Below are 115053 nucleotides of genomic sequence, written 5' to 3'. Positions count from 1 at the left end.
TTTTCGTGTCCACAGCGCAGATATCTGGATTCGAAACATCAAATTGGGACTTTCAGACAACCCAGATCGACATGATAAAACACCAAATTGGGATTTCCGTGAACGCATTAACTGTCTTTTGGCATCTTCGTTGTCCGTTCGTTTTCGTTTTTCACCTAAATGTGTAGAAGAGATCGCTTTTACAATAATAATTTCAAAAGACCAGCCAAATCCATTAAAGATATATTCAAAGCATCCGTTCGTCTTGGATGACATGGGAGACAGATGCTCTGTTTCGCCGTTAAATTCTACAATCTATTTGCGATTTGGCGATTTGTTTCTTTGGACAGCTTCTTTGATCTTATGCAGAAGCTTGGGTTTCTGTGGACACCAACTTTGATCAATTTTTTGGGTAAAAAGAATTTGCTATTGATGGGGTGAGGCGGTCGTTGGAGGAGAGGGTAGGAAGAAATGGGTGAAGGAAGAAATCCCTTCGGTACAAGAAAAGATGATCCCATCGCCCACCTAGGGTCAGGTATTAAAGATTATTAAATGAGATAATTATGTCATTTCATTGACAATAAGGCATTTTGAATAATTTAAATATAGGTAAGGATATTTTGATAATTTTACTTCATCATTTTGACAACAAAATTTAACTGTGAATAACTATCAATTTTTAAGTGGTGCCACATAATTTCATTGACAATAAGACATTTTTAACTTAAGGCCGGTTTGGTTAAATCTCTGGATTCATGAATGCGAGATTTATACCCGTTTGGTTGTGAAAATCTTTAGATTTATGAAATCTAAAGATTTATCTTTTTACACTAATACGGATCGGATATTATGGGTATGGGGAAATTCGGATTTCATCTCTAGTATAAAATGCTAAACATTTGTCATTCACAAAAATCACATAGAATCTACTTCATTCCCATTTCGCCAACGTTATTCGATAAATTTGCTCCATGATTTGAAATCGAGATATTTGATTCCCTGTAACCAATAGGCCCCAAGGGTATTTGGTTACATGATTTTGGAGATTTAAAACATGTGGAGTTATAATTCATAAAATTAACTATTTGGTTAATCAGACATGATTTTTGTGAATGCACAAATATTAAGTAAGTGCTTTTATAGTAGGATTTCACCCCATATCCATCAATCTGCAGATACTGTTTTTAGTATAAAAAGATGAATCTTTAGATTTCATGAATCCAAGGGTTTTCACAACTAAACATGTATAAATCTCATATTCATGAATTTAGAAATTTTAAATTTTGGATTCATGCAACCAAACAGGCCTAAAGCATAATACTTGGTGATTTATAGAGGAACCCTTTTAATAAAGCCCCTTGGTATTAATAACCCCATTCTCGGCTTAATAAAGCCCCTTTGTACAAAAATAAAATAAAATAAAGGTGCTGTATAAAAAACTCAAAGAAAAGGAGAAACAAAAAAAACATAGATAATAAAACAGAATGAACTGAAGATTATTAAATAGGGTTAACCAGACGGCCAACAGAGAAAAATATTGTTTGCCAAGTTTGAAGTATCAAAGAGCAGAGGATTTTGGTCGAAGTGCTGCTTAGATCCTCTGAAGCAAATCTGCAGAATCTATCAGAAAAATCAGCTCTGGAATCAGTGCCCTAAGAATGTCAATCAATCAGGTGATTACAGATCAATGAACAGAAAATACTGAAATATCAACACAGTGAAACATTTGTACCATATCAGAATAAAGGTCAACGTTAGTATTCCATTGCAGAGTGCTGCTATCTTTCCATCTGGAATTGCAGAAAAATGAATTAAAGGAGATGTGGCCGGTGGTGAGAGGTGAGCTTGTCTTATTATGGCGTTCACCGCGATCAGTGGCGATGAAGCCTGAAGAGAAACCTCCAAAATGGAACTACTAAAATAAAAAAATGAAGCATTTTGAGACGACGATAGCGATGTTGACGGAGTCAGAATCCGATGCTATTTCTTACCACACCATTGGATCTTATCACGACGTGAAAGATTTTATTTATTCTCCAGCAGCTCCGAGCTTTATACCAAGAATGTGCCGTCACATCATGCAGATGATGAAGATCCGAAAACCAGCTTTAGTCAAATTGCGGCCGCTCAGGAGCTCTTGTTCAGATAAAGTCAATGCAAGTTGTTCATCGAGATTTACGCTCCTGGTCCCAACTCCCAACATCTGCCACGATAATCAGAACATAGAGCTGTAGTAGATTAGGTTCTCCGTCGGCGAAGATGATTGGAGTCTTCAATTAAGAAAACATCAGAACGATAGTTTATTCGTTTAACGTATCCAAGTGGTAATAACCCTAAGTACGCGCCAGTGGGACAAGATGAGATGAGTCAGAAGGGTTTTAAATTGAAAGAAATTGCTGATTTCGGAGCCTATTTCGAGATCCCATACAATCTTTCTACCCAGTTTTTTCGATTCTTGGTTTTCCAAATCATTTTACGTATGTGAGTAGTAAAGTATCTTCAACGAAGCTCAGATTTCAAGATTCTGTCTTTTTCTAGTGAAGTGTTAACTGAAGCATCGTCCTTATCACGAAACTGTGAACTGTCGTTTATACGCGATCTCCGCTTGTCTCAACTTCACTGGTTTTTCGATCGACCAGCATCGTCAGGTTAAACTATACTTGCATCTTATTCGAATCTGGTTTCTGGAGAAGATAAAATCGTAACTCAACTCCGGCGACATTCATAGAAAAGGAAAATCCTGTTTCGGCAAAACGAGTGAAAGAGAAACGTTGAGCAATTGTGGCAAAAGGTACCAAATGCAGTTAACGAGAAGCGCTCTGGGTTATTTATTTCGCTGTCCAAGTAATTAATGCTAAAACCGGCCGTTTTAGTAGGACCTCTGGTGGAGCTGCTCTTCAAACCAATAAATTTACTCAGACAGAGAGCTATCTTAGACTTTCGTGACTTGCTTATTAGGGTAAGTTAAACGCACCCTTTTCTTCTTGTTCTTCTCTGTCGTTCCTCTGAGCCTCAAAGGTTGTACTTTTCCTCACGGTTCGAGCTTTGATTTATCCTTTTCTCTCATTATTTCCAGTGAGGATTAGTTTAGTTTAGTTTTTAGTTTTTTTCAATTAACTTTCGGATCGGTTCTTCATCTGTTAGTACTTACTACGAGCCGTTGTTCTGTCCTTTCATGCAGGCAGACCAAGGCAAACAACCAGTGTTTTTTCGTTTTTAGTCGAGGAGAGAAAAAAGACTGCGCTTTTGGACTATTAAAAGGTACCTTTTCTTCCATTTCTTTTTCAATTTACCGTTTCTATCTTCTTTCGAAGATACTAGGGTTTTGGATCTGATTCAGATCATTCAGCTGTTTGCATTTGAGATTATATTGAACTTCTGTGTGAGTTTGGGGATTTACCTATTTTGGGATTTTTACCATGCCAGGCTCGCTAAATGTTTTGTATCTCAACGAGTAGGGGAGGTTGTTAAAGGGGGCTAAGTTAGATTCTGAACGTAAAACTATGAGCTACTTTAGCTCTTGAAAGATCCCAAATCTTTCTGAAAATTTTATTTCTTTAGTTAGTGTTATTCCTGAAGAACTAGCAAAAGATAGCACTTGAATTTATTCAATACATTTGACTACCTGTAGCTTTAATTAAACATTATGTCTGCTATGATGGCTCAATTGACAGAAAATGAAGGACTGCCTATCGTTTGGTAGGACTTGTTAATCGCCTGAATTTTATGTTTCTTTCTGTTCTGCAAATCGATATGATCTGCTTTTTCTTTATTGGCTTTGTATGTGACCGTTGCATTTCCATTTCTTTGACCTTGAATTTTTATTAAAGAAAAGTACGTATTTCATAAATATGACGAGTTCTGTTCTTTTTATTCTAGTGAATTTTGCATGGTGCCCTTAGCTCAATTGAATGGTACTCATGTGTTTTGGAAGGAGGAGATGGCTTCACTGAATTGAATGGTACTCATGTATTTTGCCAGTGTTGTTACAGCTCATATTTTGCAGGCGCTCTTTGGTAGAAGGTGGCTTAATATTTAGACTAAGTTGGCAGCGAGATAGGGTTCTAGATGCTGTGCAACAGCTAGGTTGGAAAAGCTGCCTGCAGCGACGAAGATGCAGATTTTCTTGAAACCTCTGGCTCCTCCCATCAAGGGAGATGAATCAAGACTCAATAGCAAAGGCTTAGATTTGAACAGATCTGAAAATGCTTGAAAATGAGGACCAAAAAAGGAAAATAAACACCCACAAATGCAGAAGTAGTCACACCACTGAGGCAGAGGAGTTTCACCTCACAAAGATGCCAATAAGGCTACATCTTGAAGGGAAGGGGATCTGGTGGCCATTGCAAAGAGATGGAGGATGCTCCAGTCAGCAAAGAAAATTTTAGAACTCTTTAGCAATTAGGGCAAAACTTTTTTATATACCCTTAATTGCATATTTGGGCAGTTTAGGCAGTTTAGTTTCCAGTAAATCCAATAAAATATATGAAGGAACAAGAGCTGAACTTTCCGCTTCATCGGATTGACACATTAATGTGCTTCAGTGGACTGGTTAAAAGTTCCCCAGAATGTCATCCTCAAAATTTCTATGTCAGTTGTCCTTTTGGAATGGTGTTATTTCTTCCTATAGTCTTGATAATGGCTTATGCATAAGCCAATTCTTATGGTTAGACTTTGTCCACGTTTGTTTCCTTGCTTTTTTCTCTGCCCAGCTCACCCCCCTTCAAACCCAGAAATATTCAAAAGCAAACAGACAAACAAACAAAAAAAGAAAGAAACCTAGAACCCCCATGCTCCGCAGCTTCTGTATGTAAAGACTTACTATTCCTGGTGTATAATGTAAATGCATCTTTTCTCTGTGAGTATACAAACAAAAAAAAGAAAGAAACCTAGAACCCCCATGCCCCGCAGCTTCTGTATGTAAAGACTTACCTATTCCTGATGTATAATGTTAATGCAACTTTTCTGTGGGAGTACACAACTGTTTTCAACTTAGTTAAGTTTCATTGGTTGCTTGTTACTTATGATTTGTAGGTGTCACTTATTTTGTGGTTTCTGAATCATGTATGTGTGATCGAACTGACTGTTTTTGGTGATGATGTGTTGTCTGTACTCAAAAGTTCATTTTCTTTTTACGTGATCGAGTGTCTTGTTAAGTCAGTTTATACTTTGGATGTTAGAACTCCTGAAATTCTTGTTAATCTCAAGTTGAGATTCTCAACATGTGCTAAATCTAAGTAACTGCTTTGGCACAGGGGTGGAGACTGAAGCTTAATTTTCACTTAGCTGATGATATGCTATAATGTGTGACTGCTAACAATGATGAAGAAGCTGATAAAACTTAAGGACAGTCAGCCAAATTTTGTAGACACTGAAAATTGGTAATCTTCTGATCTTGCCTGCCGTAAGTTTGGCAAAAGAAGGGGAGAGGGTTGGGGATGAAAAGACAACCAGCCCTCCACATCTTCTTTTTATTCTTGCTCTTGAGGCTGTTAATTTGATGGCTTATAATCATAACAATCTGTATACACTTACCTATTCTATCCTGAAACAACTCCATATATCAATGGTTGAAAAGTAGGGGTGGATTGATTTCGTGAATATTTGTATGCATCCTTCATGGTTCTTATCAGAACCATCATGGCATCTAATCTGTCAAACCTTTCAACAAAGACTTGGTTTTCGTACTGTCTAAACATCTGTAGCTTACCTGTGGAGAACCTTGAATTAGATCCTTGAATATGTTCTTAATTTCCATCTAACGTATGTGGTGCAAATTGAATGGTGGGTTTGAGATACTGAGTCTTAAAATTTCATATATGTTCACTTTCTTACAAAGCTGTGAATAAGCTATATGCATGTAGCCTTATCCTTTGTATGGTAGTGCTTTCGTACCATGTTTAAAGTGTATTTGTTACTTGGTCTCTCTTTCTCTCTCTCTGGGGGTGCTTTTGCTTTTATTCATGTGATGCAATACAGTAGGTGAAAATTCTGGACTTTTGTTACACGTGTCCTTAAGTTGTTGTGACTGCAGATAATGAGGAAACACATGGTCATTCAACACTTCTGTTGAAGCCTGTTTGCCAATCTCTTATCAATCCTTTGGTGGGGGAGTCAAATTCAGAAAATGAGATGGTTGAAGACAAACAAAGAATAATATCAGGTATCAAGAGCCAGAACTGCCAAAAGGTAGATCAAGCAGTAATCAAGGAACAAAATGAGAACAGAGTCGGAAACATACCAAAATTACTTAATTTCAGTGACAAGGATGATTTATTAAATAGTAGGAAAGAAAACAAGATGGAAGACTCTGTGGAACCTCACACAATTCCTTCTACTGAAGTGAAGTTGTCTGAGAAAGGAGAGTATTATACTGACAAGAGTGTTGTGGACTACGAAGTGCGAGAGCAAATTGCTTGTAATTTGGTTAAGGATATCTGTGTTGATGAGGAACTTCCTTTCCTGGACAAGATTTTAATTGAACATGGTGAGCGAACTCTTAGCTTTCAGCCTTCTTGTTTGAGTTCTACTGATGTAAGCAGAAAATCAGATGACTCCTTACAACTGATTTCGGATGAGATGAAATCTTTGGTTGGAGATAATCACAATATGGGTATTTCCAGCCATTATGGTTCTCAGAACTTGTCATACAAAAGTGAGGAAAATATCAACTCAGAAGATGTTCGACACAATGAGAAAAATCCATTGGATGAACATATCCATGATGAGAATGTTTCCCCCCAACATCATTCTAAGAATCAATCACGAATAGGTGAGGCAAATATAGATGCCAAAGATGAGATCCCATACAACATGCCTGATGAGAGGGTGCCACCTGAAAATTTTGTTCTGTTACATAACTCGGAGAATGAGAACGGCCAGCCTGACTCATACCTGTTGAAGAGTGATATAGGCCAGCAACACTCTGAGCAAGAACAGCTCTGTATTGTTGAGAATTTGTCCCAGAAGAATGAAGAAAAGATTGAAGCAAATGATGATATTACCAAATGTGTCTCCAGTGATGTTCTTCCAACAAATGTTGTTTTGTTCCAGAGGCCAGAAATTGCAAATTCTCATTCTGCATTATCCAACTTTAACAGCAATGAAGATGAACAACAATTTCAGCAGGTAACCTGTTGTTCAAGATGCTTGGACAAGAAACTTAATTGACAATGATAATTGCTTCCTGAACCTACTTAGTTGATTATTTTAGCCATGATTTGTCAGCTTATCAGAAAGATGTGTTGAACTTATGTGTGGAAGCTTTTTACTGCCTTCACTGTCATGAACATCAGGGGTAAGGAGTTCCTGGTGTGATTTAGTGAAAGGGAGATTAGAGCATGGCCCATGCTACTTCGGTTGATAGGCCCTTTCAAATCTCTGGGGTCCAATTTCTGGATGATACTGGTCATCCATTGTCATTTCTTAGCATGGGGGGGTGAGGGTGTGTGTGTGTGTTTTTTAATGGTAGAATTCCAATAAATCACTGATGAGTTATCTGACTAAGGATAGCCCGTATTGGTTTGATCATCTACGATAGATCAGGTGGTCGTGATTCTCCTGCCCAGGAGTTTGACAATGCATGATATGCTTTAACAAATAGGCAGGCTGTCCACCAATTTTGGGTTTTATGCCATCCAAACTGGGTAATGCGTTGTCACTCCTGGTTGCATTGCCTTTATAGTCATTTAATCAAAAAGTCAGATACAGGGATTAGATAGACCTCCTATGTTTCTGCCCCATAGCTATAAGTGTGTCTTGGAAACAGCTTCTCTTGTCCAACAGGGGGCATTGTGTGTGTAGACTATATATTTGCTCCTACTGGGCCCTGCAGTTTGCCGGAATTTTTTCCATTGTGTTCCTTCTTTGGTTTAGGTTGGTTTGTGCTTTGTCATTTTGATGTTCGCAAGATAGTTTTTTTTGTATCAGTTGTCTTCCTTTAGCAAGAAGTATGACAGAGTGTGACAAAAATGACAGGATATTGGTAAAAAGCTTGTTGCATCGTATGCTGCTGAGTGTTCTGCATCTAAACAAGCCAGCGCCAGGCCTCCCTTTGATTGTAATGTAGAGAGAGGAAGCATCACTTTCAACTTTGACTTTCCAAAATCGAGCAATAAGGAAGAGATCCCACATAATGGCCATCTTCAGACTCTTCCTGTGGGACTTCAAGAAGGGACAGTGGATGACCTGACAACTTCAAGCCGTAGCTTTTCAATGCAAGATGGTCCTAGAGAATCAAGTTTCTCTGCTGTGGGTCCTCTCTCAGGTCCAATATCATACTCAGGGCCTGTACCATTTTCTGGTAGTATTTCTATCCGTTCAGATAGCAGCACAACCAGCACTCGCTCCTTTGCCTTTCCCATGTAAATTGCCGTCATCCTTTTCTTTTGATCTTCATGTCTCTTTCTTTTCTTTTTCCCGTGTGTGTTTAATGCATGACCAATAACATATGCTGCTTTTTGGCCACTACAGACTACATGCAGAATCAAATGGCAGCCCAGTAAAAATGGCAAAACCTGATCGGAAACCTTTCCGAAAACACCGGAGTTGGTGGCTGAATCTTCTTTGTTGTAGATTCTGAGTTCTCTTTGTCCACTTAGTTAGCTCAAATATGCGTCATCTAATCATTACTTCATAATGTTTTTCATCCTTCATACCATGGTTGGTGTGTTTGTGCAGTTGGTTCAAATTATAGTTTTGAGTTGTAGAATTAGGTTTGCAAATTGGGATGCAACGGCCTTTATTGATACCACAGTCATCTTGTATATATAAAGTAATTGTTATCAAGAACATTCTTTTTAACATCATGCACTTAATCCTTGGTTGACCATGCTAATCATAATTATCTGTCATGATAAGAATGTTATGTGCCCTCCACTCCCTTAAGTCTGACAGTTATTCACACACTTTATTCTTTGTTGTCATCATTTTTTTGTTTTAATGTGCATAGATTCTCTTTAAATTGCTTTTCCTTATACCATCAAAAGGAATGGCGCGAACCATGAATTTTGGGCCGAGATAATAATCTATTATCCTTGTAGTTCTCTTGGATAACATATGTATTTCCAATATGGAACATTAAAATCCCTTCCATTCCATTAAATCTGTATACCCTTCCAGAAATTGGTAATGTTCTTTTTCATTCAATGTCAGCCATTTTCTTCATGTTTTTAACATTCTTTGTTAGTCATTTGAGAACTAGAGTTGCTCCTTTGAAGGAAAGAGAAACAGAATGTTGATCAAGTTGCTAGGCAATGAAGTGGTTGGAGCAAGGAAGGTAATGATGTCACTGATATTCAAGATATCAACTTCAATCCTTCTCCAGTTTTACAGTTCCCAGGTGATTTCGAATATATACTTACATGAACTCTTCTAGAATTGTGATAAGAGTTGAATAAAGAATTTTTGTTTTGTACTATTGTTGTGGTCTGGCTGCTAGCTGTGTAGCCACCTTCTCCTCCTCCTTAGGTCTCCTCTCAGGTCAGTCTTCCTCTTCCTATTATCTCTCTCTGTTTCATCTCTGGAAACTCTTTTACTGAGCTCTCTGTTTCTGGGCAATATTCAAACCCCATAATTAGGGATGATCTCCTTTTTCCTTCCAGCCCAAGATGTTGAACATTGATTAGGGATCAACCTTCCTTGGCACCCAAAACCAGAGATCCTTGTTCCTTTGTCCCAATCATGTTGGAACATATTCATCCTCCAAAATCTTGTATGGTTTTGATTCACCCAACAGACCAAGTTGCAGAAATAAACAGTATCCACCCAACCTGCCTGTGCCTCATCTTTCCACACTCACTTAAGGCCTGACACATGGTCTGCCCGAGTCAGGCCTTTGTGAGTGTGGGAGAATGGAGACACGAGCAGGTTGGATGGAAAGGATATCCAAACTGGTCATGTGGCAACTATGCTAGTGGATGGGCCAATGGCAGCACTCATTTGGGCATCAACCACTAGGGGCCGATGTGAGAGGGCATAAGAGGGAACGTTTCCTGCAACATTTTTATTGATCAACTCCAATAGGATTGCTGGGAACTCACAGAGAGATTTAGAATTAAAAAACCTCACTGCCGGCCTGGAACAAAACGCGACAGCACCAAAGAAGGGGCCCCCGTTTCAAGGAAGTGAATCTGATAAAATTCCATCTCAAGAGCTAGGATTACTTTGCATATGAATAAATAATCATTATTAAAAACCTGTAAGGAGATAATAATATATATAGAGGGAGAAGAGGAAGTGACAACTTTTACTTACTATATGTTGGATAGTGGAATTTAAATCCTAATAGATGACTTTTTGAATCAAGTCAAGAATCGTTTTCTAGGGGTTAACTCAAAATAATCAATGACCCTAAAAGTTGTTTCAGGTCTGGTGATTAGCTTCTTGACCCTAAAAGTTGTTTCAGGTCTTGTGACTTCTTATTTGTAGACTCTGATGTAGGTAAACGTTATTCTATAATCTAAATGATGCTTAATGTGTTTCCATGGCCTATTAGCAATTCCTTCAAATTATGGTTAACAAGTTAGAAACAATAAAATGCATTTAGGAACTAAGGAAAAAAAAAAGGTTTAGAAAGGTAAAAGATGCAATTTTTTTCATTCTTTTCTTTTTCTGGATGTGAAAAGTGACTTTATTTATTAGAAAAGGCTATTTATAAAAGATGTACCTTTAGGAAAAAAAGGGGTAGAGAATTCAAAAGGCTTTTTCAAGCTTTTTAAATGCGTGTTCACGAAGAAAAAAATTGAATAATTTCAGAGAAAATAAAACTTGAGCTTATGCGACCCTAAACAAATTTTGCCCTCTGTAAAATGAAAAATCTTAAAATTATTTGTACTCTTTCATATTTTCTCATGAATATTATTGTGGTCAGGGTGGAAAATAATTAGATTGGGTCAGATTTGACGTGGAATTGAAGACTATCAAGCTAGGCCTAACAATGTCAGCTTCACCGATTGGGTTGGAGTAGGCTGGATTGGCCCTAATTAGCTTATCTTAACCCAATTAATGTGTGTTAGAAAATATATGAAAATACAACCTATAAATGTTGAATGAGAAAAAATTCCTCCAAATGACTCATGGGCTAAAACAAAATATCACCATAAGATCAATTCATTAAATTAGGATCTAATTTTCTCCTAAATTTGTTTATGAAGCCAATGTGAGAAGGACATTATATATATATACAATTAGGAGAGCATGCACACTAAAAAGCAAGGTCCGACATGTCAACCTGTGTCGCCGTGTCAATGCCTGGCGACACCACGATACGGTGACACATGCCGATATATCGGGCGACTTTTGGAGTCTTGATTTGCTACTAACTACGCCAACCATGGCCGACGTCAAAGGGACTTTCCTCTTCTTCTTCTTTGTCGCTCATGTCTGTGTCCTTGTTCATGAATTTGCCGCCATAGGTGTAAACTATGGCGCCACTGGCAACGACCTTCCACCTCCCAGCCAAGTTGCTTCGTTCCTCAAACAGAACACCATCATCGACCGTGTCAAGCTCTTCGACACGAACCCCGACTTCCTACGTGCCTTCACTAACACCTGCGTCTATGTCGCAGTCACTGTCGGCAACGGCGACGTCCCTTCTTTGTCCAATATTTCCACCGTCCGGGCTTGGGTCGCGGCCAACATTGCCCCTTTTCACCCTCATCAACCGAATCACTGTCAGCAACGAAATCATGGCCAGCGGGGATAAATACCTCATTGCCAAGCTTCTACCCACTATCCCTCCATGCCGCTCTAAAAGAGGCAGGGATCAACGACATTTAGGTACCACCCCTCACACTCTCGGAATCCTCTCCACCAAGCACCGGCGATTCCCGGCGTGGGTACGACAGGGTCATCTTCGTCTCGATGCTTTGAAAAAGTTTACGACGATATATCGTCGATATAATGTTAAAGTCGTGTCACCCCCCAGCGACACGGCAAGTTGGCAATATATCGCCGTGTCAATAAAGTGCACCGTGCTAAAAAGTCATATATTCTATTCTTTCCATGTAAAATTATAGAAAAGTATACAAAATTTTCGACGACAAGAAAAGTAAAAGGGGTAATTTTCATCTGGACCCCTGAGGTTTGATCTATGTCATTTTTAGTCCAAAAAAATGGATACTTTGCATCTGCCTCCCTGAAGTATCCAATAAGGTCAATTAAGAACAAATTGTGATTTTTATGACAAAAATACCCTTGTATCTATTATACCGTAAGATTTGCATCATATCTTCACAATTAAATCCAACGGTGAGAATAAAAAAAAGTATTTGCATCTTATAAATTTGTGAATTATTAAATCTTTGAATATAAAAATATTTTAAATTTTACATTTTAACGATTTAAAGTTTCTTAAATTTTCTTCCCAATTCTTACATCTTCTCCATCTTCTTTGACCTCTGTTTCTCTCTGCTGCCATAGCCTACAGATCTTTAAACCCTAGATGTTTCAGCTTCACCCAATCTCTTAGCAGGAGAAATGACAACACCGCCATGAAAACATCCTAGCTTCATTATCATCATTATCAGAACACTAGGGACATGCGTGGTTCCGACAGTGCTTCTACTAACAGACGACGCTTACCGGATCCGACGGAGGGTTTGGGGAGGAGGTTGAGGTCTCCGGCAACGCGTCAGTGTTTAGGGCCAAGTCCATCGTCGAAGGTTGTGAGATCACCCGGTCGGATTCCTGCTTTGAGTCCGGAAAATGTAAGGAAATCAGGGGAATTGAAGGTGGATGAAGGGAATTGCAATTGGCCCACGAATGAGTCTCTGGAGAACCCACTCGTCTCCTTGGAATGCGTTATCTTTCTGTAGAGAAATACCAAAAAAGGAAAATGGGAATGCCCAGATTGAAAGTTAATGATGTTAGGTTGTTTCCTTCTTTACTTTGTTTATAAAACACTTTCATCTATTTGTGAATCTTGATACCAATGGGATTCAAAGTAGAAGAAATAGTTGCAGGTATGGTTAATTTGCCGGCAAGGATCAATGCTTACTCTACGCCTAAATGTCTCGCAGTTCAGGCGGAACGATTCTTCACGAGGTTCATTAAGGAAGAGGTGAGCCGATGTGCAAATCCGATTAGACCTAGGGTGTATTGGTTTTCATAGAGTTTTTTTTTTTTTTCTCCCATTTAGGGTTTAAAGATCTTGTAGGCCATGGCAACAAAGAGAAACAAAGATCAAAGAAAATGAAGAAGATGTAAGGATTGGGAAGAAAATTTAAGAAACTTTAAATCGTTAAAATGTAAAATATTTTTATATTCAAAGATTTAATAATTCATAAATTTTTTTTTGGTACAAAGGTGCTTTTTATATATAGGGATATGGATATTACATATGCCGCCGGTAGGAGTTGAACCCATGACCTCTCCACTGAGAGGTGAGTTCCTAACCATCCTAATACTCCTCCATCTTAATAATTCATAAATTTATAAGATGCAAATACTTTTTTTTAATTTTCACCTTTGGATTTAATTGCGAAGATATGATGCAAATCTTACGGTATAATAGATACAAGGATATTTTGGTCATAAAAATCATAATTTGTTATTAATTAACCTTATTGGATACCTCAAGGGAGGCAGATGCAAAGTATCCATTTCTTTAGACTAAAAATGACATAGATCAAACCTTACTTTTTTTTAATTCTCACCTTTGGATTTAATTGTGACTCTTGTCTGAGTCGTCTCAGTCTCGATGCTTAATGACTTAAGTCGGTGGATGAAGAAATTAAATTAAATTAAAAAAAAAAAAAAGAAAGTCCGGGTTTTGATGTAATTTTACCGAGTGTGTTTGTTAACTTAACATACTTTTTCCTAAAAAGTAATAATGCATAAATAAAGTTGAAAATAAAAAGAAAAAGAGGCATAAAAAAAGGGAAAGGGAAAGAAGAATGTCGAACTCGCACGTATAGAGCAAGAACCGATCTCACTCGTCTTCGTTACCTTCCCCTGTACCGCTCCTAAATACTCTCCTCATCCTCCTCATAAACCTTTCTTTAAACTTCCAGAAACTCTGTAAACCTTAACAGCTTTTCATCGTCGAGGTTTTTTTTTTATTCATTTTGAATCCTCCGATCGTTAAATACATTTCGAATGCACTGATTGCCAATCGATAATTCTCCTCACTGTTTGGCCATCATGGCTGAAATCGCCAAGCTAGTGGAGTTCCTCTTCGAAGACAAGTCATCGAAGGATTTCTCTCAGAGACTTCCTTTTGATTCAATTAAAGCTGGCTTGGAGAAGTTCTATTTGATCCTCAAACAAGGAACTCAGGAGATCGGAGATGGAAGAGTAGGCCTGGAAAGTTGGAATCCCTCGCAGATTAAAGCAGTGGTTTCGATTGCGAAGTCAATTTTTACTGTGATTCGATCTCTTTCACGTACTGTCTTTCTATCCTCCTCTTCTTCTTTTTATTTTTTATTTTTTTATTTTTTTTAACCTTCTTATGCGTAATTGTTCTCTTTCTCGAGCAGTTGATAATGCAGAACCGATAATTGTGGCTATCGTCGAGGTGTCTTTGGAGTTCTGTACTTGTTATCTGGAGAAAACAATTAACAGTGATGATTTATCCCTTCAGGTTCGTTGCTTTCTATGTGAGTCTACTGTGTTTAAATTTAATCTGTTATGTGACTTTGCATTTGACTGTATTTGAACTTCATAAATGTATCGCTGATTTTCGGTTCTTCTTTAAAAACTGAACTGCTGTGAAGCTGCACATGCTGAGAGGATTTCGCTTCTTTTTTTCCGGATATTAATTTCTACAGTATATCCGAACTGCAGTGATATTTTTCTTATAAAGATCTGTGCTTTTTATTATTATTATTATTTTTCAACTTGTTAGCTGCCTTGCTACTGCTTAGGTTCTATGGGTTACCCTCCGTATGGTTAGTAATGGTATCTGACTCAGACGAAATAAGGACAATGATTTTTTTAATTTGGTATTGGATTAGGACTGTTCTAATTCATTGTTTTTGGGAAAATATTTTGAAAAAACCATGGTTCTGTCATCCTTCCAGTTATATAGGTTGGAGTGAAAAAGAGAGACGTAGGAAGCATGGAATTTCCCATGAGTAGCAAATGCAAATACTAACCAGTAGAAAATGCAGGGAAAGGGAAAGAATTGAAGGGTAGGAAAGCCAAGGCTTAGCTAGGTTTATCCTAGCCAATAACTGACTCCAGAACTCCAGTGCATCTGCCATAAAATCAAATAGTCAAGCAACAGCTCAACTTTAAATCAAACATTAACCCCCCAACAACAACAACACAACCCCCCCCCCCCCCCCCCCCCCCCCCAAAAAAAAAAAAAAAAAGAAGAAAAGAAAAAAAAGAAGAGGAAAAAGAAACTTTGTCTAGAGATAAAATAAATATTCAACAGCTTAGCCTTGAGATGTCTCTCTCACTCTTTAAGTGGTTATAATGCTTCGTCAAATAGGAACCTTGAATCAGTTCGTTGCGTGACATAGTGACTTTCAAGGTTGAAACCAAAGTTAAGAGTTTTTCTAGTTCTGTGACCTTGTTGGAATGAAGTAGTATATCCCAAATTAAAATTTATCCATGAGAGTTTCATAAATAAAAAAAGGAACTTCAACTAAAAACTGAACTGAACTCTGTATATACTATGTTGCCTTTTAGACACATGGGTCCGCTGACATAGTAACACCTTCTCTGTGAATTTAGCATAATTTCCCAATGCATATAGGAATTTCAAGATTTTCTCACCTAGAACTATAGTTGCAAAGTGTTGCCTAGGCTTCCAGTCACTTTGGTGCTGCCTTGATTTTTGCCCCACCTCAGATGCCTTTGCTTGCCTAGATGCTATGGTAACCATTCTTAGAACACTTCGAAATCATATGATCATGATCTCACTGGAAAACTACACTACATGAATCAACTTCCTTTGAGATGGGTTTATTTGAGTTGCACTGCTGAATATATGTAATGGTTCCCCCCCCCACAAAAAAAAAGGAGGAAGGTTTCTTGACTACCAGTTTATGCATGAGTAATCTCTATATCTTGGTTGGATGCTGAACGCAAGAAAAACATCCAAAATCTTTCAAGGACATGAGAAATGTGATGAAGGTATCCATCCTCCAGGTCAGATATACCACAAATTACTGACTTCGGTCTTTTAAATCATTGCCATTCTCGAAGAATTTCCTTCCCTTCCCCACCCACTGAAAAAGAAAGGAGAAGTTTCCTTCATTATTTGCTCTTGTTTCCCTTTGGCTGACATCTTGACTACTGGCATGGAGAATATAATGTAGTCTGATAATCTCTGTTCCAGTGGTGATCATTTAGAATTTTGATTTCTTCCATGACGACCATTACTTCCAGTGACACTTTGGCCCTGCGTCTCTCACTGGTGGACTTTGGACCCACTAGGTACAGTTCATTGCTCAACCCTAATGGCAGTGGCTGTTCAAGCCCAGCACTATCCACCCCCCTGCATGCGCACGCGATCTCTCAGGCAAAACAAATGGAGTCAATAGAAAGAAGTTTTGGCAGGCGGCACATCGTGTTTTCCTGCTAAATGGAGATCTTGCGAGTTCTCCAACCATGTTCACGGGTTTGAGTCTGGAAAGAGCCTTGCTGTAAAAGCAGGGGTAATGTTGATTACATTATATTCATTATGACCCTCCCCTGAGAGAGAGTCTTGTGCACTGGGTATACGGTATACCTTTCTTCTGCTTTTTGCAGTTGCAGATATTCCCAACTGCTAAGAACTCCTAACATAGCACCACAAGAATGGGAACAGTTCAAACAGCAGTAACTTCAAGGATTGGATGATCCTGGTCCTGACTCTACAGTAACACATTACCAGAGACTGATGAGTCGGCTAGAGATCCTGATCCTGGTTGCCTAACTCAGTTAGATGGATCAACAGGTTTGGTTGGCTGATCCAATCCTATCTGGGTCGGTAGGGGGATTATCTGTGTGTAGTCCTACATTGGTTGGTGACCAACTAGGATCCAATAACCAGGACCTAGGATGATCTGTTAAGCTCGGGTAAGTCGCAGTGGGGTGTGCCATTGATCTCTAAATACTTAGCAGTGAGCCTGTCTGGTGGTTGATTTTTGGCTTGATCAATTTGTGATTCTTAGTCACAACCATTTTGCTGATCTTTTTAAGTCTTTTCTCATTAGAGTTGGATTTACTGCCCAACTCTGGTTCTATTATTCCTTCGATTACTTAAGTTGGAAGGTGGAAAAACAAGCTCTTCCGAGAACGGGTTAAGGCTTTGTGCATTATTGTCCTGAATCTGGCCCTGCAGTGGCAGGAGCCTAGTGTACCAGTATGCCATTCTTCTAAACCCTGGTTTGGTCACCCGAACAAAGAGTTTTGACACCACATATTATTTTTGTTGTTTTTTCACATTGGTACTTCTTGTAGAAGTTTATCCCCTTTTTTTGTTGTTTTTTTTTGGGGGGGGGGGGGGTTGTTGTCTGGAATGAGTTCAGTACTTAATCTTAAAGGTACATATTCTGACGTGGAATTTTTTTCTTTGGTGAACTGATTAGATTTTTATTCTGTAAGCATGCTATCTATCAAGATTAGAACTTCGTATAAGCTATGTCTATGCAGTCATCTTGGCTTTATTCCTGTGCTGATTTTTCATTCTACTTGCAGAATAATGTAGTAGAAGTATTTGAGTTGGCGCTGGTTGATGGAATGAACAGGGAGTCTGATACATCAGACCCTTGTTCTGCAAGCTCACTTGTAGAATCATTGCCTGTGGATGTAAATTCTGGTAGCATGGAGTTGGACTACCACACTAGATGTACTCTAGAAGGTATCTTAAGCCTACATTTTGAGTTCTTCATTTTTGCTGATCCAAAATAATAGGTCACTCTATAAATCACACATTTAAAAGGAATGGTAATCACTGTTGCAACTACTCACTTTCTATGATTCGTATTCCAAGCTTTGCCTACAGTTATGACTTTGATCCCAAGTTCTAATAAACCATCATTGAAAGTTTGGGAATTAAATGCGCTAATGTTGAAAGTGATGCATTAGTTACTGAAAGTGAAAAATTATTTTTGACACTTAAATGTTCCAAGGGGGATTTTTTCCCCCCTTGATGAAACTCAAAGGGGAACTAGTGAACTTCTTATATATGCATATTTATGTGTGTGTGCGTGTGTGTCTATGGTCCTCCTGCTCTTATTTGTAGAGAGATGCTGACTGATGTGATATTTTTGTGGCTCTGCTGAGAAGGATTCAATTGTTCAAGGGAAGAAAGGCCAATGGATCGGGTTCTGATGACTTTAGCTTCTGAATTTCTGCAACCTGATGTTCAGGCCCCACGGTCTACTGAACTTGCTGTCCACCAGGATTTGAATAACATGATCTTCCTATCTCAGCATTGGGCAGTTGTTCATGTGAGATGCATACCACGCCTCATTGTGCTTTCTAAAGGTCTGCTTGAGCCACCAAACTCATATGATGAACAGACAGAGAGTGCAAATTTTCGGCCAAAACTGTCCATGAGTTTAAGAATCTTGAAGTTGCTTGGGAATGTTACAAAGAATGTCCCATACATCGAGTATGATGAAGGCGTTCTGCAAGCAGTTGCTTCCTATGCTGATGCACTGCCTAAGCTTTTCAGGCCAAATATTGATTTTGTGAATTACCATTCTTCTGCTGAAGATACTTTTGAGATCCTCATAATGTCCCTTTTGGAAGAGTTCCTTCATTTTACTCAAGTTATTTTCTGTGATGGGAACGTCTTTCAAAATATCCGGACATGCATTGTTGCTTCTATGCTGGCAATTTTGGATTCCAGTGTATGGAGATACAACAAATCTGTCACTACCCCAAGACCTCCATTTATTTATTCTCCTCGGAGTGTTGTTCAGTTTTTAAATCTCATTGGGGAGGTAAAAAGGTATGCATCGCTGTCTTTTGACTTGAAGGAGAAGTTTGACAATGGGCGGTTGGATTGGAGCACTAGCTCTGAGGTAAATGATGTATCCTTGATTGTTCGTTCAGAGAAGATCTCCTTGCTCGGAAAGTACAGATGTGAGGAGCTATTGCAGATAGTATTTCCTTCTTCATGTCAGTGGTTAGATGATTTAATGCATCTTGCTTTCTTCCTCCATTCAGAAGGAGTAAAGCTAAGGGTGAAACTAGATAGATCATTCTCCAGTTGCTCTAGAACAGGTGGCAGCTCGGAACCCGATTGTACTGTTTGCCATGAAGATGAAGCCCTTTTTGGGGACCTTTTCTCCGAAGCTGGACGTACTGTTGGATCTACTGATGGACATGATCAACCTTCTGTGGCAGTTAATTATTTTTCCAGCTATTGCTACTTGCCAATTCAAGCTGCAACAGAACTGTTAAACTTCCTCAAAATGTTCATATTTTCTCCAGAGTGGAGTAGTTCTGTTTATGAGGATGCTTGCAGAAAACTCAACAAGAGCCATATAGTTTCATTACTGACAATACTCAACTGCCAAGCCTGTTTGATAGAGGAAAAGGCTTCTGACAGTGGTGTGGCATTTCCTTCACAAGGAAAGTCGGCGCTTATTAATGAAATCTGCTTTGAGCTGTTGCATGGACTTCTGGTTCGCCATGCTTTGTCTACTTCTCTAGAAGAACACCTTGTTGATCAAATCCTGACTGTGCAGAATGGTATCTTTGTATACAATGATCATACTCTTGCACTCTTGGCTCAGACTCTTATTTTTGGTGTTGGTTTGGCTGGTGGTCAGTTGACAACCAAAATTTACAATGGATATGTAGATTTTATAGTTGCGAAAGCGAAGAATATTGAGTCAAATTGTTCCAGCCTTAAGGAACTTCTTGGAATGCTTCCTTGCATTTTTCACATTGAGATCCTCTTTATGGCATTCCACTTGACCCCCGAAGCTGAAAAGGCACCTCTGGTGAATTTCTTATTTTCTAAACTACGAGCAATTGATCCTCCTAAGGCTGGGTTTAACAGCATGCAATTATCATGTTGGGCTATGCTAGTTTCAAGGCTGATTTTGGTGGTGCGTCATCTCCTGGCCTACCCGACTAGTTGCCCACCCTGGTTACTTCTGGACATGAAATCAAAGTTAAGAGTTGCCTCATTTACTGAACCACCTCTTTCTACTAATTTAAATGATCATCTTATGTCTTGGGCATCCATAGTGGTTGAGAATGTAATGGGTGGAGTTCTTAGGGAAGACCCTGCCATCAGCAGCTTGCTTCACGAGCTGATTGATGTTGTTACCTTTCCTACCTCAGTCTGCAGAGATAATCTAGGTTGTGAACATTTATGCTCGAGTTTGCAAGATGTATATGATTCCTTTTCATGGATAATGGGTTTTTGGAGGGGTAAGAAAGCTGAAACTGTTGAGGACCTCATAGTTGAAAGATACACATTCTTACTTTGTTGGGATACTTCTGCCATGGTCTCTGGACAAGTGCTTCCTGTCAGGGAGAAGTTGCAGATAACTGATACTCTGAACATGGAACACTTCTTTTGCCTTAGTCATTTGCTTTTAAGTGATCCTGCTGCCATTGGAAACAACGAAAGGTTTGTAGGAGATGTAGTTAGTGTGCTTGAACAATATGATGCCGTGTCTACTACACATGACATTGTTGAAATTGGATGGGATTTCCTGAGAAGTGGAGCCTTGTTGTCTCTTGTTCTCTCCTTGCTTGAAGCTGGTATCTGGTGTTATTCTGTAAAGAATGCTATCCCTGGAGTAGAAAGTCTTGTGACAGAGCAAGCACCCAAGGATGCTGATTTTTTCACTCTTGCTGAAAGCTTGGTGGGTACTTTATTTCAGGATAATCAGATTTCATGGCTATTCAAGGTACTGTCATCTTTGTTGAAGAGATACTCAAAGGTTCTCCAAGAAGCTTTTCTTTCAACCTTTGACCGTAGCAGGACCCAAGTCCATAGATTTTCACCCCTGCTACTCCTTAAAAATACAGGATTTGACAAATGCGCACAAGATGAGCTTCTTGAGAAGAGTGGGTTGAATCATTGCCAGCTGGAGTCCGTGTACACTCTCTTGTCTAAGTTGGATGGTGTCATTATGAAAAGAGGATCAGGAAATATGATGAAAATCTTATTGGGATGTTTACTACATGGTTTTCCTTCTCATCCTCAAGTTCCAAGTGAAATTCTTCTCTCGTGTATTCTAGTTATAAAGGAAATTGTATGCATTTTAGATGGTTTGGTCAGAATCAAAGGATCAGGAGTGAATATTTCACTTGATGCCGAGGTGGTTCAACAGCTTCATGATTCTGTGATGGCTGTCAAATCTGACAAGATCTTTCATTGCCTTCATGGAAAATGTGAAGCCATTCTTCGTAGCTTGAGTGTGTGTCCAGAGTGGTTGGACTACAGTTACCTGTTCCTATTAAAGCATATGGAAGGGATAATGATGGACATCAATTCCAGAGAAATTGATGGTGACACCCATGAATGGATAATTACCAGGACTGTTGATACCATAGAGGGTCTCAGGAAGGATCCTTCCAAAGCAGTTATCTTCAAATTTTACCTGGGTGCAGATGGGGATGTCTCTGAGGAAGCCAAGGAGCTTTATGGTGGGCAACGTGGTAATCTACTGGTTCTCATTGATGCTTTGGACAACTACCACTCTCAAACAGCCAATGTAAGGGTTCTTAACTTCTTTGTTGATCTCTTTGCTGGAGACCTCTGTCCTGGTCTAAAACATGAAGTGCAAAAGAAGTTCCTCAGAGTGGATTTGCCAAGCTTATCCAATTGGTTGGAAAAGAGGCTCTTAGGATGCACCAATGAACCTTCAGCTGGCATCACAACATCACTGAGAGAATCAACCATGAATTTTATTACACATCTCACATCTCGGTCCTTGGACATACAATCAAGAGAAGAACTCCACAATCATCTTATTGAAGCCATGCTGATGTTGCTTGATGTTGCTTTTATGTCTTATGATATTCACACTGCCAAATCTTACTTCTACTTTATTGTTCAACTTTCCAATGGGGAGCCTTCAATGAGGCAGCTTCTAAACAAGACAGTGATATTGATGGAGAAATTGGCTGTTGATGAAAGTCATGTGCAAGGGCTGAAGTTTCTCTTTGGCTTTCTTGGCTCTGTTTTGGGTGAATGTGGGGCTACAAAGAACATGTTGGATAAGTTCTCTGGAAAGCATTCATCTAGCAATAGTCTTGGGGTAGGATCTGTGGTCTCAAGGCCTGTAGGTCCAAGAAAAAACTCAGAGACTCTAATTCTTTCTGCAAATCAAGAAAGGGGGTCTGCATCCCTTGATTGTGATGCAACTTCTGTAGATGAAGACGAGGATGATGGTACATCTGATGGGGATCTGGCTAGCATAGACAAAGACGATGAAGAGGATAGTAACAGTGAAAGGGCTCTAGCCTCTAAAGTCTGCACATTTACATCTAGTGGTAGCAATTTCATGGAGCAGCACTGGTATTTTTGCTATACTTGTGATCTAACAGTTTCAAAGGGCTGTTGCTCTGTTTGTGCCAAGGTTTGTCATCGTGGACATCGTGTTGTCTATTCCCGTTCAAGTCGCTTTTTTTGTGATTGTGGAGCTGGTGGGGTCCGAGGAAGCAGTTGCCAATGCTTGAAGCCCCGCAAATACAATGGAAGCAGTACTACACCACCTCGTGGGTCTGGTAATTTTCAGTCTTTCTTGCCCTTCTCAGATGATGGAGATCAACTTCCTGATAGTGATTCAGATTTGGACAACGATTTATATGTAGACATGGACAACTCTTTCAAGTTATCTATCCCAGCAGAGGTTCAAGAAGGGATCCCTGCTTTACTTGAAGAGCTTAACGTGGAGGGTCGGGTCCTTGAACTTTGTAATAAACTGTTGCCAACCATAATTAGTGGACGAGATTCGAACCTCTCAAAAGATAAGAAAGTATTTCTGGGTGATGATAAAATTCTTTCTTATAGTGCTAATCTTCTGCAATTGAAGAAGGCATACAAAAGTGGGTCACTGGACATGAAGATAAAGGTAGATTATTCAAATGCAAGAGAACTCAAGTCACATCTAGCCAGTGGCTCTCTTGTTAAGTCTTTGCTTAGTGTCAGTACCCGAGGTAGACTTGCCACTGGGGAGGGTGATAAAGTTTCTATATTTGATGTTGATCAACTTATAGGGCAGGCTGCTGGACCAGTGACTGCAGATAAGACTAACATTAAGACTTTGTCTAAGAATGTCCTTCGCTTTGAAGTGGTGCATCTTATGTTTAACCCTGTTATAGAGAATTATCTTGCCGTGGCAGGCTATGAGGAATGCCAGATTCTCACTGTGAATCATCGTGGTGAGGTGACTGACCGTCTACCCATAGAGCTTGCATTGCAAGGTACCTATATACGACGAATTGATTGGGTTCCAGGATCTCAGGTCCAACTGATGGTAGTCACCAATATGTTTGTCAAGATATATGATCTATCCCAGGATAATATCAGCCCTTTGCACTACTTCATGTTGTCTGATGATTCTATTGTGGATGCAACATTGATCGTTGCTCCTCAAAAAAGAGTATTTCTTCTTGTTCTGTCTGAACGTGGATGCTTATTCAGGCTGGAGTTGCAGATTGAAGGTGATGTTGGGGCTAAACCATTGAAAGAAGTAATCCAGGTTGAGGATAAGTACATGCAGTTGAAGGGGCTTTCTTTGTATTTTTCCACTACATATAGATTACTTTTTATATCATATCAAGATGGAACAACCTTGATTGGCCGGTTGGATGCTAATGCGACATCTCTGACTGAGGTATCTGCTGTGTTTGATGGTGAACAAGATGGTAAGCCGAGACCAGCAGGACTACACCATTTGAAAGAGTTGCTGGCTGGTAGTGGGTTGTTTGTTTGCTTCTCAAGTGTGAAATCAAATGCTGCACTCTGCATATCAATGGGTTCTCAAGAGTTACTTGCACAGAACATGAGGCAGACAGTAGGCGTCACATTGCCTTTGGTTGGGATAACGGCTTACAAGCCTTTATCCAAAAACAAAACTCACTGCATCCTTTTGCATGATGATGGAAGCCTTCATATCTACTCATACATTCCAGCAGGTGCAGATAGTGGAGCAACTGTGACTTCTGATCAAGCAAAAAAATTGGGATCTGGCATCCTTAGTAGCAAAGCATGTCCTAGTGTAAATCCAGAATTTCCTCTTGATTTTTTTGAGAAAACAGTTTGCATCACAGCAGATGTGAAACTTAGTGGTGATGCCATAAAAAACAGTGATTCTGAAGGCACTAAGCAAAGCTTGGCATCAGAAGATGGGTTTCTAGAGAGCCCCAGCCCTGCAGGATTTAAGGTATCATTCTTTGTAAAAACAGGCCCACCCAACCCCTCCTTCCCCCACTTTTTTCTCTCCTGTCCACCTTCCATACCCGAACCCCTCCCCCTTCCCTTCAGAAGAAAAAAGGCACACCAATTCTTTCTGCACTTTATGTTTCATGCATAAGACGTACAATACATATTGTGGGTTTTCTATATCATTATGATAGACACTTCCGCCATCAACCTTTAAGAATGCTTTTGTTCTCTTTATGGGATTATGTATGTTTGTGGGCTCAATGTTGGATATCCTCTTCGTAATTATTAAATGTTCTCTCTTCTTTGTGCAGTTCCTTTCTTGCATCCATTTCATGCTGTTTGTGATACAGTTTTTTTACTTTCTTCCTAATTGGTCATACAAAGTGTGCTCAATTTCTTTTATTCCCCCCCCCCCTTTGTTGTATCTGGATCTTGCTCATTTCTGTGTAGTGGGGATAAAAAGTCACTGTTCATTTGAATCTGATGAAAGATGGCATTGTTGTTTTATTTTTTCATTTGCGATGAATTGCTGATACCTGTGTACTAGTTTATGTTCTTCTTAATTAGCTTTAATGAGCTTGTGCTTGCTTCAACACCAGTTTGTTCTGTTCAATGCCTTATTGCAGACTCAATGTAAACCCCTTTTTGCCTTTACCTGTGTGGCTGCCTAAAATTGGTCATGGAAATGCCTTGAACTTTTGGAGGCCTATAATATAATTTGAGGTTGCTTCCTAAACATCATAAGTAGTTCTTACCTTATTTGATTATATAGATTTGAAAATTATTCTCCTTGTGGCATTGTTACCCTGTCTGATTGTATAGATTTGAAAATTCTTTGTGTGACATTGCCATTTGTTCCTTGAGTCTATGATAGACATAACCATCACTCTTTAAATAAAAGTGAACTGATCTTTGTCTTATCTTATCATGTGAGTATGAGAATTATTTTTTTGTGGTATTGGCATTTTCTCTTTGCCCATGACAGATGTTACCATGAATTTGTCACGACTGTGTTAACTTTGGAAGCTGATTGCTTTTATTTAATTTTAACTACTATTTTTTTTTTTGGGGTGGTCTCAGATAACTGTGTCCAATCCGAATCCTGATATGGTCATGGTGGGTTTCCGCATTCATGTGGGCAATACTTCAGCAACTCATATTCCTTCAGATATTACCATTTTCCAGAGAGTCATCAAATTGGATGAAGGCATGCGATCATGGTACGATATTCCCTTTACTGTTGCTGAATCACTCCTCTCTGATGAAGAATTCACAATCTCTGTGGGCCCAACCTTCAACGGTTCTGCTCTACCAAGAATTGATTCCTTGGAAGTATACGGCCGATCTAAGGATGAATTTGGTTGGAAAGAGAAAATGGATGCGGTGTTGGATATGGAAGCACATGTAGGTTCAAGTTCAGGTGTAGTAGAACCTGGGAAGAAGCGTCTGTCTATACATTCTGCTTCAATTCAGGAGCAGGTTGTTGCGGATGGATTGAAGTTTTTATCTAGATTTTATTCATTGTGCCGATCAAAAGGATGTTTAGGAATTGAGGAAGTAAAACAGGAGATGAGCAAACTTAAATGCAGCAAGTTACTGGAGACCATATTTGAAAGTGATAGGGAGCTGTTATTGCAGTCTTCTGCTTGCTGTGTTCTTCAGGCTCTGTTCCCCAAAAGAGACATCTACTATCATGTAATCATCTTATCACTTAATTGTTTCAATACTTGGATCTTTTTACTATTTTGCACTTAAATCACTGGGTATTATTTTCTTGCTTAGGTTAAGGATACGATGCGCCTTTCTGGTGTATTTAAGTCCTCCCTTGTCCTTGCTTCAAGGCTGGGAGTTGGTGGTGCCACGGCTAGTTGGGTAATTGAGGAGTACACTGCCCAAGTGCGTGCAGTCTCAAAGATTGCATTGCACCGTCGTTCAAACTTGGCCACATTCCTGGAGACCAATGGTACTTTTCATTCCTTATCTCGTACCGTTGACTGCCCCTTCTTTCTGAATTATTGTGGTTCCATGACAATCACATTTTCTAGCTACATTTAAATGGAATTTGCTGTGGATCTCAGTTCATATGTTTCTTTGGAGAGAGAGAGAGTTGCCCTCTTTAACATTTTGTGCATCCTGTTATTTCCTAATCTCTTTGTATCTAATGGAAGTTGAGCACTAATAATATTGTAGTACAAGTGAAAGATTAGTTTGTCTTTCCAAAGTCTGTCAAAAAGATAAAACTTGCAAATAATAAACTTTTTGAACATAATAAATATCAAGCAACTGTAAATTACTTGTCTGGTTATCGTCTAGGTTATCTTACTTCAAATGAGGTAAGTTCTTGTTATTTTCTTTTGCTTCTACGTTTAGCCTAGTAGTCTTGAATTTTTTTCTTGAGGGTATACTAATAGTCTTTATCCCCCTGAACACCCAAAAAAAAAGAAGAAGATGGTTTGTGTTGGTGAGCTGTTTATCTCCCTGCCCATTATTATTTCTTCCACCTGTTGTATAACATTTTCCTCCAATCTGATATAGGTTCCGGAGTAGTCGATGGATTAATGCAGGTTCTTTGGGGAATTTTGGATATAGAGCAGCCGGACACACAAACTATAAACAACATTGTTATTCCCACTGTGGAGCTCATTTATAATTATGCCGAATGCCTGGCTTTACATGGAAATGACACAGCTGGACGCTCTGTTGCACCAGCTGTTGTGCTACTCAAGAAACTGATATTTTCCCCATATGAGGCTGTTCAGACATCCAGCAGGTTGTCTTTTTCAGCATGATATTCTCTTCTACATATTTAGAGTTTAAAATTTGTAGGCAATGATTCATTCCTTTGGTGTTGCAGCTTGGCTATATCGTCAAGATTGTTGCAAGTTCCATTTCCGAAGCAGACTATGTTAGTGTCGGATGATGTGGCTGAGAACTCTGTATCTGCTCCTGCGAATTCTGAGATTAGCAATACTACGGGTGGACATAGCCAGGTCATGATTGAAGAAGATTCTACTACTTCCTCTGTTCAGTACTGTTGTGATGGTTGCTCTACTGTTCCAATATTACGACGTCGTTGGCATTGTACAGTATGCCCAGATTTTGATCTATGTGAAGCTTGTTATGAAGTACTGGATGCAGACAGGCTTCCTCCACCTCATTCTAGGGACCACCCAATGTCTGCGATTCCCATTGAAGTGGATTCATTGGGTGGAGATGGAAATGAAATTCATTTTGCCATGGATGATCTAAGTGATACAAACTTGTTGCCAGTCACTGCTGACATTAATGTGCAGAGTTCCCCATCAATTCATTTGTTGGAATCCAATGAAACTGGGGAGTTCCCTGGTTCTGCAGTTGATCAAAGAATAGTTTCAATTTCTGCTTCGAAACGAGCTGTCAATTCTCTGCTTCTTCATGAGCTCGTTGAACAGCTAAGAGGATGGATGGAGACAACCTCAGGAATTCGGGCCATTCCTGTTATGCAGCTGTTCTATGGCCTGTCTTCTGCAGTAGGTGGACCTTTCATGGATAGCTCAAACCCTGAAAACTTGGATCTGGAGAAGTTCATCAAATGGCTTTTGGATGAGATTAATCTCAACAAACCTTTCGTTACCAAAACCCGTTCTTCCTTTGGTGAAGTTGTAATCCTTATCTTCATGTTCTTCACCTTGATGTTGCGGAACTGGAATCAGCCTGCTAATGACAGTTCTTTGCCAAAAGCAAGTGGCAATGAAGATCCACAAGATAAAAGTATGGTGCAAATTCCGTCTTCCACTTCAACTGGTACCCCATCTTCCACAGATAGTCAAGAGAAAAATGAGTTTGCTTCCCAGTTGCTTCGGGCCTGCAGTGCTCTGAGGCAGCAGGCTTTTGTTAATTACTTGATGGATATTTTGCAGCAGCTGGTGCATGTCTTCAAATCCCCCAGTGTTAGTTTGGAAACTGGCCAAGGCTTAAATCCGGGTTCAGGATGTGGAGCTCTATTAACAGTTCGGAGAGAGCTGCCTGCTGGAAACTTCTCTCCATTTTTTTCTGATTCATATGCAAAAGCTCATCGCACAGATATTTTCATGGACTACCACAGGCTATTGCTGGAAAACACCTTCCGGCTACTGTACAGCCTAGTTAGGCCAGAGAAACAAGACAAAGGTGGGGAAAAGGATAGAGCTTCTAAATCGTCTCCTGGCAAAGACCTGAAGCTTGATGGATATCAAGATGTTCTTTGCAGTTACATCAACAACTCACACACTACATTTGTACGGAGGTATGCAAGAAGGCTTTTTCTACATCTTTGTGGGAGCAAGACTCATTATTACAATGTCCGAGACTCTTGGCAGTTCTCTAATGAAGTTAAGAAGCTCTACAAACTTGTTAATAAATCTGGTGGATTTCAAAATCCTGTCCCATATGAGAGAAGTGTGAAGTTAGTGAAATGCGTGTCTTCTATTTCAGAAGTAGCTGCTGCTAGGCCTCGGAATTGGCAAAAATACTGCTCAAGGCATGGGGATGTTCTACCCTTTCTCATGAATGGAATATTTTACTTTGGTGAAGAGTCTGTAATCCAGACTCTTAAGCTTTTCAACTTGGCATTCTATACAGGGAAAGAAATGGGCACCTTCATGCAAAAATCTGAAGGAGATGCGGGATCAAGTGCTAATAAACTAGGTACACCACCGGTAGATTCAAAGAAGAAGAAGAAAAGTGATGATGGATCCGAGTCTGGTTTAGACAAGTCTTATCTGGATATGGAGCAAGCTGTGCAAATCTTCATTGACAAGGACGGCAGTGTCTTGAGGCAATTCATCGATTGCTTTTTACTGGAATGGAATTCAACTACTGTTCGTGTTGAAGCCAAGTGTGTTCTCTATGGCATCTGGCATCATGGAAAGCAGTCATTCAAGGAGACCATGTTAATCGCTCTTTTGCAAAAAATTAAATCCCTTCCCATGTATGGTCAGAATATTGTTGAGTACACTGAACTTGTCACCTGGCTGCTTGGGAAGGTACCTGATGGCAATTCAAAGCAACAGGATGCAGAAATTTTCAACAGATGTCTGGCACCTGATATAGTCAGGTGCATCTTCGAAACACTTCATGTGCAGAATGAGCTTTTGGCGAATCATCCAAATTCTCGCATATATAACACTTTAAGTGGGCTGGTTGAATTTGATGGATACTATCTGGAAAGTGAGCCTTGTGTAGCTTGTAGCTGTCCTGAAGTGCCATACAGTAGGATGAAGCTAGAAAGTCTGAAATCTGAAACAAAGTTCACTGACAACCGTATAATTGTCAAGTGTACTGGAAGCTATACCATCCAGAGTGTGACCATGAATGTGCATGATCCCCGAAAGTCAAAATCAGTCAAAGTATTGAATCTGTACTACAATAATAGACCAGTGGCTGACTTGTCAGAGTTGAAAAACAATTGGTCCTTGTGGAAGCGTGCAAAGAGTTGCCACCTTGCTTTTAATCAAACAGAGCTAAAAGTGGAGTTTCCTATTCCCATCACTGCGTGTAACTTCATGATTGAGCTTGATTCCTTCTATGAGAATCTTCAGGCTTCATCCCTCGAGTCCTTGCAGTGCCCCCGTTGCAGTCGCTCTGTTACTGATAAGCATGGGATTTGTGGCAATTGTCATGAGAATGCATACCAATGCAGACAATGCCGTAATATAAATTATGAGAATCTAGATTCTTTTCTTTGCAATGAATGTGGATACAGCAAATATGGTCGTTTTGAATTTAATTTTCTGGCAAAGCCAAGTTTCTCTTTTGATAACATGGAGAATGATGAAGATATGAAGAAAGGATTGGCTGCCATAGAATCTGAATCTGAAAATGCTCACAGGAGGTATCAGCAACTATTGGGTTTCAAGAAACCCTTGCTTAAGCTTGTATCTAGCATTGGTGAAAATGAAATTGACTCACAGCAGAAAGACTCTGTCCAACAAATGATGGTCTCTTTGCCTGGACCTTCCTGTAAAATAAACCGTAAGATTGCTCTTCTTGGTGTCCTATATGGTGAGAAGTGCAAGGCAGCTTTTGACTCTGTCAGCAAAAGTGTCCAGACGCTTCAAGGGCTTCGTCGGGTCCTAATGAGTTACTTACATCAGAAGCGTTCGGATGGGTCAGTGGCTGCATCAAGATTTTCAGTTCCAAGGTCGCCAAATAATTGCTATGGCTGTGCGACTACTTTTGTTACGCAGTGTTTGGAGCTCCTACAGGTCTTAGCTAAGTATCCAAATTGTAAGAAACAGCTTGTTTCAGCTGGAATCCTGTCTGAGTTGTTTGAAAATAATATTCACCAGGGCCCCCGAACAGCTCGTGTTCAGGCTAGGGCAGTACTTTGTGCTTTCTCTGAGGGTGACACGAATGCGGTGACTGAGTTGAATGGGTTAATACAGAAGAAAGTCATGTATTGCCTTGAACATCATCGCTCCATGGACATTGCCCTGGCCACCCGTGAAGAGTTGTTATTGCTTGCGGAAACTTGTTCCGTGGCTGATGAGTTCTGGGAATCAAGGTTACGTGTAGCTTTCCAATTATTATTTTCATCCATTAAGATGGGTGCTAAACATCCTGCTATATCTGAGCATGTTATTCTCCCATGTCTAAGGATAATATCTCAGTCATGTACTCCCCCAAAACCTGACACAGAAGACAAAGAGCAGGGAGTGGGAAAGTCTGCCTCTGTTCCTCAGGTGAAGGATACTAATAATGTAAATTTGTCTCCTTCAGTAGCTGGCCTGGTCAGTGGGAATAAGCCCGTAACAGATTCTTCAGAGAAACTTTGGGATGGATCCCACAAGTCTCAGGATATACAACTGTTGAGCTATTCTGAATGGGAAAAGGGAGCTTCATATCTTGACTTTGTAAGGAGGCAGTACAAAGTATCCCAGGCAGTCAAAGGAGCAGTGCACAGATCTCGACCCCAAAGGGCTGATTACCTGGCTCTCAAGTATGCACTAAGATGGAAACGGAATACTTGTAGGAGGACGGCTAAGAGTGACATTTCAACATTTGAACTAGGTTCATGGGTCTCTGAGTTGGTCCTGAGTGCATGTTCACAGTCCATAAGGTCAGAGATGTGCACTCTTATTGGGGTGCTTTGTGGACAGAGTTCATCAAGACGGTTTCGACTGTTAAATTTGCTCATGTCATTGTTATCAGCAACTCTTTCTGTGGGTGAAAGTGCTGCAGAGTATTTTGAATTACTCTTCAAGATGATAGAGTCTGAAGATGCACGACTGTTCTTGACTGCTACAGGATGTCTAACATCCATATGTAAATTAATAACCCAAGAAGTAGGCAATGTTGAATCACAGGAGAGGAGTCTCCATATAGACATATCCCAGGGATTTATTCTTCATAAGCTGATTGAACTCCTCAGCAAATTTCTTGAGGTTCCCAAAATCCGATCACGGTAGAACTGCTTCTTTACTGTTTGAAAATGTTGTGTAATTCTTTTCCTCTCTCTTTTATTCACTAACTAATTTTGATGCCAGATTCATGCGAGACGAGTTGCTGTCTGAAGTTCTTGAGGCCCTACTTGTCATTAGGGGTCTGATAGTTCAGAAGACAAAGTTAATTAGTGATTGCAATCGACTTCTAAAAGATCTTCTGGACAGTCTTCTTCTTGAGAACAGTGAAAACAAAAGGCAGTTCATACGGGCCTGCATATCTCGTTTGCAAATCCATGGGGAGGAACGAAAAGGACGAACTCTGGTATGGACTGCTCAATTAGATTTGCTGTTGGCATTCTTCATTTATTTGCCACTGACTGGAGTTTTTGTGCATTTCTTTGTATTTTTGTCTTCTTTGTTTCAAAGAGTTGGCATATCAGATGATGTTATCCAAATTTGTTAAGATTATTTTCATCATTAGGTTTATTAGTTGGTAGAGGCCAAGAGGTATGCTAGTGTTATTACCCTCTAAGTGACTGTCTAGGATTTGAAACTTTTTACTAACAGCTGCATATTTCTGAAGTTTAGACTTTGTAAGTTTTCTTCCCTAAGCTTTACCATCATTTGTGCAGTTCATTTTGGAGCAACTATGTAACATGATCTGTCCTTCAAAGCCTGCACCTGTGTACCACTTGGTTCTGAACAAGGCGCATACACAAGAGGAGTTTATTAGGGGATCGATGACTAAGAACCCTTACTCCAGTGCTGAAATCGGTCCATTGATGCGTGATGTTAAAAACAAGATTTGCCATCAGTTAGATCTCTTAGGTCTTCTTGAGGATGACTATGGCATGGAGTTACTGGTAGCAGGCAATATAATCTCTCTTGACTTGAGCATAGGTCAAGTTTATGAGCAGGTCTGGAAGAAATCCCACAGCCAGTCATCAAGTACCTTGTCTAATGCAGCTTTGCTATCATCTAGTACATACACATCTGGACGAGATTTTCCTCCAATGGCTGTGACTTACCGACTTCAGGTAAATCTGCATTCCAGCCATATTATATTAAAGCTGGAAAACCTAAGGTTTGTGAACCAATTATTTTAGTGAAGGGGGGACCCTAACCACACCGCACCCCACCCCCCGAAACCCCCCCGCCCCCAAAAAAAAAAATGCTGACCGAAGGAATAGATAGGGGGTTAACTAACTGATTGGGGGGATCTTTCAGTTTAGCCTTACTTGTATTATTGTGGATATGCATGCCTTCCACGAATCTATGTTAGGACTGAGCAGTAAGAAATGATTTTCAGAATGTTTATTTCTGACTAGAATAATTGATGTGGTTGGGTTCCCTTTTGCCTCACTGTTTGCTGGGGTTTCAAATAAAAGCTTCCTATGTTAGGACTGAGCAGTAAGAAATGATTTTCAGAATGTTTATTTCTGACTAGAATAATTGATGTGGTTGGGTTCCCTTTTGCTTCACTGTTTGCTGGGGTTTCAAATAAAAGCTTTCTTATGTAATTGAATTTACACTAAAAACTTTTTTTTTTTTTTTTTGGCGGGGGGGGGGGTTTGGGGTCCAAGTATGTGCTTTAAGAAGCAGATCTGCGTATTGTGTTTGGTACATCAGTTTCATAGTGAAGTGATACATGTTAGTTAAGTTTTGAGAAGCAACAAATCTTATGGTGCATATAGGGCATATGGGGGTAGTACTAAGTAAAATATATGGAATAACATTTTGTCCAACTCGTATTGTTGTGAGATTTTGTCCAACTCGTATTGTTGTGCATGGGGTGTCTTTGCAAATTAGGAGACCTCCCTAGAAGTTGGCATCCATTGAACCTATTTGAGATGATTGATATTAGGTAGAATCTAGCATGTATATGTATTATGATTATATATATATATATTTTTTTTTTGGGGGGGGGGGGGGGAAAACCTTGCCGCCCCTGTCTCTTAGCTAAAACTTGATCTGAGAAGTTAAACAACATTTTCATGTTTACCCTTATGTTATTATTGACAGGGATTAGATGGTGAAGCTACTGAGCCAATGATTAAAGAACTGGAAGAGGACAGAGAAGAATCACAGGATCCTGAGGTTGAGTTTGCAATAGCAGGTGCTGTTCAGGATTATGGAGGGCTGGAAATTATCTTGAGCATGATTGAGGTCTGTGACTCATATAGTTGCATCAGAATGATCACATACTTGTCTTATTCATTAATGTGTATCACTGATCCCTCAGGTTTCTTTTGGGTGCTCAGATGCTTTAAATTTAAGAACTTCAGTCTCCAAAATTGTCTAGTCTCTTCTCCAATTAATATGCTTAGTGGATATGTGTGCATTGTCAATGTGGGTGTTCCTAAGCATCTATTTTATGGTGGCTTTTATTATCTTATAAAAGGCTTGTTGTTGTTGTTGTTGTTGTTGTACTTGTAACAATCTGAATTTGCCAAAGCTCTTGAAGGTGCGAGTAATGAATTTACTACTTTATATTGTTGTGATTGCCATTTTCTGTATCCAGCAAATTTTCCTTTTAACTCTTATATGGAATTCTATTTGGCTGCTCAAAGAAGCTTAGTTTACTGACTATGCATATGTAACTGATATTTATGTCTAATTTGACAGCGTTTGCGGGATGATGACCTAAAATCCAACCAAGAGGAGTTGGTTTCCGTTCTCAATCTTCTCATGTACTGCTGCAAGATAAGAGAAAACCGACGGGCCTTGTTACGCCTAGGAGCTCTTGGTCTGCTTCTCGAAACAGCAAGGCGTGCCTTCTCAGTGGATGCCATGGAGCCAGCCGAGGGAATTCTTTTAATTGTTGAGAGTCTTACAATGGAAGCTAATGAGAGTGATATTAGCATAACCGAGAGTGTGCTCACGGTTTCCAGTGATGAAAGTGGCACTGGTGAACAGGCCAAAAAGATAGTTCTCATGTTCTTGGAAAGGTTATGCCACCCTTCAGGTCTGAAAAAGTCCAACAAGCAGCAGAGGAACACTGAGATGGTTGCAAGGATCTTGCCTTATCTGACTTATGGGGAACCAGCAGCAATGGAAGCACTCATTCAGCATTTTAATCCTTATCTACAAGATTGGGGTGAATTTGACCAGCTGCAAAAACAGAATGAGGACGACCCGAAAGATGAGGGTACAGCTCAGCAAGCAGCCAAACAGAGGTTTGCGTTGGAGAACTTTGTTAGGGTGTCTGAGTCACTAAAAACAAGTTCCTGTGGGGAGAGACTTAAAGATATTATTTTGGATAAGGATATCACCGGTGTTGCGGTTAGACATTTGAAGGAGACGTTCGCAGTTACTGGCCAGGCTGGCTTCAAGTCCAGTGCAGAATGGGCTGTTGGTCTAAAACTACCGTCAGTCCCACTTATATTATCCATGCTGAGGGGACTTTCAAGGGGCCATTTAGGCACTCAAAAATGCATAGATGAGGGTGGGATCTTACCACTGCTTCATGCTTTGGAGGGTGTATCTGGAGAAAGTGAGATTGGTGCAAGAGCTGAGAATTTATTAGATACACTAGCTGACAAGGAAAATAAAGGTGATGGATTCCTAGGGGAGAAAGTGCGAAGTTTGCGACATGCTACCCGTGATGAGATGCGGCGTCGGGCTCTTAGGAAAAGAGAAGAATTGTTGCAGGTACGTTTAGTTTCTGGTCTATTTTTACATACATGATTTTCCCCTCAAAAGCTAATAAAATACATAATTTCAGTTTATTCCTAGTTGTAGATATCTTATACCGAACAAACTATCCAAATATGAAACAACATGGATCTATGACATTATTTTAGAGTGGAAAAGTATAAACATTCTAGATATAAAAGGAGTTAAATAGTCATGGATCTGCTGCATTCTTCTGTTACTTACATATTTCTGTGTTCTACTCTCTGAGCCATACTTCTGGAGGAAACAAATGAAATAACTAGAATATGTCTGCCTTCTTTGATGTCATCCTTCTTATTCAGCTTCTTTAAACTTCTAGATCTGGAAATACCTTGATCTACATTCTTCTCATAGGCAACAACTCAACTGAAATGTGGAATGATCGACATACTTGAAAATGAGGCGGGAGAGGGGGTATGAGTTTCAGGGATGGACTGTAATTGTTTCTCTAACCAGGACATGATTCTGAGTTATGTAATGTAGACTTGTGCCTTGGTTGGATTTCAAATGCAATAGAATTTTGATCAGCTTTCTTTTGGAACTAGTGCTTCAGTCTTGTGTTCTGTACTCTAAAGTGTGTACTGGCTCTATGTTTGTTGTGTTGTAAAAAAAGATTGGGCTGATTTTGTATGGTACCAAAGAAGAAAATTAGAATAACTTTGTTTTGCTGAGTTGAACATTACTGGCCATTTTGCTGAAATTGAACCTTCTGTATTCTCTGCACATGTAACAGGGGCTTGGCATGCGACAAGAACTTGCTTCAGATGGTGGCGTTAGCATTATTGTTGCTCGGCCAGTCATAGAGGGTTTGGAAGATGTGGAGGAAGAGGAAGATGGGCTCGCTTGCATGGTTTGCCGGGAGGGATACAAGTTGAGACCCAATGACATATTGGGTGTTTATTCCTACAGTAAGCGAGTTAACCTTGGTGTTGGGACTCAAGGGAGCACCCGTGGAGAGTGTGTTTACACAACCGTCAGCCATTTCAACATCATACACTTCCAGTGCCATCAGGAAGCCAAGAGAGCTGATGCAGCCCTGAAGAATCCAAAAAAGGAGTGGGAAGGGGCCGCCCTTAGAAACAATGAGACCCTTTGCAATTGCATATTTCCCTTGCGAGGCCCATCTGTTCCAATGGCACAATATTCCCGCTGTGTTGACCAGTACTGGGACAATCTTAATGCCCTTGGACGTACAGATGGGAGTCGTCTTCGGTTGTTGACCTATGACATTGTTCTGGTATGGAAGTACATAACTTCTCCACTATTACTTATTTCTTTGCAATCATATGCTATTCCTGTTTTCACTTCATATTTCTAAAACAGTTTGGGCCTGTATTATGTCTTGATATTTTTAGGATTAGTGGGTAAGCCTTGGCACAATGGTTAATTCGAGGTATTGCAACCTGTTGGCTTTTGTCTCTGGAATTTGGGGAATTTGAAAGCTTATAACCTGAATTGTTTTACAAAATGTGAATATGGAGATCCTCTGGTTGGACTTTGCAGAGGCACAAACATGGAACCTGGGTGAATGGGGTAAAAAGTTTGATGGAACTTTTTTTTTTTTTTTTGGTGGTGGTGGGAAAAAAAGAAAGTGGGGTGGGTGGGGGGGTGGGTTGGCATAGAATGCGATCCAACAGATGTCTCTGTTTTACGTTTGTTTGTGCTGAGTCTGCATTCTAGGTGGGAAGTTTCATGTGGACTTACCAATAGCTGTTAGTGGGCTATCCTTAGCCTTCTACTTTAGTCTACCTTGGCTTTTGATGGCTCTGTGATGCAGTTGCAGTTGGAATCTGCATGCAGGTGGTGTTGAAACACCATAAACTGCATAGTGACTCACTTGCACGATCTTAGCCTTCTGCGGTGGCTTGTACGTGTTTGTTACTCCTAGGAGGGTGCAGTATGGTGGATGGGACGATTAGATCATGCCAACTGTTGCCTAGTCTAAGCTTTAGTATCACTGACCTTAGGGGCGTGAGTTGTCCTTGAAGCAGCTAGTCAGTTGTGTAGATCAGAATCAAGTAGCTGCCAGTGGTATGATCAGGTATCGATTGTCAATTCTGAGCATCAGTAGTTGGAATAGGATGGCTTACAGCAGGTGCCTTGCACCTGTTAACTTTTGTTACTAGTTGTATCATTTCTCCTTTTTGGATTGATGCTACTAGCTGTATCTTGATTACCTGCTTTGCATCAATTGCATATTGAAACTCGGAATTCAGCTTTAGAGGTAGGTAGTGCCAAGTTTTGGTTTCCAATTAAATGGAATTGGTCATGTTCCATGAAGTATGTTTTAGCATATGTTTTTGCTATGATTTGTTATTAATTATTAATATTATTTTTTAATCCTTCCTGAGGGTTGTTGAATTTCCTAGGGATGAACTATATACCTGATGTTACAACTGCATTCCTCTGTTTAACAGATGCTTGCCCGATTTGCAACTGGTGCTTTATTCAATATAGACTGCAAAGGAGGGGGAAGAGAAAGCAACTCGCGATTTCTTCCATTCATGATTCAGATGGCACATTATCTTCTGGAGCAAGGAAGTTCTGCCAACCGTCGCACAATGGCAAAGACTGTGTCAACATACTTGAATTCTTCTAGTACAGAGTCCAAGCCTTCCACTTCTCCTGGGATGCGGCCCTCGGTTGGAACTGAAGAAACTATCCAGTTCATGATGGTAAACTCACTCCTTGCTGAGTCCTATGAGTCCTGGCTGCGACATCGTCGAGCCTTCTTGCAGCGTGGAATATATCATGCATACATGCAGCACACACATGGCCGGTCCACCCTTCGTCTCTCTTCTGATCCTACTAGTGTTGTAAAATCAGAAGCCGGAAGCAGCAGTGAAAGCATATCAACGGGGACTGGAGGGGAGAATGACCTGTTCCAGATCATTCAGTCAATGCTTGTATACACTGGTCTGATTGAGCAGTTGCAGCGGTTCTTCAAACTGAACAAGTCAAAGAATGTGGCACCTGGAAGCGCTGAAGGAGCATCTACAGAAATGGGGGGAGATGATAGCACTGGAGCCTTGGAAAGTTGGGAGGTTCTGATGAAAGAGAGATTAGTTAATGTGAAGGAGATGGTGGGGTTCTCCAAGGAGCTATTGTCGTGGCTCAAGGAAATGAACACTGCTACCGATTTGCAAGAGGCATTTGATATCATGGGTGTGTTACCTGATGTGCTCACAGGTGGGGTTTCACGTTGTGAAGACTTTGTGCAGGCTGCAATCAACACTGGGAAGAGCTAAATAGTCTTACGTGCTAGGGAGCCTGTTATGTGTTGCTCGTCTGTTGGAGGATTTCATGGTTACGGCTAGTGGGTTCTTCGGCTGTCCTGTGACTAGTGAGTTGCTAATTGTATTATTAAGTCCAATTGTAGGGCGTGTGCGTGTATTATTAGAGATCTTGAGCTAGCCTCGAAATCGTTGTTAGTTTAGTTCAGCACATAACAATTCCTCGAAATGAAAAAAGCTCTCTCCCAAAGCTATAGCTGTTGTTGGTGTCTATCTAGCCACTTGTTAGCACCTCTAGTTTATGTTCTTACGGCAATGATAGGGTAGATTGCAGGTTTGAACATTATTAAGCCATCAAATTTTGTGCAAGTGGATCTTCACGTATGTGAATGTATGTGAGATGTATAAATGGAATCTATGGTGGATATCATTTGGGTTTGCATATTCATTTACTTGCATTCACGTACGTGAAGATTCGTTGGGGATTCCAATACCAAATGGCCTAAAGCAAACTAGGGGTGCCAGTGCAGGCCATATTCATTGGTAAGGTTTAAGCCACTGGTATTGAGTATCGAATTAAGTCAAGTGATTTTAAAAGATGTATCTTCTCGCGTCGTATAATGGGATAGTTTAAACTTTGTGATTTTAATAAATGTATCTTCATTTTGGTAGGGCAGATCATATGAGGTTGGCGGATTTTTTATTTCCCTCTCGGCAAAGGGCATGCAAGATAGGAGAATTTTTTGATGCTTTAGTTTAGCTTGCGTGGTCGAATAGGAGGAGAATTTTTGCATTTTCTTAACTTACCAAGGTCGTCAAATGACTTCATCAAAAAGGAATTAAAAAATTGTAACTTTACAAATGGAAAATGTATCTATTGTCAATGTGACCTTTGAGGGACTGTTTGTGGGTTTGAATCCTTGTTGATGACGTATGTAACATTTCAAGTCTCTATATATAAAAAGTTTCTTTGTACTAAATAAATAAGGGAGAAAAAACACCTTCTATCTATTTTTGGAAGGTCGCATGTAAGTCTCTATACATAAAAAGTTTCTTTGTACTAAATAAATAAATAAGGGAGAAAAAACACTTTCTATCCATTTTTGGAAGGTCGTATGTCATTAGAGTGATGATTGTCCGTAGATTAAAAATATAAAAAATAATAAACCAAACAGTTAATTTTATGAAACATGATTCCATAGATTTGAAATCTCTAGATTTTTGAAATCTTCAAGCTCAAGTAACCAAACAAACCCTAAGACATTGCAGTATGTAACCATCATAAGGGTGTGTTTGATAATGTTCTTAAAAAAAGTTTTTGACGTTCTTTTGTTCTTTAAGAACGGAAAAGTGTTCTAAAGAACGTCTTTTGCAAAACATCAAAAAGATGTTTTTACCAAATAACAGAAAACTGAAGTGATAAAATTGAATCAAATTAAAACCTTAAAACGAGTTTATCAAACACCAACTTATTCTAATAGTGTTCTAAAAGTATTTTCAAAACGGATTTATCAAACACCCATTTCCAAGCAAATAACTGTCTTTTAGCACAGAAACATTAAAAATGATTTTGCTTAAGAACTGGTATTTCATAACGAAAACGCTACCAAACGCATACAAAGAACCTGTTCTGCTTTGAATGAAACCTCCATTGTAAATTCTCTGTAAATCTTTTCTTGGACATCCTCGTATAAAGACATGATCCAGAGAATCTTGGCCTGATGGATAACAATATTATAGGCTTGACCATCTGGGCAAAATCATTGAACACTGATGGGTATTGATGAGGGCCTTATATAGAAGCCTCATCCCATTTAGCTAATGAGAAAAGGCTTTGCTTGAGTTGGGTATCGTAGAAGATATGTAGGGGTATCTCATTAATTAAGTTAGACATCAACCACAAATTGTCTCCACCTCTACAGCAAGATATGGAAATCCCAGTCTCCGAAATACATGATCTTAGAAATAAAACTAAAACTAATCTAGGATTGATGAGTAGGGAGGCCTGGAGGGATTAAAAGTCAAAGGTGGTTTCTCTAGAATATATGGGTTAGGTCTAGGTCTAGGTCTGACTGGTACCTAAAACTTTAATTAGAAGATGAAAGATGGAATTGTGGGTCTCTGTCTCTGGTGGAGCTGCTTCTTATCTAGGGAATGTTGCCCTTTTCGTGCTGCTCCTTACCAAGTTGCTTACCCATGGACCAAGTCTAGGCCTGCCCATAAACATATAAATCTCTCATCTCATATACATCAAAATCATCTCTTCTAAGGGTACATACGTCAGTTTGAAAATAATGTTAATGGTGGTGGGGACCAACTCTAACAAGACTGTAAGAGATGATATGACCTAAGAGAGACAGTGGACCATAGTACAGTTTAATGGCACTATCAACCCAGAAGCTCAAGGACCCCCCCACCCCAACCTCCCTCTTTGTTTCTTTCCTTTCCCCCTTCTTGGGCCCTCATCACCATGCACACCCAAACCGCATGCGCACATGCAATGGACAAGCAATAAGAAAGGGTTTTCGTCCATTCACGAGGACAAGTGTTGCTGTCCTAACCCCACTGGCTTGTGCTGTTCAGTGTTCAGTGACTCTCTCTTCTCTCCATTACGTACAACACTAATTCTAGGAGAAACTCTCTTCATCATCACCCATGACGTTGATCTTCCCTTCCCTTCCCTTACCTTACTTTACTCTCATGGCCTGTTTCAGTCTTCAGGACCACTCTTTAACATCCACTCAGATTCACTCTATCATCTCTTACAACAAAAAAAAGACTGATCAAGACAAACCGACTATCTCCGTAGGACCCCATAGGGCCATAGAACAGAGAGAGTCGAACCGGAACCGGAACCAATAATGGTTCGAACCGGAGGACCATTCTAGACATGCCGAGTGATCTTCCCCAATCGGGTAGGATCTTATTAAGAGTTATAGGTGTGAAGGCGGGGTCCACATCTGCCACGTGTGCATTTGGTCGGTGCTACCAGCTTAGATATGGACCCCACGCGGGCGGGCGGGCGAGCGAGCGAGCGAGCGCACCTGCCTTCCACTCGTAAAATTCCACATCGGAATCATGGATGGGCATCATCTCATGGACTACTTCCCCACTCTTTCCCGCGATATTTTTATGGCCGTACGGTTATTATCCAAACGATGACGTCATCTTGTCAGTCATGAGCACTTCACATTACAGACGTGGCGGATAGATGTGCACTCACACCTTTCCCCACTGCAACAACCTCTCTACGCACTCAGGAGAAGATGAGTTCGATTACGTTTGGATTTACTAACTGAAAACACACACACACACACAAGGCAAGGCAAGGCAAGGCAAGGCAAGAGAGCAACAAGCAGAAGAGAGGAAGACGAAGAAGAAGCAAACTCTCTACTTCTTCTGTATTTAGATTGAAGAAAAAGTAATAATATCTTGTAACAATAACATATTCCCTCCTAGTCTCCCACCACTAAAAATAAGAAGAAAAGGGAAATTAAGAAAACCCACAAAGACAAAACCATGCAAGTTAGTTGTACTACTCTTGCAGAGGAAGAACATGATCATCAAGCCAAAAGCTCCCAAGCACATCCACGATATAAGAGAAGAAAATAAAAAAGAAAAAGAAATTTACATACATACATACACAGTTTCTGATCTTTCTCTGTCTCGACCCGTTAAAAACTGGAAAATGGTGAGTGGATTTTCATTCTTCAATTTAGGGGAGGTGGTAGAGAGGGTGATCGTTGTCAGGCCATTGATTCTGACCCCAATAATTTTGATCCATGGAGGCTCCCAATTCATACAGACCTTGGTCTCCTCCACTGCTCCCCCACTCTAAACCCGTTAATCCTACTCCTCCTCCACCACTGTTGGCGTTCCTGCCCTGCATCTCAGCCGCCAAGTCTACCGGCACCGTCTGATCCATCAACCCGGCCGTCAATTCTGGCATCTTCAGCCCTTCACCCATGGAAGTCGCCATCTTCTGCTCATCTTGTTGTTGTTGTTGTTGTTGTTGTTGTTGCTGTTGATGATACAACCGAAATGGCAATATATCGTTCAAATTGAATCCAAGAAACTGAGAATTGGAAGCCGCCATTAAGTTCGTAAAGCTCCCAGCCTCGGGAAAAATCCCACCTCCCGATGCATGATCGAGGTTATACGACTCGAAATTGGTGTTCAGGCTAGGGTTATGAGGTACAAAAAGACTCGAATCAGGAAAATTAACCAAACCTGTCGTTCCTCCTACTACTCCTCCTCCTGCTGTTGCTGCTGTTGCTGCTGCTACTCCTCCTGCTATAGCAGAGCTCGATGTCGAAGGCAAAGAAGCCGCTTCGTTTGTCGTGGCTGTGAGACTTGAGCTCTCACTACTCGAATGCGAAGTTGTCGATTTCGTCTCCTTATGAGGTTCCGTGTTGGATTTCGACTTGGATCGCTTGGTTTTGCGGCAACCACCGCCGACAGGTACGTTGCGAAGAACACCCCCTTTCGTCCAATACCTCCGGCAACTCTTGCAGAAATGACGAGGCTGTGAAAGATTATAATTGTTGTAGTAGCAGAATTTAGTATTAATCGAATCACATCTTGGACATTTCAACACTTGATTCGGGTGCGGACGCATTCTCCGATCTCCAATGAAGATCCTCCCTGCGCCTCCTCCTCCTCCTCCTCCACCACCACCACTCCCCATCGCCCTAAAATCTTGCATTTTGATTCACCACTCAAATCTTCCCACACCTACTCAATTGCCGAAATCGAATTCCGATATTTCAGAGAGAAATCCTCTCATTCGCCGTAATGAGATTTCAAATTTCACAACTTTTTTCAAATCTCTCTCAGTTGAAGTCGAAGAGCCACCGACAGCTTGAACTGAGAGAGAACAGAGAATGGGACGAGACAAGAGCAGGGGTTTACAACCGTAAACACAAGCAAATATCCTGAATAGTTTTTGAAAATATTTTTCAGTTAACGTTATGCAATTACAAAATTAGCCCTATTACTGCCCCAACTTCTCATCGACTTAATAGTATAGAGAAGTGTGGGAGAGCCATGCAAGGGTAGTTTTGGTAATTCAGCAACTCCACCTCTTACTTATTAGGCAAATTTGACAAGGCCGGTGAGGAGAAATGCGCCTTCGTCAGATCACCGTCCGTCCTTGTAGGACACGTGTACGGATGACGGAGACAGATTCATGTCGGCTAATCTAGCTTGATTACTGTTGAAAGTGAATGGTGGAGAGACAAGCCACGTAGCGTTGTCCTATTGGTTGTTAGTCTGATCGATATATCATAAATAATTCTCTTAGCTTTTATTTATTTCACGAGGTGACCAATGATTGTTTGTTAATAGTGTGGCTTGTTTGTTTGTTTACTGTACGATGGAACGTGACGATTAAGAAAATAAGAGGAAGGTATATATTCATATATCATATATGATTAATGCTTTGGTAGGTATTGCATTTGCATGGGAAGGGAAAAACAGAAGAGGAAGCACGTAGCTTATCCCTTTAACCCTTCTGATCTCTTGATTGATACAGTACGCAGCTGTACAGAGTGAAAACATCCTGCACAAGCAGGCTAGTGGGGCCCAATCCCAACATCTTTCAAACCTTTGTTTCAGCTTTTGTCTCATCACTTTCATCAATGTTGGTTTGGCGTCAAACCCACACTCCTCTTGTCCTCTGGAGGTGTTTGCACCCCACAAGCAATGTGCATGGAGAGGAGTAGGGTGATACTTTCGTGCTATTCTCATACTTTTTCACTGTATATTTTTATTAAAAAAATTTACTTTTATATATTAATAAATAAATAATAAATATTAAGTAATATAGTGCGAATGGCTAAACCAAGAATTCATGGTTAAATGGGCTTGAAAGTTCCATCCTAATTCCTAAAAACAAGAATGTGAAATTACAATTCTATTCCATTGTGTACCCCCATTCAAGTTGGGCCACGACTTATGTTGTTACCTTCCTTAAAGTGGCTAAAATTACTTGTAACTCACGTCTAGCTTACAACAGTCTTAGTTAGCTTCAATTAATTTCTAATATAAAGTGACCAAAATATCCTTCTGATGTTAAATTATTAAAATATTCTTATTTTTCATGTCATACCCAAGTTTAGGTGGGTGACCATTTTCTTCCTACGCCTTGTTGAATTTATCCGTCACCGTTAGAAATGCATTTATGTTGATGTCCTTGTATAATGACCTATCTTCTCGCTCTTCTACCAAACACACAAGGAAGGTCAAGGGCAGGGTTACTCTAAGTTCAGTACTTAACCTCCCTCAGTGTTAAATCCTAGCTCTGCCCTTAAGTGAAGTGAATGTCTACCAAACTACCTCGTGTGTGTGTCTGGCAAGAAGAAGAGCCGTAGAATCGTTGCATGTGCTCTTATTTATCACCTCAAACCACCCTCAACATTGGTTCAGGAATCATGCAACCAAACAACCATCTCTTACCGACCTAATTGTCTGAGAATTTGGAAGTTAGGGCTTCTAGAGTCACTTGCTAGGAACACCAGCTCTAACATCTACACAAGCCCACATCATAAAAATGAAAAAAAATAAAAAAATGCAGGCAATGGTTGTTGTATTATTGTATAGATACTATTTCACCAAAGTGGGAAGGCTTGGATTTTGATGTGATATTGGAGGGACCTCTAAGATCACCTTGTCACATCGAAATGATTTTCTTTATATCAAACACACACTAAACTTCCTAACATTAACAACAACAACAACCATTAGTATGTTTTTTGCCACTTTGGGAGGAAAAGAAAGCAAAAAAGAAGAATTAGGGAAGAACCCATGTGGACATGTCACCCCTCTTCCCCATAATCTTAGCCAAAATTAGGTATTACATGAAAAGATTACGTGTTGGCACTTGCAATTGGTTAACTAACTGTCCCTCCATCGTCTGGTTTAATCAAAAGGAATAAAAATCATTTGATATTATGGGTTAACTGATGTTGTCTTTTGGTTTTTATGGGTCGCATCATGTCCATTTCTTTCTTACCAAAAAAAAATCAACTCCATTTCTTAAAAAATTGCTTTCCAGTGCTGCACTGAGCAGCAAAAAAGAATTTATGAATGGATTCTAAAGGGTTGTCCTTGCTTTCAGTGCAGGATTATTGGAGGCGCTTGCATGCAGTTATGAGTCAATTTTAATTGAGTCCGATTGTAAGCAGATAATTAGGTACCTTGAAGGCGATATTTAATCTCCGATGGTAGTAAATCGTCTGATCCAAGATATCCATTATTTAATAAATAACTTCACACATTGTATCCCTGCCTTTATTCTTAGGAGTTCTAATGTAATAGCAGATCTCTTAGCCAAGAATGCCCTTTTGGTCTCGGGCCCAAAAGATTGCTCGTCTTCTACTGCGTGGTTGATGGAATTGTGTTCCTCCCCACCCCTTGCCCAAGTTGAATAAGATTATTGTTTATACCAAAAAAAAAAGTATGGTAATATTTTTTTTTCTTTTTATTCCTTCATTTTTAGGTAAAAAAAAAAACAGTTTTTTTATTTTTTTATTTCATGCATTTTTATTATTTATTTTTAAAAAAAATATTAATTAATCATGTAAAAGGAAGAAAAAAAATATTTTTTTGTAACAAAATAATCTTTGGGTGTTTAAAGTTTCAAAATAAGAGGTTATGCTTTAGTGTTAAAAAGACAAGAATACCACTCTAAATCCCTTCCGGCTTATCATCTGGTTTGGGTGCTTCAAATTCAAGTTTGTCTTGACCCGGTTAAATTTTGTACTGGTTATTTTTTTATACAAGACGCTTTTTATATATAGGAAAATTAGGGATGGTGATATTACATCTGCCCCGGCAAGAGTTGAACCTACGACTCCCATATTAGTAGAAGACCATGATGTGACGAGGTAATGAGGGCCAGGTCCAACAGAGTTGGGTTGGGCCAAGTTTACTAAAATCCCAAAGCCAACTTTAAATCCTCTTACCGGAGATCAGGCCCAGCCCAACTTCAGAAAAGAAAGAAAAAAAAAAATCACAATCTCAGGAATCTCTAATTGAATCTGTTATCATTTTTTTGTATAAGAGCTTTTAAGTCTGTTCACTGCAATCATACAAGGAATTGCCCAGGTGTAGAATCCAGGTTCTTCTACTTCTCATTCCTCGTTGATGGTTTTGGTTCTGCTTTCCATCATTCGTTCAAGGAAGAGAATCACAAGTTCCACTCTAAAACTCCAGTTTTCTCTTGACCAAATCACCTTGAAATAATGTAGCAACCATATCAAATCCACTGTGTTCCAAAACTTCCAATAGGCAGGCCTGGTTACACACCTCGAAGTCACCAACTCGATCTACGTAAACTCATTATAAATCTCACATGATTTTTCTGCTTTTGACGTTTGTTTTAGTGGACTTAACACGTAATGGTACGGCTTAATTAGAATTCTTGAAGTTAGTTTTTCCTTTTCTTGGTTGCACATTGGCATTCAACAAGATCAAGAAACAGAAGCTTTGCTTTAGTTTCAATTCATTTTGAGGCATATATCTTTAGAATTTTAGTGAGTTGTTACAGAAATCTTCCTCAGATAATGTGTAATTTCACATTCACTCATCCATTTTTAGTAACTTATCATACCTCCCTAGTTCCCAAACCAACTAAATCAGGCCCACAAAACCCATGTTGAGGATTCTCATTTCATTTTGTATTTGGGTTTTCTGGCTCTTCTTTGGCAGAAGTTCTACTTAGCCTACAGTGAGAAATGCATCTTTGCATAACAGAAACCAAGGGCCCTTTCCAGTGCTGTAAGAGTGAAGGTTCTTAATAAAAATTAGGTCTCCTAGGACATCCGGGTCATTGTCTTGAAACCTGCGTTTAGTGTTTTGTGTTCTCTACCTCCCCAACTCTCGTTTGTGGTGATCCTTCCCTGTTATAAACCCACTCCTACATACTCTTTTTAAGAATACCTCTCATGCATATTTCAATTCCCCAGTTCTAAAAATGGAGCTGCTACTCCTTACTTTTATCTCTATCCTCCTCCTATTGCTAACTTCCTGTGCTTTTTCTCTCCAAACCGAGCACTCTATGTTATCATCTCTTGAACAAGGTAATCTCTGTCCTCTTTCTATTGCTAATTTCCTGTGCTTCTCTCTCTCTCTCTCTGTTGACATGATTTTCTGTGGGCAGTTGATGATCTGGGTATTTCTCTATACGAACTGCCAAGGAAGCTGAGGCCAGTGGAGGAACCATTCACTGTAAGAATTCCAAACTACTGAGTGACTTATTGTTCTCATGTTCTTCATCTTCCACTTCCTCGTCATTTTGGCTTCCTACATTAAATTTATTTTTGCAGCTTAAAAGAAGCAAGACAAAAGAGGATTCCAAACCAGAAGCTAACAAGAGAGAAGACTTATCAGGTGATTGTTTTCATAAATTTTGTTTGTACCATCAGAAAGTAATGAAAAGAACTTCAGAACTACAATTAACAATGGTGTCATTCAACCTCATGTTTTGTTTAATGCACAGGTAAGATTAAGATACACAGTCAGGTGATGCTGAATGGAAGAGAAGGGACGAGACAGAAATGGATTCAAAGGAAGGATATGTGGCAGTTTTTCACAATGGATTACAGGCACGTCAGACGTAGACAACCAATTCACAACAAGGTGATACCAACTAAACCCTAAAAAAAATGGAGCCTTTGATTCTGGGTAAAACCCAGAAAAAGTTTTCTTTTTGGTAGGGAAAGGGGTATAAAAAATTCTTGTTGTTAGTCAGGGAAATGAGGAGTGTGTCGTCTTCTATTCATGTTATGGCCGACACTAAGGAGCAAAACCCTAAAACGTTTTGTTGTAATCAAGGTTGACAACGGCCCTACAGAGGCGATTTTTTGAGTTTTCCAAAGACAAGCAAGCATGTATATGTATATCGATCTAAAAAAGAGTCTCAAACCCCAACACATCTTTCTACTAAGTTCACGAGGCATGCAACATGCAACATTACCTACTCGTTTTAAGTAAACAAAAGGGGCTTGGTCATCATCTTTGATGAACCTTATGTGCTTCACTTGAATATTTGAATATTGTATATATCTGTCAAAACTCAGGTCATATAATCGAGACTGCTCCATCTGTTGTGGTCGTTCATTTACTACAAGACCCTCTCAGATTGAAGCAACAGTAGCTGCCCTCATCCACCATAAACAAATTTTGAACAATTCAACTTCGACTTTATTTGGGTCTCTTACGGTTTCATCAAATTTGTATGCGTTCATACGATCTAAATAGGCTTGGTTATGATGAGTTTAATGTATTCCGGTTTGGAAGATCACTTTCCAATTCTTTTTCCATTTCATTGGCAATTCCCATACAATCTCAGAAATTTGGTTTAAATTCAGTTGAACTTATTTGATCTTGAGGATCAGTTTCTATTCTTATCCCTTCAATTTAAATTCAAAGTGGGAAAACCTATTGAATACTTGAAACAAATAATGTTAGAAAGGAGACTTTGCAATCTGAAAATGCACCCTGGTACTTCCGAATTTTCTTATGTGCAAGGTCCAATTAGCCCATTGAATAATTATAAACTTGCAAAGAGTATCAAATTGTGTTTCTATTCTTTCGGGGTCTAAAAATAAGGGCAAATTTCAATCCCATCCCCTAAGTTAACCCTTAATATCAATGCTACACCCTAAGCTATCCAATTTATCAGTTAAGACTCCCTATCCCTAATACCATTAATCCCAGTTAATTTTTATTTATCTATTCAAAATATTACCCATACATCTCAAGTTTAAAAAAACTATCCATGAACCATTATCTCCCAAACTTCGTGAAGATTTATGATTAAAAGAGGAAGAGGCCACAAATGGTAGAGAGAGACAGATAAGAATTGCATGTCTAGATTTTTCGTTTAAGGCTATTCTTTTCCTTTTAAAATGTTTAACTTGCTTACATCATCACATAACTATGTTTCCAAACTGCAAAAGGTGTTTTTGATATATTTTCACTCATAAGAAGTCATAGATTGAATAACTCGGGGGTAGGCATTAATTTCTGGGATTATTTCAAGGGATGATGCCAAAAAGTTCCCTAAAAATAAAATAGAAGAATTTCCAACTTACATTTGAAAAAGGTACCCCTATGCCCTAAAAATAAAATAGAAGAATTTCCAACTTACATTTGAAAAAGGTACCCCTATGCCCAGAAACAGAGTAAGCTTCCACAGAAACAAGAAACTTCATCTTCGCCAAGAAACAGAAGACAGTGCTCCCCTAGAGATTGTCGTAGTTCCTTGCTACAGGGCTGCAGAACACTACGAGCAGATTAAATGTTGTACCATGGATACTAGCGATCAACCCATCGATCTTCATACGAATGCTATAAGTTCTTTGCCTTGGACTCTTGAGGACCAACACCTTTTCACATCAATACCACAGGTTCACTGGGTGTGAATGTAGTACATCCTCAGCTTTCTTGGGAAGAAACAAATCTTGTTGTTCATCCAGGTGATACCATAACTTGGAATTTTCATGCCACATCTATTCTGAGGCATGCTTGTCCAAGAACGCTTTGGCTAGATTGCTGAAGCTCACACTAACTGCTCCAGCTGCAGCATACCTTTTTATGACTTCAACTACTTCTGGCTTCAAAATCTCTTCCTTGTTCAATGCATTGCAGAGATAATACAAAGCCCCAAGGGCATAATTCACCTGTCAACAGTGCCCTTGATTGAAAGACCATTCATGAAAGCATAAATTCATAATCCAACTTCTCTCACCAGAATGTAAGATGAAGGTCAAAGATGTCTGTACAACTATAGTTTCAATTGATAATAAACAAACTAAGCTCAACCAGGGTTTGGCAAGGCAAATAAATATTTACAACAATCCCAAGGACTATCACAGTCACATTATCCAAGGATTTTCCACCTGTTCGTATATTCATTCAAATTAGTTTGGAAAATTGTCATCACCCAAAGTTTGACCTCAGCACCTTATCACAAAATTGTTTCCTTAGTGTTGTTCCATTGTGACCAAGTTGTCACAGGTTAGGGTCTGGAAATAGCTTCCTTGTGAAAGTAGGGATAAGACTGAGCACATTATAATCTCCCCAGACCCCAAGTGGAGGAAGCCTCATTCGCTGGGTACAGCCTTTTCTCCCATGGAAGCTAAGAGTTCCTTGAGTAGGTTGGTGAATCAACAAAAACCTCTAGAATGGAAAACTGAAATGGACTGAAACATAAAACAACATGGACATTGAAAAGGTAATTCATACTCAGGATTAAGGTTAGGCTGTCTCATACTTTTTGATATCCTCAAAAGAAAATTGAAATTAATCTACCTGTTAATGACTAAAATGGTCATTCTATGCCTTCCGGTTTGAATCCATGGATGAACGGTCCGACCAGGTTCATTACAGAGGTTCCGGCGGAGGAGGGGCCGACCACGATGGAAAGTACATCCGCCTAGCATGATGAGGAAACTTTATAAAGGTAAAACCCTTATCATCTAACAACAGGGGAAGGAGTCCAATAGGAGTTTTTTTTGTGTTTTTTTTTTAGGAAAAATTGGGGAGTCACTGGGATAACTCTACTAACCTACATTAATAACACCCGGCGCAGGAGGTAGGTATCATACTTGTGGATTTATTGTGTTCTCCATGGTGTGAGACAATGGCTGGTTCGTTGGAGAGTCCTCCCGGGGGGTGGGGGGAAAGGAAAGGATTGATATTAATACTACCTATAGCTGACTCCTTACCAAACAAATAAATAAAGATAATATGCATGAACTATAATTTAAGAGCAAGAAAAACATACAGTGTTTCTGACAGGGCTAGATAAACATAGTATCATAAGAGGGATCCCATCACACTGAGTGATAATTGCAGCATTTGCTGGATCTGTAAAATAAGTAATCTTTATCTGAGTAATTTGATATGTTACTTCATACTTCAGTATGGTCAAAAATCTGGGGAAGGAAAATGCATATTTACAGTACAGGCTAAAAAGCTGAATTTAGACTGCTGTGCTCACCAACGCATGAATTGCAGATCCCACCAGCCCCAAATTCAACAAGTTTCTCATTTGGCTCTGTAATGCAATCTAGGAATAGTTCCAAGATATTTAGCTGTTTAAGGCACAGAAATACAAGTATTTTTGCAGCAGCGTTAGAGAAAGAAAGAGATACAGTTCATAATGAATGTTCAAGTTAATACAACATTACCAAAAAACTTGTACCTGGCGCATAGAAGTATAGTTATAAGGATCATAAGCAAAGTTTGCCAAATGAGCAACTATTCTTTCCTTCGATTCTGTAACAAGGCAACCACTAATGAGAAACGATGATCAAGACAGTACAACACCAACCAGGAAAAACTCACCTGATCAATTCATGTCCTCTAAAGTTTATGCTACATACTTGGTGGGATGCCAAAGTCAATTCTATTTTATCCAAAAACACAAATAATAGGCTTTTCATGCTTGTATGTACATTTAAACCAATAAAAATTTGAATAAATTCTTACATAAATGCCTTTCATGGTAGAATAATAAAATGAGTAAGATGCCTATGCATCATCTTGGTTGATAAAATTGGGGCATCTGCCTTATAAGGTAACAGATTTTAAGAAACCAATTACAATGTCTGCCACATTCTGAAGCCAGGTCCTATTATCCACTTAAACTTGGACACCACCATCAAATAACAGATAGAAGTCCTGACCACTTGAGCCAAAAGCTTAGACATAATTAACAAGAAGTATTTGACCATAACACAACAAATTTATATGCAAATATGTTGACAAAGGAGAAGGTTCAGAGCAAAATCAGAAAACACTGTTAATAAACCCAAATTTGGAAAAATCCAACAAAATAGATCAACATGCTGGAAGCCTGAACCAATTATTCTCTCCCCTACATACTTTGACATGTTAATACCACCCATCAATCCAAGCTACTGGACCTCCTACGTTGGACTAGAGTTGCAGGGAAGCTATTGTTTCTCACTTGTCATCTATTGTGAGTAATAACCAATCGCATTTCAAATGTTCCCCCGTTCTTGCTTCTTGCTTTTGCATCCATGCTGGCTTTCTCTTCTTTTTCACTTCTGAAGCCTCTATAGTAATGTAAATCTGAATATCACCTCTACTTGTAGATCAGAACCACAATTTTTCTTATTCATTCTTCTGTGTTTTCCTTGAGCTCATAACCTCGGTTAACAGAATGGTTTACCAAAATAAAAAGTTCTTCCACACTTGTATTGGCAACCCACCTGGCCTGATGCTTCGACTACTTTTCATCTTCTCTTAAGGTATCTTTAACTTCAGACACCACAACCTTTCATCTGTATATACAGCAAGTGGTTTATTGATGAGTAATGTACTCTCCTGCGCTACTACTACATGATGTCTTCATTATTTTTGTTAAACAAATTGATAAGTGGTCCTCTAATCCTTCTTTCCCCTCCATTGTCCAAGAAGCCTGGGATAAGCATGTCCATTGCCATTCCCTCCCTCTCATTGTGTTTGCTTGTCGGCTTAGAAACACTAAGGAAGCTCTCCGTCTCTGGAACTCCTCCACGTTCGGTAACATTTCCTCTAGGGTCTCCGAAAGTCGCTTAAATCTTCTAAGAACCCAAGCCCTTCTCCAAATTGATCCCCTCAACACTTTGTTTGTGGAAAATGAAAGGACCTCTCTTTTCTGAGTTATCTTCTCTCATCTCTCTTAAAGAAAGTTTCCTCCGCCAAAAGGCCAGAATCAAATGGCTCCAACTTGGGGACTCCAATTCTGCTTTTTTTCCATCGCTCCCTCAAAGCTCACCATAATCATAACTCCATTCCTATTCTCCTATCTAGTAATGGCAATTTAATCTCTGACCCCTCTGGAATCAAAGCTGAAGTTGTTTCTTATTTCTCAAATCTTCTATCTCCCTCCTCCCTCTTGGTTAAACGCCCTCTCCCTCTTGATCTCATCAATAAATTCATTGACCCCCAATCCCTCTCCACCCTCCTATTATATTCCCTCCCATGATGAAATCCTTCTAACCATCCAATCCCACAAATCCAATCGTGCTCCTGGCCCAGATGGGTTTAGTATGGGTTTCTTCTCTAGTGCCTGGGATATTATTGAAGTCGATTGATTCATGTTGTTCGCAGTTTCTTTCTCAACCCTTCCCAGCTCTCTTCCATCAACCAAACTTTCCTTTGCCTTATCCCCAAGAAGGCGGCTGCTTCCTCCCTTCCTGATTTCTGCCCCATTTCACTTTGCAACCTACTCTACAAGTTCATCTCCAAAATCCTTGCGAATCGGATCAAGAAGGTTATCCCAAATCTGATAAGTGCCAATCAAACCGCTTTCATTTCGGGGCACAGTATTGCGGATAATATTCTTCTTTGTGCTGAGATTGTCAAAGGGCTTGAGAGATCCTCTTATTCCCCTGCTGCTCTCCTCAAAGTTGACCTCCACAAAGCTTTCCACTTCATCCGTTGGGATTTTATTAGTGATATTCTTTCTGCCATGAGATTCCCTCCTTCCTTTATTCATTGGATTGAGGTTTGCATCTCCACTCCTACCTTCTCCATTATCACCAATGGCTTGCTAGCTGGTTTCTTCCCCTCCCGAGTCGGAATTCGCCAAGGGTGTCCCCTCTCCCCTTACCTCTTTTCCCTGGCTCTAGAGGTTCTCTCCCGCATTCTCCAATCCAAGACAGATCAGCTCCTGATTTCCCCCATTCCCAAATGTAAACCCCTCAATCTCACCCATCTTGCTTTCGCTAATGATCTCATGATATTCTCCAAAGCCAATCACAGCTTCATCTCCTCCATTCTCTCTTCCCTCGCCTTCTTCAAGTCCATCTCCGGTCTTAAGGTCAACCTCGACAAATCTACCATCTTCCTCTCTGGGATTTCTAATTCTCTGCACTCCAATCTCCTGAATCTTTCGGGATTCAAGCCTGGATCCTTCCCTATGGTCTACCTTGGTCTCCCTCCAATCCCTAGCAAACTCACTCGCCATCACTACTCCCCCATGCTAGACCACATTCGTAAGAGCCTCAACTTTGGAAAAGCCGGCTCCTCTCCTTTGCCGGTAGGGTGGAGCTCATTCGGTCTATTCTCCAAGCCTCCTACCTTTATTGGTGTGGCATTTTCCCGATTCCCAAGTCCATCTTGTCGGCAATGGAATCTCTCTTCTGTGCCTTTCTCTGGAAGGGCCAGGAATCCTCACGATTCCTCCGTCCCATTAGTTGGTCCAACATCTATCGCCTAAATCTAGTTTAGAGGGGGCTTTAGTTTGAAAATAAGAGAATTCATTGTCAAAGGAGTCCCTTGCAAGAGTAGGTAGTCAATTCCGGTAGGTGCTTTGCTCAAACTCATTTGGAAAATTGTCTCCAAACAAGATTTTATTTGGGTCAATTGGGTTTACTCTTACCTTCTCAAATTTGACTCTTTCTAGACTACCCCTATCCCTTCCAACCCTTCTTGGATATGAAGGAAACTTCTTCTCCTCAGACCCCGTGCCCTTCCTGCCATTACCACCCAAATTTCCTCTAGCCTTTCCACTAACTTCAACGTCCAGAGCTAGATCCGTGGCATTGCCCAACGGGGTATTCTCCTCCGACCCTTCTCCCATCCCTCCCACCCCGCATTGTCTTCCCTGAAACTCCGTATCCCCAAATCCAACCTTTTATTGGACTTCATCTTCCGATGGTTCCTGGTCTCTCTCCCCCACCCTAGTCTCACACAAGCCTAGAACTCTCTCCCCCCCCCCCCCATATTTCCCTCCACCAATGATACACAAGTTTGGCTCCCTTCCACCACCAAATCCTTCACCACGTCTTCTACTTGGAACCTAGTTCGATCCCCCTCCCCCTCCCCCTCTTGGCCCCCCTAGTTTGGTTCAAAGGTCACATTCCCCGTCACTCTCTTACCCTTTGGTGAGCCCTAAACCTAGCCCTCCCAACCCAGGCTTTCCTTATTACCCGTCACATCCCTGCGAACCCCAACTGTATCCTTTGCTGGACTGGTACTAAGGACATTGAGCATTTGTTTTTTTCTTGCCCTTTCTCTAGTTCCCTCTAGAGGAAAGCTTGCCTACATTTGACCCCGCTCCCGTCGCTCATTTGGGTTTGATCGTGACTATTCTTGGATATTGAGTAACTTTTCAGGTTCCTCTATTTGTGACCGGATTGGTAAGCTTGTCTTTGGTGCTATGGCCCACCATCTTTGGTGGGAGTGCAATCTCAGGCATTGGACTTCCAAATCCCGCTCTCTCAACTCGATTTGGAATACAATTTACTTTGATGTATCTGCTAGGCTTACTTGTACTCCCCATCCCCCGGTTGTTGATTCCCAAAAGAACAGGGCCATTGTTGTTTCCTGGGGACTCAACTCCCAATTCCATCCTTCTCTTTGATCCTTCCCAGTTTGGATCTTTCTTGTAGTTTGGTGTTTTGTTCCTTTAATATATTTATTCATTCATCCAAAAAAAATTGATCAACCAACATACACCACATAAGTTTATATATATATATATATATATATATATATATATATATATATCCATGGTGACTGGTGTCTTTTGTAATATGCAAATGAGTTCGCTTACCTACTTGCTTTCTATCCACTAAAAGTACATGCATGTTAGTACGTCCTTTACAAATACCTATCCTATCAACAACCAATTAATATTATTACCAATAGAATGATAGAGATAATTTGACTACAATAGAAGGATAAGAGAGCATCATAATAGTTTTGGACTCAAGATTCTAGTAAATTATTATCAAATATGACTTGGATTTTAGAGTTGTATACTAAACATATATAGTGGATGTTGAACAATATGCAGGATAGCAAGGTTTTCATCCACCATTTTCTCACCCATAATCTAATGTAGTTTCTAGGGTACAGAATTTTGTAGCGAAAGGCCACACCCAAATGGGATACCACTACAAGTCAGTTTCTCTTAGGCACAAAATTGTTTTGACATAAGAACCAAAAAGAAAAGAGGGGGGGGGTGAGAAAATACCACTAATGAGAATACCATAATGCAGGCTGGAAATAGCCTACAGTCATTTATACATCAACCATGGAGAATAGTTTCAGCAAAGATATCATGCACAAGAATTACTACATTGCGATTTTGTCATTTTCAGATGCTCATCCTCTGATTCAGTCTTCAGGTTTGCAGTAATGCAAGGATAGACAGCACCCGCACATGGTTGAACATTATTTCAAAAGAAATTATTCACATGCTATGCTTAAACTATTATATAAAAAAAAATGAAAACTTGCATACCTTCATCTGTTGCGTTCTGAAATTGGCTAACCAATTCCTACAGAAAAAGAGAAACAAGGTGGCACAACAACACATAAAAAGTCAGAGTGAAGGCAAAAATACAAAGGACTACCACCATTTAAATGCATATACTTAGATCTCTGGAACATTTGCGATTACCAATAATGGAAATGAGTAAGCTTGATCACAGACATTTTGGAAAAAGATACATAAAAATCAGCTAATCAGGATAACCATTATCAAGTTATTTCAAGACCCACTCCATGTCTTAAACAAGAAGCATAGATGAAATTCACACTCTAGTGGCAGAGAAAGAATTAAGCATTATGGTTCTACATAGTCGAAGCTGGGCATTTGTTAGCTGGCTAGTTCTTGTTCCTATTGACATGCATAGCTTAGGCCCTTGTATCTAGTATAGTCTCAAATAGAACAGGTCGAAAAGACAGGATCCATGAAGCTGAACCCATTTAGTTGGGAAAAAAGGCTTGCTGTTGTTGTTGTTGTTGCTATTGTACAAAAACAGGAAAGAGAAGAGAGGTGGAGATAGTGCACAACTTAATATTAATATTAAAATAAAGATGTCATAAGCTAGTGATTAATGATATTAAAATGAAGATGCTCTTGCTCTAGCAACCCTTGCATTGGCTGTGGAACTACTAGAGATGATAAAAGGAAGTAAATTACTGCTCCAATTCCTTCTTTGGTCTTATTATCAACAATCTGCCTGAATTTTACGCACTTCTAGGTCGCTTCGAAGTTGAACTGTGTCAGCAGTTGCTAATCAGATTATGTTAGGCATCTTTCTCTCAGTGACAACATTCATTCTGAAATGTTGTTCCATGCTTCCCCATAGTAGATTTCATACAATCAAAGGAACATAAAAAGGTTGCAGATGTGTCTTTTAAAGAAGCATCCAGCAATCATCTTGATGCTAACTTGATGGAAGGTATAAAGGTAAGTTGGGTAATACATGCATTCTCTAAGGAACTTCTAACAATCAACTTGGATTCTCCCTCTTCACCCAACTCCACTGAAAGGCTTGCTGTTCTTTAATATTGATTAGGGAATGGAATGCTTAAGGCTCTCAAAGATTAGTAATTTCAAAACTTTGTGATGCAGAATTGGCAGCATATACAAGGAAGAGAAAAGCCCAATAATGGTCAAGCCCATCAAAGCCTAAAGAGATGATCCAAAACAACCCATGGCTTGCATGGGCTAGGACTATTGTAGTGGGTTAAAATGAGCCCATGGTTTCATGGACTTGGATTACTTTAGTGGGAGAAGACCAGCCCACATACTTTGAACTAAGCCCAAGTCTAGCTTTGAAAAGTCAATAAAAGGAGCTAGTAGTGGGGTGTAGTAGGTGGATGTTTCCATTATTGTTTTGACTAGTGGTGTTGTGTAGTAGGTGGATGTTTGCATTATTGTTTTGATTAGTGGTGTTGTGTAGTTGAGTTATTAATAGGTAGGTGATGTTAGCTAATGGTTGGATGTTACCATTAATGTTTGTCTCTTTAGAATGCTATATAAAGAGACTTATGTAAGTGGTGAAGATACAACTTATGAATTGAAATCAAATTGCTTGCTAGCATTCCTCCTCTTTAGAGAACCCTTGTGTTTGATCAAGGTAGGTTGGTGTTCGATCCAATCGATCTACCTTGCGGTGTGAAGCCCGGGTGTTACATGTTACATTGTTATTGTCACTTTCTTCATTAGAGTTTTGCCCCTATTTGAAGATCTATTCAGCCCGTTATAATACCATTCTAGTTTCAGCCCTCTTTCCCATCTACACTCTATTTCACCTTAAGTCCATCAAATTTGCAATTGACTCCCTGTGAAAAGGTCCTATTTGGGTATTGTTTTGATTAATCAAATTCGGTATCTACATTATTTTGGTATCAAAGCCATGACAAGGAGTGAAAATTCTGGATCATCCAATCCAACTAATCCTACGGCAGCAATGATGGGTATGTTGCAACAATTAAGCAACCAACTCACTGCAAGTCACAAGCACGAGGAAGAGTGGCGCTTAGCAATGGAGGCTAGAGTTGTTGCTTCTACTCATGCTCCACACCCTCCACTTGGTGAAGAATCCCATCCAACTCATTCTGTAGCCAATTTTCCTACTCGGAGAAATATGGGGAGACCCCAAAGGATTCCAGTTGTGCAACCAACTTTTGAGGAACACATTCGAAATTATTTCGCTGGAGAACAACTTACAGTCAATAGGCATGTTGGTGACTCTCACAGGGTTAAGCTTGAACACCAGGAGTTCATTCACACTAGCCATAACACAGGGTTGATATTGGCTCCTATTACAAGAAAAGTTACCCCTCAACCTAAGGTGATATTCCCTCCACTTATCAAACAGTTACCTTCTGATTGTCTTGAAGTGGTTACTGACGAGTTGCCTAATGAGCTACCTCTTATGCACGATATTATGCATGCCACTGATTTGGTATCGGGTGTTCTTGTTATGAGAGGAGTTACCCCTTAGCCTAAGGTGACATTCCCTCCACTTATCAAACAATTACCTTTTGATTGTCTTGAGGTGGTTCCTGATGAGTTGCCTAATGAGCTACCTCTTATGCACAATATTATGCATGCCACTGATTCGGTATCGGGTTTTCTTGTTATGAGAGGAGTTACCCCTCAGCCTAAGGTGACATTCCCTCCACTTATCCAAGAGTTACTTTCTGATTTTCCTGAGGTGGTTCCTGATGAGTTGCCTATTGAGCTACCTCTTATGCTCGATATTTTGCATGCCACTGATTTGGTATCGGGTTCGGTGTTGCCAAACCTACCAACCTATCACCTCAGCCTAGTGGAGCACAATGACTTCAAACGACAGGTGGATGAGTCGCTACATACAAGATTCATTCAAGAGAGCTTAAGTCCATGTGTTGTACCATCATTACTCACTCCAAAGAAGGACGGCTCATGGCGACACCACTCTAACGATGGAGACACTGAACAAATGTTGAGGTTGCCCCAACTCAAGCCACCAATCACTGACATCATTGAAGAGGTTTTGGATGACTCTTACAAAACCACTCGTCATGGCACTGGATACCATGCTTTCCTTGTCAAATGGAATAATCGTCCACGACATGAGAGCACTTGGATTTATGCTGACAACCTCAAGAAACTCGATCCTGATTGGTGTGAGCATTACATATCATTCATCCATTAGTCGAAGACGAATGTTTTCAAGCCGGGGAGAGTTGATGCAGAATTGGCAGAATATACAAGGAAGAGAAAAGCTCAATGGTCAAGCCCATCAAAGCCTAAAGAGATGATCCAAAACAACCCATGGCTTGCATGGGCTAGGACTATTGTAGTGGGTTAAAATGCTTGGATTACTTTAGTGGGAGAAGACCAGCCCACATACTTTGAACTAAGCCCAAGTCTAGCTTTGAAAAGTCAATAAAAGGAGCTAGTAGTGGAGTGTAGTAGGTGGATGTTTCCATTATTGTTTTGACTAGTGGTGTTGTGTAGTAGGTGGATGTTTGCATTATTGTTTTGACTAGTGGTGCTGTGTAGTTGAATTATTAATAGGTAGGTGGTGTTAGCTAGTGGTTGGATGTTACCATTAATGTTTGTCTCTTTAGAATGCTATATAAAGAGACTTATGTAAGTGGTGAAGATACAACTTATGAATTAAAATCAAATAGCTTGCTAGCATTCCTCCTCTTTAGAGAACCCTTGTGTTTGATCAAGGTAGGTTGGTGTTCGATCCAATCGATCCACCTAGCGGTGTGAAGCCCGGGTGTTACATGTTACATTGTTATTGTCACTTTCTTCATTAGAGTTTTGCCCCTATTTGAAGATCCATTCAGCCCATTATAATACCATTCTAGTTTCAGCCCTCTTTCCCATCTACACTCTGTTTCACCTTAAGTCCATCAAATTTGCAATTGACTCCCTGTGAAAAGGTCCTATTTGGGTATTGTTTTGATCAATCAAATTCGGTATCTACATTACTTTGTAAAGAGAACCTAGGGTCAGGCCAACCCTTCCCCACCCCTGACCTGAATAGCATCTTGGCTGTAATTGTTTGCCCCTTTTACATATTTTTCCAATTGGGTAGCAGTAGAAGACATCCCAATTAAACAAGATTATAAGGGAAAACCCGGTGCCAAAAGCTTCCTAATGTATCCTGGGTTGGACACCCCCCCCAAAAAAAAAAAAAGTGCACCAAAGGCTGGCTGAATACCCCAGGGGTATTTTGGTCATTTTCCAAGCCTCCTTTTGGGGCCAAGCATAGGTCTTATTAAAAGTTACAATCCATTAAAGTTTGTGTTGAGTTGTTAGGATAGGTTTCCTTAATTTAGGAAACCTCATCTTAAAGTAGTTCTATTTTAGTTAAGTGTTTGTTGAATTACAAATAAGTGTCGGTAAGAGATTCCAATCTAAAGGCTGGAATCTGGTAATATTTAGATTCTTTTTTGAAGTGTTGATAGAGCCCATTTTGAGTTGTAATTGGATCTCATCTGTAGGGAGATCTCAGTTTGAGTCAGAGTCTTTAATTTTAGGCTATAAATAGCATATTTCTGCATTGTAATTTTAAGATTTGATTGATTGAATGAATTGAGTTTTGAGAAGCATAGTCATGGGTTCGTGGCATGGTGGGAGATCTCGCGAGATATCTCGATTTTTTCATAAACCGAGATGAGATCGGGCGAGATCTGCGAAATGAGATATCTCGCTCGAGATCTCGCCACATCTCACCATATCTCACCCCAAATCTCGCCATATCTAGCTGGAACTCTCAATTTTTGCCCAATTTTTTGCGGATTTCAGCCAAAGTTTCACTTGCAACTACTCTTAGCACATCTACAACATCAAAGGAAGCTCAATCATCCTCTACTTGTCTTATGAACTTATGCGTTAATGACTTATATAGAACTTCTAAGGGTTGTATACTTTTCATTCTATTCTCGAAAGTCAAGATTATAATACTCATATGAATGTTATCTTAATGACATTTAAGTTATTTGATGTATTTGATACACTTATGCGTTAATGACTTATATAGAACTTCTACGGTTATATGCCTTTCTTTTTTTTCTCGAAAATCAAGTTTATAATACTCATACGAATGTTATCTTAACATTTCAGTTCTTTAATGTGTCCTTGATTTCACTTTTGCATTAATGGTTTTATATTACATGTTATATAACCTTGCATTCTCTAATCCTACAGCATTTGGGTTTCACACTATGGGTAGACTTATCAACCATGCTTAGGGTTGTTGTTCTCACAAATTCAAGACCACTAGTGTGTCAAAAGGCCTTAAATAGGCTAAGTACCAAGTTTTAACCCAATTGGGACCCTAAAACCCACCGAGATGGGCTACCGAGTTGATGCCCAAAAAATGGCATATCTCGACCGAGATCTCGCCGAGATGGTCGAGATCTTGGTTTTTCATGGTAGCGAGAGATCAAGATCTCCTACCATGGTTCGCGGGGAGGGTGACCTATGGCTGGAAATTGCTTCTATTTCTGCAACTTTAATTCTTCTCCTTCTCAATCAAGCCCATACCCCTTACCCAAACCCAACCATAGCCTTCCCCTCCCCTTTTCTTTCTTCCTGCAAAATCAGCACCCCTCCCCCTCTGTTAAAAAACTATTTCCCCAGCCCCTTTAGACCCCAATCCCCTACCCCTAAAGTCAAACCAGGCCTTAGAGCATTCCCCTACAACTCCCTTCCCAAATACCCTCTTTCCCTAAAACCAGAATTTCCTGCAATCCTTCTTCTCCCCTGCATCAGCAAGTCCTAACTCACTCAGGATTTGCTGATTCCCAACCCCAAAACCTACTTACTACCCTCTCAAGAGTTGCACTAGCCTGTAGAAGCCGGTGCTAACCTCCTTTTTCCTAACCAAACCCTCCTTTTTGAGTTTGGAATTTTCTGCACCTATCTTCTTCGTTGAGGAGTCACAGAAATGTCGAAATTACCAGAAAATTCTGAAACTTCTCAAATCCCATCCCTTTCTTCTTAGTTCAGTTCTGAACTACAGGAAACCATCAAACAGCCCTTAACAGCCACAGAACCAGCAGCCCTAGTCCCAATTTCAACCCTAACCAAAACCCTAAGTTCATCCTCAAACCCTACTTAGTTGCTGCAACCCTATTTGAAGGTCCTGGAAGAAAACCCTAACCCAACAAATTTTGTGGATAGGCTGTTTCGATACCGTGACCTCAGACTACAATTGTGGTTCACCAACCATTGCATGAATGCCTTCCACTAAAATTACCTGTAGATATTGCAACCTTGGAGTACCATATCTTCCAGTACGCTCTACTTGTCTTTGATCATTTGTAAACATGATTCCTGCAGTATAAATAAATAAATTCTTGACTTAATCACGCAAGTATGCCAAAATAAAGTTCAAAAAGTATAATACAAATCTGTTCAGCACAGAACGAAAAATCTTGCAGTGTCTTTTGGCCCTTCAGGATCTGCTTAATGGGACCTAAATAAATTCCAAGGGATAAACATCTTAGCGGATGCTCTAGCAAGGACAGCTTATCTATATCATGTACGACAGTCTGCCCAATTCCATTCCATAGCTTCTGGAGTTATATTCTCCTCCTACCATGAGTTTAAAAAATCAAGTATGCTTAGGGTTTAGAAAACTTGGATATCAAATCGTGCCTGAATCTTTAAAGTAAATATCAGTTTTTGAAAGATGAAATCTAGAACACAAAAATGAAGCTACTCAGGGAATGAAATGGCAGAGGCATTCTCAGGTTTGACATTCCAAAGATGGTCCGTTAGGGCATCAAAACAACAAGAAGATTAAACAAGAGGTTTGTGAGAGCAAAAGAGAGCAGGTTATCTTTGATCTGGTTGATCACTCTCCGAAGCAGTTCAAACAGTGTATCAACTGCGATGAGCAGCTGGAATCAGATGTCATAGAAAAGACCAAAATTGCAGAGCAGTTTGTCATTTTATGGGGCTCATTTTTCCCATTTTTCCGAAGGTCTCAAAGGCGTTCTGCGCTACATATCTCCCATTCTAAGAAGAGAAAGCCTATTCTGAAAGACCATTATCCAACACATAATCACATCCCCTACAATTCTTACTCCTGCAATTCCATTCCATATAATTCACATCTAAGATTTTAACACATGACAATCAATTATCTAATAATCACAATTACACCCACCTAAATTGAATCTAATAAATTCCTAAAATTAAGCCTCAATAAAAGATTAGGGACAAAAAAAATTTTAAAAATTAGGGATTCATGAGATTCAATTCTTAATTGGGTTTTAATTGTAACTATTGGATGATTAACTGCCATGTATCACAATCCTATATATGAATTATAGTGAATTGCAAGAGATGGGAATTGTAAAAGATGTAGATCCTTAGTATCAGTTTATGAACAAAATTTTACAAGATCAAACCATTTTATTTAACATTTTTTAGTGTTATTTTCTTCCCATAGAACAAACGAACAAAATAATTATTCCTCAGTCTTGATGAGCAAAAGTCAATTAAGCTTTTTATAGGTAGCACACTATGATGGGCGTTAAACTCCGGGTACCTCACTATAGTGATCTAAGTTGCAGGTTGCACACTTGCAAAATTACAAGTTGCACATTTGTTAGACTTTTATCCAAGATTCTGTTAATTCACATGAAAAATGACCATATTGTCATCAATTGAGTAAAATGACATAATTACCCCCCATAATTACCTTCTACCTACTTCGTCGGAAATAGCCTACCATCGCTGCCGAAAACTACCCCACCCCCTCCCCCTGCCACCAACCAACATCACCACCTTCCCCTGCCGAAAGTCACCCACCAAAAGTCCTAGACTTATCATAGAGACCTTTAGCCTTAGTCTCACCACTCCTTCGATGATGATCTACTTCTACTAGCACGAACCAAGTTCAGCCACAATCATAAAGCCAGCGACTACAATGGGTGACAAAATTCAAGTATTTTTGGAGTGACCCTACTACAATCATCTGCTTTGAACTATTCTAGTCCAAGAAACAGGTTTGCTCCATTCTTCAAATCAAGTTAAAATCACAACCAAATCCTTAAGTTAAAATCAAGTTTTCAGTTTTTTCTTTTCTTTTCCTTTCCTTTTTTTTTCTTTTTTTTTCCTTTTTTTTTTTTTTTTTTTTTTTTTTTTTTTTTTTGTTCTTTTTTTCTCGGTAAACAGAATCAAGTTTCAGTTAAGGATTGGTTCATGTTTGCCTTACCCTGCATATGTCTGGGCAGTTTCCACATAATCCCAACAGCCTACTTACAGTGAATGCAAAAATATTGCTATATAAAATAAAGCTAGGTTATGGCAGTACCTAGTTAGATGCCTTTATGTATCTTTCACTTGTTGTGTGGAATGAAAGTTTCTCATGATTTTTATGAAGGATAAATTACTGTTATTAGTTGTTAAATCTTAAAGAATATTTCTATGAAGCATTGAAGGAAAACACCCAAACAGTAACTTTCTCATTAAGGCTCCATGTTTGTTCATTATTATTATACAAATTATTAGACTTATCTACTTTTCGTTTAGTACTGATTCTTATGCTAGCTATATTATTGTCCCTTTCAGTTAGTGCCTTCTTGTTACATGCAACTTCAGCTCCTTTCTATCTCTGTTCTTCCAATATTAGAGAAGGTACATAAGATAAACATGTGTTTGCTGTATGATCATAGCCTAAATACTTCCATCTATCTCTCTGTACTCTACTTGGGTCTTGGCTTTTGTTGATCATCCTCCCTCGTTCCATCAGTCCAATCCCAAACTTCAGGTTAAATTTGCAAGTTCCCTTCGGAAGATAATTATCATCTACTCTGCTTTTATAGGGTCTTCTGCTCCAATGGAAATGTCTCATACAGTAGTCAATCTTAGACTATCCACTTGATACAACATTATGTGCTACAAACTAATTTGAGAGAGTCCGAGCTTCCCCTTTTCAGTATTTCAGAACATTCCACTTACTGATCCAACTATGAACCATAGCTACAAAACAATCTGTACAATGCAACTGAAATGAGAAAACACCATTGAGGGCTGAAAATTAGAGATCTACACTTGGTAACAGATCAATGTTGAATGATCTTCCATGAAATGAGATTTTGTTGCATAAGAATAACCACCACCACAGAATCACTATCAACCCAAAGCTGCTCTACATCCAGCAGTTTCGCCCATTCCAACCCTCCCATAAATTTGATTGCACTCCCAAACACACTCTATAAGAGACAACTATTCTAGCCGATTCAATCATGAAACAAGCCACCTGCTCCAGCGCTTCCAAGATTTCCGAACAGACTCCCTGCCCCGTTGCAGGTCCTTCTCCTTCTACTGAGACGGCCCTCTTCTCCTTTTGGTTTTGTTCGTTCACCGCGGCACGAAATCATGAAGAAGCTGGAATAACTCAGAAAAGAGAGTGGCGCCTAGCCGTTGAGAGCGTCTGATTTTACTAGATCCACACCATCCAAATAGAGAACAATTGACTGAAACAGAACCAATTCCTGAACATTTCAAAAAGGAATTGAAGCAAAGAAGAGGAACAACTCCAAAAGGGAACATCCAACCAAATATTTGATTTCTATCTCCATCCGAAAAGAGGGGGAAATAGACATCTAAACGAAAAGAAATCTTACACAACAAATGAGTTTAATAGAGGAATGATTTGAAAACAACACATTTTCAATGATAAAAAATCTGAAGAAAATGCCCAATAGCCTCTGAACGCAGGACTAATACAAGCAGCAAATACCCAGAATATGCATAAGGAAGTGGAAAATACCTCGAATCAAAGCCTGGCTAAGGAGTGGGTTGCAGACACACGGCTTCGGTTGAAGAGAGAATGATTGCAGAGACAGGGCTTCGCTTGCACAGGGAGGGCTTCGGCTCCGGTTGAAGAGAGAATGATTGCAGAGACAGGGCTTCGCTTGCACAGGGAGGGCTTCGGCTTCTGGCAGAGAGATCGTGCAGAGATGCTTCCAAACAAAAAGATCGTTGAGTGTTACCTTGACCTCTTACGCTTGCTTAGGGCCTCAGACAGACGAGAGACGCGACAGAGACAACAGAGACGACAGAGTCTCGAGACCGGAGAGAGTCGTGAGAATTGAGAGAGACGATATAAACCAGAGAGAGTTGAGCGAGTCGGAGCTTTTGAAATTACGGGTGTATAATTACATCGCTAGCCCTCGTCAAGGTCGCCTTGACGCACTGTGCCCCGCTTTTTCACTATAAGTGGCTTTGGGTCAAAGAAGCTCCGATTTGAAACTTTCGGTTGGCACCAAAATTATGTGCCAAAAACAGGAGTACACTTTTGGTGAACCAATACACTAATTTTGGACTGACTTATCGTACAATATTTTAGTGACTTCTATGCCAAAATGGGCAAATGATATAGAATAAAGTGTATGAGAATCATTACTATACAACCCCTATAAAACCCATTAAGAATCTTTATGGTAAATGGAATAAATGCGAGAGTTCATTTAGTCATGATAAGTACTTGATTTACTCGGGTGCCACAAACAAGTGCGAGAGCATGAATCATTATCTCTGGAGCCTCTTATGTGCTCAAGGTGAAGATTAATATTTGAATTGCACATTTGTTATGGATTTGAACAACAGCAGTGAACCCTAGCGGAGCACCGTTATAAGGAAAACGAACGCCACCGTGCTTTGTCTCTCCACCTCCACCTCCACCTTTGTTTCTGCTTCCTCGCCTCCTCTCTCCCTCTCTCCACCTTCTTTTTTGTTTATTTGGTTTTTGTTTTATATTTTTTTTGCTTTCACCTCTATTCTTTCTCCGTCGGTCGCACGCCTCTCTCTCTCTCTCTGGTATTTCACACTTCGTTCCTCTTCGCCTCTTTCTCTCCACTTCTCTCCTTTCTCAATTTTTCTCTCTCCCTGTTTCCCTCTATTTGATGTCTTTCCCTAACCCGTGAAGTTCCGGTTAAAAAAAAAAAATCAATCTCAGTTTCTCATTCTCTCCATCTCCCTCTGTTTCTCGCTTTTTCCCCGACCGGTGGAAGGTTCAGTGGAAGGGAGAGAAGAAAAAACAAAACAAAACAAAACAAACAACAACTAGGTAGATGCAAGATTCAGTAGTGCATTCGCATATCTAAAGGTCTTACAGCAGAGCTGGAAGTGTATCCTGTGGATCTAGAAGCTTTGCTGCCACGAAACTCTCGTGTTGCTGGTTGCCATCGGTGTGTCTTTTCTTCTCCGTGGCTATTGTTTCTACCATTGTGGCGTGTATTTTTTACCTTGTGGCGTGTCGCCTCTTTGGGTGTTTGTGATGGAGCATACATATGTCGTATTTCTTGTGCTTAATTGTTGTTATGGTTGTTACAACCACCACTATTCTAAAGGCTTTTTGGGCTCAACCCACTCCTTAGCCAGGATGACCTTGTCTATTGCATGTATGACATTTGATCAAATTACATTCCTTGGTTTGAACCGAACCTTGTGTTTTCATGCATTTATCTTTTGTATTTCTTGATTTTATGTGATATGTGTATGTATTTCCAAACCATGAGGGATTTTACATCGTATAGAGTCATAGAGCAAGATCCATGTTAAGGGGGGGGGGGATATGGTGGTACACGAACCAATCTTGAGATAGTGTTGTAGATTTGGCCAATTGATCGGCGGCAAAATTTGCTTAACGATGAACATGTGTGAATAACACGCCGGAAAGGCAGTTGCTAACTTGAGAATATTGAGCACATGGGAGATTTTCCAGATGTGACAGAATGCTGGACGTGTAATCGCCTGCACCAGCAAGAGGTTGTCACTTTCCACGAGGATATGTGAAATCTGAAAATCTAGGGCAATACTAAGTCCACACCTGATTGCCAATGCTTATGTAGTCAAAGAATCTTGATATCATGTTCCTTGTCCAAAAGCAAATATCACATGATGATTAGAATCACATGTTATACCATTGATCTCAGAACATATTGGATTAGAAATGGAGGATCCATCTACGTTGAATTTGATTAAAGCTGGATGCGGAGGTTCTCACCTAATGAAAGTAGGTGTCTTGCAAGAGAGATGTTTTTGGGAGGGAGGAGTGAAGTCAGCTAACGCTTGTTATAAGATCTAGACAACATCTTGATGCTTAGGGATTTGGGAAGAGTGTGTGACAAGATTATGGTATCCTTAAAAGAGCCCAAAGTGCAATGAGGGTACGTAGGTTTTGCTATCTACGAGGGGATGATGGGGTAGAAAGGGTGACACATGCTTGGAGTTGGGGGACAAAAGGATTGTGAGGGATTTCACTCTCACGGCTGGAGGTGAAGGATGTGCCAGAAGTGAAGTGTAGGATCCTTTTTTCGCTTCCTCTATTTTACGCGTTCTTTTGTATATACGCTAAACCCTTGTGTTTGGTTGCATTTTCAGATTTTCTGCGAGGGTCCCACCAAAAAAGGGAAAACTATTATATTACGATTTATGCGAGGGCCCGCACGGGGTTTCAGGCTTACAAGACCCCGTCGTCATTACAGAGTACACTACGGGTATCTGTTTTCGAATTTCGCGAGTTCACCAGGTATGGATTTCTGGCAGAAAGCGCGAAACTTTGCTGAAGAAGCAGCGAAAAGATCACAAGAACTCACAAAAGAAGCAGCGAAGAAATCCCAAGAGTTCACAATAGGGTCATCCAAGATTTCCGATATCGTTTCAGAGACAGCTAAGAGATCCAAGGAGATAGCCGCTGAGGCCACCAAGAAAGCCGATCAGATTAAGATTGAAGCATTAAAACGGGCAGAACAGATCAAGGTCCTAGCCGAGGGGATCTCTCCTCAGATTCCCGTCCCTGCAGTCACACTCATTGATTCTTCATCCGATAGACCTTCCTCGTCAGATCTCGAGAAGTTTGGCATTACCGATGATTTGAGAGAGTTTGTCAAAGGAATTACACTCAGCACATTTCAGGATTTTCCCATTCAAGGTGCTTGGTTTTTGCTTTCATAAGCTTCAATCTGATTTTTGTTTGTGATCTCAGTTTTCTTTTAGAATTTTAAAGACTTCGGTCAACAAAATCACATCTGCGACTTCACTTTATTGATCATCTTTTCTTATGATAACCTCGGAATTTGATTAAATTATAATATTTCCTCCCTTTATATGTAATATATTTCCGTACTTTGTTACCGGGACAGTGGAACATTTCATTGTTTCTGGCTCATTTCGACTCAGTTACCTCCTTTCTGAACTGTGCTTATTGGATTTTTCTTCCGCGGTTTGTAGATGAGCCAGAAACCGCTGATGTCCACACAGTCTCAAATGTCAGACAGGATCTTACAGACTGGCAAGCGAGGCATGCCATGCTAGTTGTCTCTACTGTCAAGGTAGCTATTATTATTATTTTTTTTTTTTGGGGGGGGGGGGGGGTAACCATTTAATAAGAAACAAGTGAGAATGAAGATCAAACAAACACCCGTGGTGTGAAAGTGACTGCAGTTGATTCCCAGAACCATATCAATATGTTCAACCAGCTAACCATAACAATGGTTCCCATCTCAAAAATGAATGCTACTCCTAAAGTGCTTCCTATGTTGAAGCACCTCTTGTTTTGCCAAATATTCAGCCAACTCATTATGTAATTCTGGGTTCTATTGGAAAGTGCAGCTCGGACAGGAGACTGAGAAGCCAAATGAAATCTAATAATTTCAAAGTACTCAAGGTTCCTGGATGATTCTTCATCAATCAAGTAAATTTTGTGACCCCCATGGGCCTTGGATTGTGCAATAGGCTGTTCATTTTTCCTTTTTTGGTTTATTGATATGTTAAGTTGCCAGTTGCATGTACTACTTGCCTTCAGATTGTAAAGTTTTTGGCATTTTGTGATATGTTTTGGACATGTAGGGAAGAATATGTCTTCCATTTTTGTGTTATTGATGATATGATGGATAATTCCTTTGAGCTGGTCCCTATAGTTGTCATTCCTTTGTTTAGGAGGTTGTAATTTAGTCTCTATAGTTCCTCTGCATTTTAGTCAGTTTTGATTCATCAATTCTGATTAGAGTATTGCATCTTGCTGGGTGATAAGTTCCATGATATTTGAATATAATGGAAGGCAAATCCCATATATTTCCATTTGGCTACTTTGAAGCGTAGTTATCAAGGCGGTCAGGCGACCAAGGCATCTGGGTACCTTCCTGAGCACCATTGCAATTAGGCACCCGCAAGGCGTTTTCTTGGCGAACAAAGCGATTTAGGATACCTTGTTTTAATACGGCCATTTTATGTTGCACAAATAGCATACTAAAACTTATATAATTCTACTTATAAGCTAAACTAGTATTAAAGAGTAATGCAAGATTCTCATATGATAAAATATATAAAAATGAAAAATAAAAAACAAATATAAGTTTGTCTCATTATAATACAATAGCAACATTGCATGATAACAAATGATTATGATTTATATAAACATAAAAATAGTAGTAGTTGTATTTACCTCTGTGATGTCAAACCAGTAATGATCTTGATGGTGTGTATGGAATGGAGTATTCTTTTTTTCTTCCTTTCTCTCTTCTAATCTGATTTGTAATAAGTCCCAATTGATTCGGTCACTTTTATGATTAGGTTTCTTTTTATTCATTTACACTTTAATCTTAAAATGATCCCATGCTTCTCATTACATGGTAGCAAAGTATACAACCAATAACATGCGGGTGTTAGGGAATAAAATTTGATCACTTACAAAAATCCAAAAGAAAAAAAATGAAATATAAGCACCAAATGTCAAAAAAGCTTGGCTGCTCTGCGCAATAGAATACAAGGCATCTCCTAGAGAATAAAGCATAGATTTTTTGCATGTACTAGACCATTGCCTTGGTGACCATAAAATGTCTTCACGGCGCTTTGATAACTATGCTTTGAAGTCATCCTTCCATTCACAATTGGTAAAGAAGCTAAAAATGAAATTTAAAGTTTGGGAATTACCCTTAAAAATGCTAAACTAGCAAGATATGGGCCAAAGTTTCATGGCTTTGAAAGCATTTCGAATTCTATATTGTGTAATCATGTTCTTTCAATTTAAGTAGAGATATCAGTACAGTTGGAGAAGGATATATCCCTCCTCAAAGGCTTGTCTCCTAGAGCTCTAGGGTGGGCTTGTTGTAAAAACTATAAGAATACTCATGGGCGACAAGCAATATTTCATTTGGTGCTTGCTAATTAGTGAAGGCTCAAACTTTCTTCAGCTAGTCCTGGGAAACATCTTTGTGAGCCTTGTGCTGTAAGAATTTTTAATGTAATTTCACATCTCTGTAGAAAGATTGTGGTGACACTAAATGCTATATAACTTGGTTCATCTTTCATCATCACCATTTACTAGCATTTTATCAGTAGAGTGCCAGCTAATCTGTGTTATCTTTGCAGGAAATTTCTAAGTTAAGATATGATTTATGCCCACGCCTCATGAAAGAAAGGAAATTCTGGAGGATATACTTTATGCTGGTGAGCAGTCATCTAGCTCCGTAAGTGTCTCACCTATTGGAAGAAGTGTCTAATTTGGCCTGATCATTTGTAATTTAATGCATCCTGGATCAATTTTTTGGTGTTGTCAACTTGTTGGACGGTTAGATCCTTGGAAATCCAGTGCATATGTGTTGTTCTTTACTTCTTGATATTTAATATAGATCTTACAGTTAATTTATAAAGGCTGGTGGAAAACAAACTGAAACTGGGTTCTTTTTTGTGGGGGGGGGGGGGGGGAACCCAATGTCTCAGCTTTTATCTGGTAGAAGCGCTGGTAGACTATTCTTTACATTTTAACTACTCTGTGCATTGTTTATTTGTCTAACCAATTCTGATGTTTTATTGTACTGCATTTTGGTCTAGATGGGGAATATTGTACTTTGTGTTACCTTCAAGTTCCCACTTACATACCACCACAATTTATTTCTTTGAGGTACAGAACTCTTATTGGCAAATGAATATTCAATTGTCCAAATGTTTATTAAGTTATCCTCCATGTCACTCTTATTATGCAGATGGCTCTTTTCACATTTATGTAGATTATAGATTTCAGTACACCCTTGTAGGAATACAAAAGGGGAAATACCTAGTTTTGGGTTCTAGTTTGCACCCAAAACATACGCCCTCCTTTTTGACGGCTTTTGGACATTTTTGCCCCGGAATTCTCTTCCCCTCCCCCACCTCCACCATCACCTCTACCCTCAATTTCTTCGCAATGATTCTAGCTAACAAAAATAAGGGCATACCCAGAACACAAGGCTACTGTCACTGCATGGTCCTGGGAAGGTAATAATGTACACAGCCATGCCCTTGCTTTCAGAAGGAACTTGTTTCCATGATGATTCTACCTAAACCACCAAAAAGGAACTTTATTGGTGGCCTGGTGATGGAATATCAACTGATATATTGACGTTTGCACCTTCCATTTCTGGTTGTTCATAGCCATTTCAGCAGGGACCTCATGCTTACCTGTATACTAAATATGGCTGCATTTGAATTTGTTTACAAGGCCTGTTGCTTAGTTGTGCAAAGTGTTTTCAGAAGGCGTAGACAGCTGGTTCTCCAGATCCAAAATACTGGAAAGTGTTTACAAGGCCTGTTGCACCTTCCTCTTTTCTTTTTCTTTTTTTCAATTCATCCAAAAAAAAAAAAATACTGGAAATGAAAGAAGGGAGTGGATGATGAAAATAGGGGAGAGAAGGAAGGAAATCAATGGAACATGGGAACGTTGGGAAATTGGGAAGAAGGAAGAAACAACACTCCCTTTGTCACCATTGCATCCAGAGATATAGCAGTAGCAGCGACAGAATATAAGGAGGAGAAGGGGAAGTAAAGTTTGAGGAGGAAGGCACTTCCTATCATTGCTTGTGGTATCAAATCAAGCTGTGTTGGCTTGCAGTGTTGGAATGATCTTGCTGCTGTTTTTATCTTTCAGTGGAAGTAAAGGAGAAGAAGAGGGTCCCATCTCTTTCCTGGCTTTTGAATATCTCACTTTAGTGATCTTATACTTATTATGATTTAAAGGACAACAAATTTTATTTTTACTGGTAACTCTCCCTGTACAATAGTATGTCATATGTGAAACACCCCACCCCCCCAAAAGAATTAATGTTTTACACTGAAAGCTGCCCACATGTGTAGTCCCGTAGGCTTTTATCTGATTGTGAAGTTGTTAAAGGTGTACTCCATTGGCTGAGATTGCCACGATTACCACCACGCCATTTGACCATCCAAATGACAGATATTTAGATTGTATGGGAAGGTTGTCTTAACTGGGGTTATCTGCAAAACTGACTGCCTACCATTTTTAGAAATTTAAAAACATTATATCTGTATTTCAATTTGACCTCTTTCCCTTCTTCTTTTCTTTCTGTAGTATGAACACAGTCATTTTTCATAAAGGGCTCTGATATTAGGGTAATTTGGTGTGATCCATTTGTTGTATGTTCCTCTTTTATAACATGTGTTTAAGAGAAGCACCTCCATGTTTGCCTGTAGTGAGTACTTACAATTAGCTCTTCTGAAGTCTACTGTTGCATGAGCATTTTATTTTATTGGATGTTGTGTGCGCAGAACTTAGATGGTGCCATGTTGTTCATCATTTTTTTGTTACAACTTATGTTGTCGTAGGTCCTGATTCACGTTTTTCTAGTTTTCTCATTGTTAGTTTGTCCGATTATATATATCTCTTTGTTTCTCAATTCCAGATATGAGAAACGTTACATGGAGGAGGTTAAGCAGGATAGCTTGGAGCAGGCAAAAGATACTACACCAGTTGGAGCACCTGCTAATCAGGACAAAATACAAACAAACCAGCCTGTTAAGGCTTCATCAACTACAGAGCAGGATCTGGATGTTTTTCTCCTGGGAGATCTTGGAAGTGCTGATGAGGGACCAGGTATATCAACCCTCTTTCTAAAGCAGATAAAATGTGTATCATGTTTGAACACATTAATTAGTTCATGAAATTGTTTAGGTCTTCATCTAAATTATATAATGCTTGCTTTGGTTCAGGCTTTGAAATTGAACAAATGCTAGGCCTTGGATCAGCTTCTGTACATATGGTTGATTTTTTTATTTATTATTATAATATTATAATGTCCTTTTGTGGTTTGATGTGGGGGGAGATGTCATTTGCATCTTATTTTCTTACATATAGACTGTAGAGATGATGCATAGCTTCAACTTTTGGGTTGCTACATTTACTTGCATTGCCACTTCAAATTGAACTCACTCTGCATGAGAAGTAGCGCACAAATATTACTGATATTCTTTTAATAGAAAATGCCGACCCCATTTAGTTGGGACAAGGCTTTTTGTTGTTGTTGTATTCTTTTAATAGAAAATGCATGAAGAACTGGCTTTATGGCTTTGTTGCATTAGTTTTTATCATTGGAACCTACTGTATTGGAAGCCGGGAGGGAATGACATATGAGATAAAAATCCTTGGCTGCCAAGTCTGCTTCAGTGTGTCAATTTGTGAAGAAATAATAATTGTCAACCGTAACACCTATCCTTGGAGAATTGTATGGAGAGAAGTCCCATATCAGTGATCCCTGACGCCTTCTGCCGGTTATATACCTATGAGTTCCTCCACAATGGTTTGTGCTTTTGGGATCATAGGCGTTACTGTGTCTAGGCAGTCCTAGGATTTGGAGGAGGGGGGGGGGGAATCAAGGCTACATCAACAAGGTACCACTTCTGTACAAGATGAATATTTACACAAATAAGTCGTTTCTATTTTCAGTCAGGGCATAACACTTTTTGATGGTATTCTCTTACTGGACTGCCTTTTGCCTCAACTATAGCCCCTACATCTCTGAAGTTTCATCCCTTTGAGGATTTGTAACCAACCATCCCAAAGTCCCCTTTTGTAAGTAAGAAAGTTCCTTGGACTTGACTGTCCTAAAGAATGTAAATAATTGTATTGTTAAACTCGTTGACTTTGATTCTTGGGATGTGATCTTTTTAAGGGGTTGTATTCCTGAAACTTTGGATCATTTGACAACCTTCATGACTGCAAGTATGTGTGTGCATCCTCTTTCACAATCCAGTTTAGGTAGTTGGTAGAGTATTTCACTAATGGTTGCACATGGTGTGAAGAGGTAGAATGTATGGGAATTTCCTCTTAGGCTCCAATATTTTCCTGGGAAACCAGTATTTAATTACAAATTTTATTTCGACTGTCATTCGTCTTTTTTCTTATTTTAATTGACAATAAAGCATTTTCAAGCATGGTTAATTAGGTAAATGATCTAATACATGATGGGTGAAGTGTCCTTCAGGTTTCAGTTGTATGGTAGTGAAACATCATCATTTTTTTTAATAATGTCATTGAGAAAATAAATTGGAGGTTTGTCATTCTTGTACATTGTTTCTCGAGTAGACTGCTAGATTCTCTTGTTTCTCATGTAAAATCCAGTTTGCCTAACAAAGAAGTTACTTCTGCCTCCATTTTTCCTCCAACGTGTTTTAGAATTGGGTCTAGACTGTTTAAGAAGAGCCACAAATGCACCTTTTAATTTTCTGGTCCAATACTAGTGACTTTCTGTGTGTGTGTGTGCATGCTCACAGACAAGCACTTCTCTTTTTCTGCCAGTAATATTGGGAGTTTGTTGATAATTAATCTGATCTTTCAGATGATGGAGATGATACGTTTGATGATGACTTCGACAAGATTGACAACTATGTAAGGAGCTGTAGCGTACTTGTACACCTTTATCTTACTAGTCCTTAACAAGTTTTCAAGTGGTCTGCATTTTAATTTGTGCTGATTGGCTTTTCCAAGAGTCAACCATCATATGTTATAGACTTGTACTGTAATATCGTTCTTATTCGTGTTTATAAACTTCTGTATGCTTACAGGATGAAGATGAGAAGCAGTTGAAGAAGACTTCTACTGCAGGATGAATTACTGTATAGTAAAGCCAATGAAGAGACGCTCAAATGTTGAAAGATTATAAAAGACGTTACCAGTACCGGTAGATATAGGGTTCATGTTGGTAGGGATGGCTCTGGAGATGCACATCATGCACTGTGTTATCTTGGTTGTGACTTCTGGGGTTCCCAGGAGAGCCGCATGTGGAGAAGGGCTGAAGCCTTGAGTTCCTGTACAATGGCCTGATTCCCTTGTTCAATTCTCATTCAAGCTTGTGTTCTCTTGTAGTTCCCCAGCTTCCTTACATATTTACTAGTGGAATGTTATTCATTGTATGCCCTGGGTTTTTCAAATGTTCATGAAGAACTTCATTAGAGGCTTTTGCAGAGGGACCGTTTTCAGGCTTTTGTCATATTTTTTCAACCCAAAAAGATTTTTTTTGAAAAACCTCTTAACATGTTTAGTGCTCATCTAACACCTCTTGAAAGTAGGTTCTCATTTACTTTCAGTGGACGAAAAATCAATTCAACTGTATGGTCTATATTCAGGGCAGAGTTCTTCTCACATCTCCTTTTTGTTTTTGTTTTTTTTTTGGGTAAAATTTTTAAGGACCAGAGATAACAATGGAGCATTGCAGTCAGAACAAAATGATTTTAAGACTTTCTCCTTTGTATTGTTCTTATTATTATTTCTGGGTGGTGAGTGGTGGTTGGGTGTGACATAAATAAAGATCTCAAAAAACATAAAACCAGAATTAAACAGAATTCCTTTCTAAACCATTCAATGAGGCTTGGCGATACTTTTCCCTTTTAAGGAGGGGATCATTCTTAATGGAGCCAAATGAACCCAATCGAACCAAACCAAATAAATCCGGTTCGACTATTGCTTTCCTCAATTGAATTCCAAACTGAAACAAAACCATATTTGAACTCTGTATGAACCTGTCATCTCTCTTCACATGAAAAAGACACTTCAGAACACTAGAATTCCTTCAGTATTAATTGTGTTCTGTAAACTCCAATCACACTCCAGTAGATACAAACTGGTCCCGTGAACACTGTTCTTAACCTGCACATCTTAAAAATGAATTCTGGAAAGATTGAAACAGCTATTTCGGTCATTTAATTCATTGTTTCTTAGAAAATAGACAAGAGCCTGAACTGGTGGGCCCACCCCTCCAAAAATGACTCAGACCTCCAAGGGCTAAGGATTTTTTTTTGGCCAAAACATAAAAAATGTCTTTGGGATCCAAGAACAGAGACTCCTTCAAACACCCATAACAGTTTCTGGGTTTTTATTATCAGAAAAAGAAAAAAGGGTTTCTGGCTTTTTCTCAGACACAATTTCCTACTCGCATCTTGTCTCTTCACTCTTGCAGATTGGAATTCTTAATCTATGTGAGAAGGACAAAAAAAAAAAAAAAAAAAACATGTCAATCTTTTATAGAAAATGAAAATATATTTGGTCTTGTCTCAAGAGGTGCTTCTCATTACACTTGAATAATAATTTGAATAATTTTGTTCCCACCTCTTCATATTCATGCATGTCCTGAACGTCTCTTTATTCATTTTTTTAGAGGTTCAAAAACGTCTGGATTTATATCAATTTTCTATTATGTTTTACCTACCAATTTTGACCCGTTTAATAATATAATTCATATATTAATATTTTACTTTGCAGTCATGATACGTGGGTGGAGTTTTATTTAAAGAATATTAGCTGATTCTCTATGATTTGATATTGATTTAATTAAAAATAATAATAATAATAAATGTATTTTTATGTCAATAAATTAAAGTTATTTTCTTATCTCAATATGCTTTTTTTTTTTAAATAAAAATTATATATATTAAAAAATTTAAGAACAGATGTTATCTTTGGGGAGGGGGTCGTAGTTATGAGTTAGAATCATTTACCATAAGAGTAAAGATTTGTGTTCTTTTTACATCTCTCTATCACACATTAGAAGGGAAGTTCATTTGTGAATTCTGACAAGAAAAATTAAAAGTGGCTCCCCAGTACAGATCTGTAGCCATCATATATGGTAGAAAATTTATATTCTATAGTTATCATATTGACAGAGATGGGGTCATTGTTATTTATAATTATTTTAATTTATATAACTCAAAAACCAAAAATAGAAATTATACCAAAACAATCTTTAGGTCATTATGTATTAGAATAGAGATAGAAGGTTTTGATTGTTGAGCTATCAAATCAACATGCTTTATAAGGTAGTAAAACTGGTCTATTAATTGGCAATATTGTGACCAAAAAGCCTGGACCAAATTTTAAATTCAGCCTCAAACCAAAGAATTCTAATGGATTTAAAAAGTTAATTTACATTATTAAAGTTCAAAGGCAAAACGTGGAAAACAATTTCTACTTGAGTATTTTACATTATGGTGTTTTAGTCTTCAAGAAAATAAATTGAATATCAACTGACAATATAATTTTTAATTACTATTCAAAAATTATCTACCATGTTATGGTAATATCAAAGTATAGTGATAGATGAAAATAAATCCAATTTTTAATTACAACCCTAGTTTGGAGAGACATTTATAGAAAAATTAATTCAATTGTTGAATATGAAGTTCACGAATGAGATGTTACTTTCCATTTATGGAAAACTTATTCAAACAACCTTCTTCTCCAGCCTTGAGCTCAATAAGGTATTTCTTCTATGTTAGATGCCAACTCTGTGTATGGATTCCAGTTGTCGCTAGGTTTGAATTTCATTTGGTATGCATTCAATGAATAAATTTTTATTTTTTTTAAATGAGTGAAAACCAATCAGGTAGTGAGAGTTATTATCAAATCAAAAAAATTATTTCAAGCATGCGAAGAAAAATAAGAAAAATATATTGAATTCCCCATATTTGAATTAGTAGGCAAGTGAAAACTGTTAGGGATAATGGATGCACAACCACGAACAGAGAAGAACACAAGCAAAGCACACAAGGGAATTTAACGTGGTTCAGCAAAATCCTGCTTATGTCCACCAGAGAAAAAAAGAGTTTCACTAGTTCCAGGAAACCTCACACTACTATCACACCTACAAAGTATTACCCTTTGATTCCGTGTCTACTAGGTTATCCCACATATACTATAGGGAAACCTAAAACCCTAATCCCAATATAATTACAAGTTTATCCCAGTACTAGTAATTGACCCAAACCCTGTTTCAATTACAAATACAACCAAAATTATAATTACATGGACCCACAAAATACCAAATACTCAAACCCAACAAAAACAACATATTATTAATTTAGGGGTTTCTTCTAAAAAATAAAAAAGAAAATTCTGTTTCAATTTTAGTTAAGAATTTCAATTTGGGTGTGTGGTCATCATCTCTTTCACTTTCAGTCTCTCTCCAAAATAAACATTTTTTAAAAACAGAGACAGGAGTAGCCAACTTGTCAAAACTCAAATTCAGTTACTTATGAGTTATCACTCCACATCTCTTAATAATCAATCAATTTTGAACAAAAGTCACCATTCATTCATTTTTTGTCAAGAAATAAAAGTCATATCATTCATTCATTTATGGTCTCCCATCAATTCTTAGTGTGAGTGATGCCTTACCTTTATCTTACCATGAAGTATAATTAATCTAATAATTTTAATGGAAGGAAATTTGCTTCCTAGCATTTCATTTATTATACAAATCAATTTTTTATTTTTATTTTTTGGGTAAAGCATGAAATCAATATACACCCCCCTTAAGCAAATGAATGATGGTTTTTAATTAGTTCTCTATCAAATAAATTAGGTGGACTTCTTATACTCATTCTCAGGAGAGAGTTGTTGGGTCTCCTTCAATTTTTTTTTTATTCATTAAGAATTAAAATTTTCATTTTATACAAATTCATGATTACTAACTAAAACAAACACCAAGTAATGAATTAAAAGCATCATGAGAAATCGTATAACATTTACAGAGTTCAAGTCTTTTAGTCATCGGATGAAGGACTGTGCTCCCTTCACACCCCTACTAAATATGTGATTGATTAGTGTAAAAGGAACAAAGTCCTCTACCCTCGTGAATATAGAATCTCAGCTCGTATTCATAACCCTCCATGAACATGAAGTTTTTGAAGAAAAAAAATCCTCTGTTGTACACAGCTCTCTGCTGTACATAGCAGTGCACATAGATGCCAAACAATAGGCTGAAATTTTTGCTTTTTCAGTCTATTGTTTGGCATCTATGTGCATTGCTGTGCACAACTCTACTTATGAATGGATTAATTAATAGTATACATAAATCTCAGATTGGATTGGTTGATTTTGGTAGTTTGTAACTAATACGATTTATGATATTAAGCTCAAGAAATAAGGTTGGGTGTGTTGCACGCTGGGTCTTACCTATGTTATTCATTTTAGATAGCAAATTACATAGACATTCTATAAATTCATAAACTATTATGTCAAGACCCTTTAGGTTTTTCTATTACAAGTGTCCATCAAAGTTTTTAGAGGAAATATTGGGTGAATTGGGTGTTGGTTCACATTTATGCATTTAAAAATGTTCCTTGCTTAATATTGTTAGTTTTAAATTAGAATACCATATTTACTCTTATTGAATCTTTAATTGGTGAGGATTAAAAATGTAAATAAAATATCTAAAACAAAGAGCCTGGTTACGGGCATATTTGGTTACATGAATCCAGAGATTTTCATGAATTTGAGAATTATACCCATTTGGTTGTAAAAATCTCTAGATTCATGAAATCTAGAGTTTCACCTTTTTATACTAAAAACGTGAATCTGTGGATTTATGGGTAAGGGGTGAAATCCAGATATTTCAAAAAAGTAATACATTTGCACATTCACAAAAATCATGTCGATCAAATAGTTTTTTAGGATGAATCCATAGATTTCATTCCACAACCAAACATTTAATTTTATAAATTATAAATTCATAGATTTGAAATCTCCAGACTCATGTAACCAAACAGGCCCTACATGAATCCAGAGATTTGAAATCTCTAGATTCACAAATGGGAGATTTATACCCGTTTGATTGTGTGAATCTCTGGATTCATGAAATCTAGATATTCACATTTTTACACTAAAAATGTGAATCTGTAGATTTATGGGTATGAGGTAAAATCTAGAGATTTCACCCCTTACTATAAACGCATTAAACATTTGAACCATGATCCCATAAATATTTTTTCAAGATAAATTTACAGATTTCATTCCAAAGATTTAGACTGACCAAATAGTTAATTTTATGAACCATGACTTCACAGATTTGAAATTTATTGATTTGAAATCTCAAGATTTGACTTCATAGATTTTTTCTAAACTTAAGTAATCAAACAGGCCTAAATTAACTAAAATACACAATGTCATAAAAAAAAAATCCAAACTTCTTCATCAATTTATTTATTAGTATTTTTTTGGTTTGAAAGGACAAAATCTAAACTTCTTGCAAAGTAAAAAGGGTAAAATAGGAATTTTGAGTACACAATAGATACTAAGTCATTATGCATTATTCTAACATCCAAGGTGCACAGTGCACTTGACATATAATTATAAACATATAAAATGTAAACGTAATAAAAAATTTCTAAGAAATATAAACATAATAATCCATAAATCCAGATGTTTATTTAATTTACTGTATTTTAGGAGTTTCATTTATGAAGAATTAATTTCATTTAATTAGCCCTTAGAGAGTGGGAAAATGAAGTCAATACTTGCTTCATTTTCCCACAACACTACTGAAAAGGAATGACTTATTAACTACTTAATAATATTATTCTAACCCTAGGAATTTACACTTTTGACCTTCCCCCACTCCATCTTTTGATTTAAATTTCAAGTCTCTTCTTATCCAAAAATAAATAAATAAATTTAATTAATTCAAGATAGTCTTTTTTTTTCATTTTGGTAAATCTCGAAGTTGGTGTTGAAATCTTGCCGGCTAATACACGTTTTCCAGCTGTTTAGAAAATCTCACCTGACTCGACCCGGTTCATTTGTTGAAAACAATGGTCGGACCAGCCAGTATAACCGCCAATCCCGAGTCTACATTTCACACCTGCTTTATGCATTTTCGCATTTACACACTTTTGGGCGGCCACCAGGATGGACCAGCTAGTTATTACTTACCCTACCCAACCCAAAGCCCAAAGACCAAAGCCCACCCAGATCTCAAGAATATTTTATAGACACGTGCAGAATTGCTTTGCTACATCGGTTGTTGAAGCAAGACCTTGGACCCGGTCCATTCAATCATTGTGGAGAGGGATTCCAGCGGTGGAAGACCAAAGACGTGCCTGCCAGCTTCAAACTATTCTTCATTACTTCTCAATTGTTCATGCATGCATGGAATTTCTCTCTCTCTCTCTCTTCTTCTTCTTCATGCTTACCATCTCTTGGTTGTTCCTTGACTCATCATCACTTTAATTCCTAGCCATTGATGACGTTGACTCTTCTCCAACTTGACCCCACTCAGATTTTCAACGACATCAGAACCGTCGGCCTGCTTTTTCTTCGAAGGATTCCGTATCATGCCCCTTAACCTGCCGACAAATGTAAAAACATCAAAATCTTCAATCTCTGTTCAGATGACTAAATTACCCTCTAAAAAGTGATCAGTAAATCTTAGCCTTTTGTCGTTTCAGTCAATCGGCTTCATAGTTATCATTTTCGCGGTAACCCTCTACGTGTCACGCTATGGTTTTCTGTTTCATACCGGATAACTCGACCGTTCTGACAAGTGGCGCCGTTAACTACGACCTTACAACACAACCGACACTCTAACGGTAACGGAGAGTTTTTTTTTCTTTTCTTTTATATCTCATTTGACCCAATACATAAAAGATAAAATTGATATATCTCGAGATATCTCTCTTTCCCCAATTATTCATCGCGACAGCCAGGACTCAATGAAAGATTACTATATTGTACAACCACGATATCTTAGTTTTCAAGATATCGCGATACTTAAAAGGACAATTTGAAGTTTATTCGGAAACACAGATCATCACTGCCTTAGTTAACGGCAAATCTAACGGATTCTATTGGTATTGTCCTCGTCTCCTATATCACAGCTGGAAATTCCAACACATATAATAAGTACGGAAAGGGGGTAATGTTGAGGTGGGACCAGGGTGTGGGGCCCAGGTGGTGGGCCAATCTCGCCTTTACTGACATTGCCAAACCATGCTGGTTCGTGAGACTAACCATGGTTAAGACTTAAGAGAAAGATGATCTAGTGGTGTACGGCTTCTCTCTCGATTTCCATTTTGTTCTAAGCGTATACTATAAACAGCACCGACTGCCGCCGAACTGGCCAAACGTAAATCAATCGCTGCAGCTCTCTCTCTTCTCTCTCTCTCGCGCGCTCGCACTTCCCCTTCTCTTTCTCTCTCTTCTTTTCTTCCGCTCTTTTCTCAGGCGACCTTAAAGCAAATTTCCGGTAGATTCTTGTCGGATCTGATTGAAAAGTTCACTGTTTGTCTATCAGATCGAAGCCGGTAATGGTGGCGTCTAATAGCATATAATTTGGTATAAAAGGGATATTTTTTGGGATTCTTGCTGTTCAAACGGTTAAATTTCGTTGTTAGGTATGTTTTTTTTTCTAAGATCCGGGTGACTATTGGATATCGTGGGAATGTACCAAGAACGTTTATGATTTGATTGAGTTTCTTGGTGGGGGACTTTTAGAGTTATTTGTGATTTTTTATTTTCTGGTCACTTGTGGAAGTCAGTTTGATTTTGTTAGGAAGGGTGGGGTTTCGTTCTCTCTTTTTTCTTTGTTTGTTTGATTTGTTTGATTTTTTGCCTTTGTGTCTTTTAGCCTCTTTAGGAATTTGGTTTTGGTAGAGAGAAAGGAAGAAGTGAAGGGCGCAGGAAATAGAGATTTCAAGGGTTCTTTAAGCTTGATTAAAGAGTTGTTACGGGATTTCGATCATTCTTAATGCTGCATTGATCAAAATCGAGGAGGTTCGTGCAGTTACGACGCGTTTTTGCATATGTTTACTTACGTGATTCGGTGAATAGTAGTTTTGTGAGGATTGGGGCTGATCAATATTCAACTCTTGTCGTAGCAGATTTCCTGGTCTCGCTACCTATTGTCGATAATATTGCTACATTTCTGGTGAATCAAGCGACTAAGTCACGTTGCAAGGGTGAGCCCTCTGGCTCAGGAGCGTGAAATTCAGACCTTTGTATGGGTTTGAAGAACTGTGAGGATCGCTCTGAGGATGTGCAGGTGGGAGAAATCTGAAAACAAGTCTAATCACGAGGTGGAGCAGGACGAGAAACGGTGGCAGATGGGCTTTAAGTATTTGGGAGAAAGCAAAGTTGAGAAAATGAAAAGTACAGTGATTCCTCGTTCGCGCATGAAACTTTGGATAATTCGGGTAACGACTACTGCTTTGCTCTGGACCTGCGTTGTTCAGTTGACAGCATTGGGGGAGACATGGGCGCCGAAGGTTTTGAAGGGTTGGCCCTCTTGCTTTACGCCTTCAGATTCTCCTTTGGCCGTAACACATTCTTCCGTTACTCCGAAAATCCACTTACCTCCCAAGAGTGAGTTCTCATTTCTCAGCCTTACACAAAATAATTTCATCCGCTTAAATCTTGTTCTTATTTCCAGTATTGGGTTTTCGATGCTCATCGCCATGAATTTACGTATTCGATTTCTTAGGTATACAGATTACCAGTTTTCTCAATTCGAACTCGCATTTGATTCCAAAACATACCCTTATCAGTAAAGGGTTCTCCTTTCTTGTATCAGGGATTTAGAATTTTTTTCTTCTTCTAATTTTTATGAAATCGACCTATTTGGTAATTTTCTCTGCTTCATTGGATTTTTGTCGTTCTTTAGTTTTAGATCACCCCAATACGTCAACTTGTTAGCCCTATGATTATTTGCAAATTCTTACTACTTTCCAGAAGTACACTGGGAGGTTCTAATCAGTCTCCTTTGTGCTTCCGTCGGTTCACGGGATTCCTTCTCCTCTTATAGAAGCATGAATAAGACATCCGCTTTTTTCTTTTTGGGAATTATGCTCATGTATTATCTTTTTCGTCTTATGGTTTTTCCGTCAATATTTTGGTCTATCCGTGAAAGTATTTATGCATACCCAAGAAATGATCTTGTTTCATTCTGGTCTTAGTGATAGGACAAACCTTAGTTTTTATAGCCCTTGTTTGTTTTAGCCACTAGTGTATTTTAAGTATTCTTCCCTTTCATGAGGTATCTTAATTATGCTTGTTAGGCTGATGATTGGTAACTGTGGCAGGGGTTTACAAAAACAATGGTTACCTCATGGTTTCATGCAATGGAGGACTTAATCAGATGCGAGCAGCTGTAAATATTTTCTTTTCAGTGTTCATGCTTTGGCTCTATGTTTACTCTGGACGCTGTTCATCAGCTTTTTCCTGTTTTTGACTTAAATGCTTATTAATCACTTTTGAATCTTCTAAACAGATATGCGACATGGTGGCAGTTGCAAGATATTTGAATGTTACACTTATAGTCCCAGAGTTGGATAAAACCTCATTCTGGAATGATCCTAGGTCAGTCAGCAATGGTCTGTCCATTCTTTAAAATTTATTTCACACTTCAATATTTGAAGGTACAACCTTGTTTTCACGAGGAGTGACTCAATTTATGAACTAGGATGATGTTTTAACATATCAACAATGTACAACATATGATTCTGCAGTGAATTCCAGGACATATTTGATGTGGATCATTTCATTACGTCTTTGAGAGATGAGGTTCGGATATTAAAAGAGCTTCCACCTAGGCTTAAAAGAAGGGCAGAGTTAGGAATGGTATACTCAATGCCACCCATTAGTTGGTCAGACATTTCATACTATAAGAATCAGGTTTGTTTTCTCCCCATCCTGTCCTTATGTTCAACACTTGGAAGTGTTTTTAATCTTGATGGTTCCTATTTGGAAGCATGTAACTAATCTTTTAGCTTGTAAACAGATTCTTCCTCTGATACAAAAGTACAAGGTTGTGCATTTAAACAAAACTGATACCCGACTTGCTAATAATGGGCTGCCCATAGAGATCCAGAAGCTTCGCTGTCGTGTAAATTTCAATGCTTTGCGATTTACTCCTCAGATAGAGGAGTTGGGTAGAAGAGTCATAAACCTTCTGAGGCTAAGGGGGCCTTTCTTAGTCCTTCATCTCAGATATGAAATGGATATGTTAGCATTCTCTGGTTGTAGTCAGGGTTGCAACAATGAGGAGGTAGAAGAATTGACAAAATTGAGGTAAGTTTAACAAATCTCAGTTTGGAACTTCCATCTTATACCCCCTTCTGAAATTCTTGGCCTGTCCAGGTATGCTTATCCTTGGTGGAAAGAAAAAGTGATAAACTCTGAACTGAAAAGGAAAGATGGGTTGTGCCCGCTGACCCCTGAGGAAACTGCTCTTACATTAAGGGCATTGGATATTGATCGCAATGTGCAGATTTATATTGCCGCTGGAGAAATCTATGGTGGAGAAAGGAGGTTGGCAAGCCTCAGAGCTTTGTATCCAAACTTGGTCAGTAGATGGAAATTAAGAGAAGCCTTCATTTAAATATATGAGTATCCTCCATGTTCTGGTTGTTATAGATTCTTCAATTCTGTGTGACAGGTCAGGAAGGAGACACTGTTGGAACCTGCTGACCTTAGGTTTTTCCAGAACCATTCATCTCAGATGGCTGCGTTGGATTATTTGGTCTCCTTGAAGAGTGACATCTTTGTTCCCACATATGATGGAAATATGGCGAAAGTTGTGGAAGGCCATCGCAGGTACTGTGCTGCTAATTGTTTATGATGCCTTTGGTATTATTAATGCCACCATTTTGAAGATATTAACCCATCCATACTTTCAAAGTTTACATTCTCTTCCATATATGAGTGGAATTACTCCTGCCAAAAGGAAGTTTGTTACTCTTGAGGGATTTATTTATGTTTGACCTTTTAAGCTGCAGTTCTTTGTTTGATCAGCAGGATCTGTAATGGTATTATCCAGTAGATTGCATGACAATGTTGCCAATAAATATATTTCAGTTTGAAGGTGTAAACTGTGTCAAATCTACATCACTTTAGGTAGAAATAAGCTTGAGTAACAAATGACAGAGAATATCAGAGTTTTGTTGTTGCGGCCGAAGTTGCATGCTATATTTTTGTGCTAGAAGAAATGGATATTCCCCCCCCCCCCTAGAGACCTTAGCTGGGTTGTGGTCCAATTTCATACGTAGGTTATGTGCTGCCCCTGCCTCAAGTTGTACTTGAGCATGTTTGGGTGGTATTCGGTCGGGCTTATTTTGTGCTTTGACAACATTTAATAGTTTCATTCTTTTTTTTTTCTTCTTCTTTCTGACATTTTTGTCAATTTCTGGGTTTTCCAGATTCTTGGAGTTCAAGAAGACTATTCTATTGGACAGGAAGCTTTTGGTCGATTTGATAGATCGGTACAAGGATAGATTACTGAACTGGGAACAGTTCTCTTCCTTAGTTAAAGATGCTCATGCAAATCGTATGGGGAACCCAAGTAGAAGAGTTGTGATTCCAGATAGACCCAAAGAGGAGGATTATTTCTATGCCAATCCATATGAGTGTTTGCAAATGGTTGACCCATTGAGTAGCACGTGAACTTCATCTTGATCAGGAGGTTGGGTTGCAATCAAGCATCATCTGTTGTCTATATGGCTATACCTGAAGCTTAATCGATTCAATATCTTGTTTTGGGGGAGGTGAGGGGGGTGGGGTGAAGGTGTATAAAAGTGGAGATAGTTCATCTTCTTACGGATGCAAAGAAGAGTGCAGGATCTGTTCGTGTATGCTCTCCTGGGAAGTTCTATTCGAAAGCTTTTGCAGAATATTTATATATTCTGCATTCACCAATAACACGATTCTTGTATAGCTAGGAGCTCCCTGCCATTGCAGGGTCATTGCAGATCAGTTGCAATGTACAACAAAATGTGGAAGTGTGATAGAAATTTAGTTTTATTGGGATTAGGGTGGTGATTCTTTAAAGGTCAGACCCTCTTCCTTTACAACTTGTATTCTTTTTGGACTTGGATTACTGAAGTCCTACTATTTCTTTCATTATTATTACATCCTTAATCTTATCAGTTCAGCTTCAAAGTCGATTTATTGCATTTAACCGTGGAAATGGTGCAAGTGTCTAATGCGAATTTGAATAACTGGTGTGTATGGGTGGTTACGATATTAATTCCATTCTTATGCCAACTACTCCTCCCTTTTTCTGTTAGCTTACCATCCTCCACTAAGATTGCTTTGTACCTCAAGTATCAATTGTTATTTGTTTCTAAAGATTTTGTTTTTGGCTGTTAAAAAGCAAGGAATTCTTTTGCAGGAAGCAATTTTATTTTTCGACAAAAACTAGAAGAGGAACCAACAGCAGAAACTTGTTTTCTACCCAATTCGAATTCGCATTTCTGAAGTACAATTTAAGGTAACAAAAAAATAGATGCAAGTGAACATTCTCCGTTGACCTGAGATTAATCTCCCACATTCCTTAAACCCAACATCGCCGCCAGACAGATTCAACTGTAAACTAGAACACCTCATATACGTTTTGTGGAAGATCTGCATTTGTTTGCGTGTGTGCTGATGACGTGATGAATACAACATTAAGAACTCAATAATTCCTGTTGAAGTATATTCGTTGAAGCTGAACATTATTGAAAACGAACTATTGGTTCCCACAAAATATTAAAAACAAATAATAGGATTTGTGGAGGTTAAGCTTTTCTTGACGTCACGTCCTTTGAATGTGATCAAGTCAATGACCTAGAAATGTGGAAATCTATTTTGATGACATATACCATATAACTCTTCTTCTTTCTCACGCATCCGTGTCCGTTGACAGTTACAAATGTGCTTCACCAAAACACACCTGAAGAAAAATGTTAATCTGAAAATTGATGACATAAGAAAGATTTTCCTGAAAGAGATGTTCAGTTAGTAATTACCAACATCATTAGAACAGACCATAAGTTCCACGCTCGTATAATATATACAAGAGTCCTCATCCCAAGCTATCAATTCAAGAAAAAGATGATCTATATGATTAGATTTTGAGAATATAGATGATTTTTGAGAACTCTATCACAAAAGAGAATTTCATAATGGTCAAACAAAAATATTTCAACGACTTACTTCTAATATTTAACCCACAAAACCAAAAGAAGAAAGGAGAAATTATTCATTAAAAACCACAAACCCTGAACATAGCCTATAGATTAACATAAGAATAATTGTACGAGTTGGAAATGGGATGTCCATCAGAGAGATGATTTTTGGAACAAAATAAAATATGACAGCTTGATGGTAGAATGAACTTGAAACTTTATCATATAGATTTTGGGATGGAAGCTGCTTTTGTTATCTTTACAATTAAGATTTTTATATGTAAACTTTGGGTTGATGACAACTTCATTTTTAGAGCATCTCAAGGAAAATTCAAATGCTATAGAATAATCTTATCTCCTTTAAATTCTTGTTCAAGTACCAACTTTGCTTTGCTGTTAATGCAGCCGATAATAATTGAAAACTGGGAGACCATCCTAGCTTTTTTCTCTCTCACAAATGAACTTAAAAAATACAAATCAATTCGATGCTTCTTAAATGTTCTTCTGTCGACTGGTGCAAATGGAAATTTAACAGTAAAGCAACCCATATTATTTAAGGTGGAAGAGAATTTGAGGAATGTAAAGTATAATTGTTGCATGAATTTTTTTGGGTTTCAATAATTGTGGTGATAGAAAGCATCAAGTAATATACTATAGTTTTTCATATTCGTTTGAGAAACCCTAAGGTGTATTATTGAAAAGCCACTTAATCATGACGTAGAAACAGCTGAGTATGAAATGGCAGCTTTTGCCTCCATGGATGATATGCCAATCATTTTATTTTTGGTAATCGTCGTGCCAATCATTTTCTGTATCTAAACACATATACAAACACAACCCAAGTGCACGACCAAAAACATTTTTTTACTTACATGATTCGTGAGCCATTTCTGCAGTTTCCTTTTCTTCCCTTAAAAATCCTACTTCCCACCATGCTTCACTTTCCCTTCCTTATGATTTGTAACTATTCTTATTCTCTTTCTGATTAATCAAATTGAAACTAAAATGTGTCCAACTGGGACTCCCTCCTTATGATTTGTAACTATTCTTGTTTTCTTTCTGATTAATCAACAACGAGGTTACTAGGCCTAGAAGTCTTCCTCCAGGAGACTATATACAAATCCTTCCCCCATGGAATGTATGGAAGCAAACAGATTTTGTAATTCTGTTTGCTCCTATAGAATGAATAATTCGTTTCTGCTCCATGCCGTGAAGGATGAAGAAAATCCCACCTGAATTGGGTAACTTTTACAGACTGGTTTCCAAGAAAGAAGCACAAATAGCTTGGCTCACTCACGCAAAAGACAATTATATTATCACTAAGGATCAATTGACTTATTATAATAAGCATCCCCTGAATGAAGGAATGAATTCTCCCAACCTGGGGATGAAACTGAGGAAATAGAAACGACACTATCTTGACCTTCAAAATCCTCATGCCTTACATTCTAACTATTAGAAGACCATCTGAGGCGGAAATTATAGAGGACCGCAAAAATTGTGTGGATAACAGGAGGAAATAGAGGTAAACAATTGGTTTGATTATAGAACAAATTCTGACATTACACTAAAACTCACATCTGAATGGGAACTATGAGAGGATAAGCAACTTCTCAAACTCTTGCGGAAGCCTCTCCAGCTGAAGAAAATTACAAATATAATGAATCTATATAATGGTTTGGAAGGAAAATATGTCCCAACAAACCAAATAAACATATAACATGTACAATTGGCCTCCACCTAGTCTGGTGGACAACAAGAAATGAAACTTGCAACTGGGAAAAAAAGAGGGAAACATATTAAGGAGAAAAATGAGCCATTTTAAGTATGAGACCCTACTCTAGCTTCTTTCTGTCTTCAACCTCTTCTGAGCACGATCCGAGTCTTCGCCACTGCTTGCTACCCTAAAATGTGGCATTGCCCGATTGCTATTACTGTCTTCATGATCCTGAGACAAAAATTAAAAAATCAGTCAGATCCCACCAAACTCCTGCATGACAACCTCCAAATCCCATGGAAGTGCATTCAAAAGTAATGCAATGCGAGTTACCCGCCAAACAGGACAGTGCATTGCTCCTAGATCAGAAAGGAAAAAGCATAGGCAAAAAATAGTCTTCACGCACAAAATTCAATCGTAGTTCTATGTTATCATGCAATCTCCAAAAAGAACAAAATCCCCCAATTAACTGCTATCAAAATAAAGCCATCCGATTAACAAGTACAAACGGTATTTCCTTATTGATACCCATCAGGGTGTTAAGTAGTAATATCGAGTTTTTGGCCTATTAACATTGAGGTTTTCACCTCTTATCAGGGAAAAAAGGGAAATACATGATTTGAGAATTCCATCTATTTGACCATACAAAGATTTATAGCACATTGTCAGCTACACATGACCGTTCTTATGGATAGGACTTAAATCATATTTATGCAGCTGAAAAATACATTTGCCCCTTCTCTTGGGATAATGCCCCTGATCAAACATCTTTCCTTCTACTAAACTAAATTAAAACAGTAGGCACCTAGTCTTTGTTTGGATAAGTAGGGATGAAGGAGAGTTGAACACAAAGTTTAACTGTGAGATGGGTGTGGTCATCATACCAAATAAGCTCGTACCTTCTAGGAAAAATAGAAACATTGGCTCGAAAGCCTTAGAAATAAAAGGAGTAACCTGGAATTTGCCATCAAAGTATCCAACTGTACATACCTTAGCACTGGATGTCATAGTAGCTAATCTATTAACTGCTCGCTTCCCAAGGTCGATCTGCACCGATATACTAGCTTGTCCCAGATCCACACCTGAGTGCTGCAGCGCTTGTGTTAAAGAATTCAACAATCTGCACCCACAACAACCCATTTGGTCAGCAACAAGCAATTAAGAGAGGGAGAGAGGGAGGGAGGGGGGGGGGGGGAAGAAGAAAAAGAAGAAAGAAAGAAAGAACATGAAGAAGGGATCCTATTGATGAAGACTACCGCATATTCATCAGTGGCTCACATGCTAAGTGGAATTTTGGCAAAGGGCTATAAATCTAGAAATCATTTTGATCAATAGTTATTAAACACTTTTGAAAGGGGAAAGGTGTAAAGTAGATTGCAGCCAGCTGCTACCAGCTTTCTTAGGAAAAACAGTAAGATAAACAAATTTCCTCCCATCAAAACATGCACTAAATAATAGGACTGCGAGTGTCACTGACTCCACCAAAAACCCAAAAAAGATGCACAGAAGAAGCAAAATTGAGAGTTTAGCTTACTCTTGAGAGTAAACACTTGAGATGTTAATTGTTCCCCCTTCAATAATCAGATCCTCTGGCTCATTTGGTGTATCACCTGTTGTACATGGCTTGTTTTGCCACACCTGCAACTGAGGCTGAGCTATGTCTTCTGCATCTGACATGGGTCTTAATGGCGATTGCACAAGCCCACCACTTTGTCCCATAGAAGTGAATATGTTTGATTGCAAAGGGATAGGTGGCAGTACTGACTTTTCTGCCAGGCCAGCATGATGATCCATTGGTCTGTAGGCAACACCTGTGCTCAGATCAGATTCAACAACACTCTGTACATTTGGAAGCATGGTGGGAGTTATGGCAACATTATTCTCATCAAATTTTCCAGCAAACATCAACCCAGGACCAGGATCATTCTTCATATCTCGTGAATGGTCAATTATACTTTCTCCCGTATTGTGGTTGCTTCTCTGTTCAAGGAAAGAATCCATCATCAATCAAATATATTTGGAAGTATGTCTGTAAAGAACATGTATCAGAACAATAGGACATCACATGCTCAGCTTCATTTCCCAATTTGATTACTTGAAAGCTAACACGAATATGCTAAAGAGACCTACTTTTGTGACATAACAACACCATTTTATGGTGAACTTAGGCAAAGAGAAACAACTACCATCCCTTCTGCTCAGAAGAAGGCCAAAAGTAAATTAGACACACGAGGGGAGCGTGCTAAACAGTGATCAATTCGAAAACAGAGATAAATGAGGACCATGAACAAGTAATCTGCATGAGCAAGTAGACAGATTGTCCAAAGAGGCACGGATAAACACATGAAAGACTATTGACAACCACATACAATACCAAATATAAATAACATTCTAGCAGGTGAAAGAAAGGTGCACAATGGAAATGCCACATAAACAAGAGGACGATGCACAAAGCAGTAACAAGTTACCCATGGCATCAGCTTAGCAGGCTCTGGATTCCATCCTGGATATACTTGTTCGTATTTGGTTACTTTCTGCTGTAAGAATCGAACGTAATCAATGACCTGCAAAAGACCGCACATGCTTCAACCAACCTGAACTGGAATAGTACCAACATCCCCTAACAATAATGAAAAATAATAAAATGAATTTCTTTTGGATGAATATACCTCTAGCAGGAAAGATGCCTTATCTCTCTTTTGATCACTGTGGGGTATGAGTCCTCTCAATATTTGAAATCTGCAAAACGGTTGCAGAAATATCAGCAAGTTGACTCATGAGAATAGGAGTAGAATAAGGAAAAAAGGAAGGAAAAAATTGGAGAAGTATTAAGCAAGATAATATTTGATCAACAAAATAATTCAAATCAATTAATTTCCACTGGATTCTGAAACTGCAAACAATGATGATGATGATAATAATAAGGGAAAATTTCTAGCACCTCCTATACTTACTCTCTATCTACTCTTACTCCCCTCTCAAATGTTTCACCACTGAATCCCCCAAAAAAGTGAACTCTTACTTCTCCTTCTCCCTTGATATTTTAAAATGGCAAAAACCCTCTATTTTTGTTCCTTTATAGATTAAAGTAATTTCTTTCTTTCTGTCATCAAAATTTTCATGTTTTCACTTTTTTTTATTTTTTTATTTTAATTTTTTATAAGAATACATTATACGCGATTAGGTGTGTATTTTTTATTTTTATTTATATTTTCATATTTTCTTTGATGGATTGTTATAAAAGAGGAAGAATTAAAAAAGTACATCTAATCATGTTTAATGGATTCTGATAAGAAAAAAATACATAACATTAAAAAATATGTACATGCTTCTACAACAACAACAACAACAACAACAAACAAACAAACAAACAAAAAAAAAAAAAAAAAAAAAAAAGGGGGTCCCCAAGTATGGATTTCTACAAAGAAGGAGAAAAGGAAGAAAAAGGTAATGAAAAACAGCTTAAAAAATAAATAAAAAAAACCATAACTGATTAAGAAGGTAAAAACAAAAGGTAGCTTGACAACTTTAAAATATCTGGGGTGAAGGAGAGCTAAGAGTTTACATTTTTGGGGGAATCAGAGGTGAAACTTTCAAGAGGAAAGTAAGAGTAAATAGAGAGTGAGTACAGGGGAGACAGAAAATTTTCCTCAGACTAATAATAATAATGAGGGAAATACGTAATGCTAGTTGGGTGTAGCAGAAACTTTCATACCAGCATTTTATTGAACTTTGAATGATATGGGAGGCAATCTCTGCCATTTATTCCCACTATCATTGCATCACCTGGCCACCCCATCACCATTGCAATGGTTCCCTCTTTCCCTCTCCCCTCGTCTCCAATTATTTCTCAAGAAGCCGCAATGCCAGGATGGATTTGATTACCGAGAACACACTGCTTTTATCCCATCTCTTCATCTCTCCCTCTCCTGCCGTCTCCCCTGCAAATCCTGTTGAACATATTGCTGAAGCTATGGAAAGCTTCGCTCAGCTCGGACTGGCAGGTTGAGAGAGGCGAACTAGATGAATACAGCCAGGCCTCAGGCCAGCCCCTACCATCTTCCTATAGAGACAAACCCTCTCTCTTTCTGATGGTGGATCAATACCCAACAAGCAGTACCAAGGAAACAAGCAGTGTTAATGTCAGGAAATATGGAACACATAACTTTGATCCAGAAAACAACTATTCTTAAGTTCTGTTTCTTAATGCATCGGCAAAGTGAAATTCCCAAGTCCCAACTGCTTCTCCTTTACCCACTTAATTGTGTCCCAACACTGCAACAGAAGCTTTTCAGACATCAAAACCATCATCAATGAGCTCCTCTACAACTCATATGATGCCAAGCACTTAGATGAATGCAAAGGAGAACATTATTTACAAAATGAGAGAATAGGATACACAGAAAAGCTTCAAATCACTCTATTTCGATGACAATCTCTTTTGGTTTTTCCCTCGTAATACATTTTGGCTATACATTGAGAACAACTTGGTCATATCTCAACTAAATCGGTACTTATACAAAGATCCTAACTCTCAATCAGCTCATTTCAAGGTCACCACACTTGATACACGGCCTAGGCTATGCATGTATTTCTTCACTTCTACCAAGGTCAGTTCTGGTCTGCCGCTGACTCTTCTACTTCCTTCAACCTGAACCAAATAACTTGATGTAACCAGGGTTAACCACCCCCCCCCCCCAAAAAAAAAAAAGTTGGGCCCAAAAACCAGACCCAAAAGGCCCATCTTAAACTGCCCAAATATCCAAGAGTATGCTAGTCATTTGCAAGCCCTGTTAGGGCTCAATAGGGGTCTGGTTGGAATCCCTGTGATCCAAGGGTCATGGATCTATATTTAGTTTTTGCATTGAAGCCCTCTAGGGTTAGCTATTGAGTTTTGGGGGTTTAAAATATGTAGTCAAAATTAGAGACTCCAATTGGAATCTATTAAATTAAGACTCCTTTTTGATAATTAGGTGTTATTTTCCAAGATGGTTTCTTTTATTTGTGGTTGAGTTTATTTGTAAGGGAATCCTAATCTATAAAGGAAACCTACTTAGGTCGGAGTGTTTTAGTAGGCTATAAATAGGCTACTCTTTCTTTGTAATTTAAAGTCTGGAACTATTGAGTAAAATCAGAGGCTTGGGCCATGGGAAGAAACCCTGCGGCCTAGGCTGAGAGTTCTCTTGAGTTTCAGAAATTTCAGTATCAGCCTTTCTTCAACTAACAGCAAGCAAACCTCCATTACAGCAGCAGCCACCATCTCCCAAGTACAACCCTACCCAGCACCTCCCCCTTTATCGCAGAAAACTTCCCTATGCCTCTCTTGCCACAGCAGTAAGATCCCTCCCCACCCTGTGCAACCCTTCCCCATCCCCTCTCCTTCCTCTGTCCCACTTTCTTTCCCTTTTCTTGAACCTGCAGCAGCATGGGAACCCAAGAAAACCCCATGCAGGCTTTCTCGACAGTTGCAGAATTTTCTGCAATTCTTGTCTCCCTCCCCACCATCCCCCCCCCCCCGTCTCTAAATCAACCCCCTTTACCCCTTTTCTTGCAGCAGCCGCTCCCCTCCCCAAATTTTTGTTTCTTTTTTTTTTTCCTGCCCAGAAATCTTGCCGCAGAATTACCCTAAAAAAAAATAATAAAATAAAAAGAAAGAAAGAAAGAACTCACCCCACACCTAACCATGGGCCTCCCTTAACCTTTTCCCATCCCCATTACATCTGAATTTGGATCCTTAATAAAATCCTCAAGTTCTTCCTAACCACTTAATTTGTTAAACCCCCACACCCAAGTAAAGAATAAATTTCTTATCTAGATCATTCCATAGCACCCTAGGAACAGAAAAGAAAAGAAAGAAGAGGGAAGAAATACTAATATGCTTGAAGTTCCAAGAACTCACCCCACACCTAACCATGGGCCTCCCTTACCCTTTTCCCATCCCCATTCCATCTGAATTTGGATCCTTTATTAAAATCCTCAAGTTCTTCCTTCCCACTTAATTTGTTAAACCCCCACACCCAAGTAAAGAATAAATTTCTTATCTAGATCATTCCATAGCACCCTAGGATGTTCCCTCCCTTTGTTTGATCAACCCTAGAGCACCCCATCCCTCTTCATACAAACCCTAAATTAATCAAGTATCCCTATGGGTTAACCAATAATTTTCTGCCATCCCATAGCATTCCAAAACTCTCCCATAGGATACCATAGGCTCCTAGGATCTCAAAAACATCTCATTGTCAACCCAAATTGTATACCTAATCCTTGGACAGCCCATTATTTGCTGGTTCTTATTAAATAGGGTCCTGGAAGATCTAACCCAGACCCTGGTTTACATCATACCTACTTCACACTAGAGTACAAAGGCCTCCATCGGACATGGTCATGTCACCTCACACAATTTTCTCACAGTTTATCACGTATGAGAGTTACTTCCAAACCACTTCTAACATATGACCATTCCTTGCTTTACCCTTCCTAACTTTGCCACTCATAATTTGAATAACCTCATTCAGTTTATCTAGATGATGCTTCATAACTCCACATAATCCCTTGTCTAATAAAAAATTTCTAGTAAAATCTGAATGAGTACACTGATAGCACAACATTACAGGCACACCTCCCCACTTCAAGCATCCTTTTAATCTTTCATGAAACAGCATCCTCTATATCACCTTCTTTATTATGATTCAGCCAAGAAACATAAAATAACCACTTTGAAGAAGCTCCCTCTCATTATTTTCACAACCTCATCATCTGTTCAGTGTAAGCAAAGTTACACAATATATGATTTCTAACCTAACTTGGCAATAATCCCTACTTCAATCTCATCCACCAAAATAATATCATCAGCTAAACTGAAGAACCTCACCTTCAACCACTCTAGTTAAAACATATGGCAAGCGCAACAAACAAGGACTACAAGCTAAGCACTGATGTAACCCAATTGTAATTGGGAAGTCACTACCTTGTCCCAACCCCCATCCTAGTTCTTACACTTGTTAGTGTACTATCATACACATTACTACTTATGTCCACTTATGTACTTAAAATACTTCTGCAGTATTTTCAAGATTAACACCCTAGGAACTCTATTGTAAGTATTCTTTTTTTAAATCACTAAAGACCATAGAAAGATCCTTCTTACCATCTCTAAATCTTTACATTAGTCTCCTAAATAGGTAAAGAGCTTTCTCATGGATTTTCCTAGCACAAAGCCACATCTAGTCTCCATCACAATGGCTTCTTTCCTCAAGTGAGTTTCCATAATCCTCCCAAAATATATTATTTTCATTAGTTTAGTGCCTTCAGAGTTACTGCAACTCTGAATATCACCTATATTTTAGTAAATTGAAACCACTGCTTCTTCTCCACTCACCTAGCATTTAACTTGTGGTCATAATCTTATTAAACAGCCTTGATAGACAAGGCAAATCACAGGTTCCTAGTCTCTTTCATACTATTCGGATCTAATATAGGCCTAGCACCTTCGCTATTATCATCCTTCTTAAGGCGCCTTGTACTTTAGACACCTTAATTTTTTTAAATATCCATGACATGCAGATTCTACTGTCTTGTTGGATAATTTATTTTAGATTATCCTTCATTTCAATTTCATTCTAGATTTTATTTGGTTCCTCACAGCAGTCTCAGGTGATCATAGTGGTGTTAAAGGTTTGCATGCACTGAGAAGTTTGCATGCAGGAAATGAAAAAATGAAAGAATATGATTTAATAAGCTCGTGCCCGCTTCAATTGATCCAGTATCCCAATCTAATCAAGTACTTCCATTGTTACATATCATCCTAATAAAGACTATAGATCTTGTAGAATCAAATCCCAATTGGTGACAGTTTTCAGTCAGGGCTCCACTGGGGGATATTTGGGGCCAAAAAATACCAAATCCTTTCCCTTGGTTGGGCCTGTTTTGTCGCCCTCCTCACTAACTTATCATGTCTGGCATTGTGATAATACAACGAAAAGATAGTTGAAAAGTAACCAGAGGTACCAGATGTCAGATAAAAAAAAAAGAAAAGAGGTTCCAGATGAATCATGAGGTAGACCATAATGATGCAGGACAATTTGGTGGCAAGCAAGTGATATGAATCGTTACAGTAATTACACTAGGTGCAGTTTGATGTAGTTTAAAGGAGAAATAGATGAAGTAAATATTCCCCAATCCCCATGGATGGTTCTATTAGACTCAGAGGCTTCATTATGGGAGGCATCTCTAATTTGAAGAGCTTTAAAATGCATCGTTTAAAATGGAGTCATCTCAATTCTCAAATGAAAATAAATACTAGCATCATTTAGTGAAATATTACCTCAAGACAAGAATGTTTAATGTTCTAGACTTTTAGATGAAAAAGAGACGTCCTGCAACTACCATGCTAGCATAAATGTACACTTGCATCACATTCCATAAAGGAAAGAGATGTCAGTTTTTCCAAGCAGGCTCATATTATAAATAACAAAAACTGAGAACATATAGAACAATTCGAAAATAGTCATGACAATTTATTAAACATTCAAAACTTAAAAGTTCTTAGTGAAATGAGTGCGAGAAATGAATAAACTATGGCAACGAATATCTGTCAAAAATAACAACCTGAACTCCAGAAAGAGAGAAACCATCTAATTCCGTGCATTATTTAGGTCAGCAGGTGATTGAATCAAGATATTAATACACCGGACAAATGAAAACAGAGGACCCGTTCTACTTGCCTATCGTTAATCTTGCTCCTCCTACGCTGCTCTGTAGCTGAATGCTTCGATCGTGGCGTGACAGGCTTCAGGGCGGCGAACTTGCCGCCTTCTTTTCCAGTTAAATCCCCTGCGACAGTAACTTTCCTTTAAGGAGAAGCACTTTGGTAGCATATACCGTTTCAAAATCTACTCTTCTTGGGGATAAAAATCACAGCTTTATTTGTCCGTGATCCAATTGAGGGGGGGAGGGAAATGTAGGGAGAAAATCCTCTTTCCTACCCTGCAAGTCTGCAACCCCCCGCCCCCCCCCCCAAAAAAAAAAAAAGAGAAAAAGAAAAACCAAAAGCGCTCCGGAGCAGGTTGGTATGAAATTTGAAGCATCTAGCTCGAAACTATCTGGGAGAGGATATGCCAACAAGGTGTGGCAATACTCTCGCTTTGCAGGCGCACGTTATGCAATCCCCACTATAGAAATTAAGGAATCCAGCACGCATGCATGTTACCTTCATGGGGTGGACCGTCATTCTTTGATACGAACTCCTCATCGTCGTCGTCTTCCTCTTCCTGAGGACCCCTACTAGCAGATTTCATCATCTCCATAAAGCTCTGATTCTTATGCCCCGTTGGCCTGAGAGAAAGTTGTCAGCGCCCGACCCAGTCAGCAAAAAAAACAAAAAACAAAAAATAGAAGACAGCAGCGAATAACGGCATAAACTCCAGAACAAGAAGAATTCATCTAAACTTATTCATAAGTGTGAATGGAAAAACTTGGGTTGAGAAGAAGCTGTAAGAAAAAAGAAAGAATGCCACCAACTTGGAGGATGACTGAGAGCTGAAGCTGTTGCGATTTAATAAAGGTAGCTGTGCAACCCGTTCCGACGACAAAGGTCCCAACTTCTCCGAAGGCTCTGCAAGACAAAAGTACGAACAGAAAGCACACAAGTCACAACCACTCTAGGTCAGGCGTTCTGCGTTCCTAAATTAAGTTCGGTCCGACGGTAGTGGTTAAGTCTAACATACGCGGTTAAGCGAGGTCCCATAAACTCCACCCCCGAATCAATTCTGGTTTATGGTTTCGTTTGAGTTCCGGTTCTCCCATGATCTGTTGAACGGTCTTGGCATGGCCTACAGGCCTACCAACTACCAATGGCGTTACAGACTTTTTCAGGGGATTCGGTGGCAAATGGTACATAATAGGAAGTTGGAACCCAACCCTTCTGTTTAAAGTTTGAAAATCAAAAACCGGCTCCCGCCTGCCATGGGGATTGGGGACCATGGGGAAGCTGGGCCCACTAACAAAGGTTTTAAAGGCTTCTTAAATTAAGGGAGGTACGTCATATGTTGGATCAATGGAAGTGTCGTTGATGGTGTCTAACGCTAGACAATGTTTGGCCCACCAACAGTGGGGGACAACAAATGAACGCGGAGATTCGTGAAGAATTTCATAAGAAAATGAAGAAGGTGCCACTAATATTAATGGCATCTCCACGTCTCCATGTACGCGTATCAATCAACATGCTAGTTTTAATACCACCAAGGATTGCTGGACTTTACTGGAGTCCTGCGCATGACGGTTAAACGAATTAGTTTCGTCCAGTGAATTGAAATTTCGGTCTACTTGACCGAAATCTCGTTTCTCGTCGTGCACATGATTCTAGCAATTTCGCCGAATGCTAAATTGTGCACTGGCCAAATCTTCTTACAAAGTAAGATGCCAAAAATGAATCTGTATTCCTATTTCTTGATCTGTATTTTCATACTTGTGGTGATTATCCAAAAAAAAACTATCATAGTTATTAAAATAAATAAATTTAAAACCTGAATTTACAATGAAAAGTGGAGGATGATGCTACAGGTCAGATGAAGGGAAATTTAAAAACTCCTTAGTAAGAAAATTTGCAAATATATTACTAGACCTGTATAAAAACCTGAAAGAAAAATCATCGCAACAGTTTTGAGAGTTTCAAGATCTCTTCATATACATCCCTACTCAAGACCCAATCTAGAGAACTAGGCTGCCAGTTAAAGGCTAATATAGCAGGTTTGGAATCTGAAACTATTTGAACTATGTTCAACTTGATTTATAAAGCTAGCCAAACAGCATCTATAATTGCCTCCAATTCCAGCGTGACTGTTGAGATACAGCTGCCAAGTATGGTTCTTGCGGCTGTAAAATGGCCTCCAGGATCCCAAGTTGTGGTGTTGTCTAAAATATCATTCTAGTGATTGATATGTTTGCTATGATGGTGCAACCACTATGGTTAAAAGTACGTAAAAGATAAGAAAGAGCACATCAAAGATAAGAAATAGAAACTAAGAAAGCAAATCATGTGAATCTAGGAAAACTAGGACACCTTTGTCAAAGGAGGGTGTGGGTCCACATCTTGTATGGTCCAGGAAAGCCCAAGGATATGGGGAGTAATAATAAGTGCCAGACAACACAAGCTCCAGATCGGCTATGCCCCCCCCCCCCCCCCCCCTTGCTAGAAAAAAATCATTTCTCATATCAAATATCGCTAATACATTTAAACCCACTTCCCACCTCAAATTTTGCTACAGGGAGGACAACAACCATGCAGACCGACTTGCTATTTAATGAGTCTTCTTCCATGACTTAGTATTTTGTAGATTCCCACCCTCTTTATCTATTTAACAACTAGTTTGTAAAGGTTGCTTCTTTAAAATATGAGTTAAATAGGTTTGAGAAATTTCATGGATGTAACATTATAAGACTATGCAACTTTGGAACATTGGGAATTCCTTTTAGTTAAAAAAAAAATAATTAAATTATTAATATATTATCTTGACCTTTTACTGTAGCATTTCTCGATGGGAGATAAATATTAAATACAAGAGTTTTTTACATGTCATCTACAATAGTGGGGTGAAACTTGGAATTCTCCACTATAGTGGCATATATTACAAGTTAATCACAACGAGTTTTTTCACTTAAATCCTATTAAGTCAAAAATCAAATGACCCTAATGCCTTTTGGGCAGTAAAATGACCTAATTATCCTTATTTAATACCTCTCATAGCCAACCCTTGAGTGGGTGAATGGATTACCCATCTTCTACCTACACATTGTCTACCGGAAAACACCTACCCCTTGCTTGCCGGACATCTCTCTCACACTATAATTCTAGAGTCTGGTGCTTCATATTGGCATTCAAATTTAGCAAAGTAATTGGAACTGGAGCATCTGTCTAAATTGAAGAAAATCATGTATTTCTTCAATCCTTGGCTAAACGAGTGACTATATTTTGAATTGTAGTAAATGGAGTTCTCAACTTCTCGCAAAGGTTGTTTCATTAGCAAACTCAATTTCTCCATGAAGAATCATAAAAGAAATAATTGCTGTTCGAATCTATTGACCATTTCTATTCTCTTAAGATCACAGTTTCTTCGCGTTTGCTCGGTGAAAAATGAAACCGACTCCATCAAACCCTAACAACAAAACATGCATAAATGAATTAGGGTATGAACCCTTTTGTTTTACAAACTCAAATCCCTTTCCCTTAGTTTCCTATAATCCTTCGAACCAAATTGTAACCCTAGTTCAACAAATGCACGACAAAGCAGACAAGAAACGTCCTTATCAACCACAAATCAACACAATTCGCATGAAATACATGTTTTCATTTTGAAAGAACCTTGCATCTCTCTCCTTCCCTGAGCCCTTCCAAGCAAACAACACAATCTTTATTTAACCCACGTTCCAACGCAACACTGTACTTGAAATAAGAAAGTTTACCTAGCCCTTCTTCTGATAACCCAAGACCCACTTCATCATTTTCATAAGCGAAAATCGAAAGAGAGACTTTGTCGACGATGACTACATTGTAGCATTGTAGGTTCCCCACCTATAAAACGAACGTGAAGAAAACTGATGGCAAGGATTTCTAGGAAGATGAAAAAGAGGGAAATAATGAAGGCCTTAACAATGGGTTGGAGAAAAAATGAAAGCAGCAGCTTAGGGTTTAGCTTTTTTGTGGCCTAATGTGGCCATGATGTGTTACGACCTAAAAATATTGGATTTTCACAGCTGAGCTGCAAGGTAATGCCATTTTCTCTGTCTCTACTCATCTCCTCTTTCTCTGTAAGAATTGTCTTCAATTCAAATGGCTTATGCTTCGGCTATGGCATGAGTAAAGTTATGTTTTTGAACGCTATCCTAATTTCATGAAGGAAGAAGATGAGATATATAGGTATGCATAGAAAGAGATTTATGGCAGAGGTGTGGTGGTTTCCTACTAAGGTGGGCAGTTTCTAGCGAGGTGTAGGAAGAAAATGAGTGAAGTGACCTAAGGAATTGGATATGTGAGGGTAATTAGATCATTTTACTGCCCAAAAGGGCATTAGGGTCATTTGATTTATGACTTAACAAAATCTATGTCAAAAAAATAACTATGGATGACTTGTAATATTAAAAATGGGGAACATGTAATATTTGCCACTATAGTTGGGGGGAACCCCAAGTTTCACCTCCACTATAGCGGGTGACTAGTAAAAAACTCTAAATACTCAAAAATGTGTGGGACACCAAATTATTTTTGAAAGTCTTACTACATCAATGAAGATAATTATAGAAGGGACAATAGAAACAAATTCTCAAATTCTTTTGGGAACACTGATGGTAGCTTTACTTAGAAGCTAGGGAAGGGAGGTGTGAGAGGCTTGATTCGTGATACTACACCCAAGATCGTCAATCACTTTTGTGTGTATCTGGGGTGTGTGCCAACTATGAGACAACGATTGAGCAGTAATGATTAGGTTGGAGAGGGCCACGAACCTTAGGCTAGACAAAGTTTGGGTCGAGTGTGATTCAGAGGCCACCGTGATTTTAATACAGCAATAGGAAATTCCATTATATGCACTAAAAAATGGAATTCTCTACCCCATACTTGAAGATTATGACGTGGAAAATAACACATTGTTTTAGAGAGACAAATATATCAATTGATTTCTTGGCAAACTTGACAAGGAAGCAAAATGTGTCTTCTTCCGTGGTAGAATAGAATGAGATGATGATTCTTGAATTGAATAGGGATGAAGCTAGAAAGCCAATGTTTAGATTTTGTTAGCTCTATCTTGAAAATTGAAGTTTGTTTAGCCAAAGACGTAACAATTCAAATGTAATCCTATTTTATTTTCACTTATAAATACATACGATCTTTTACTTAAAAAATATTTTCAAGTTATAAGTTAACCTATAGTAGAAGGAAACACTGCACATCTATTATTTGCTTATTTTGTTTAAGGTTATTTTGCATTATTGTGTTTCCCAAAGGGGAAAAAGAGAAGAAAAAAAAAGCACCAGTGATACTACTTCAAATCTACCATGGAGCAAGACCATCTATGTAACCTCTATATGTACATAATCCTTGAATAACTCCAAACCATATTTTACATATTTAAAAGTTTATACCCTTCTACCCAAAAAAAAGTTTATACTCTTCTCACCAGAAAAAAGTAACTCATAATCTCCAACCCCACCTTCTCCCCCCCCCCCCCCTCCAAAGAAAAAAAAAACACAGTCATAACCAGCGGTTCATGTAACCAAGAAAATCAGACAGCTCGTTGAATATATTTCAGCCCAAATGACTCAAATTACAAAGTTCACTTTCATATATTTTGTATTTATTTACCTTCAAATATTATTAAATTTAATTTTGATTTCAATCACATTTCGCTTCTCTGTGTCTCCTAACAATCATTGAAAATATTCATAGCATCGGGTTATACAGGAAGGTTAGGGTTAATGTATCTAAGTTATCAATCAGAGTGAGTCATTGTATACTTATCATTGGCTAATATATATGTTAAGAAGTGTTCGCGAAGGTCGCAAATGGGGATCGCAGGTCATACCTGAACTAAATCCAAAAGGATCAAACATTAAATATGTTTTTTTTTTTTTGGTTAAAAACATTAAATATGTTAAGCGTAGTAGACTGCATGTTTCCATGTACGAGATTCATGGTCATTCCATGCAGCTGCCATCGAATTTTCTATTGCCTAGACCTGCCTCCTCTTCCTATCAAGCTACTTTCTCACTTGGGTTTATACCTTACAGAAACTGGTTAGGGAGATGAAAGGAAACAGAAAGAGAGAGACAGAGAGAGAGAACATACCTCTGGTGACGTGTTTTTCTCCAGCTTTATCTTTCACTGCCGCATCTTTATCCTTCGCCACAGACTCACCCCACAATGTAAATGCGCCTCCGCTACTGTAAGAACTACAATCAGAGTTTGCTTTGCGAATTTCACTAATTATTTCTGTACCACCATACACAATCCCCTCAGGCCTTGGAACCCCTTGAGGAAAATTGGAAATGTGGCTTATACTGTAAGTGCCAATTCCCCCGGGGAGTAAATGCCCCACATATGCTGCTGTTGTTGTTGGAGACAGCTTTTCGACTAGTGTTGATGTCTTAACTTTCTCCACCGTGTCTTCACTCTTGGCGCCATCCTTTCCTACTCTTTCCAATGGTCGGAGAAAATCTTGCGTTTTCAGGTAAATCCCTGAAAATTAACATTTCAGAAAATTCAACATTCGATCTGCGTAATTCTGCAACTTATCGCAGGAAAATATGGGAAAAAAATTCCCCCTCCACCCAATGTTAAATCCCCATAATACTTCAAGTTTTCGGAGTCTCTCTTTCTTTTTTTTTTTTACGAGCGCTGTATTCGACGCGGTCATGTGAAACTGGATAACGTTACAGAACTATGGGCCCTCAATGTTTCGAGCCGTGCGAAATTGAAGCGTGACTGCAGATATTCAAGTCTGGGCTTCTGACGCTATCAGAACCTCGACAAGAGGAGTCGCACCAGATGCGATTGGCGCCGTTGGACAACTAACCCTACTTCTGTTTGGGCGTGGTGGATCGATCCACGCAGTGAGAACTGAGAACCCCGGGCGTGGCTCTGTCAGTGTTTCGTCTCATCTGCTTTACTTCTTTCCCCATAGTACTACTGTACTACAGACATTTGAATACGTTCGATCGGAATCTACTATATCCAAGTAAAAGGTTACAAAATACTGTCAGATTGGTTTCTGATGGAAAGCAGTCCTTTTCAATTTGGTAGGTCCCCCAGATTGAACCAACCGTTGGCTCACGTGCACAATCAACGGAGGTCCATCGATTCCCGGTAAAATTCCGGGAGAAAAATAGGGTCTCGCTATAAAACTGTAACCGCCCTATGTTACATTGAAAGCTATCCCCAAAGAAAGATGAAAAAACAAATCTCAACAAAAAACAAATTCAATTCTCGAAATTACTCAATATTAACATACCGGAAGTAGGCTTTGGATCTTGGTGCTGGAAGAGAGAATGGCTGTAAGGTGAAAGGAAATCATGTGTCTGTTTTTTACCTGTGGAAAACATGAACAGGCAACCACAACATTCAAAATTTCATTCAATTCTCCCTGAATTCTGCGTCTTGAGAAGGTCTAGGAAGTAGGAGTTGTGATTATAAAAGATACCTTCAGATCCAAAGGGGCGAGGTTGAGTTAGCTCCATTAACAGTTGCTCAAGATCTACAGTCTACACTTGTCGGTAATTTTTCGAAGGAATTGTCTTCTCTTTTTTTTCTCTTGGAACTGCGTCTCAGACTCTCAGCTGCCCTGTCTGTTCAACTCGTGCAAGTTGCCGAATATCCAAAAGTGAACCCTAATTCAATGCAAAAGACGATATCGTTCACAGTACTTCTAAAAATGGCTAAATTCTTATTTCCACTCTCGTCAAAAAAATTCAGCTTTTCAGAATTCTAGATCCTGCAGACCCAAGCGAAAGAATATAAAGGCGAAGCTAGAAATAACGAGCTTGACTCGAGGACTTGATCCTCCAAAGAGATGATCTCCTCCACTTCGTACGTAGAATTTGAATCCAGAAAGCAACAGCTGGAGCACATTCACCTTCTCTATTCAAGAGAAAGAACCAAAATTTTCCTATCGAATTCACAACACCTCAGAATTAAAGCTTATTGAAGCGGCACCACTCGCCTGCGCAGAAATCTCAGTTTCCACCTCCCCCAGCAAAAATGCTACAGTGCGCCGGAAGCTTTCTCTGAACATCCACAAGAAAAGATGTACCAATCTTCACAGTTTCCCAGGAAAACTGCCAACATAATCACGGTAGGAATCAGAAACCAATCAAATTGTATTCATTAAATTATTCAGAGGAATTCTTTTTTAGTCTAATATGACGAAATTTCCGATCAAATAAATCAGATTTCAGAAGCAAAGTATACAATATCACACGTCTTTACCTTGGATCTGAATTAAGACGAATCGGCACATAATCAGCTCAAATGTGTCTGATGTTCGAAGAAACAATCCAATCTCACGTTTCACAAAGCTGTCAGAGTAGATCTGATGTGCATCAAGAAAGACGAACAAAACTTCGACGATAAAATGTGACGCAGAGACAACAACTTTAGCAGACTATCGAATTGATCAGTAAGAATCTCTCTCTCCCTTCTCTTTCTTTTTCTTCTCCTAACTGCTCTGTAAACGAGCAGTGCGGCGGAAGAAAGGCAGTGGGTCGGAGGGACACTCTGGTGAGATCTTTATACGGGTGTCTTTTCCGTTTTCTATTATCTCCCCAACTCCGTTTCTTTTCTATGACATGCAGAAAACTGAGACCCCGTTCTGATAACGCCGTAATCTAACGACGTTAGGGGAGTGGGTTAATTAAGAACTTCTGCTGGGGTATACAGTGTACGGTAGTAGGGTAAATTAAGGGTTGACTTCGGTTTTCGTTGACATTTAAGAAACAAAAATCGGTGAGGGAGTTAATAGTTAAACTAAAACTGATGATTAGAAGCGTAAATCCCTTAGTTAAAAACAGGCGGCGCTCAGAGCCACAGAGCATGTTGGCAGTAACGGATGAAGAAACGATCACGTGCTGCCCACCATCGCTTTAGCCTTTTGCCTTTAGGTCCTTTTGGGTTTCGTGGGACCCACGATTTCTATTTCCTTTCTATCGGCGGTTCGATTCTTTCCACTACAACAACTCAACAAGACTCCCATGTGCGGGATACGCGGGACTTTGACGTATTTTAGAAAAGAAAATTCCCCCACACAACAAAGCACCCCCTTTTTTTTTTTTTTTTTTTTTTTTTTTGGGTAATCACACGACAAAGCCTCATATGCACAGTTATGTGGATTCCCCCACCTCCATTTTCCTCATGTTCCTTAGAGTTTCACATTTTTTATCAAATATTTTACTTCAAATAAAAATTATTAAAAGAATTTTTTACATTAGCCCCTCCATTTTTATGAGAAACAAACTGCACATCCTCTAGAATAAAAACCTTGCAAATATCCCCTCTACCGTTAACTCTGTTACTTAATACTGTTATATAATCTTAATATGACCATATTACCCTCAAATATGGTAACGTTTGAACATTATTTTCAAAAACTTTTTATACGAGCCCCCTCCATTTTCATGGGAAACAATGCACACCCCCTCTAAAATAAAAAAATCTTGCAAATATCCCTTCCACCGTTAACCCTATTACTTAGGACTGTTAAATAAATTTAATATGATCATATTACCTTCAATATGGTAACGTTTGAACTTCTTATTTTCAAAGTCATACCACCTCACTCATCACAGTTACTCACGATGCCTCGTAATCTATCATCACTACTACCAATTAACGCCCATTATTACCACCGGAGGAACATTTGAGGAGAAGCAGTGCATACCTCATCTTGAGGAGAAGAAATGTTGTAGGGAAGAAGAAAAAAAAATGCAAGTGAGGTATGCACTGCTTCTCGTCAAATGTTCTTCTGGTGGAGGGGGTATTTGTAAGGTTTTTTATTTTAGAGTGGGTGCGTTTTGTTTCCCATGAAAATGGATGGGCTCATGTAAAAAACTCTTGAAAATAAAAAAATTCAAACATTATCCTATTTGAGGGTAATATGGTCATATAAAGATTAATTAACCGTCTTTGATTTTAGAGGGGGTGCGATTTGTTTGCCATGAAAATGGAGGGGGCTCATGTAAAAAACTCTTATTAAAAAAAAAATATTTTTTTTTAATTTAAGGTTCATTTGGACTAACTTGTGCACACCTCGATTACATCTTCAAAAAGAAACATTGTCATCCACAAAAGTCGAATTCATTGAAAAATATGGATTTTACCACTCTATCAACTCTACTTTAACAAATATCACTTATATGGATGGCTCAGTTGATAAAAGACAAATATTTCTATGTAGAAAGTTAAAGTTTAAATTCATTTGAGGTCAGGGCGAGTCTTGCCTATATTAATTATATAAAGCTCTTCTCAAGGTGTGCATGTATTGGCCTAAATGAACCTCAAATCCAAAAACAAGTACACCCCGGATGAACCTTAAGTAAAAAAAAAAAAAAAAAAATCAAAAAAATATACGTTATGAATTTTAAAAAACTTATACTGTAAATATACTTCTTCTGTGTAAGAATAGTAAATTAGGAAAACTTTAAATTTCAAAGCCCCCATTCATACTTTCTTCATCACCTGCTTTTTTGTTTCTGTTTTTCTTTCCCAAACGTATGACTTGTATTCATAGGTATACATAATATACTAATCCGTTGCCTTTGGTTTCTCCCTTAGCCTACATTTAAAATGAATATTCAAAAGCTAGAGACTCCAAGGTACATAAAAAAAAAAGCCCATCTCAACCCAAGTTCATGAACAAAGATTAGAAAAGTCAAGTAGATGGTTGATTCTTGGAACAATGATCATTAATCATCTTAGATTTTTTATTATTATTTTTCTAAACCTGTAAGAGCTGTTAGTGTTTTATTTTATGGGACACAATTCCCGCTAAACATGGACATTCTCTTCTTTGGGGTATCCGTTTAGGGATCTGTAAATAATTAATTTCTGTTTTGGATAAATAGGTTCAGTTAATTAAGGTTTAAAAGGGCATATATTAATTAATTAATAGCATAAACTTCTTGAAGGGGGCCACGCGTCAGTCAACCGGTAACGCCGCACTGAATCACCTGATTAAAAATTTAAAATATATGTGCCTACCGCATCGTCGCCTCCCAAATCACGTGGCCAACTCATGGGAGTGAGTGTGTGGGCCCGCGAAAGAGAAAATTTATTATTTTATTTTTTTAAAAAATAATTTAAAAAAACTAAATTAATGTAAATGAGGCTTCAGGGAGGGGTCGGCATGTGATGGGCCGATGCAATACGTCAACCTCAGAATGACGTTTCGGGAGATTAGTTGACGACGTGGCAGGTGCACGTGAGCGATGGGGAGCTGTAAGTCACGTGGAACGTCCCTTGCCGTTCATCTTTCTTTTATTGGCGGCCGCTTCGCGTGCGTCGGGGACCACTTAAAACCGCTAGCCGTACCTAGGAAAATGGGCTTCCCCAGTTATTAAGGAAACGGAACGGTGACGGAAACTAGATAACGAACGTTGCCGTCAATTTACGGTTTCATTAACGGCGCATTGACTCCGTCTGCGTTCTAGATCTCCTTGCAAACTAAAATGACATCGTTTTTTTTTTTTTCTTTTTTTTTTTTTTTTAAAGCAAGTAGAACAATCGACACCTTGATTACATAATTCTATTCTCTACAATTTTCAACCTTTGTAATTTCTTATAATTCCTATTTAAGATTGCCATGGCATTTCAAGGATAATTGGGTTCTAGTTCTGATCCTTAGAAAATTAAATGCCACGTGTTGCAATTCTAGATGAGAATTACAGGAAATTATTGGAGGTGAGAATATAGAATTATAGAGGATGTGAACCCTTCTTAAATTTGAAGGAGCTAAAGCTAGAAAATTATCTTACTTGTAAAAAATTGGCCCTCCTAGGTGGAGCATCGGATCAGGAGGTGATGGAGTAGAGCTTTAATATCCTCCACCGGATCTACTACCTAACGTTTTCCTTCATGGATAGCTTTTCCTGCATTTGGGTCTCCAAAGAGAGGACTTCCAACAAAAGAATAAATCGTGTATGAACACCGTTTGGTATCAGTCTCAGAGAACTGTCATAGTAATATTCTTTTGTTCTCATATAATAGAAGTAGAGGCTAAGTTTTTGTTAAAATGATTCTTTAAGAACAAACTAGTGGAAAATTGATTTAAAGAACAACCCTTGCAAAATGTGTAATGTATGTTCTGTTGAGGGGAAAATGATAATGATCAAATGTTCTCCATGGTCAAAGTTGTAAACCACCTCCAACTTGTTCTCTTAGCTCGTATCCTTGTCGAAGACAAAACTTCTCAGATTTTAAACAAAAAATATTTCATGAACAAGTTTATTAAATGTCCATTTTTAAATAAAGAACAATCTCCCACTATAGAAACATGTAAATACGATTTACAAAAGAACCGATCCCTCAAAATGAAAAAGTTATTGAATGTATATTAATAAATTATGCATAAATCAAAATTATGGGAGAGAATAATTGAAACCCGGTTGAGACACTTAACTATAGTTACGGAGAACCAATTTGGGTTTATGCCGGGAAGATCTACAACGGAGGCTATTTACTTAATTAGGAGACTTATGGAAAGGTATAGAGAATGTAGGAAAGACCTTCATATGGTATTTATTGACCTAGAAAAAGCTTATGATAGAGTCCCTAGAGCGTTAATTTGGCAAGTACTAGAGAAAAGAAGTGTTGCAAGTAAATATGTAGATATAGTTAAGGATATGTATGATGGTTCGGTGACTAGTGTTAGAACAGTGGGGGGACAAAGTAATGAATTCCCGATAACAGTTGGGCTACATCAAGGGTCAACTTTAAGCCCATATCTATTTGCACTGATAATGGATGAATTAACCAAAGACATTCAAGATGAGGCCCCCTGGTGTATGCTTTTTGCGGATGATATTGTGTTGATTGATGAGACCCAAGTGGGGATTAATACCAAATTAGAATCATGGAGAGTAGCTTTGGAATCAAAAGGCTTTAAACTTAGTAGATCGAAGACGAATATCTAGTTTGTAACTTTAGTCATGATCGGCGATGATGAAGTGGTGATACTTGACGATAAAGAGATTCCTCGAGTGATTGTTTTAGGTACCTAGGTTCAATCATAAGTAAAAGAGGTGATTTAGAAGATGAGGTTTCCCAAAGAATTAAAATAGGGTGGATGAAGTGGAGAGGTGCATCCGGGGTCTTATGTGATCGGCGTATTCCATTAAAGCTTAAAGGAAAATTTTATAGGATCGTTGTCCCACCAGCTATGATGTACGGTGCGAGTGTTGGGTGTTAAGAAGAATCATATAGATAAACTCGGTGTAGCGAGTAAATGAGGATGCTAAGATGGATGAGTGGCAAAACTAGGATGGATAAGATAAGAAACGATCATATTAGAGTTGGTCCTGGGAGTTGCTCCTATAAGTGATAAGCTTAGAGAAAGTCGTTTGAGGTGGCACGGCCACGTTCAACGGAGACCTATAAATGCTCCTGTTCGGAGAAGTGATATAATCCATATTGAAGGAACTAGAAGAGCTAGGGGTAGACTTAAGATAACCTTAGGAGAAGTGGTGAGAAATGATATGTATAGCTTAGGCCTTGTATCTAGCATGGCCTTGAACAGAACCGATTGGAGGGCAAGAATCCATGTAGCCGACCCCATTTAGTTGGGAAAAGGCTTATTGTTGTTGTTGTTGTTGTTGTTGTTGTATGCATAAATCAAAATACACTTATTGAAGGTTCATTGTGCCCATACAATAGGTATCTGACTCACTCCTAAATTTGGTGGTTCAACCCGGTCCCTGATTTTCATCAAGGAAACTGAGTTACTGGGGGACTCGACCGTATGTCTTCGGAATGGTGTAATAATAGTACGCGATGAGAGGTAGGGATTATTATAGCCCAACAATAGGAAAACCTCAGAATGGTTAGTGCTCAAGAATCCATAGAGCTGTAGCTGGAAATGACTTGGAACCTAAAGTCATGTTCTACTTAAGCAGGACACTTGATATCAAATTAGCAAGGATGACGCACCCACAAAGATATCCACAAAGCAATTGAGACCTATGACAATTGGAGTCCTACATGTCAAGCAACAAGAGGCCAACTTTGGAAATCCCACGGACAAGCACCAATAGGTAATTGATGTTTACTTACTACACCTTATATGTGTTCCTTTTCTCTTTCTTTGGCTTTGCAACTTCTCAATTCTGAACGCTTTGCACCAAATCTGTTGAGGACAGTATTGCATTCATCTACTGACTTAATCGTCTGAGGTGGCTACCCACCGATATGGTCGACTGCTCTCATTGTTTGCTATCGTGTTCAACTATTGGATCAGATCCTAAGGTTCAATCCTGATTCGCTCGAGAAAGCCGGATTTGGTTGCAACATAAAATATGGGGTGGGGTGGGGGGTGGATCCCAATGTAGAGATCACTTATGAAGAATTAAGTAGGATGGAGACCTTACTAGCCTAAATAGGGTGGGCAGCTTGACATGTAGAAGCCATGTGAAGACCTATTTGTCTTTGAAACGTCCACGTAAGACAACTAATTTGGTCCCTCTGCCAAACGACATATGATTCATCATTTATAATGGGAAATTTTATTTCTCATTTTTTTTTCTAAATTTCTTCCTCATCAAATGTTCACCTTTTCATAAATAGTTCCAAAATACATTATTTTGTTACCTAACAAAATCTAAAACCTTTATAGAACACGTGAATATACAGGAAGGGGTGGGTATGTGATATTCATGAACAACTTGGTGATAGATCACTTGACGCAAAATGAATGTTATGCTTTTCATAACTCTCTATGCAGACTTCC

General features: G+C 38.9%; 8 protein-coding genes and 1 pseudogene across 11 annotated transcripts; 5 read left to right on the top strand and 4 right to left on the bottom strand.

Annotated features, from left to right (window-relative positions):
- The first annotated feature begins 2925 nt into the window (after positions 1-2925).
- LOC149024920 (uncharacterized) lies at positions 2926-9957 on the top strand. Its single transcript, XM_089145114.1, has 5 exons — positions 2926-2938; positions 3161-3240; positions 6014-7107; positions 7957-8342; positions 8452-9957. The coding sequence occupies exons 3-5, from the start codon at positions 6112-6114 to the stop codon at positions 8558-8560; spliced, it is 1491 nt and encodes a 496-aa protein (XP_089001240.1). The 5' UTR covers positions 2926-2938; positions 3161-3240; positions 6014-6111; the 3' UTR covers positions 8561-9957.
- A 3920-nt stretch (positions 9958-13877) lies between these two features.
- BIG (auxin transport protein (BIG)) lies at positions 13878-39019 on the top strand. Its single transcript, XM_089145113.1, has 14 exons — positions 13878-14362; positions 14457-14560; positions 17611-17773; positions 18202-24278; positions 25361-25975; positions 26063-26243; positions 26816-27050; positions 27135-31703; positions 31786-32005; positions 32316-32720; positions 33706-33849; positions 34309-35334; positions 36092-36595; positions 37776-39019. The coding sequence occupies exons 1-14, from the start codon at positions 14122-14124 to the stop codon at positions 38604-38606; spliced, it is 15315 nt and encodes a 5104-aa protein (XP_089001239.1). The 5' UTR covers positions 13878-14121; the 3' UTR covers positions 38607-39019.
- A 2933-nt stretch (positions 39020-41952) lies between these two features.
- LOC149024918 (dof zinc finger protein DOF5.4-like) lies at positions 41953-43512 on the bottom strand. The gene has a single exon (XM_089145112.1). The coding sequence runs from the start codon at positions 43294-43296 to the stop codon at positions 42307-42309; it is 990 nt and encodes a 329-aa protein (XP_089001238.1). The 5' UTR covers positions 43297-43512; the 3' UTR covers positions 41953-42306.
- A 3949-nt stretch (positions 43513-47461) lies between these two features.
- On the top strand, positions 47462-48820 carry LOC149024917 (uncharacterized). The gene is made up of 4 exons (XM_089143027.1): positions 47462-47671; positions 47752-47819; positions 47918-47981; positions 48091-48820. The coding sequence occupies exons 1-4, from the start codon at positions 47566-47568 to the stop codon at positions 48249-48251; spliced, it is 399 nt and encodes a 132-aa protein (XP_088999153.1). The 5' UTR covers positions 47462-47565; the 3' UTR covers positions 48252-48820.
- Positions 48821-49097: 277 nt separating this feature from the next.
- On the bottom strand, positions 49098-66975 carry LOC149024916 (ARM repeat superfamily protein). 4 transcript variants are annotated; one of them, XM_089145109.1, is made up of 8 exons: positions 66647-66975; positions 63706-64182; positions 63119-63197; positions 56860-56896; positions 51802-51875; positions 51598-51691; positions 51382-51464; positions 49098-50275 (listed from the first exon to the last, which is right to left on the bottom strand). In XM_089145109.1, exons 3-8 carry the CDS (start codon positions 63188-63190, stop codon positions 50105-50107), a joined length of 531 nt encoding a protein of 176 aa, XP_089001235.1. In that variant the 5' UTR covers positions 63191-63197; positions 63706-64182; positions 66647-66975; the 3' UTR covers positions 49098-50104. The 4 variants fall into 4 exon arrangements, with proteins under 4 accessions (XP_089001235.1, XP_089001236.1, XP_089001237.1 ...); XM_089145110.1 differs by having other exon boundaries at positions 63706-63952; XM_089145111.1 differs by having other exon boundaries at positions 63706-63751.
- Positions 66976-69355: 2380 nt separating this feature from the next.
- LOC149024915 (uncharacterized) lies at positions 69356-77293 on the top strand. Its single transcript, XM_089145107.1, has 6 exons — positions 69356-69811; positions 70111-70211; positions 72250-72347; positions 74556-74746; positions 76488-76537; positions 76714-77293. Exons 1-6 carry the CDS (start codon positions 69412-69414, stop codon positions 76756-76758), a joined length of 885 nt encoding a protein of 294 aa, XP_089001233.1. The 5' UTR covers positions 69356-69411; the 3' UTR covers positions 76759-77293.
- A 6681-nt stretch (positions 77294-83974) lies between these two features.
- On the top strand, positions 83975-89277 carry LOC149024914 (rhamnogalacturonan I rhamnosyltransferase 1-like). Its single transcript, XM_089145105.1, has 10 exons — positions 83975-84312; positions 84546-84691; positions 84799-85279; positions 85996-86063; positions 86184-86272; positions 86422-86587; positions 86694-86983; positions 87053-87257; positions 87351-87508; positions 88111-89277. Exons 3-10 carry the CDS (start codon positions 84952-84954, stop codon positions 88352-88354), a joined length of 1548 nt encoding a protein of 515 aa, XP_089001231.1. The 5' UTR covers positions 83975-84312; positions 84546-84691; positions 84799-84951; the 3' UTR covers positions 88355-89277.
- Positions 89278-91261: 1984 nt separating this feature from the next.
- Positions 91262-108833, bottom strand: LOC149024912 (transcription factor BIM2-like). Its single transcript, XM_089145104.1, has 12 exons — positions 108549-108833; positions 107764-108397; positions 107575-107652; positions 106413-106802; positions 101096-101189; positions 100785-100909; positions 100300-100408; positions 94246-94315; positions 94045-94140; positions 93111-93556; positions 92567-92696; positions 91262-91807 (listed from the first exon to the last, which is right to left on the bottom strand). The coding sequence occupies exons 2-12, from the start codon at positions 107798-107800 to the stop codon at positions 91700-91702; spliced, it is 1683 nt and encodes a 560-aa protein (XP_089001230.1). The 5' UTR covers positions 107801-108397; positions 108549-108833; the 3' UTR covers positions 91262-91699.
- On the bottom strand, positions 102788-105745 carry LOC149024913 (RING-H2 finger protein ATL14-like; annotated as a pseudogene).
- Positions 108834-115053: the final 6220 nt, after the last annotated feature.

The sequence above is a fragment of the Hakea prostrata genome, chromosome 2 (genome assembly GCF_041222555.1).
Source record: "Hakea prostrata isolate BN-2017 chromosome 2, UWA_Hpros_2, whole genome shotgun sequence".
NCBI lineage: Eukaryota > Viridiplantae > Streptophyta > Magnoliopsida > Proteales > Proteaceae > Hakea > Hakea prostrata.
This window is presented reverse-complemented; position numbering and strand designations above follow the sequence as displayed.

Excerpts from the sequence above, each read along its gene's own strand:
- LOC149024920 (XM_089145114.1), top strand. The coding sequence starts at position 6,112 with ATGGTTGAAGACAAACAAAGAATAATATCAGGTATCAAGAGCCAGAAC. Across the intron at positions 7,108-7,956 it reads ATGAACAACAATTTCAGCAG|GATATTGGTAAAAAGCTTGT; the intron begins GTAACCTGTTGT and ends CAAAAATGACAG. Across the intron at positions 8,343-8,451 it reads CGCTCCTTTGCCTTTCCCAT|ACTACATGCAGAATCAAATG; the intron begins GTAAATTGCCGT and ends TGGCCACTACAG.
- BIG (XM_089145113.1), top strand. The coding sequence starts at position 14,122 with ATGGCTGAAATCGCCAAGCTAGTGGAGTTCCTCTTCGAAGACAAGTCA. Across the intron at positions 27,051-27,134 it reads GCTGTTCAGACATCCAGCAG|CTTGGCTATATCGTCAAGAT; the intron begins GTTGTCTTTTTC and ends TTGGTGTTGCAG. Across the intron at positions 35,335-36,091 it reads AAAGAGAAGAATTGTTGCAG|GGGCTTGGCATGCGACAAGA; the intron begins GTACGTTTAGTT and ends CACATGTAACAG.
- LOC149024918 (XM_089145112.1), bottom strand. The coding sequence starts at position 43,296 with ATGCAAGATTTTAGGGCGATGGGGAGTGGTGGTGGTGGAGGAGGAGGA.
- LOC149024917 (XM_089143027.1), top strand. The coding sequence starts at position 47,566 with ATGGAGCTGCTACTCCTTACTTTTATCTCTATCCTCCTCCTATTGCTA. Across the intron at positions 47,820-47,917 it reads CAGTGGAGGAACCATTCACT|CTTAAAAGAAGCAAGACAAA; the intron begins GTAAGAATTCCA and ends TTATTTTTGCAG. Across the intron at positions 47,982-48,090 it reads CAAGAGAGAAGACTTATCAG|GTAAGATTAAGATACACAGT; the intron begins GTGATTGTTTTC and ends TTTAATGCACAG.
- LOC149024916 (XM_089145108.1), bottom strand. The coding sequence starts at position 63,190 with ATGTTTACAAATGATCAAAGACAAGTAGAGCGTACTGGAAGATATGGT. Across the intron at positions 51,876-56,859 it reads TCAGAACGCAACAGATGAAG|AATCGAAGGAAAGAATAGTT; the intron begins GTATGCAAGTTT and ends GCCTTGTTACAG. Across the intron at positions 51,465-51,597 it reads GATCTGCAATTCATGCGTTG|ATCCAGCAAATGCTGCAATT; the intron begins GTGAGCACAGCA and ends CTTATTTTACAG.
- LOC149024915 (XM_089145107.1), top strand. The coding sequence starts at position 69,412 with ATGGATTTCTGGCAGAAAGCGCGAAACTTTGCTGAAGAAGCAGCGAAA. Across the intron at positions 69,812-70,110 it reads TCAGGATTTTCCCATTCAAG|ATGAGCCAGAAACCGCTGAT; the intron begins GTGCTTGGTTTT and ends CGCGGTTTGTAG. Across the intron at positions 72,348-74,555 it reads GTGAGCAGTCATCTAGCTCC|ATATGAGAAACGTTACATGG; the intron begins GTAAGTGTCTCA and ends TCTCAATTCCAG.
- LOC149024914 (XM_089145105.1), top strand. The coding sequence starts at position 84,952 with ATGTGCAGGTGGGAGAAATCTGAAAACAAGTCTAATCACGAGGTGGAG. Across the intron at positions 86,064-86,183 it reads TTAATCAGATGCGAGCAGCT|ATATGCGACATGGTGGCAGT; the intron begins GTAAATATTTTC and ends TCTTCTAAACAG. Across the intron at positions 86,588-86,693 it reads TTTCATACTATAAGAATCAG|ATTCTTCCTCTGATACAAAA; the intron begins GTTTGTTTTCTC and ends GCTTGTAAACAG.
- LOC149024912 (XM_089145104.1), bottom strand. The coding sequence starts at position 107,800 with ATGGAGCTAACTCAACCTCGCCCCTTTGGATCTGAAG. Across the intron at positions 101,190-106,412 it reads AGAAAAACACGTCACCAGAG|AGCCTTCGGAGAAGTTGGGA; the intron begins GTATGTTCTCTC and ends TTTGTCTTGCAG. Across the intron at positions 94,316-100,299 it reads AGGAGCAAGATTAACGATAG|ATTTCAAATATTGAGAGGAC; the intron begins GCAAGTAGAACG and ends ACCGTTTTGCAG.